At 42.8% G+C, this 144,179-nt stretch overlaps 1 protein-coding gene across 2 annotated transcripts; it reads left to right on the plus strand.

Moving 5' to 3' along the window:
• The first annotated feature begins 37,679 nt into the window (after positions 1 to 37,679).
• Positions 37,680 to 101,612, plus strand: MYH9 (myosin heavy chain 9). Of its 2 annotated transcripts, none has more exons than XM_075182712.1 (41): positions 37,680 to 37,801; positions 43,699 to 44,048; positions 45,445 to 45,601; positions 48,088 to 48,115; positions 49,065 to 49,158; positions 49,316 to 49,408; positions 51,371 to 51,434; positions 52,234 to 52,332; positions 52,685 to 52,828; positions 56,127 to 56,222; positions 56,544 to 56,662; positions 56,752 to 56,904; positions 57,053 to 57,226; positions 57,319 to 57,492; positions 59,504 to 59,618; positions 61,300 to 61,493; positions 61,566 to 61,687; positions 61,781 to 61,850; positions 62,807 to 62,967; positions 69,145 to 69,253; positions 73,132 to 73,263; positions 73,664 to 73,870; positions 76,175 to 76,312; positions 76,444 to 76,567; positions 78,597 to 78,768; positions 79,296 to 79,508; positions 79,621 to 79,765; positions 80,948 to 81,154; positions 81,246 to 81,350; positions 84,917 to 85,069; positions 85,619 to 85,867; positions 86,405 to 86,617; positions 95,513 to 95,725; positions 96,223 to 96,384; positions 97,527 to 97,655; positions 98,381 to 98,469; positions 98,640 to 98,763; positions 99,031 to 99,239; positions 99,345 to 99,453; positions 99,539 to 99,711; positions 100,514 to 101,612. In XM_075182712.1, the coding sequence occupies exons 2-41, from the start codon at positions 43,719 to 43,721 to the stop codon at positions 100,626 to 100,628; spliced, it is 5,877 nt and encodes a 1,958-aa protein (XP_075038813.1). In that variant the 5' UTR covers positions 37,680 to 37,801; positions 43,699 to 43,718; the 3' UTR covers positions 100,629 to 101,612. The 2 variants fall into 2 exon arrangements, with proteins under 2 accessions (XP_075038813.1, XP_075038814.1); XM_075182713.1 differs by lacking the exon at positions 37,680 to 37,801 and adding an exon at positions 38,281 to 38,374.
• Positions 101,613 to 144,179: the final 42,567 nt, after the last annotated feature.

The following is a 144,179-nucleotide window of genomic DNA, read 5'->3' on the forward strand; positions in this document are numbered from 1 at the left end:
ATACTCATTGTCTCTAGTGGATCCGTAGAATCTGCTAATGGGACAGATTCAATTAGTACATTTGTATGGGATTCATCAGGCATGTCCCTGTTCTGTAACAGTCCATTTCCGTCATGTTTGTACTGCTGATTATTGTTGTATCTGGATCTTCCCTTGGCCATATTCTGCAAGGTACAAATAACTTCCTTTGTAAAGTCATCCCAGGGGGATTATGGGTTGGGATCAGGTTGCAAGATGCTGGAGTGGGAAAACTAATTAGTGTCCATTGTTCTCACCAGGCTAGTCCAGACAGGCCATCTAACAGGGGAGGTTCTGTGGAAGGTCAGCTCATCTTCACTCCCTTCTCCAACCCCCCTAGTCCAGCACTGACCAATGGTTAAAAAGAATAGACCCAAGGGTTGCTCAGGGAAGGGAAAGACTGTGGAAATTAGACCCGAGATATAAGGAGCCACTCCAGGGGGGAGGGGGTGTTCATTCTGGGATTTCATTCATGAAGAGTGCAAGATCTGGTTTTGAGTTGTCGTTCTCTACTAGAGTCTATATATGCAGCTGAGAGATATCCATGGGTCGTGAAGTCTGGACAGCCAGGTGACTATATCTTAAGCTAGTGGGGTAAGGGACAGATGATGTGGTAAACCTGCCTGACATTTATAAACTGTGTGTACATAATATGCTAGTGTTGTTTGTATGACAATAAATATACTGTTGTATTTTTATAACTGCATTTGCCTGAGTGACTATACGAATCCTAGAAGGTACTGGATAGACTTCCCTGGCACAGGAAGGCACCCGTGGGTGGCCAGCCAGCGTGAAGTGGGTGGCATTGGCCCAGATAAACCTGGTATCTTCACATTTTTGGTGGCAGCAGTGGGATCACTCAGTCCCATGTCCTCTCTGGGTAGAGCTGCAGGGAAACTGAATCGGGATACATTCCAGGGCTCTGCAAAGCAGTTGGCACTAGAAATCAGTTACCACATTATCCTGAACTTACTCCAAAAGGCTTTAAGTTAGAAAGTGTCACGAAAAGCGTTGTGGATTTTAGGTGAGGGAAGATTTGATTTGATTTGAAGTGCCGATTTGATAAGGGGAGGCGCACCCCGCCAGAGGAGAGCGGAAGATGGAACCGTGTCTCAAAGAGGGGAAATCACAGTGAGGTGATCCCTGGAAGTAAAATGGGGGTAAGCTCTGGGAACAAGAGAGCAGATCACAGCCCTGTGTTGAAAAAGTTCCCAAAGGAAGGGATGAAGCAGTTCAGTACAACCAGGAGAAAGGTGTACTGGGATGAAGGACTGTGGCACTGTCTGCTGGATGGGGATATGGATGTGTTGCACCACCACGTCACAATGCAACACATTTTGGATTATTGGGAGGAGGAGTGCCCAAAGATTATTATCTGGAAAGGAGCCAGTCTACAGGAGATATTGGAGAACCTGTTGGATGTGTTCCTAATGTTGGAAGAGGAAGCGAATGCCTGGAATTTCGGGATGAACCAGAATGGCTTCACTTTAAAGACAATGAATAACAACCTTACTGCAAGTCATCAATATACAATACACAATATACATATTTACACTGAAATACAATGTCCACTTAGCCACATGTAATTAGACAATGCAGTTGTAGTCTGGTGAGCTGGGGAACAAAAGCAAAGGCTATAAAAAGTACTTGCTATAATTCACATTATGTGAGAAACGGGAAACAGAATGGTTGGTGTTATCACTAGAGATGGACGGGCTCGGTTCCCCGAGAACCGAACCCGCCCGAACTTTGCCTATCCCAGTACCGAGCCGAGCAGGCTTGGTACTCTCCCGCCTGCTTGGATGCGAAATCGAGGCAAAACTTCATTGTGACGTATTCGTTTTTCTGAGCTCGGTTCTCGCGAGATTTGAAAAGCATAAATACCAGCCTCCACAGCAATCCATCGCCATTTGACAGAGGGACAGAGCAGGGTGTAGTCACAGGCTGATTAGAGCAGGGACAGAGAATATACCTTATTCTTCATCCAATTCTGATTACAATTCTTATTACAATTCTGACTACAATTCTGACTACAATTGATAGAGAAGAGAAGAGAGGAGGATAGAGGAGTCTTTTTTTCAATATTTGGCACTACAAGTGCTTTGGGGTGTCCCAAATCTCCCAGTGTAAAACAACACTTTTTCTGGTGCTGAAAGTCTTATCTAACAGCACTATCTGGTTAATTTTTTGCACTCCAAGTGCTTTTGGGGTGTCCCCCATTCTTTTGCATTAATATTTCTGGCTGTCAAAAGTCATATTTGTCAGCAGTATCTAAAACAATTTGTAGCACTACAAGTGCTTTGGGCTCAGAATGGATTCAAAGCAGTCAACATATGAGCATAATGAGCAACCAGGTTCTGTCACCAGTCCTGATGGTAGTGTTCCCAGTACGTCATCTGGGCAAGGCGATGTCAAACTACACAGTCTTTTGAAATCAGTCAAAAAAACACACCCCAAAATTTTTTTTACTATGTTGAAGCGAAAAAGAAGTGTAACTGAGGAAAAGTTAAGTGCCGATAAAAAAAAAAATTGCCAACATGCCATTCTACACACGCAGTGGCAAAGAGGGAATGAGGCCTTCACCTTTCTCTATTAGTGGCAGATCCAAAAATGTCTACAAGTGCTGCACAACTACTGTTGCGCGTCAAAGCCGAGCTGCAAGATAACAGTAAGGCATTAGAGGATAATGTTTGCTCTGAATCAGAAATGATACCAATCCCTGTGGAGAGTCCATCCAACAGTGGGATGTCTAATCGTGAGCATTCTGTTAGTGTACCCATAAAGAGGGACCCTTTCAGCAGTTCTGCTGATGTGGGCCTGAACAGCCCGAGTGTAGCCGGTGATACACAAATTGAGGATGCAACTATGGAAATAGAAGAGGATGAGGGGGAGATTTGTGTAGGCGACGAGAGCGCTAATGAGGATGTTGATGAGGATGAGGTTGTTTGTGTAAGTCCTGCACCAGTGGCAGCAGTTCTGGCACGTGACAAGAAAAAGGCCATTGTCATGCCAGGCCATAAAACCAAAAAATCCACTTCTTATGTGTGGAATTATTTCTACCCCAATCCAGACAACAACTGTATAGCCAATTGTAGTGTATGTCAAGCCACAATCAGTCGAGGGAGGGACCTTAACCATCTTAGAACCTCGTCTATGTTACGCCATTTGACAAGAGTTCATGGCAAAGTGTTGGGAAAAGCTGAAAGTTCTTCCAAAAAAATTACAAAATACACCCACATACCATCCTCATCAATATCCTCAGTAGCGCTCAGAGTTAGCCCTGCATCCCAATTATTAAGGCTGGATGACTCACTATTATTGATTCCTCTGAAGAAAGCGTTAGTCCCACTGCTGCTGCTGTTGCTGAATCGTCAGCCCAGAGGAAGGCCAAGAAAAAGAGCAGTCCTACATTTCAACAATTAACTGTGAAACAATCATTTGCTAGGGGAAGCAAATATGACAGCAGTCACCCAGTCGCCAAGCAAATCACAGACGCCATGGCTGCCATGTTAGTGTTAGATCTGCGTCCAATATCCACAATAAGCGCAGCTGGTTTTTCACAGTTAATTGAGGTTTTGTGTCCACGTTACAGAATTCCACCGCGACACCATTTTTCCCGTAAAGCTATTCCACAACTATACCAAAAAGTGTGTACAAATGTAGAGATTGCGCTGAAAAAATGCCATTCTGTCCACTTAACCACAGATATGTGGACAAGTGGAAGAGGTCAAATCAAAGACTATATGACTGTGACAGCACACTGGGTTGGTCATTCACCTTCACCAGCAGGAACAGCAGCAGCATGTACACATCATTATCATTTATTTATATAGCGCCACTAATTCCGCAGCGCTGTACAGAGAACTCAGTCACATCAGTCCCTGCCCCATTGGAGCTTACAGTCTAAATTCCCTAACACACAAACAGACAGACTAGGGTCAATTTTGATAGCAGTCAATTAACCTACCTGAATGTTTTTGGAGTGTAGGAGGAAACCGGAGCACCCGGAGGAAACCCACGCAAACACGGGGAGAACATACAAACTCCACACAGATAAGGCCATGGTCGGGAATCGAACTCATGACCCCAGTGCTGTGAGGCATAAGTGCTAACCAATAATCCACTGTGCTACACCACTATGTAACATTTGTCACAGGCAGGCCACTCTTTGTATCACCGGCTTCACTAACAGGCATACAGCTGACAATTTGTTACGCAAACTAAGAGATGTGATTGATACATGGCTTATACCACTTGGACTCTCCCCAGGATATGTCATTTCTGATAACGCCAACAATGTAGTGCGAGCATTACAGCTGGGTGATTTCCAGCACATTCCCTGTTTTGCTCACACCATCAATTTGGTGGTGCAGAGCTTCCTACGAAATAACCGTGAGGTGCAGGAGATGTTTTCGATGGCCCGTAAGATTTCAGCCCATTTCAGGCATTCGGCCACAGCATGTAGGAGATTGCAGCAACTCCAAGAGCAGTTTAACTTGCCCTGCCACCAACTTAAGCAGGAGGTGGTAACTAGGTGGAATTCCACCCTGTTCATGCTGCAGAGGATGGAGGAACAGCGCAAAGCCATTCAAGCATATTGCACAAGCCATGACATTGGGAAAGGAGGGGGCATGTATTTCAGTCTTGCACAGTGGGGAATCCTTTCAGTCCTGTGCAAGGTGCTGAAACCATTTGAAGTTGTGACGTGTGAAGTGAGTGCAGATTCTGCTAGTTTGAGCCAAGTCATTCCTTTAATTAGACTATTGGAAAAGCAGCTTGAGAAACTGAAGGAGTAGATGAAATCAAGCAATTCCGCAAAGTATGTTGGCCTTGTCGATCAAGTACTTCATTCGCTTCACAATGATCCTCGAGTTATTAAGATCTTGAACTCGGATCAGTACGTTTTGGCAACTGTGCTTGATGCAAGGTTTAAGACCTACATTGAGTCTTTGCTTCAAAATGAACAAGATGTGAACTTTTGCAAGGAGCTTTTGCTCAGCAAGTTGTCCGCTGAACTGGGCCTCGGCTTGACGAAATGTCCTCCTTCACTTTCTCAAGCTGTTGCTGCTCGTAAAAAATTAAATTTCCCAAAAAGAAGCAGGGAAGACGCAGCGGGCAGACCAGAACAATTTAACATCTGGGCTGGTATGAAGGATTTTTCAAAAAAATGTGTCACCTTGCCCATAAATCCATCCAATACGAGTATAAACATGCAAAGGATGGTGGAGGATTATTTTCAAGAGGTAATTGATATGGAAATGTCAGACAGTCCCTTTCCTTACTGGGAAGAAAAGCAGGCCATTTGGAAACCCATGTACAAACTTGCTTTGCAATACCTAAGCTGCACACCCTCCAGTGTGTACTCTGAACGAGTGTTCAGCACAGCTGGGAACTTAGTCAGTGATCGCCATAGAAGGTTACTTCCCAAAAATGTGGAGAAAATGATGTTTATAAAAATGAACTACATCTTCCACAAGGAAGGCCTTCACCATCCAAGACATCCAAGCACTGACTGTTCTCTAATGGCGGATTCAAACGGCGATGAATTGATAGTCTGTGATGATGATGTACACACTGATGAGGGTGAGGATGAAGCTGAAGATGATGACGATAACATATTTTTAAAACTTTCTATGTAAGTGTAGGGTGCTGTTTTGGCAATTTCTCATTATGGGTAGGGTGTCATACACAGACTGACCCCAAACTGTCTTTGTCCATTTCAATTAATATTGTACAGTCTATAACGGCTGAATTTTTTGGTATTTTATACAAGTGGAGGGGGGCCTAGAGAGAATGAAACCAAACTGGCTTTCTCCATTTCAATTAATATTGTACAGTCTATAACGGCTGAATTTTTTGGTATTTTATACAAGTGGAGGAGGGCCTAGAGAGAATGAAACCAAACTGGCTTTCTCCATTTCAATTAATATTGTACAGTCTATAACGGCTGAATTTTTTGGTATTTTATACAAGTCGAGGGGGGCCTAGAGAGACAGAAACCAAACTGCCTTTGTCCATTTCTTTACATATTAAAGTATAAGTGTAGGGTGTCATATACATCCAAAGACGATGGCTGTATTGCCAATATTCATAGATGGAGAGGAAAACAATCTGGTTTGTGTGTAGAATTAATGAAGGCCTACCAGGAATTAAACTGTTTTTTGGATAATTTATTAGCTTTACAATTACATTACTTATCCTAGAAACAGGTGGAGCACTAAATTTGGTTATTTTAGGGCCAAAAACATTGATTTTTAATCAAAATAGCAAAACCAAACCAACCAAAACCAAAACACACACTAGAGATGCTCACTGACCCCCGTGTTTTGGTTTTGTTTTGGTTTTGTATCTGGATTACCTTCGTGTTTTGGTTTTGCAAAACCGCCCTTGTGTGTTTTTGTTTTGGTTTTGTTTGGTTTTGTTTTGCTATTTTGTTGGAAAATCAATGTTTTTGGGCATAAAATAACCAAATTTAGTGCTCCACCTGTTTCTTGGATAAGTAATGTAATAAGTAATGTAATTGTAAAGCTAATAAATTATCAAAAAAACAGTTTAATTCCTGGTAGGCCTTCATTAATTCTACACACAAACCAGATTATCTTCCTCTCCATCTATGCATATTGGCAATGCAGCCATCGTCTTTGGGTGTATATTACACCCAACACTTCTAGTTAAATATGTATAGAAATGGACAAAGGCAGTTTGGTTTCTGTCTCTATAGGCCTCCCTCCACTTGTAGAAAATACAAAAAAAATCAGCTGTTATAGACTGTACAAAATTAATTGAAATGGACAAAGACAGTTTGGGGTAAGTCTGTGTATGACACCCTACCCATAATGAGAAATTGCCAAAACAGCACCCTACACTTACATAGAAAGTTTAAAAAATATGTTCTTGTCATCTTCAGCTTCATCCTCACCCTCATCAGTGTGTACGTCATCATCACAGACTATCAATTCATCGCCGCTTGAATCCGCCATTAGAGAACAGTCAGTGCTTGGATGTCTTGGATGGTGAAGGCCTTCCTCATGAAAGATGTAGTTCATTTTTATAAACATCATTTTCTCCACATTTTTGGGAAGTAACCTTCTACGGCGATCACTGACTAAGTTCCCTGCTGTGCTGAACACTCGTTCAGAGTACACACTGGAGGGTGGGCAGCTTAGGTATTGCAAAGAAAGTTTGTACATGGGTTTCCAAATGGCCTGCTTTTCTTCCCAGTAAGGAAAGGGACTGTCTGACATCTCCATATCAACTACCTCTTGAAAGTAATCCTCCACCATCCTCTGCATGTTAATACTCATATTGGATGGAGTTATGGGCAAGGTCACACATTTTTTAGAAAAATCCTTCAAACCAGCTCAGATGTTAAACCGTTCTGGTCTGCCCTCTGCCTCCTTCCTGCTTTTTTTTGGAAATTTCAATTGTTTACGAGCAGCAGCTGCTTGAGAAACTGAAGGAGGACACATCAGCAAGCCAAGGCCCAGTTCAGCGGCCAACTTGCTGAGCAATAGCTCCTTGCAAAAGTTCACATCTCATTCATTTTGAAGCAAAGACTCAATGTAGGTCTTAAACCTTGGATAAAGCACAGTGGCCAAAACGTACTGATCCGAGTTCAAGATCTTAATAACTCGAGGATCATTGTGAAGCGAATTAAGTACTTGATCGACAAGGCCAACATACTTTGCGGATTTGCTTGCTTTCATCTCCTCCTTCAGTTTCTCAAGCTGCTTTTCAAATAGTCTAATTAAAGGAATGACTTGGCTCAATCTAGCAGAATCTGCACTCACTTCACACGTCACAACTTCAAATGGTTTCAGCACCTTGCACAGCACTGAAAGGATTCCCCACTGTGCAAGACTGAAATACATGCCCCCTCCTTTCCCAATGTCATGGCTTGTGCAATACGCTTGAATGGCTTTGCGCTGTTCCTCCATCCTCTGCAGCATGTACAGGGTGGAATTCCACCTAGTTACCACCTCCTGCTTAAGTTGGTGGCAGGGCAAGTTAAACTGCTCTTGGAGCTGCTGCAATCTCCTACATGCTGTGGCCGAATGCCTGAAATGGGCTGAAATTTTACGGGCCACCGAAAGCATCTCCTGCACCTCACAGTTACTTCGTATGAAGCTCTGCACCACAAAGTTGATGGTGTGAGCAAAACAGGGAATGTGCTGGAAATCACCCAGCTGTAATGCTCGCACTATATTGTTGGCGTTATCAGAAATGACATATCCTGGGGAGAGTCCAAGGGGTAAATGTATCAATCTGCGGGTTCTTCAACACCCGCGTGTTCAGCCTCTTCCGCGATTAAATTTCAAGCGGCGCTGCATTGTAAAGGGTTAACTTCCCTTTACAATGCAGCGCCGCTTGAAATTTAATCGCGGAAGAGGCTGAACACGCGGGTGTTGAAGAACCCGCAGATTGATACATTTACCCCAAGTGGTATAAGCCATGTATCAATCACATCTCTTAGTTTGCATAACAAATTGTTAGCTGTATGCCTGTTAGTGAAGCCGGTGATACAAAGAGTGGCCTGCCTGTGACAAATGTTACATAGTGGTGTACATGCTGCTGCTGTTCCTGCTGGGAAGGTGAATGACCAACCCAGTGGGCTGTCACAGTCATATAGTCTTTGGTTTGACCACTTCCACTTGTTCACACATCTGTGGTTAAGTGGACAGTGGGCAGAATGGCATTTTTCAGCGCAATCTCTACATTTGTACACACTTTTTGGTATAGTTGTGGAATAGCTTTACGGGGAAAATGGTGTCGCAATGGAATTCTGTAACGCGGACACAAAACCTCAATAAACTGTGAAAAACCAGCTGCGTTTATTGTGGAGATTGGACACAGATCTAACACTAACATGGCAGCCATGGCGTCTGTGATTCGCTTGGCGACTGGGTGACTGCTGTCATATTTGCTTCCCCTAGCAAATGATTGTTTCCCAGTTAATTGTTGAAATGTAGGACTGCTCTTTTTCTTTGCCTTCCTCTGGGCCGACGATTCACCCCCAGCAGCAGCAACAGCAGTCAGACTAACGCTTTCTTCAGAGGAATCAATAATAGTGCAGGAGTCATCCAGCCTTAATAATTGGGATGCAGGGCTAACTCCGAGCACTACTGAGGATATTGATGAGGATGGTGTGGTGGGTGTATTTTGTAGCCGTTGGGATGTCAGTGAGCGGAGGGTCCTAGCTGATGATGGAGTGCTTGTAATTTTTTTGGAAGATCTTTCAGCTGTTCCCAACACTTTGCCATGAACTCTCGTCAAATGGCGTAACATAGACGAGGTTCCAAGATGGTTAAGGTCTCTCCCTTGACTGACTGTGGCTTGACATACACTACAAATGGCTATACAGTTGTTGTCTGGATTGGGGTAGAAATAATTCCACACATAAGAAGTGGATTTTTTTGTTTTATGGCCTGGTATGACAATGGCCTTTTTCTTGTCACGTGCCAGAACTGCTGCCACTGGTGCAGGACTGACACAAACAACCTCATCAACATCCTCATTAGCGCCCTCATCACCTCCACAAATCTCCCCCTCATCCTCTTCTATTTCCAAAGTGGCATCCTCAATTTGTGTATCACCAGCTACACTCGGACTGTTCAGGCACACATCAGCAGAACTGCTGAAAGGGTCCCTCTTTATGGGTACACTAACAGAATGCTTACGATTAGACATCCCACTGTTGGATGGACTCTCCACAGGGATTGGTGTCATTTGTGATTCAGGGTAAACATTATCCTCTAATGCCATACTGTTATCTTGCAGCTCGGCTTTGACCCGTAACAGTAGTTGTGCACCACTTGTAGGCTCGGTAACATTTTTTGATCTGCCACTAATAGACAAAGGTGAAGGCCTAATTCCCTCTTTGCCACTGCGTGTATAGAATGGCATGTTGGCAATTTTGTTTTTTTAAATCGGCACTTAACTTTTCCTCTGTTACACTTCTTTTGCGCTTCAACACGGTAAAAAAATTTTGGGTGTGTTTTTTTGACTGATTTCAAAAGACTGTGTAGTTTGACATCGCCTTTCCCAGATGACGTACTGGGAACACTACCATCAGGACTGGTGACAGAACCTGGTTGCTCATTCTGCTCATATGTGGACTGCTTAGAATCAATTATGAGACCAACGCACTTGTAATGCTACAAAATGTTTTAGATACTGCTGACAAATATGACTTTTGATGGCCAGAAATATTAATGCAAAAGAATGGGGGACACCTCAAAAGCACTTGGGAGTGCTAAAAATTATTTTTTCAATCTGCTGACAGATAGTACTTTTGACAGCCAGAAATATTAAATTTCGGGAGAGTAGGCAAGTATGCCTTAGATCAGTGGTTCCCAAACTTTTTGCAGTTCGCGGCACCCTTAGAGTCTCCAAATTTTTTCAAGGCACCCCTCCAAAATAATTATTGAGCAGTCCTGTTTTAGAAGTAGTTGGATCAAAAAAAATGTAATAAGTATTTAGGTCAGGACAGAAATACTTACTTAGTTGTATGCAAAAATGTCCCCTCTGCATCCAGACTCTCTGCCCTCTCTTACACTGCCCCCTCTGCCCTCAGTCACGCTGTCCCCCCTCCTCTGCTCTGTCACACTGCCCCCTCCTCTGCCTTCTCTCACGATGTCCCCCCTCCTCTGCCCTCTCTCACGATGTCCCCCCTCCTCTGCCCTCTCTCATGATGTCCCCCCTCCTCTACCCTCTCTCTCGCTGTCCCCCTCCTCTGCCCTCTGTCACGCTGTCCCCCCCTCTGCCCTCTGACACGCTGTCCCCCTCCTCTGCCCTCTGTCACGCTGTGTCCCCCTCCACTGCCCCTCTCACGCTGTGTTCCCCTCCACTGCCCCTCTCACGCTGTGTCCCCCTCCACTGCCCCTCTCACGCTGTGTCCCCCTCCACTGCCCCTCTCACGCTGTGTCCCCCTCCACTGCCCCTCTCACGCTGTGTCCCCCTCCACTGCCCCTCTCACGCTGTGTCCCCCTCCACAGCCCCTCTCACTCTGTATCCCCCTCCACTGCCCCTCTCACGTTGTATCCCCCTCCACTGCCCCTCTCACGCTGTATCCTCCTCCTCTGCCCCTGTCACGCTGTCCCCCTCCTCTACCCCACTGTCACCCTCCTCTGCCCCGCTGTCACACTCCTGCCCCTCTGTCTGCCCCGCTGTCTGCCTGCTGTCGCACTCCTGCCCCTCTGTCTGCCCGCTGTCGCACTCCCTCTCACTCCTCTGCCGTGAGCCAGCCATAGAAAAAAACAAAGAGCACATAAACTTACCAATCAGCGCGGCACCGGGACCCAGCAGACTCCTCTCTCCCGCAGCTGTCACTGAAGTCACTGACACTGACATCTATATTCAGTGACAGCTGCGGGAGAGAGGAGTCTGCTGGGTCCCGGCGCCGCGCTGATTGGTAAGTTTATGTGCTCTTTGGTTTTTTCTATGGCTGGCTCGCGGCACCCCAGTGACAGCGCAGCGGCACCCCTTGGAGGTCCAGAGGGTTGCTCAGAGTCCTTGCAAGACTGAAAAACTATTTATAATAAACTTCATTCCCCCTCTCCTTTAACTACCCTCACCTTGTCCTGCCTCCTGTCTCGCCCCCTGCTTTCCCTGAGTGGCTACCTGCACTGCGCAGGTATAACAAAATAGGACGGACTTCATTGTCTGCACCCCCCTTTCTTCATGTCACTTGCATCGGGGCGCCTAGCTACCATCCTCCCTTATCCCTCTTCAACGCTATTGCTGTGCTTGCGATTCCTTTTAGGAGGCACAATACAAGTTTTACAAAAGTATGATTTTTGTTTTAGAGGAGCAAAAAATATTTAAACTTATATTATGGAGGACAAATTATTTTATGAATAAATTAGTTGTGCAAATTTCTGAACATATTAAATTATGAACATTTTTTTTTATTATTATATTGGCTTACTATCTAATTACCAGTGGGGCAATAATTTTCTTTGCATGTTGTAGCAAAACTTAATATTTCCAGATGGTGCCACCATTTAAAGTACATACTTGTGGCATTACAACATGCTACAATTTATAGGTATGACTACCAAACACATCAGCCATTGGTCATTGCAAGTTAATGATGACAATAAAAAGGGACCCAAATGGCAATTACTCTGAGGGTGGTTGAAAATGGTGTTGGTAGGAAAAATCTTACTGGGTGTTTTGGAGCAACATCTGATTTTGGAGTCAGCACCGAGAGGGAGAAAGGAACATCCCCAGCACTAGGCTCCTCTTACGCTGCACAGGCCACATTCTTTTTTTTTAGTGTTGCAATCATCTAGATGTCTTTATGTGCAATTGTAGGTGATTCAGGATGTGGGTGTTAATCCTGGTTTATGACACCTCTGTTCTAGAGGGGCGATAGAACTTACTTTTGCCTTTATGAAGTCCACATTCAGATGCCTTGATACATCTGATGGTGTGCTTCTCTATGTCACAGGTAAGGTGGCCGATATGATGTTGTGGAGCTGTCTGCTGCATAATTTGGCACTAAACCAAAGTATACAGACAGACCCAGTAAGATATTTAGTCCGATGTTTAATGTTTCCAAGGAAGTAGACATCCGTTGTGGATTGTCTTGCATATTCCATAGACATCTGAAGCCTTTGGTGAGCTGGTGCTGAATTCCTCTCAAGGAGTCCTGGTAGAATACCAATAGATTTTTCTGTACCCTGCTAAACTGCCAAATTTATTCTGCCAAATTGAGTGGTGCTGCAGGTTGAGGTTGGGTGGGTGTTGAAGTTGGTGCAGCCAGCACAGACTTCGCATCGTCAGGGAATGTTGCAACGGTCTCTAAGGTGATGACCTCCTCACATTCCACATCTTTTGCCTCTCTTTGTGGAGTGTCCACATTGGCCTCTCTTGCACTTTGTGATGTTACTTAGAAAATGGAAAAAAAAACATTAATAACTATTATCAGGACTAAAGTAGTTACAGGTGTTTTTCATTACAGTCAAATGTTTAATAGCATTACACAGAGCCGTAACTAGGGTGGTGCGTGTCGGTGCCGTTACCCAAGGCTCCGCTGCCATGCACCGCTGCGTCATGTCTGCACTCTCCTCTATTTCTGCTGTTTGTCCTCTCTCCTGTCTGCAGGTCCTCATATGGAGAGTAAATAGTATTGTTTTTTGACACTCTCACTCTCTTCCCCCCCCCCCCCCAAGCACCATCTCCTGGATGGGGGGAAAGAATCCGCTTTTAGGAATTGCATACATCACTGTGGCCTCCATATGTGGTTTTTTTTTCTTCCGTGTTGTGCTCCTTATTATACATCATAAGTATGGAAATCGGAACAACAATGCTGATGTTACAAAATAAGGATTTACAACATATCTTGCATGTGTATCTAACAAAGTCTGCACTACTTGTGTGCTACCTTCCTTCTATTGTATACTTCATGGCCTCATATTAACGCCATTTTTATTTATTGTTCCCAGGAATAATTACAGAGAGTGTTATAGTACAAATGGCAGAATTAAATGAAAGCTCAGTTCTGATGGTCACTTTATCTGAATACTCTAGCACAGTTGCAAATGGATGTAAAGTTTTAAAAAAAATGTAGTTTTTCACATGTTTTTGTTAATCTATTTTTAATATATTCTTTCTTTTTCTTCCTACATGGAAAACTTATTCACATATATCAAATAAAATTTATGTACAGCCGAGTATTAACAAGTCTTTTGTTCTGGCATTATACACATGTCTATGATAAATCTACCAACTACACATTTATGTTGCGTAACTCTTTTAAAACAGAAAAAAACTTGCATAGTTTAACTGAACTGAAATGTAAGTGAGCTGTCACATACACTATAAAAAGTATTTCTTCCCTCTCACACATCTGAGTTAATCATAAAAGAGATGTTTCTTAATTCAAATTCTTTTAGGTTGTCTATTTTTTTCTGTACACAACAGTATTTTAAGAAAGCTGTTACAAAACACATCTCTTCCATTGTTATCTGTCAGTACATAGTGCATAATCTGTGTGCTTCACCATCTGTAGCACAAAATCATCCTCTTCTTCTCTTTATAACTATAACATCTTTTTACACCTCTTGGCTTTGACAGCTGTTAAGAGGCCATGGATTTATGCATTATTGGGGTAAATGTATCAAAGTGCGAGTTTGCCAGCGTGTTTAAATCGCGGCAAATCACGGGCTCATTGCGCATGCGCAATGCTACTTGCGTAAGCTGTAATACAGTAAATACAGCTTACGCAAGTAGCGTTGCGCATGCCCAATGAGCTACGTTACTTGCGTAAGCTCTAGGTACAATATTAGGTGATTCCCCCACTAGCGTGGGAAAATCACATTATACTGTAGTTTTAGCTTACGCAATGAACGTAAGTTCATTGCGGTTCGGACCTCCTACATAGTAGGAGGTGTTTGCGGCGGATAAAGACTTTTATTATTTTTCTTCAAGCAAAATCAAAGTGACGGGATGTTACAAATATGGGGCCCTTCTGGCCGAAGACACGAAGATATTCTTCAACCCGTTCCCGTTTGGAAGTACAAAATGGCTGGGGCAAGCCTGGACTATTGGAGGTATAAATATTAAGGGACTGGGGCAAGCCTGGATGTTTGGAAGAAGAAAGAAGACATCTTTGGTGAGTATTTGGTTTTTTTTTATTTTTAATAAATAGATGTGGTTTTAATGAGGGTGGTTAGTGTATTTATTGTGGGGTTTTTATTTTTAATAAATGTGTGGTATTTACAAGGGTGTTGTTATTTATTTAACTTTTTTTGTGGTACTACAGGTCCCAGCAAGCCAGGGATGTCAGGGCATGTTGGCACTTGTGGTTCTCCAAGTGCCAACATGCCCTGGCTGCCGTGGGTATGCTGGTGCTTGTAGTTATACAAGCACCAACATGGCCACACTGTTTTGGGCAACCTGGCTGGCTGGGACTTGTAGTTCCACAAAAAAAATGGCGTCCATTTGTTTTTTTTATACTTTATCGCCGTATTACCCTACTACCCACAGCCCAGGGGTAGTAGGAAGAGCCCTAGTGCTATCAGCACTGGGCTGGTTCTTTCTAGGGGGGGCCCGCTCCTTTTTTTCGGCGGACCCCACTCCCTAGGGAATCCAGCCCAGCGCTGAACAGTCTAGGGTTGGTTAGTCATTATGGCAGGGGGACCCCTGCCGCGCGTCCCCCTGCTATAGTGCCGCCAACCCTGGCTGGTTTGCCTAGTGCTGGTAAAGTGAAAATCGGGGGGACCCCACGCAAAATTTTTCCCCGATTTTCACAGGACCAGCACTAGTCAGGCAGCACTAGGGTTAAGCATGAATAGTGGGGGGACGTCACTTTTTTTTTCAACTTTTATCTATTCTTTAACATTTTAACACTGCCAGGACAGTGTAACAGTGATGTGTTTCTACAACACGCTGCTATCAAGCGGCGTATTGTATCTGGTGTGTTTTGAAGCATACTCTCCTGAGTTTGCTAACTCGCAGCTTCATACATTTGAGAGCTGTATAGCTGCAGTGGAAAACAGTCGGGAGTTTGATCTCTGGCGAATTTGCAAGTAGCGATTTTGACAGAAGCAGAACTCTGGCGATTTTGCATGAAATCTCAGCTTCATACATCGGCGAGTTTCAACTCTCCAGAGAAAATCGCTGGAGTTGCAAAATCGCACTTTGATACATTTACCCCATTGTCTCTTAATGATTTTACTTGCGTCCTCTTGATTTTTGATTTACTGCGTCACTGATTTGAGAGGGTTTGGCTAATCAGAAGAACTTCACTATTACACCATTTCTACTGACAGGCAAAGATGTAAGCAATATTTTTACTGAAAACTGGTACATTTACTGAAGGTTGGCAACTAGGAGTCCCATTTCTTGGGTCATGACCCAGACTGGTTTGAAATATCACCTTGCCTAATCTAGTATATATATATATATATATATATATATATATATATATATATATATATATATATATATATATATCATGCATTTGCAAATATGTGCAACAGAATTCTTTCAGTAAAGTGCTAGCCACACCCCTACATTAGGTTGACCACACCCACTTGGCAAATGTCACTTCCACTTAGATGGGGAAGCAAGTGCCCTGTCTCGCCCAGGGCACTAAAATCTCTAGTTACGGCACTGGCATTACAACATAGGTGGATTTAACTTCTAAGGAGTCATCATCCTCCTGGCTTGCGACTGCTGGCCCTTGTGCTGTCTGCTTTTGCGTGGATGCTGTGTGTAGAAAATTTGAAAGATTTGATATTCTGGTAGCAAGGAATGCATAAGGTAATCAGGAACGAGGTCAAACAGGCTGAGGTCTGGTACACAGGAGGTTAAATCAGGATCATGGTCAAGCAAGCAGAGGCCTGGTAGACAGGAGGTTAATCAGGATCAAGGAGGCTAGACACAACTCAAGAGTCAGGAGCTGGCAACAACATTGCTCTGACACTGAGCGAGTGTCAGAGCGAAGTTAAATACCTAAAGCGGGTTTGAAACGCCCGCCCCAGCGGCAGTTACGTGAGCAGCCACCCGGAAGAGCCGAGCAGCAGTATGAATGAGGGCTGGTGAGTCAGAAGCAGGTTTGAAAAACCCTCCGTAGGCTGTCATCATGAAGTGCCGGGCAGCGGTGCCGCAAGACAGCGCTGGAGCAAGGACGGGTAAGTCATGACAGTGTAATGGTGAAGGGGCAAAGTGTGATGATTTTTATACATATTGTTATTTTGTTTGATCTTATTCCTCTTCATGATAGCTATACATTGTTCTTTGACAAAAATATAATTAGAAAAAATATATAAGAATATTATTGTCCCTTGGATTTATGTGTATTATTTTTGCAAACAACTTAACAAGTATTTCTGTCCTGACCTAGGTATTACGTTATTTTGACCCAACTACTTGTAAAACGGGACTGCTCTGTAGTTATTTTAGAGGGGTGCCTTGAAAAAATTATGAAGACCCTAAGGGTGCCACGAACTGGAAAAGTTTGGGAACCACTGATCTAGATAACACTTGTCGAAGTCAACTAATTGGATAAAGTCATTTCAATTAATATCTAACAACTTGGTCGTCTTTGTCTGAAAATTATGCGTATAGCACGCTACGGCGTGAAGAAGCGTATCCAGCCGCAACACGTGGCAATAACAGGATTTACACGCATTCACACGAGCATACACATTTGTAATGAGTACACACTAATAGTAGTTGCAACACAGTTATTTATGTCGAAATGTAGCAATATTTACAGTTAATATTATAAGTTATATACATGTTAGTGAAACCAAAGGTTCAGGTTACAGGAAACATGTCATGTTTAGTATCATTTTAATCCCTTATTTATCCGCAGTTGTCCGGTTCATTTGCCGAAGGGATCGCACATTGCATACTCTAGTTAGCGATGATAGAGAATAAATGTTTAAAATGATATTGTCTGTGTAATGTAAATAGACTAGTTTAAACTGTATTTTTGGCGGGAAAATCGGAGTGCATCTCCTGGAGAGCTGACCCCCATCTTTATATATTTTCGTTTGAACTGGCCTATGACCTGCATTACACTGGACCTATAGAAGCAAGCCACATACTCTGCATTGTTTTACTGTATTCACCGACTGTATATAAGCAGGGGCTCTGGACCCAGTGGACAGTCTACTTGACCACAGCCTTCAGACCTGAATGACTGTACACTGGATACAGGGTGCCTGCGATAAGTAACGGCTGTACTTATTTTATTCTGATTGTTATTCTGCTACTTTTGGCTATTAAATCACATTGTGCTTTGGAACCACATTACGGCAATCGACAATCGTTATTGGATTGCAACTAGATATGCATAACACACTATTGGTACCAACTCACGGTAGCTATCTATAGCAGGAAAATATAGATTAATAAAGATGTTAAACCTATGCTGATTTGTAAAACACAGGTTTGTTATTGGTTAAGATTTTGCAATTGAGATTACCCGTGTGACCCGTGTGACCTGTGTTTGAAATACCTCATGTGTGGGTTCTTGCAATTTTATTTAATTCATAATTTCTCTCAAGTAAATAATTATTGAGGTAGATAGCATCTGTGTTTCATTGAGGTCTGTCAAAAGTGGGTCCTTGGTTTGTATTCTTATAGATGCTCTTTTACAAATCGAGGCTTAAACAGTCAGTGGTTAATTTTTGTTAATTCATGTCGTGCACCTGTTACCAGAGCTAAACGACTCACATAGCGATAGTCTGATATAAGATATGACAGCTCTACTATTGTGTCATAGATCACTTATTATATTGCACAATATGTTGAAAACGGTTGTGAGTCTTCTCTGTATATATTATTAAAATAGACCACAATCCTAACCTTGCAATTATATTTAAATATAAATGCCGCTCTAAAAGCTATCTATTAAGGGTACTAACTTACTGAATATTGAAAAAATTTAAAATTAGCCAGTGCAGTTGGTACTTTTTATTTCTTTGTACTATGTAAAAAGGTAGTGGAACATAAGGACGTTTGATATCTATTGTATTGGTTACTGGGGCTCAGTAGGAATGTGAGCAATGTCACAGTAAAGGTAGATGTCTATTCTTTAATTTTTAGCACACTTTATATCTTTACTAACACAACTAATGGTGACCCGAAATGGCAACATGTGAACTGTGAAAACTACTGATGTCCAGTATATATAATGCAACAAAAATGACTGCACAAATAATAAACATAATTTTGAATTTCTGTTTGATTGGACATATTCGTAGGCAGGGGAGGATTGGAACTTTAATGTGGCCCTGAGAAATATTATGAAAGTGGCCTCATGTTGTAGATATCTCCAATTTGACAGTTCGGGTCAAATCAACAGGAGGCAGGCCAATGTATGTGCCACTGTCATCATGCAGCTGTATGTGAGGCTGATCAGCATATACAGAGCTGGATTAACAATAGGGCTAAAGGGGCTACAGCCCAGGGGCCTCGGGCAGCTGGGGGGCCCACCGGCATTTACCAGGTCGGGGGTGTCCCTGCCCCCGGCTCCGGCTGTCACTGTTCAAGGAGAATGGCAGGCAGCTAACAGCAAATGTTATGCTGTTAGCTGCCTGATGTCACTGTAGGAGATACGCGGCGCACAGTAATCTCCTTACCGAGGAGATCTAGTGACAGTGAGACTATGAGTTATAGTCTCACTCTCACGAGATCTCCACAGTAAGGAGATTACTGCACGCCATGTAATTGTTACAGGGAGTGGAAGAACAGAAGGAGGTAAACTCATGGGGGTTCCTCATGGGGGGGCCCTCACAGTACCCTTAGCCCAGAGGCATCCCTTCCTTTGATCCGGCCCTGAGCATATAACAGGTGTAGTTGTCACTTTAGATAGTGTTAGGTCATCCTCCAACCCCTTCCCCTTCAATCACACTGGCAATGCTGTGAGCACCACTGTTAGATGTAGAGCAATGGGACAAAGTCCTTAATGTTCGAGACACACCCACCACAATCGGAACAGTTGGCAGACAGTATCTCTCCTATCTGTGCTTACAGCTTTCACTATGTGTTGGTGTGTTCATTTGGTGCTTGGCAGGATCCTGGAATGTTGAGGACTTGTTTGGAAAGGGATAAATACTATTCATCTCCAGGAAGGTCGAGCAACTAACACCCTAGACTCCCTAAAACTAACTCCAACATTAAATCAATAGTGTTCACATTTAACAAATAGGCATATTTTCCCTAATGACCCCTAGCATTACATTATTAGTCCATTACATCAATAACCCTCCTTATAGCAACCAGAAATAACCCCAACTCTCCACAGTATAGCAAACAGTATTACCTCAACCCCTCCACATTACACCAGCCAGCAATACTCCCCACCCCTTTACATTACAGCAGGAGTGGCAAACTTGTGGCCCGCCAATCTATTTTTTGCGGCGCCACCAGAGCTGCCGGTTCAGAAAAAATACAAATGAATAATAAAAAAAAAGAAAAATTACCTTACAGCACCGTATTCCCTTTGAATTGACTGTCAGTCGTGACGTCATCATGCCCGACATTTGCCCCAAAATCTGAGTACCCTGGGGTGTATCTATATGTTTTTAATTTGTTAATTTAATTTGTTAATTGTTAAAAGTGTTTATAAAGATTTAAAAAAATAAATAAATATTTTCTTTAGGGAGAAGTGACAGTTGGGAGTGGTTGGTGGTTGCTGGGAGTAACAGGAAGGAGGAGTGTGTGGCATAGCAACAAGTCCACTAACTTTGGTAATAACTGTGAACTCCCAGAAGGCAGTGGGAAGAGGAAAGTTCTAGACTTCTGAGGGAGAGATATCCCTGTGTCTGCATAGACTGAGAGAGAAAAATAGGGACAGAATGAAAATCGGACAAAGTGATATATAAGCAGATTAAAAGTGAAGTAAGTGTAAGAAGATAAGAAGTAAGCCAAAGAGAGGTGTGAGTAAAAAGGAAAGTACTGAAAAAAAATAAGCAGTATAGAGATCTGTGTCATCACACTAAACAGACTGAGCTATGTACTGAGAACAGTGTGAGAGGAGAGAATATAGAGAGGTCTGTGAATACACACAAAAGAGACTGTGTAATACAAAAGATCATCAGCTTATTTGGTGTAAAAAAGTAATTTATGGGCCCCAACCACGTGCACCACTTCTACTAAATTCCTGTGCACAGTTCAACCCAGGACTGAGTGTAAAATATAGTAACATTACCAGGGATAATATTGGTGCACCAAATGTTTTAATTGAATATTAATGTTAAGTGATTTACCTGAAAATTGATTTATTATTATATGTCAAATGCTATTGTGCTCCAAGTTGATCAAATGAATATTTTGTCATTACCATTGAGTTGAAGGGGTCAGTGGCGCAGTGGCTTACCAAAATTATCTTTACCGCGTTATTAATAAACCCGAGTTATTTGTCCAATCCTTGTCCCTTTCATTGAAGAATTTATCTCCTGACTACCGGATATCCGACCAAAAAAGAACCTGAATCGTGTCTGGAGGACAAGGTAAGGGAAGGAAATCCCATCAGTACTCGGCCACCACAAGTGCACAGAGAGGAACCGCGACAAACAAGACAGAAGAAATCAGAATAAAGAAGGCAATTGAAAGGTAAGTGCAGGGGAGCAATAACAGCATAATGAAGGGAACAGTCTGAAACAGGGGAGACAGATGAAGGGGAGCAAAGGCAGCATGGAGTGCAAAGTGTGAAAAAGGAAACATTAAGAGGAGCAAAAGCAGCACGAAGGGCACAATGTGATAAAAAGTGGTGACAAAATTGCATTTGACAATTTTTCTTTTGGCCCACACAATTTTAGACTTTCATTATTTGGCCCAATTGGGGAATTGAGTTTGACATGCCTGCATTACAGCAATACCCTCCCCACATGTTGCAATAATACCACCACCCCTAACAGGGCCGGACTGGCCATCTGGCATTTCTGGCAAATGCCAGAAGGGCCGGTGGCTGGATGGGCCGGCCGACACTTCCCCTGGCTTTCTGATGGCTGGCTCCTCCCCAGGAACCAGCTACCTCTGTTGCGCTGGATCACTCTGCACTGTGCCCTGTAATGGGGACACAGTTTGCAGATTTTTCTTTTTCTGAATGAGGGGATCGTGCGTGGGGGTGGAGCGACTTTCGCGCGGGGGTGTCACGATTTTTTGGGGGGGGGGGGTGCCGCGAATTTTGCAAGGGGGGGAGTTGTCAGGAGTGTGAGAGCCAGGGTGGAATGAGTGCAGGAAGAGGACAGAGAGCCAGGGGGAAAAGGGGTGCTGGAAGAGAGGTGACAGAGCCAGGGGGAAAAGGGGGTGCTGGAAGTGGGGTAACAGAGCCAGGGGGAAAAGGGGTGCTGGAAGTGGGGTGACAGAGCCAGGGGGAAAAGGGGTGCAGGAAGTGGGGTGACAGAGCCAGGGGGAAAAGGGGTGCAGGAAGTGGGGTGACAGAGCCAGGGGGAAAAGGGGTGCAGGAAGTGGGGTGAGAGCCAGGGGGAAAAGGGGGTGATGGAAGAGGGGTGAGAGCCAGGGGGAAAAGGGGTGCAGGAAGTGGGGTGAAAGAGCCAGGGGGAAAAGGGGTGCAGGAAGTGGGGTGAGAGAGCCAGGGGGAAAAGGTGCTGGAAGAGGGTGAGAGAGCCAGGGGGAAAAGGGGTGCTGGAAGAGGGGTGACAGAGCCAGGGGGAAAAGGGGTGCTGGAAGAGGGGTGACAGAGCCAGGGTGGAATGAGTGCTGAAAGAGGGGTGACAGAGCCAGGGGGAAAAGGGGGTGCTGGAAGTGGGGTGACAGAGCCATGGGGAAAAGGGGGTGCTGGATGTGGGGTGACAGCCAGGGGGAAAGGGGTGCAGGAAGAGGGGTTACAGAGCCAGGGGGAAAAGGTGGTGCAGGAAGAGGGGTGAGAGCCAGGGGGAAGGGGGTGCAGGAAGAGGGGTGAGAGGGACAAAGGATAAGATGGTGCAGGGGCATAGCTAAAAGAAAGTGTAAAGGGAGAGACATCTTAAGAATGGGAATGTCAGGGATGCAGCCATCATAAAACACAAGTAGTAATGAAGAATGGGAATGCACAGAGGGGACAAGTGTTAAAAAAAAAAAAAATCAAGCCTTCATACTCCATTCAGGTATATTTTCTATACCCTCACTTCTAAATTTCCACTTCGACCACTGCCCTCGGCCCCTGCTCCCGACTGGCTGTGTGAGCCGACAGCTGCTGATCCCTCCTCGCCCAGCGTGCCCAGTAGAAGAACAGAACACAGGATGCCATAATCAGGTAAGTTCAGATATTTTCTCGTGTCCAATGTGTTTTTCACCATCCTTTCTTGAATTGCGGGCACTACTGTGTATCCAATGATGTTTAAAACACTATGTATTGCTCATTATTGCGCTGTAATGTTTCTTGCATATTTATCTGTATAGAGATTTTTAATTAAGAGGAAAAAACGCTGCTTGTCATACATTTTATCTGTGATTGTGTCAATATATCTATTTTTCTTTGCATTGTAAATGGGGTATTAAGCTGCTCCTGGGACTCACACTCTCAGTATCTGATATGCTGTACCAATTTTTATTTGTGAATGAGTTTTTGTCTGGACACTACTATTGATTTGGGGCACTACTATGGCATACTGTTATTTGGGGGCACTACTGTATGGCATACTGTTATTTGGGGGCACTACTGTATGGCATATTGTAATTTGTGTGCACTATTGTGGCATAATATGATTTGTGGGCACAATTGTGGCATGATATGATTTGTGGGCACTACTGTATGGTATATGATTTTGGGGCACTACTATGCCATAATATGATTTGTGGGCACTACTGCATGGCCAAATATGAATTAAGGGTAATATTATGTGGCATAATATGACCTGAGAGCACTGCGATGTGACATATTATGAGCTGGGGGCACTATGGTGTGGCATAATATGAACTTCTGCCAATGGCAAGTCTCTCATTGTTGAATATGACGGGAGCCCAAAGAAGTTGCTGTACCGGGGCCCAAAATTCCTCTTGTCGGCCCTGCCTGTGAGTCAAGGGGGTAGACGTCTCCAGGTAAATAATCTAAATGTTTCCTATCTAATCAAAATGATGGATCACATCCAATTATCTCTCACCCACCTCCTTTACCCCCCTTCATTTATATACTGTGTTATTTAAAATGACTAGAAAAGATGCATATCCAGTTACTGTAGTAAAAAAAAAAATTTCTCTGACATTTTGCTGTAGATGGAAATACTTTTAATGCGGCCGTGTGGGTTCAAATGATCGTTCAATAGTTATGTTTTTTCTGATATATTTGTTAGAGTTTTATTTCATGTGGAATGATTCATGAAAATTCTGCCATTACTATTTAATTGAGGGAAACGGGTACCTGTTAACTATATGTGTGTGTAAGTATTCTGTTGTTGCTATTTTGTGGTTGATTTGAAAATAGCAAAACATTGGTTTCCTACAGTGGCGCCTGTATAATTGGTGGCATTGCTGTAGTATGGGGTGACGTAGTGGTGGCAATGTTGTAGTGTGTTTGGGGCTTAGTATTGCTAATAAGTAGGAGAGAGTATTGCTGTAATGTGGGGGGTGACGACGGTTGCTGTAATGTGGGAGTGATGCTGTTTGCTGTAATGTGGGAGTGATGCTGGTTGCTGTAATGTGGGGGGGGGGTTATGCTGGTTGCTGTAATGTGGGGGGTGACGACGGTTGCTGTAATGTGGGAGTGATGCTGGTTGCTGTAATGTGGGGAAGGGAGGGTAATGCTGGTTGCTGTAATCTGGGTGGGTATTGATGTAGTATGAGTGTGTGGGGTTTTTTTTTTTACTGCTGTAATTTTGGTAAAAATAATGTATTGTCATGGTATTTATTGATGTAATATGGGTGCTAACAATGTAATGTTGAGGGTCATTAGGAGAAATAAATACCCCCGCCCCCCACACACAAACATACACTCATACTACATCATGTTGTACTGCACCAGCAACGCACACTACCCCAGCATCAGTGTGCAACAATATAGTGCATGAAGCCCACAACACGTGGGCCTGTGTCCCAGTCCGGCCCTGACCCCTAATATAGCAATATCAATCAAGCTCCCTACACACAGCAATTCCACCCCCATCCCACACACACTTCATTACTGGGTCAGCCTTCTTCTGCTGCCTCCCTCCAACCCCAACATTAAAATATTAGTATTTATATTTGATAAATAGATCTATTTCCCTCTACCAGCCATGACATTAAATTAATAGAATACACATTTAATAAATAGACCTATTTCCCTCCAACCAACCCCAACATTAAATGATTAGTATTCCTATTTAATAAATAAACCTATTTCGCTCCCTCCAAACAGCCCTAGCAATAAACATGACCCCTGTGTGTGTGTTTGTATGTATTGTAAAGAGATGAGATATATTAGGCAACAAGCAAACAGTCAGTTCTTGAAGTTGATGTGTTGGAAGCAGGTAAAATTGGTAAGCGTAAGGATCTGAGCAAATCACGTTTTCTTTTACACCAGGTGGACGGCCAGGCATGTGTGCCTCATTTACCTGAGGATATATTCCTGAACAATCTATGAAGTGTTGCAGAGCACATTATCCTGCTGAAAGAGGCCACTGCCATCAGGGAATACTGTTGCCATGAATGGGTGTACTTGGTCTACAACAATGTAAATGTAACATCCTCATAAAGGTCAGGACCCAAGCTTTCTCGGCAGAACATTGCACAGAGCATCACATGTGGTCTGCCTTCTTTCCATAGTGTATTTTGGTGCCATCTCTTCCCCAGGTAAACGATGCACACGCACTTGGTCGCCCACGTGCTGTAAAAGTAACCGTGAATGGTGAGGATGTTACTTTAACACGTACCACCAACATAAACATTGTTGCAGACCAAGTACAGTCATGGCCAAAAGAAATGAGAATGACACAAATATTATTTTTCACAAAGGCTGCTGCATCAGTTTTTATGATGGCAATTTGTATATACTCCAGAATATCATGAAGAGTCATCAGATGAATTGCAATTAATTTCAGTTAAGTCCCTCTTTGCCATGACAATGAACTTTATCCCAAAAACATCATTTCCACTGCATATCAGCCCTGCCACAAAAGGACCAGCTGACATCAGGTCAGTGATTCTCTCATTAACACAGGTGAGAGTGTTGACGAGGCCAAGGCTGAAGATCACTCAGTCATGCTGATTGAGTTAGAATAACAGACTGGAAGCTTTAAAAGGAGGGTGGTACATGAAATCATTGTTCTTCCTCTGTTAGCCATGGTTATCTGCAAGGAAACACGTGCAGTTATTATTTTTCACAGGCAAGGATATTGCTGCTAGTAAGATTGCACCTAAATTTATTGGATCCTCAAGAACGTCAAGGAGAGAGGTTCAATAGTTGTAAAAAAAGGCTTTAAGGCACCCATGAATGTCCAGCAAGCACCAGGACCGTCTCCTAAAGTTGATTCAGCTGTGGGATCGGGCACCACCAGTGCAGATCTTGCGCAGGAATGGCAGCAGGCAGGTGTGAGTGCATATGCACGCACAGTGAGGCGAAGACTTTTGGAGGATGGCCTAGTGTCAAAGAGGCTAGCAAAGAAGCCACTTCTCTCCAGGAAAAACATCAGGGACAGACTAATATTCCGCAAAAGATACAGGATTTGGACTGCTGAGGACTAGGGTTAAGTAATTTTTTCTGATGAATCCACTTTCAGATTGTTTGGGGCATCTGGAAAAACACTTGTCTGGAGAAGGAAAGGTGAGTGCTAGCATCAGTCCTGTATCATGCAAACAGTAAAGCATCCTGAGACCATTCATATGTGGGGTTACTTTTAGCCAAGGGAGTGGGCTCACTCACAATTTTGTCTAAGAACACAGCCATGAATAAAGAATGGTACCAAAATATCCTCCAAGAGCAACTTCTCTCAATCATCCAAAAACAGTTTGGTGACGAACAATGCCTTTTCCAGCATGATGGAGCACCTTGCCATAAGGCAAAAGTGATAACTAAGTGGATCGGGGATAAAAACATCAAAATTTTAGGTCCATGGCCAGGAAACTCCCCAGACCCTAATCCCATTGAGAGCTTGTGGTCAATCCTCAAGAGGCGGGTGGACAAACAAAAACCCACAAATTCTGACAAACTCCAAGCATTGATTAGGCAAGAATCATCAGTCAGTATGTAGTCCAGAAGTTGATTGACAATATGCCAGGGCGAATTTCAGAGGTATTCAAAAAGAAGGGTCAACACTGTAAATACTGACTCTTTGCATAAACTTAATGTAATTATCAATAAAAGCCTTTGACACTTCTGAAATGCTTGTCCTTTTATTCAGTATACCATAGCAACATCTGACAAAAAGGTCTAAAACAATGAAGCAGCAAACTTTGTAAAAACCAATACATGTGTTATTCTCAAAACATTTGTCCATGTCAGTACACCCCTTCATGGCAACGGTATTCCCTGATGCAGTGACATTTTTCAGCAGGATCCTACACTGCCACACTGAAAAAATGTTCAGGAATGGTTTGAGGAACATGACAAAGATTTCAAGGTGTTGATTTCGCCTTCAAATGCCACAGATTTCAATCCAATTGAAATCTGGGGCATTTGGAGGCCACATTCCACATCTGTGGGATGTGCTGGAAAACCAAGTCAGAGCCATGGAGGCTCCATTTCGCAACTAACAGGACTTAAAGGATCTGCTGCTAATGTCTTGGTGCCAGATACCACAAGAAACCTTCAGAGATCTTGTGAAGTCCATGCCTCTGTGGGTCAGAGCTGTTGTGGCAGGACAAGGGGACCTACACAATATTTGGCAACTGCCATTAATGTTGTGACTGTTCAGTGCATATACAGGGTGGTCCATACGTCTGTAAACACCCTTTTAAAATAGAAAGGAGTAAGGAAATATTAATCCAGTGTCTACACCAGTGTTCCCAAACTTTATCATTTCGAGGCACCCTTGGGGTCGCCATAATTTTTCCAAGACATCTCTAAGCCAAAATAATTGTTAAGTAGTTGGTTCAAAATAATGTAAGAAGTATTTAAGCCCTTTCTCAATCACACTGCACCCCAACACACACAATTTTGAGAAAAATGGCACTCACCCTATGAAACTTCAGGTCTGGTGTCTCAGTCAAAGTAATGTACATAAAGTATTAAAAGCAACAAAAGAAAAAAATAACAAGATAAAATATAAAAACTGAATGAATTCAAAAAAGGATGATCAATTGTACACCCAGGGTCGGACTGGCCCAGCGGGCTACCGGTAGGCCCGGATACCTTAGGGCCACACCCCCTTTTCAAAGTGGGAGGAGCTGCCCCTGGGGACCCGTTGTCCGCACTAGGCAGCACGCTGTCCTCCCCGGCGTCACCGCTACTTCAAATGCGATCCCAGCTGCGATCGCATCTGAAAGATGACTGACAGCCAGTCATCTTTCATATGCGATTGCAGCTGCGATCATGTGACCCGCCCCCTCCCCCTGTCAGCTGATTGCCAGGAGCATCAGAAGGAGAGAGGCTGCTAAAATCAACTTATAGTAAGTAGTTTCCAGCCACTTGTCTGTCTGTGTATATATATATATATATATATATATATATATATACACACACAAGCTAACCCGTGCATGATACTCATGCATTCTAGTCAAATCAAGCTACTTAAGGTGTTAAAAAGGTTCTTGTCATGCATTTGGGCCTAGCCAAGGCCTCCTCAGGAGAAGAGCGTTACTTCCCGATGCAAGCACCCTTTTTTAACGTGGTTTTGTCCACATGTCACCACCTCATCATTTTTCTCCATCACCTCATCCTTCATTTTCATCGCCACATCTATCCAGATGTCTATCCAGACACAGGGATCTCTCTCAGCGGTCCTGAGTATCACACTCCTCTCGCTCTGTCACCCCCATCAACCACCAACCACTCCCCACTGTCACCCCCGGTAACCACCAACCACTCCCAACTGTCACTTCTCCTTCAAGAAATATATATATATATTTTTTAAATCTTTATAAACACTTTTAACAATTAACAAATTAAAAACATTTTAGTATACCAAATTTCAGCCCTTTCTGAGGTTTTTTTTCCACACACACTAAGAATTTAGTAGGTCAGTGTATAACTCCGCCCAGCAGGTGGCGCTGCAGCTTGGTTTTATTTTTTACACACACACACACACACAGACTAACACACGCCACTAGGCATTTATATTATAGATATATACACACATTATTAATGTTTTTACACAATAATTTTGTATTGCTATTACAAATCGGAACGGTAGGTCCAAGTTTTTTTTTTATATTCTATTTTAATATATATATTCACCTAAGTGACTTTAAATACTGTGCACTGTAATAAAATGTGAAGAAGTTGTGTAAAACCGTTTAATCCCAGAATGACTGTCCTCTTCACTGTCCGCTTCTGAAATATGGCATATTCAGAATATATCTCTGCAGGTCAAGTGATGGAACATTTTGCAGCCTGACTTCTAACCAGTAGGTACATTTTTTTTATTTTTTTAAAAGAATGTTTATTGGATGTCCTTTATGTGCTTTCAAGTATATTTGGGCTCATTTAGAGTTGGCCAGATTTGTTTCACTTGTAAATTTACAAGTACCTTACACGAATCTGCACACTGAGATTTTTTATAGTAAATAATATATATATATGAATTGGGCGGCACTATTGCAGGCATAATTTGAATTGGGGACACTATAGCGTGGCATTTGTAAATTTTTGGTACTACTGTGTGGCATAACATGGCACTCCTGTGTGGCTTAATATTGTTTGGGGGCACTCCTGTGTGGCATAGGGGGGCCGACTATACTAAACTATAGGGAGTAGGGCTGCACAGAAAACACTATAGGGAGGGGGTGATGGGACCTTTAATTTAATGCTGAGGTGTTTTGGGTCTATAATTGAATGTGGGGCTGAGTGTGTGGAGGAGTGCTATCTATTAAATGTGAATATTATTTAATGCTGGGAATGGTTGTGGGAAATGGATGTATTAAATGTAAATGCTATTAATTTATTGCAGGCGCTGTTTGGAGGCAGGGTATCAGGTTTATTTATTAAATGGGAATACTATTTTATGTAGGGGCTGGAGGAAGGCCTATGTATTAATTGTGGGTCCTATTTATTTAATGCCGGGGCTGGTTGGAATTTTCTAAATGTACCCATTATTTTTTCCAAATAGGGCCCTCAACATTCCAGGATCCAGACAAGCCGCAACTAAAGAAACCAGTAGCCACAGGTGGTAAAAGTCACAAGAACAGGTAGGACAGTCTGTCAAATGATCTGAGTCTAGTGCAGTCTTGGCTAACCTGTGGTACTCCAGGTGTTGTGAAACCCAGCATACCCTTCCAGCAATAAGCTGCTATATATTAGCAAAGCTTGTAGTTTCACAACACCTGGAGTGCCACATCCTGGTCTAGTGGGACAATCCTGATTTTTGGTGACTGTTCTGCCCAATCTAAGGGGCAGGTCAAGACTGTGTATTCTTTATACACACACTGCATTCTTTATATACTGCACTAAGGTGCTAGCTGTCCTTCGTGGACTGACCACTCCCCCTCTAGTGTCTGGTCCCGCCTCTATGATCGCTGACCACACCCCCTTTGGTGGGCCCCTAGTGTTGCATTCCCCGGTGGGCCCTTCATGCCCCAGTCCCACACTGTGTACACCACTAATATATGCACATATATTACAGCAATAAAAATTATGACCAGTGCACTGATCTAGTAATGCAAATATGTCCACTGTTATCCGGACTGCACATATCGTGGATATCTGCTGGTTTGCATTCTATTTCATTTTTCTGAGCAGTCACCATAAAATAGCATGGTGAAGAACAGAGAAATATAGGCACAAAGGGAAGAGAAAAAGGCAGTGTGTACAGAGGCACTCCTGACAGTGGTAATTTAAGACATAACTTTTATTGTAGATCATTTAAAATGATTGAAAAGATATGAGCGAAATATCATTAAAAGAAAAAAGGTAAAACAGTGAGTAAGTGATTAAAATGCAAATGAATTGCAATGCCTCACTATTATCCTCATTAATAAGAATTGTATCACTAATTAGCGCTATTGCAGTATGCCTCACAGATAACCGCAATTCTATTTGTAAGGCTGGTATAGAACACTTAGTAATAATAAAATATATGTCACTAATATATGCCCTATAGTAACCAGATATAATTAGCAGCCAAATGCCCAGAGCTGGTAGATTGGGCTCTACCAAGTGAATATGATAAGCGGTAAATAAGCTATAATGAGAGCGCAAATATCATCCTGGAGGCTAAGTTTCAAGAATCGCTGGGTTTTGTGATAATACCCTACCTATTAAATCTGGGGAGCGATTCATAAGAGAAACTCAGATAAGAGAATAAGTGAGACGAGATGCCGACGCACGTTTCGCTCTTGGCTTTTTCAAGATGGAATGAATCTAAGAAATGACAGCTCTTAAATAGTAGTGCAGGTAGGTGTGGCTTGGAATTACAAGCCAATCATATGCATTCCCTAGAATGGGTGTGTCAATTACTATTCCGTTCTCCCCATGGGTTTGATTGGCATCATCTCCAGCCAATCACAATGGAAGTGACATTGTGCAAGTTTACTATTGGCTAAACAAGAACTGTTATTAAGGAGACACATTTATGAAACTTCGTTCGTATAGGTAATCCTCTTGAATATTAATCTGTTATAATAGGTAAACTATATTAACAACATTTTAATACAGTCTCAGATAATTTAGTTGAAGCTCGACATGATTATCTTTCCAGCCCGATATGACAATTATATGTATATAGGGGAGAAAAGGTTCCGCTTTTTAAAACTCCATAGCGGAGTGCCTTACAGATCGATCCTTTATGATCATAAAAGAAAGATTAAGGAGGTAATCATATACAAATACTATAATAAAAAATAAGAATTAAGAGACCAAAGTGCAAAATCGTAACTGAAGTTACGAAGTTTAACCACAGTTATAATTAGCGAGTCATTCCATAGAGAAAAGGATTCTTCATTTATAATATTAGCTGATCACCAGTCATATGATCAAGAAGTATATAATGAATGTGATAACTGAGGATAATTGGCCAAAATTAGTAATATAACATCCTCCCTAAGATTGGTAGTAAGCCAACCCTAAGGTTTTAAATATACAACCTAGTTCCTTGGAGAAAACAAGGAGGTAGAGATAAGGGATCATCAACTTTGAAAACATAACGTTTTTATCGTAATTAGCCCCAAATGTAAATAGCTTGTCTCCAAATACCCACACGCATTACTTCCTACTTCAGCCTATAATTTGGTCAACAGAAATAGTAATACTGACTAAATGATGATGGTTAAGTATAAAAATAACCAATCGTAAATTAATATTCTCACCTGTACGAGAAAAATATGGAAGAAATTATTCCTAAACAAGCGGAGGACATATCACAAAAAGGATATATAGCTGTTATAATCATTTAGACCATGTGGGTGCCACGATTTGCATTCTGCAGCTGCTGTCTGCAGTGACTCTATTGGATTTGTTATGCATTCTACTTGTAGTACCACTGCCCACCAAAGGGGCCACTGTGCTACTTTGGTTATTTTCCTTGATCACTGGGAGTTGTATCACCTGCATGAGGCCTATATAAACCTGCCTGCTTCAAACAGTCTGGGCCAGATCATCAGGTCACTCCTGTGAGCATTTCCATGTGCTTTGTTCCAATCTGCATTACAAAGTTGTCATCTCCAGTCTGCATTACCAAGTTGTCATCTCCAGTCTGCATTACCAAGTTCTGTTAAGTCTTCTGTATTGTTGATCCCATTGAACTGTTGCTCTGTCTTTTCATTTCGGTATATCTGTGCCACAATCCGTGGTGGATTGTTATTTGTGTTCTTAATAAAGCCACTTTAACCACTTACGCTCTCTCCGTAGTCATACCTGGGAAATCCTGACAGTGGGGCCATACTCCCCATCTGAAAAATCATTCTGGTTTCCTTTCTTAGTAACTTTTTGTAGGTCACCACCTCTTATTCCTAAACTGATTTTTTTCATTGCAAATGCTTGCATTCACCATCATGTCGTAATAAAAAATGTTTGGCAACCGTAGTGAGCACTTTGAGTTTTTCTTGATCTTTCTTACTGTTCTTTATATTGTTAACATGCTCAAGTAATCTTTTTTTGACAGGTCTTGTGGTCATTCCAACATACATAAATATAGGATTGAGCTCTCGTCCTATTGGTTGCAAGGGCTGCACCAACAAAGGGTATCCCTCCCTTACAGTAACATATAAAACAATATAATGGTTAGGTGCTCATTGACTTCTATTGACTGATCCTCGGCCCTGCACCCGGCTGAGACGCACAAACATCTTGTACTGCCGCGCGGCACCACATCCTCGTGTGCATACCAAACAACCATGGAAGACCGCAAATATTCCTTTATATTTGTTTGAAACCTCTTTGATATGTGCATGATTGAATTGACCTTGTGAGGAGGGTGAGCACTATTTAATTTTTTTGGACTACATGGTTATTTCTCTTACAAAGGATACACTATTGGCACCTCCAATCTGGACTATATATGAACTGCAGTTCAATGATTTAAGGACATATTCCAAACATTCATTCATCTGGACAATCACTGGTCTGATTATTTTAGACACCATTTAGATAGTACCAGAATTAAACCTCTTGGTGGCTGGAGGCCAATATTTTTGTTTATGTTGGGGTTTTTTTTGTTTAGAAGCAATGCAATACATTATGTATCTGTGTTTCTATCTTGTTTTATTCAGCCTGGCTTTATATGTATTCATGGATTGTTTTTCCCATTCAAATTTTTAGTGAATTAGTTTTAATAACATTTGCATCTAATAATTTTTGTCCACCTTATCTTACAACACAGCAATTTTTATATTCATTTACAATAGTCAATAGAAGTCAATGAGCGCCTAACCATTATATTGTTTTATAAAATAGTATGGTGACTGCTCCCTAACGCAATCTAACAAGTTCCGAAAAAGAGATCTGAAGATGGCGTACATCATCGTAAATGAAGTCTTCTCTTCACTTTTCATTTATGAAGAGCAGAGCTGGACAGCGCATGTGTGGAGGGATCATGTGATCCCTCCCTGTCACTAATTAGTTTGCTGTGCTGTCCCGTCTCACTGACTACTGGAGGGTTCCTGTGCGCAGGCCCAAGAATTTCGATCAGCACATGCGCATAGACATTGTAAGTAGGGCCGCCGAGAGGGGGGGGGGGGGGGAGCAGGTACTAATTACCCGGGCATGTCAGGGAGCCTGGCCCGGGCCCTTGCGCTGCTGATTTTTATTATTTTTTTTGCAGGAGGGGGCTCGGTCGTTGGTGGGGGGAGCAGGCTAGTTTACAAAAAAAAAACATACTCACCTGATCGTGGCGCTGGCATCCCTCCTCTCTGCTGCTCTGTGCTCCATGCAGACTGTCTGAATGCCGGGTGTGATGTCATCATGTCATGCCCAGCATTCAATCAATCTGGAGCAATGGAGCACAGAGCAGCAGAGAAGACCAAGAAAGGAGAAAAGGTAAGTAAAGGGAGGAAAACGAGGGGGGGGTACAGAGGGGTTAAAAAACGGGGGGGGGGGCAGCATGACAGAGGGGTTAAAAAATGAGGGGGTATAGAGGGGTTAAAAACGGGGGGGGGGGTGCAGCATGACAGAGGGGTTAAAAAATGAGGGGGGGGGCACAGAGGGGTTAAAAAACGGGGTGGGGGGGAGGCAGCATGACAGAGGGGTTAAAAAACGGGGGGGGGCAGCATGACAGCGGGGTTAAAAAATGAGGGGGCACAAAGGGGTTAAAAAACGGGGGCAGCATGACAGAGGGGTTAAAAAATGAGGGGGGGCACAGAGGGCTTAAAAACCGGGGAGGCAGCATGACAGAGGGGTTAAAAAATGAGGGGGGATTGAGGGGTTAAAAACAGGGGTGCAGCATGACAGAGGGGTTAAAAATGAGGGGGGGCACAGAGGGGTTAAAAAACGGGGGAGGCAGCATGACAGAGGGGTTAAAAAACGGGGGGGGGGGGCAGCATGACAGAGGGGTTAAAAAATGAGGGGGGGCACAGAGGGGTTAAAAAACGGGGAGGCGGCATGACAGAGGGGTTAAAAAATTAGGGGGGGCACAGAGGGGTTAAAAAACGGGGCAGCATGGCACAGTGGGGTTAAAAATTAGGGGTCAGCATGGCACAGTAGGGTTAAAAAATGGTGGGCAGCATGGCACAGTGGGGTTAAAAAGGGGTGGAGGCATGGCACAGTGGGATTGAAAAAGGGGGGGAGCAGCATAGTATAGTGTGATGAAGGGGAGCCAGATGAAGGGGGCAAAAGCAGCATGGAGGGCGCAGTGTGATCATAAGGCATGGCGATGATGAAGGGGCACATTATTGTAATATTGGAGCTGGAGGAAGGCCTAATTATTAATCGTGGATGGTATTGATTTAATGCCAGCGTTGTTTGGAATTATCTAAATGTAGCTATTTTTTTCCAAATAGGGCCCCCGGCATTCCAGGATCCAGACAAGCTGCAACTAAAGAAACATGCATCAACAGGTGGTGAAAGTGAGAACAGGTAGGAGAGAGCAGGACAGTATGTGAAATGTTGTGATTCTAGTAGGGACAATGTCAATTTTTGGTGAGTGTTGTGCCCAATGTAAGGTGGAGGCCAAGACTGAACTCTTTGTGTACACACTGCATTTTTTCTATACTACACTTTGGTGCTAGATGTCCTGAAAGTCAGGAGTGCTTGGACATGTGACTCTCGGGCGAATTGAGAGTCTAGTGATTTTGATGTGTTAGCCACGCCCCAATGGTGCATTTGCCACGCCCCCAAATGCATGACCACATGGCGGCACATTTTTTTTTTACCATACTCAACTATGAGGGGGGGCCCCATGAATTTGTTGTAGCGGGGCCCTGAATTCCTCTTGGCAGTCCTGATTGTAAGACGGAACGAAGAAGGTATGAAAAAATCCAGACACAAGCGCATTACGAAAACGCTGTGTAAAGTACTTTTTTTTCACAGAAACAGCAATTTATCGGGACTGCTTTTCCTGTGTTGCTTTTTTTCATAGATATGAGAAATAGTTCAATCAATGCGATAAGGATTGAAAACTATTATTCATTTTATGCAGTGCTTGATAAATGTGCCCCTCTGTGTCTTAGTGAAGTGGAGACCACTATTTCATCTGTGAGTGATTACCAACAACCCTAACAACCCTTATATTTGTGCAGTCTGGATAACAGTGGACATATTTGCTTTATTAGATAAGTGCACTGGTCATAATTTTTATTGCTGTAATATATGCACATGTATTAGTGGTATAAATTGATCATCCTTTTTTTTTTAATTCATTCAGTTTTTATATTTTATCTAATTCTTATGTGGTGTAGTATAATCAGGGGAATAGGTACTATCTCCTTGGTGAACAGCAGCAGTATACCAAAGAAGTCCAGAGGTTTCAGGATAACAGCCAAAGCCAGCTTATTCACCATCTTGTAAACAAAATATAAACAAAATCCTAGCAGTCTGGTTACTAGCTAATACATTTAGTAAGTCCCTCTCTCAGGTGTTTGGACCTTGTGTCTAAACACACAGTCAATATATTGTTGCTCACCATAGCAGAGTGTCTCAGGAGGCAACTCACCTCCTCTCCAGGTCTGAGACACGGATTGGCTATTCTAGCTGCTTTTCACAGGAACCACACAGGTGCCTCTCCTGATCAGTCTCTTTAGAGACGGGCCGACCAGAAGACCCGGACTGGACCTTATGTATACAATGCAGGAAGCCTGGGACACATACTTCTCCCATTTAGCCTCCTTCCACTGACTCTGTCACAGTGGGTACCTATTGTTTTTTATGTTTGTAATAAAGGTTATTTTATAATTCCATGAATTCATTATTTAGGATTAGTATCTCTTTTTCCAGCGCTGTTTTTTTTTTGTTGCTTTTTATGGTTTTTATTGATTGACAACTCACTGGTTCTCAATTTCAGCTGCAGGAACTGAGTTACTAAGGGACCTATTTCTTAAACTTAATTTTCATGTTAATTCCCCAAAAACTGCTGTTTCTGGGGAAAGATGCCAATTGAAGCATTTGCCTAATCTATCAACAGTGCATCGCAGCAGATATCATAGATATCTGTTGCTTTCGCCTTTTTTCGTAATACATAGCAGTCCAAATAGATGTCTATGGGGACTGCTATGTACCGCAATTTAACAATGAATGAAAATGCTTTTACATACACGGTAATGTACATTACCGTTTCTAATTGTCAGCACTGTTCAGCTCTGCTCCGAAGAGCAGAGCGCTACAGCGCATGTGCACTGTCACACAACACTCTCTACAACAATGAAGCGCAGGGATTTTTGTGTGCATGTCCAAAGTTTTCAGAAGGAGCATGTGCACAAGACTGCTGTGGATTGCAATACAGCTTTGGGAACAAGGAGCCAGTGAAAAGGTAAGGTTTTAACTTCACAGTGACAGCAGTTTATTGTGAATGCTGTCCTTTCTGAAGTGTTTTCATAAATATGAGAAATAGTTCAATCCTTATCATCGCGATATGGGTTGAAAACTATTTAAGGGTTGAAAACTATTTTTCATTTGATGCGGTTGTTGGTAAATATGCCCCTCTGTTTGATACATAAAGTATTAGATGGCACTCAAGACTTGCCAGGAATAAATGAAAAATGTATTCCATGTGCAGCAGCAACCGTTCGAGAAAAATAATAATAGTACAGTCATGGAGGAGCAAGTTGCATTGATGGAGGGTCACACAAGCTGTTTACAGCTACTATTACAAAATGCATAATACAGCAGAAAACACTATGACACCTGAACATTTCATGCAAATTCACATGAAAAACCCCAAACAATTGTCAAGTGCTGTGTCTCCCTCAGATACGTAACACACAAAAGTACTATTTTCCTCTAGATTTCTTTTTAAACATTGTTACACCTTTGTCCGAGTCTAACCTTACAGTAGACACTAGTGTGACAGTCATTGCAATATGATTGGCCAAGTTACATGGGCGCGCAAACTTTCCAGTCACTCACGATCGTCTCAGAGCACTGACTGGATAGTTTGGGTGACGGGCTGCTCCATTTCCCGCCTCTCCATAAAGTCACGCCCCGTACTGTAGGCTTGGTTAAGTAGTAGCCTCCCTGGATCAAACCCTCCACACCGGTGAGTGTCAGTTAGTTTCCGGTAACTTTGTAGGTGGCCGCAGTACTGGTAACGTATTCGGATTGCTTCATACGAACTTTTCTCAAGTCCAGTTTCGGTGCATCTGTGGCTGGACGCCTAGTCTTCAGGTATTGTTAACCCGTCTTCCGCTTACACCTTTGCAGTCTCATGCTTTAGAGCTGTCTTTTGCACTCTTTCTGTTGGATGTTATGTGCCGTTGATTACACCACCTATGTTATACTTTCAGTTCTATAGATATGTGTTTGTTAAACGAGCCTCTTTCCAGGAATAACGAAGCCTAATTGGTGTTATGTGGGTTATGTCATGTAGTATGTCTTGCGCAAGCACGCTCTTGCAGAAGCGCTGTATTCTGCTGGCAATAAGAATGAGTGGAAGTGACCACTCCTAGAGGGGATTGTCGGCGTGTCGTCTTGTATGACAGCCGACGCGCTGCTTAGGTGTATGACCATTTACAGAATATCTTATAAGCAAGTTAAACGTTTTATTCAGTACGTAATTCCCCCAAAGCGGGCAGGTATTTGTTCGTATTTTTAAGATTTTTTTTTTTTTTTTTTTCTTCCCAAAACTGAAATAAAAGCACCTCAGATGAGACGAGCTGTGTATCTGTATAATGATCATGCTATTTAACACTACCTTACTGAGCGTTTGTTTAAAATCCGTATTGAGCCTCGGCTGATAAGGTAGGTAAATAGTACCGGAGTATATTTTACCATCTTCCCTTCTACCTATAGTTGCACGGTATATGAGGAATAGATGCCACCCAGTTCTACCTGACCATTATATCCGCCCTTGTGTTTTAGCTTAAGGTCGTCTGATCACCATAAAAACTATAGACTTCATTCTGTGACGCATGTTCAATGCGAAGCCACTTCCTTTTGTTGCATGTCTGCTTTTGCTCTGAACATCTGTCCGCTGTAAGATCTCGCACGCATAAAGAGTATGTTATGGTTATATATCGTGCCTGACATAAGCAGAACAAAGCTAAGTTGCAGATCGTCCATTCGGGGCCCTATTGGAGCGGACTGACTCCTATTCTTCGGCACTTTACGGTGCAATATGAAGGGCGTGGGATGGGGGGGGGGGGGGCGCTTCGCTTCCTGTCCTCTTATGTTTCAACAGAGCGGTTTATTGCAAGATTTGCAGGCTCGTTTATTTTGTTTTTAATGTAAACAATCTGATACAAACGGGGGGGCTCAAAATATTCTAATGTGCAGACTTACGCTGCGGGGCTGGTTTTCCGCCCTATTCAACTTCAGTGGACTTGTTTCTCCCTAATGTGCCAGCTAACGAAAAGCTGTCTGATCAGGAGTGCAGGATAGATTAAACTGTTTTGCATTGACTTTAGGTTATGTTGTTCCTGCAGATTGTTTGAAGAGTGTAAGAAACATGTAACGCGTTACAAGTTTACCCGGTGTCTCTTCGGGGTAATGCATTTATTATATACACATGTGTACTTGTAGTGCAAGTTTCTCTAATACTTTTTAAACTGTACCGTATGGTGGTGTTTAGACTGTGCAAAAGTAACTTTTCTTCTGTAAAGTTATGGTAAATTGGGTTGTAGCTTTTCCTGTACTTTAACTTTTGTTGTAAGTCTCATCTGCGCTTAACTTTCTTCTATGTTGCCACACCCAGTCCGAGTACAATTGCATACCCCTATCATTAGTGTATGTGAGGTTTAGATTTAATGTTTATTTTACTTGTGCTTAAAGTAACATAATCGAATTGTCAAGTATAAAGAGCCACACCTTAAAATGGTGTGAATGCTGGCTATAGTGCTGCAGTGATTCCATCTTTTCTTGCTAGATTTTAGTAAGTCATTGTTTACCCTTTTAGAACTAATTTTTTATTAAAGTAGCTTTTGGCAAACTTGAGGAAGCTAATGTTAAGTTTACATATTTAATTATTTGCTACCACATCTTTTCTAACCTGGTAATTCTCATAGGCGGAGCCCCAGGTTTTGCTCCATACAGCTGATCATCTGGGGACTCCCCAGAAAATCTTTTTTGCAGTTAAAAATGGAGGTGGATTGGGATGTGAGCAGGAGAACCAATTGGAAGTTGCAATTGCTTGATTGCAGTTTGATTGGTCCTCCCACTTGCAACACCCCTTCACAGCATCACAGCATCACAGAAGAACCACAGAGCAGAGTGCACCTCCTCCCTTGCACACCCTGACTCCCCCTGGGCTGTCTTACACTTAGGAACAGCCTGCTTCAAATATCCAGCTGAAAGGAAACTTGGAAGGGAGCTGGCCACACTGTGAGCACCCTTCCAGGCTTCCTTCAACCATTCATTATGCATACTTTAATGCATAGTATGCATTTCTACAATTTTATATCTTGAATTGTTATCAAAGCACTTACAAAGAATGTTTCTTCTCCTGGTCCTACAATTCAGAGAAAGGGGAATGTATGTACAAATGACTGAGTAAATGTGTATATAATAATCTTTTATTTATAAGGCACCATGAAATGTCTGCAGTGCTGTATATAGCATGTGATGGTCCATAACACATTACATGAAAATCAAAATACAAAAATCAGGCATACTGAATAAACAAATATACAGATATCATGGTAATGCAGATCAAATTATTTATGGGACAGTGAGTGAGAGTGATGGTAATGACTAGCATGAAATAAGCCTGATTAGCTCAAAGGGGCTACTGAAGCAGGCCAATTATGGAATCATAGAAGGAGCGTTCAAGGAAAGAGGGCCCTGCTTGTTAGCTTACATCCTAAAGGCAGGACACACACACACAAGGTGGTATTGATTTATGAGCTTGAATAAAGATAATTCTTAAGGGCAGGCTTGAAGCTTATGAGAGTAGAGGCTAGCTGATCATTCTACAGCTGGGGAACAGACCAGGCAAAGGCCAAGAAGTGCAACTGGGAAAAGGTCATCTGTGAACTAGTAAGATGGCGGTCATTGGCACAGGGGGCTGCAAGAAGTGTGTGGGGGGGATTAATTGAGAAATTGAAGGTGAGGAGTTTAAATTGGGTCTGTGGCCTACTGAATTCAATGTAGAGTGGCAGGAGAGATAAATCGGGCAGCAGCATTGAGGATAGACTAAAGGACAAGGTGGGAGTCTGGTAGGCCAGCGAGGTTACAGTAATTGAGGTGATAAATTTGCATGGGAGGGGATAAGAGTTCTTGTGGTAGGGGGGGGGGGGGAGAAATGAGATGGTTGTAGAGTTTGGAGGCAAAGGGAAGGAAGGTGGTAATTTGAGAGAATGTGGGAATATAGCTATTATGTTTTGCTAGTATACAGTGTTGTATAGCTCTTGATTTCAGGTGTGTGTGTATATGTATGTATATATTAATTTTTCACTCTATGCATGTGCTAGGATAGAGATACAGAAACACCTGGAATGGTTGCCCCCCTTTTTTTTTTCTCATATCCCCTCTCCACAATATTTGCAGGAACTCCACAATTGCTCACACCAATTATTGTGTGATCACTCCTTATTGGGTCAACTGTTACTTTCTCTAGAATTTAAGTAATTAACTTGCAGGAAAGTTTGGATCTCCAGCTTGTGATTGTAGCTATTCACTGTCCTGTTGTCCAGAATATTGTCTATAGCATATGTTGGCAGGTAAAATACAGTTTGTTCTAAAAAAAAAAAAAAGTAGTTTTATCTGGATAACTCTTGCTTCATTTAACATGGTACAAAGGAATTCAAAGAATGCAGCAACTGGTGTATAATCGGCAATGGTTATTTTAGAACAAAAAAAAACACTTCTAAGACCAGCAGGATACATGAACAAAATATAATCAAATTGGTATGATATTTAATAATTTTCTTGCCAACACTGTGACTATTTCTATTTGTTAATAAAAAATACTAGAGGCCCCGGAATCTTATAGACAGTACCACCACAGACCATTTAAGTTCCAGCCTCCACAGGGGACAGAGCGTTACTGGACTATGAAGTTGAACTCTTCCTCTGCCAGGATAATCACCCTCCTACTCTGCTTTTTCCAGGAATTGTGTGGTGTGTTTTTGTTTACAAGCGAGGCTTAACCCCATCTGAGTGACATGAATTCAGCTTCTTTGGTCTATAGGTGCAGACGTTTCTGTTTCTCAGGAGTCCGTGTCAAAGACAAAAGCTTCATATTTCCTGCCTCTCACCTTGCATTATATGGAGGCTTGCTATCCCAAGATCTCTGGTCTAGGTATTTAATACAGTCTAAAGCTGGCTACACATTAAAGAAAATTTCTTCCGATGTAATATCTGTAACAATGACTGAAAGTCCCGATGAGCAGGCAGATTTGTGTACACACCTACACAATTTACCTACAGATCTGTGTTCATTATCTGTCATAACGATCTGCTGAAAATCTCATACTTCTGCACACTCAATAGAGATCTGCCTACACTGCTGGTCAGAATTTGTCATTGTTCCATCCTTCATACTGATTTTTAGTCTGTTTATAAAATTAAATGATACAATGTTTGATATTGCATTAGTGTGTATGCTTCCAAGATCATGGCTCTTTATCTTCTGCTTTGCTCAATCATTGGTTGAAAAATATTTAGTGTGTACCCAGCTTAAGATATTTGCAGGCAACTTGATTGCCAGATCAAAAGTGACCTCCTTGCCTGCAAATTACCAATGTTCACCCCAGAAAATCTTACCAGCTGAGTTGGGGGCTGTTGTGATTCTTTGAAATAATAATGAAAAATGTTGGAGGTTATTGCCCACACCTGCCAGGACTGGTCAGACTGGTGGTCTAACACAGGCTGGTTGTAGTGCTCACATAGTGCCTGTTCTAATAGGATCACCTGGGAAATAGGTGCTGGGGAGAACAGCGCTGAATCTGGCTCCTAGTGACTGTTTCAGATGAGTCAGTGATGGACTCTACCTTGAGTAAATGGGAAGGTGATTCTACAGCTGCTGATAAAGGGAAGTACACTAGTTTTCTTTGCAGAGTTGCAATTTGGTATCCATAATTGGTAATTAAAAGTTGCCACTTATATCTTATTGTTCCTCTTTGATAAATTTATGCAAAGGAGGCAAACTTATAGTTACAAGTTGGGGAGTTTGTTCCAGGCATTTAAACCACTAAAAGAAAAGGGTGGTAGAATATATATATATTGCTTGATATTCTATATCTGCAATCAGTTTGTCCGACCCTTTTTTTTTGAGCCATGCAGTATGTGCAAAATAGCAGGAATTTTGAGTTTCTCTGTAGACTAAATAGAACATTTTTATAAGCACCCTAGTTTGTTCTGGTTTTTATTTTGTGGTTTTGATTTCTTATATTCTACACACAACCTTTGCAGTGCATAATAATTTAATTGAGAGGCATGTATGGTATCAGTAGTTGATGGGGAGTGCTTACCATTTTGGGGTACCTCTATGTAAGGTAGCTCTCAATTTAAAACGCATAAATGTATGACCCAGTATATAGGGAATCTCATTGATTAGTTAGGACCACCCTATTAGCAGAAGTGCCGTGAAGTAACGGTGGATTATCATGCATCCGCTAATATGTGTAAACTTGTACATAAAAATGAAGAATTCTCAGTTAAAGGCAGCATTTTTTTTTTTATTTTTTATTTTTTTTTATTGTCTCACAGCAATTTTGCTTGGGGGATTTTATCTGCATTTTCACAATACAAAAATGGCAAAATGCTCATTAACAAAACAATATGAATTACAGTATGATTTAAGGATTTCTAATTTGAAAGGCATGTGTAACATTCATTCTGCATGACCTGTTTTTATCATCACCAAATAAGGCAATTCCAGCGATGTTTCACTTAGAAGCAAATGCCGGAAATGCTGTAACAATGTTCATGTGTGACTGTTTGCCAAGTGATGAAATATTTGCTAAAGTCTGAGATTAGCATGACTTCCTTTCAGCTTTGTTTTATGCAGTTTTGGAGAGAAAAAAAAATGGGTTTTATGCTTATGCCGGTCATGCTATTGATATTGAGCAAAAGCTCTCTAACTATATAAATATTTTAAAAAATGATTGTGCCAATACACTCTGCAGGTCTACTATCCTGAAAAATCATGGCGCAAAAGGATGCAGATAAATACCTCTATGTGGATCGAAACCTCAACAACCCTTTAGCTCAGGCGGATTGGGCTGCAAAAAAGCAAATATGGGTGCCTTCAGAAAAGAGTGGTTTTGAAGCAGCCAGTCTGAAGGAAGAAGTAGGTGATGAGGCGATTGTTGAACTTGCAGAGAATGGCAAAAGAGTAAAGGTCAATAAGGATGACATTCAGAAGATGAACCCTCCTAAATTCTCCAAAGTTGAAGACATGGCTGAGTTGACATGTTTAAATGAAGCCTCTGTCCTGCACAACCTGAAAGAACGATACTACTCTGGCTTAATTTATGTAAGTATATTTTTATTTGGTATATATCGTTTAAAACATTCAGTATACAGATAAGTTACCATACCCCACACCAGATTGTATTCAATGTACCCAGCATGCAAGGGCTCTTCAGTTGTACTAGAAATGTGTTGCATTTCCAAGTTGATATTTCTGCATGCTGTAAAAACATACCACTCTTGGGATTTGCATTTTGTATGTTGAACTGTCAGTGTGCATGCTTGTTTAAAAACAAACTTGCTCTAAATTATAGGAAGTAATATATTCAGGAGTATCTAATAAGCTTACAGTAATAGACTAATCTACATTGTCCTTGCATAGACTCATTCTAACCACAATTTGAGTGCTTTGTACCTTCATACTGTGGATGCAGTCATTTTGATTTTACGTGATTGAGACTGAAGCCCAGGAAGCTAGTGCTATATTAATAGTCTCAGCCATGTGATTGTTTTCACTCAACACATCACTACAGTTCATTTTTCAGTCTCCGTCCTTGCAACTGTCCTTCAGAGCTGTGATCCTTTTTTTTAGACTGTATATCTAGTTTTAAGGAGGCTGCAGATATTCAGTGAGTCTTTTGTTCTTTTCTGTCCTCTCCTTATTACAGATGGTACTCGCATTTGACAAATTTCTCCACTAAGAGGTTGACTTGCAGCTCATCCAGCACCAGTGCAGCTACCTGTGCTTATGGGTCATGTTAAACAGAGCTGTAGGACTCTCCACACAAATCTGGGTTTACACTTAAACTGTCTCAGATTAGTTCTAAAATGTTCTCAATTAGCTCAGCTTGATAACCAGATTGGATTTGTATTTTAAAGGCACCAAACCTCATATTTTATTTTGGTAGTTTGTGTGGGCATATGTTTATCTTATAGGCTGCAGGGTTTCCCAAATTCAGTCCTAATGTTTTATAGATCACGTTTGAAATGATTAGTACCACCTGTGGATCAGCTTCATAGCCTATCATTTCTATTCACCTATATTGGGGATGATGTACTTGTATCATTTTGTATTGGCACAGCTAACCTAAGAAAATTGGTATAAGACCCTCTAAGTAGACTTTTCTGAAAAGCTTCTTGAGACTTTAGAAATGACATCCTGGTGGTATTTTCTGACATGGGTTATTGAGGACACATCCATGCAATTTTTTTTTTTTTTTTTTTTTTGACGGGTCAATATAATTAAACTTTCACAGTTCATCCATTCTTGTTGAATCAATCATTTCATTTAATCAGCTGTGTCCAGTTATGTAGCTGTGGCTTTAGTATTACTTATTGTACTTGTAATCTTGTAACGTTTTTTTTTTTTTTTTTTGTTAAGGTTGTGCTGAGGTTCTGTTCTGGGGTTCTTGTTTTTTTTTCACCACTTCTAAAAAAGTGCTTCTTAATCTTATTTTTAGACTTATTCTGGATTATTTTGTGTGGTAATAAACCCATACAAAAACCTGCCAATTTACTCTGAAGAAATTGTGGACATGTACAAAGGCAAGAAGAGACATGAAATGCCTCCTCACATTTATGCCATCACAGACACTGCTTATCGGAGTATGATGCAAGGTATGTCTTGGAGCGTTGTCTCATATGAGCAAATGGGGGTGGGGGGTTAACATACCCTCCCTTCTCATTGTCATAAATGGGGAAGTTCATGATTTGGTGGTCGCATAACACCAGTGCTAATAAAAAAAAAAAAAGGCTTAATAGTGCAGACCTGATCACTTTGGGCACATGCCATGTTAATTGTGTGCAGGTATATCATTAAAAAAATACATGTGTTTAAAAATTCTTGGCATAGCAACCTGGACATATGTCCAGGGGGGGGGGGGGGCGGCATTTCTGCAAATGATTAGGGTTTAGATTCTGACTAAAAGGTTAGCTCAGTTAGCTCAGTTAGCTCAGTTAGCTCAGTTAGCTCAGTTAGCTCAGTTAGCTCAGTTAGCTCAGTTAGCTCAGTTAGCTCAGTTAGCTCAGTTAGCTCAGTTAGCTCAGTTAGCTCAGTTAGCTCAGTTAGCTCAGTTAGCTCAGTTAGCTCAGTTAGCTCAGTTAGCTCAGTTAGCTCAGTTGTAGGCATGTATACTACATCTTGTTAGATGAGTTATAGTCCCGTTAAAATGATCAGATAAGTTTAATATGTCAGATAATTTTTAATATTTTAAGGGCAATCACTTATACAAAACCTAGTAGTGACATGTTGAGCTATGCAAAGTTAATTACATTTTCATTATTTTTTATTTCCATAATATGCAAATGAGACCCAAATTCAGAGTATTATAAAGTGTCACTTTTTTGCTTTTAAAATTGAGATCAGTGCAATCAGGATATAGGGGAGATGTATCAAACCTTAGGGGGGAATTTTTACAGCTGTAAAAAGACCCCAAATAGGCATCATGTCACTGGGGGTGGGGCCAAAATGGCGCCATTCATGAAGACCTGCCCCCTACGCCAATACCCCGCTCCAGGAACTCCCAGACGTAACCAACATAATGTTGGCAATTATGACTAATCAGCTTCTGTCATTTATCTAGCAGAGTCTATAAAATGACAGAAACTGATTAGTTGCTATGGGCAACACTTCCACTTTATCTCTCTTGAAGGTTTAATACATCTCCCCTGTGTATATATAGTGGAGTAAACAGAACTACAGTATATAACATGCAGCACTCAGCAGTGCAGTGTGTCTTGAGCTGACAGGGAAGGGAATGTATCCTGTGACTCATGATCTAAATGATTGAAAGATTCAAAAGAGTTGAAAGACTCGAAGAGTGAAATGAACTATTGAACTCCTGAGTGAGGAGAATGACTCAGTCAGTGATCAGCTCCACAGTCTCACACAATGTCTGAGCACAGCAGTGCCACCTTTGGCAGTTAAAAGGGTACTGACTCATGAGTATTAAATGAGAGAGTTGAATAGAAACAAAAGAGCCAGTGTGAATGAGACAGTGACTGAGGCTGCTGGAGCTGCTCTGCTTTATCTCTAACTCTTCCCACTTGTGTTTAGTTCCTGGTGAACTAATCTTTGCCAGAGCTGTGAACTAAATGATTTAGTTCACTTTGAAGATTAGTTCATTTCAACTAATCATTCGTGAACTACCCATCACTAGTGCATTGTGGATTTCTGTAAGTGATCTACTTGTTTGGCTAGGGCTACCTCTAAGCTTAAGGACAGATACACAGGTGCTTGTGTTAAGCTGCAGTCAATTTGAGTTTCTGTGAAATTGGATATCAAACTTTATATAGTGAACAACCTGTTTATAACTTCCAAATGCAGAATGGGCTACACAAGCAGTATTTGTGGTACATGTAGCATTCAGGAAATTGTCAGTGTGTACTTAAATGCCATTTGCTATAGAGATCAATTTGAACCAAGCATTACCACATGTCCAAAAACAAGCACCTACTGGACACAATCTCCTTAATAGCTAGAGTAATCATAAGGGAGGGACATCTTTTCTGACCCATGTGTGCAGAAGTTACTGCCTGCTCCAATTTTTGAGTATCTTCTATTGAATTTGGATGCACATTTTCCCTGGCTAATGAAATGATGCTGTGCTCCTGTAGGCAACTACTCAACAGTTTCAAATGGGCATGTGCTAGTATATACAGTACTGAAAGTCTCTTGAAGACGCAGCAGAATTGTAAAGTAGAGTGCATGTGGCCATTGCTCGTTAGTATCACATGCACTAGAAGTAGGAACATGCCTGTTTTGAATTGTGTGAGTTAATGTCTTGAGATAAAGTGGATCTCTGCTAAGTAATTCCTTATTTCACATTTGTATTATGCATTGCAATATATTTTGGGTGAGTTCTTTAAGTCTCTGGACCTTTTGTACAGCCAAGGTTGCAGCAACATACTTGTAAAATGTATAGAATTTAGCACTTGTCATCACTCAAATAGACTGACTTCTTGATGAAATAGGCTACATGTGTTCAACTTCTATAAGTTTTTTATCCTAAGTATCATGTGTGGTTACTAAAGGCTATATTTTGTGAAAGCATAATTATGGCTTATTGACCTCCATTTCTAATTTATTTTATTTCTATCAACAGATAGAGAAGACCAGTCCATTCTGTGCACGTATGTATAACATATATCTTGCTTTTGCTACTTGTAACTCCTATATCTGTGGTGATTGGCTTTATTAAGATTATGCTGTAAATGGCTGTATAAAGTGAAACATAGATATCTCAGGCTCTGAGAGAAGTTTGCCTGTTAAATGTCTGCATTGAGACATTGTCTGCTGTGTGTACATGTTGCTACAGCTATCCAGAAAATTTCATTAACATCCTTACAATTCATAAAACTTTCCACTAAACTTTTTTTTTTTTTTTTTTGTCCATCTCTTAGCTTGCAAGAAGCTTCATTTGTTCGCTCTGGTATAAAAAATCCTAATATGCCCAACACCCTCACTGTTATACATGGTGGGAGACTGGGTTTATCGTCAAAGTATTTGAGTTTGGGGCTGAACGGGGCAGTTCTGGATGCTAGTGGTATCTACATTGAGTGCTGTGAAAGTACAGAAGAGTTTAGGTCCACTAAGCCTAAAGTTATTTTAACATTCTGTATGTATATAAATGCCCACATGCCTTTATGCAACTATCTTTTTATACTTGCTATGTAGCAGAGTACAAGTTGTGGTCGGGCTCATAAAAGTTGACTGCAGTGTCCTGTGATATGGTTACAGATGGGAAGCATTCTGTGAGTAGGATAAAAATCTCACAAGAAGCTTCTGGAACGACTACATATAGCCCTAGTAGCTCTTATCAGGCAGCCTGTGTTCTAGGCTTCGTGGTCTTGATAGGAAATCTTGCAATGTTTGCTTACATTGGTAATGTATCAATGTAAGTAGACACAGTAGTAAACTAATTAGAAGTCACTTCAGTGCATGAAACTGCGTTTTCTCTTCTACTTTTAGCGTAAAACGATTAACCTGTACTGCATACCTCAAAATGATGTGACGGCCTTGGGTTCTCTTAATTTACTTTGATTATTTTAATCTTTTTTTTTTTTTATGGACCCCCCAAAGAGGAGAATCTGGCGCTGGTAAAACAGAAAATACAAAGAAAGTAATCCAATATCTAGCTTATGTTACATCTTCACACAAATCAAAGAAGGATCAAGTAAGTGTTATGCTGATGCTCCCCATCCCCTTCAAGCGATTTTACTCTCACCTCCCCTCCAAATAGCCAATTGCATTTGTGCTTCTCCCAATTTTATTTAATCTCCTATCGTATAAGTGTTCAAAAATGCCATTGTGTATAAATATCTTATTTTTAGGGTGAACTGGAGAGGCAGTTGTTGCAAGCTAATCCAATCCTGGAAGCATTTGGGAATGCCAAGACTGTCAAAAACGATAATTCATCAAGATTTGTAAGTAGCTTGTTTGTGAGACACTGCAGTTTTTTATGAGCTTTAAGGACCGATTTGTCTAATCTGGCAAATTTAATTTTTTATGTCCATGGCAATCTTGGGTGGGGTTTGGTAGAAGAAAATTGTCTGAAAACCAGTCTTCTCAATTCTGTTTTTATACCCCTCTACAGGGACTTCAGGAGTGTGGGGGGGGGGGGGGGGGTTTGTTTCAAATAACTTCTACCTGCATCCACTGGGGGACACTGGAATAATGGGGTATAGTGTAGGGGCTCCAGATGTGCAGCCACTTTAAGAACTTAACATTTGACCCTAGTTCTGTACCACACTCCTGTTAGGACTAGCTTATTTTAGTACCCCAGCGTGGAAAGATGTGCGTTGGTTTTAGGCTGCTGGGCAGCACTTTGTTAGTAGTTTTATTTACTTGGAGGCTTCTGCCTTGTGTGCTTAACGGAGCAGTGTTTACAGCTGTCGGATCTGCAGAGCAGATGGTTGCTCGCTGCCACCACCTCAGGAGGAGCCAGCCACAGTAGCTGAAGGCTGTGCCAAGTGTACCTCTGCAACTGCTGCACAGTAGAAGTCAGTCTCGCTGTGCAACACAGTGAGTATAAGCCTTTCACAGTGCAGTTTTAGATAGCGGTTCCCAGGGCGCCCTACGGCTTCCTCTATAGTGCTGTTTAATTTGCTGGCACTATAAGTAAATGTTGATGATGGAGGCAGCCATTGGGTCTCGCAAGACTTCGGTCTCAAGACCCTTTCGGTTGGGTGGAAATCTGTCTTTGTGATGGCTTCCAGGGCTTGTTGCCTGGCACTAAGGAGGGAGTGCTGTTCCCATGCCACAGTACTCCATTGTGGATGTCTTGTATTCAGAAAAGTAGGCTTTATAGACCTTCATTGCATCTTCCCTGCCATCCAATTATATCTACAGGTGGGCGGGTTAATCCTTACCACTGGTCGGCAGTTATGTCAATTATATGAGGGTTGATGGTTGCCCCAAACGTTGCTAGGCGTGACGTGGAAAAGGGGACGAGCTACCACTATAAGGACCAATAGAAAGGCCATATCGGCTTGCCTTGAGAAAAAGCTATTGGCGAAACGTGCATTGGCGAGACAACTCACGCAATTCGCTCCTACTTCGATGTCGCATTAATTTTTTACTAAACTGTCAGGTAGCAAAATATCTAGACAAGTTAGGTGCATGTGAATAAGTGCTGTATTAACATTCTGTCTGATATTGCTTAATTTGATATCGGCTGCGCACAGATTAGATGGTCTTGCTGGACACTATTTGGATAATCGGTGGGGCATGTCATATTGAAGACAGCCTTCTCCCAGAGGTTATTTCCAATTTAATACAACCTAACAGGAGCTTGCAGCAGTGTCACACATCCAGAACACATTTGTTTTAACTATTTCGCTAATATCATGTTGATCTTGTAATTCCAAAGGGAGTTCTTGGTTAAAAAAAACCAAACACAACTTTAATATTTAACAATAAAGCTTGTAAGCTTGTTTTACTTAATTTAGACCTCTGAGTGCCATGTTCTACACACTTTCTTTCTCGAATGCCTTCTATTTAATTGATCTGTATATATGGGTGCACCTCTCCTTGGATGATTTGGAAAATTGAGACCGACGTGAAACTATGGAGTGATTAGTTTAACGATTAAATATTAAGGAGAAGCTAGGATTACCCGCTGCGATATATACATTAATTAAAGACAGTCTGCGCCGAAACAATCAATTGCATGTGTCTTCCTTAGTTTCATTCTACCAGATCAGTTGGCACCTCTTGCGTTTGCAAAGCATCTAACATTGGCTGAACAATTTTGTGTGTAAACAAAGTAGAAAATCATTTATGGATTCCATTGGGAGACACCTGGCACACAACCATTAAGCTCCATTTTGAAACTAGGACTGTTTGTCTTATGGAGCCTAACTGAATACAACTTTCTCGTTCTGCAGGGAAAATTTATCCGGATTAACTTTGATGTGAACGGCTACATTGTGGGAGCAAACATTGAAACCTGTATCCTTTTTTATATTTTCCCACCACAAATCACATCTGCTTTTGTACCAAAAACATTCTATCCTGGCTCACCAGTTTCTTTCATTCACATATGTAGTGATTTAAGTGGTAAAAACTGTGTGTTTATAGACTCTGTGGTTTTCAGGCATTTTATATACCAATGCATGAGAAATGGTGGGCAACATTAAAATTGTGAGTACAATATTTTACATACTTTTCTAGGCATTAGTGACAGTGCACTAACAAAAGTCCTCCATATTGGCATTGAACAAATCAAAGAGCAGACTGTGGGAAATATATTGAGGCAATATGCTAAATATTTGATATACAAACCTTTTAATGGTGTCCTCTAGAGATCTACTAAGCAGATTATATAGTGGTCTCTGCTAACACAACTTTCAGTTCAGTTTTATCCATGTGTTAAGATGTTTCGATAAACCCTAAAAGCATCCAACAGTGAAAGTGCAGTGTTGAATGATGTACAACTTCGGTCAAAACATGGCAAATTAATTAGTGATTACAACTCAAACGTGTATTTTACTTTCCTGCCATTGAGGGATACTGCAACAATGGAGTATAGTAGGTGGAATTGGAGCCAGGGCACTCTAAATCAAAAAATATTGAAGATAACACTTCCCCATTCTATGTCCGATTCGTGTGGCAGTGTTCCCCTAATGGACGTTATGGAGGCATTAACATTCATGTACAAGTCTACTTAACCCTATTTAACTGCACACACTCTTTAAGGTTGTGTGCTTTTAATACCACTAGATTTAGATTTACCTTGACTCCATCCCAGATCTGTTGGAGAAATCACGCGCCATTCGTCAGGCCAAAGATGAACGAACATTTCACATATTTTACTACTTGTTATCCGGTGCTGGTGAACACCTAAAAAGTGAGTATTGAAACTTATTTTGTATGATTCTGAACATCATGACACCATGAACAATACATGGCTAGGGGATCTGCTTTTTTCTCATCAAACCCCCTCCCCCCAGGCAGTGAAATCACCCCTTGGTGGGCTTTTGTACAAGGAAGTATAAGCTTGGTATCGCCTTACACTAGAGATATTTATCAGTTTTAATTTAGTTACAATATTTGTATAGTGAGCCTAAAAAAGCAAGATAAAAACCTTTTATCATAGCTAGCTTTATAGTACTGTACAAAGCTTGCATGAAGTGTTTATGAACGCTAGATACAATAAGCTGTGTAATAAAGATACTTGCCTAAAACACAATCTTTTACAGCTGATCTCCTGTTGGAGGCCTACAACAAGTATCGTTTCCTTTCCAATGGACACGTCACTGTACCAGGTCAGCAGGACAAAGATTTGTTTCAAGAGACTATGGAAGCAATGAAGATCATGGGGATTCCCGATGATGAACAAATTGGTATGTGTTGACTTTTTTTTTTTTTTTTTCCTTTAATAGGAAACATGGGTAATGGGGGGGGGGGGGAGGGGGGAGTGGGGAGTAAGCTAGTTTAGCAAAAGTACTATAGCTTAGCTACAGTTGTGTACAAAAAGCTTTGTTGGATTTAGTGAAGTACATACTTGTGAGTGCAAGTTGCACTCTATAGGGTACTGTGTAATGCAACTACAATAGTTAACTGAAAAGTGTGAAAACTTGCCATCGGTTTAGGGCTTCAGGAAGGGTCTGTTTTCCATCAGGGACTCAAAGACCTACACCTATCCATCAGTGCAGGGCTGTTTAGCACACTGGGACCTGTGGCACACAAACACCAGCCCCAGTATCTTCCAGACGTGCTGACATGGATGTCATCACAAGCGGAATATCCTCAGTGTAGTGTGGGCCCATCTCTTGCTTTTTCAGGACCTGTGGGTCAGGTTGGACATATGTGTCAAAGGCACCATAGAAAAGGCAATTTGGCTACTTGGACAATTTGGGACTATCGCCCAAGCAGTTCTTCTCCACTCCCCTTTCAAATGAGAGCCAGGAGATTGGCCCTATTGTTGGGAGCTCTTGTACCAGTCCCGATAGAGCTGGAGTACTTGGGTTATTACTGAAACCTATTTATTGTACAGAAACTGGATGTATTTCCTGCTCCTCCTGGGCCAGGGGTCCCTAAACTTACATGTGAGGGTGGACAAATTCAGGATGGATTATGTGTATGATCAGTGCCATGGAGCAAGACCACTTTTTCACCTTCGTGGATGCATATCTCCACATCCTAATATGGGAGGGACATCATGGCATTGAGATTGCAGTGGAGAAATACCATGATCAGTTCATGCACTACTTTTGATCTGGCTACAGCACAAATGGTATCAAAAGTCCAGTGTTTTTCCAGCACAGTGCATGATTTTTCTGTCTCCCATCTAAAATACAGTTGAGTCTTTTTACCAGCCAACACAGAAGGTATTGAGTCTGAGGTGAAGTCATGTTTTCAGTAAGGGTTGTCCTTTTTCAGTGTTGGACTGGACCATTGTAACTACAGATATTGGCATGCAGGGATGGCGATAATGCTGGAACTGACTAAAAGGTTTTTTTTGGCTATCCTAAATGGGGACCGGGAGTACTCTGGTGATGAAAGAGGCAATCAAGATTGGTATGTTCCAGCAGTGAACAATTTGAGACAAACTTCAAGTCTGCATGCTGTTTATCCCTGGGAATGATCCCTCCACGGGGAGTTTTTCAACCAGCTTCTAGAGCTGGATCCAAGGCAGACATAATTGCCTCTCAGCTTAACCACAAAGTAGCTCGGTACTGTGCAAGAATCAGGGATCTGCAGTCATCTATAATTGATTCCATCACTGTTCCCTTGGGGATCCAGCTAGTGTACCTCCCCTCTCATTTCTATGCTACATTGGGTACCGAAGAAGGCCAAGAGATGTTGGGGACCACTAATTCTAGTTGCACCATGAAAATTACTCCTCAGAGAAGATCATGTAAGTCTGGTCCCATTTTTTCCACCAGACTTCACTTGGCTGTCTTGAGGCCATAATTCCTTAATCTAAGGGGCTGTCAGAAAAGATCATTCAAACCAGTGTTCTCTAGCAGAGTATGGAAAAATTACATAGGCTGGTGTGAAATTGGCAGGCCTCTTGTCCTTACAGGATGGCCTGGATCGTGGGTTTCTGTTGGCCTCCCAAAGTCCTAGTGTCTGCTTTATCCATTTTCTTCCAGCGAAAACTGCCTACTAATCCAAGGTCCAGACCTTTCTTCAGGTGGTTCTTAATGTGCAACTGCCCTTTGACCGCCAATCCTTTCAGCATTACAGAACACGCCTTTTTGAATCTGATCTCAAGTTCCTTATTTGGAAAATTCTGTCCCTGCTTGTCATTGCTTAATGAGTGACTGCAGGCAACAGTGAATCATGGTGAAGGTTCCTTGCAAGTTTGGAACTGCATTTCAGCAAATGAAGTTGGTGGTTTCCTGATTAATGGTGTCCTCCACGCTGAGAAATACAGGAAGGTACTTATCCATCATGCAATGCCATCAGGGAGGTGTCTGGCTCCAGCTTTATTTGGAGCAGGACAACGACCCCAAACAGTTATTATTATCGTTTATTTGTAAGGCGCCACAAGGTTTCCGCAGCGCCGTACACGGTACGAAAAGTAGACTATACAGGATAAAACAGTACAGAACAATAAACACAAAGTACCAGTACTCCAGAAACTCCAGGCAGGCAAATACAGTAGAGACGGAGCGGAAGAACAGGTATGGAGACAGGAAGGAAGGGGGGCCCTGCTCATACAAGCTTACATCCTAAGGGAGGGTAAACAAATCGGGCACAGAAGGGAGCCAGTGAAGCGAAGGGGAGAAACAAGAGAAGTTAAGTGGATAGTTGGTAGGCCTTGAGGAACAGGTGAGTTTTAAGTGCCCGTTTGAAGGAGCAAACATTGGGTGAGAGACAGATGGAGCGAGGGAGGTCGTTCATCATTGGCTGTAGTATCTTCGGTGTAAAGAAGAACAAGGAGTCCTGGAATTGATGATATGGCCCCCACAGAACCCTGATCTCAACATTGAGTCTGTCTGGGATTACATGAAGAGACAGAAGGATTTGAGCAAGCCTACATCCACAGACTATTTCTGGTTAGCTCTTAAAGATGTTTGACACAACCTCCCTGTCAAGTTCCTTCAAAAACTTCAAGTGTACCTAGAAGAATTGATGCTGTTTTGAAGGTGGTCACACCAAATATTGACTTTATTTTAGCTTATTTTGTTAATTGATAAGTTAATGAACTGAAGAGAAGGCTATCAACACTCCTATTTTTGAAAGCATTTTTAGTTTGCAGCATTTTTTTCACACCTGCCTAAAACTTCTGTTGTGAGGGGCGGTGTGTAGAGATATATATTAAATTTCTCCTTTTTTTTAAATTCATTTGTTTGCAACTGTTTAAGGGACACTGCTCTCCCACCACTTGTTCTTCACTTTGTTTTTTGGTAAATTGTGATTGAACAAATTTTAGTTGCAACTAAAATTTGTTCAATGTGGAGAGGGCATATAGAGGGAGAAGCAGGCCTGATAACTTTTAGTTTACAGTAGTGCCATACTCTCAGCACAGTGGCCTCTCCCATGGTGAGCTGTAGTTCTCCCCCCTTCCCCCTTGTTTAGTACAAAAATCCTCTTTTGTCCCACCTTCATATCTTGCCAATTTAATCCATAAACAGACTTGCTTGCATCACTGTCTGGTTGTGTAATACTTCTGTTTTTGTTTCTTGCCAGGATTGTTGCGAGTTGTCTCTGGCGTCCTACAGTTGGGCAGCATTATGTTCAAGAAGGAGCGCAACACAGATCAGGCTTCCATGCCAGATAACACTGGTAAGGGCTCTAAAATGTGAATGTGTCTTATTGCGTGCTCTTGGTGTACACATGTGCCTTAACACACACACACACTCATGTGGTTTAAGGTACAGGGTCGTACCTTGTAGTGCATGGTTTTTGTTTTCAGGTGGTAGGGATTCTAATTCCTCAAAGTGAGGAAGAAATCATTAATTTGACAAAGCAAAAATCCAATGTCGTGTGTACAGCTATGTATGTATCTCACTCACTCACTCTCCACTCTGCTTGTTCTGAGGGGTCAAATATTTTTGTGTGTATATTTTACATAAGCATTCTTGAACATATGTCTTCCTTCTGTAGCTGCCCAGAAAGTGTGTCATCTATTGGGAATTAATGTGAATGACTTTACCAGAGCAATCCTCATGCCCCGTATTAAGGTTGGCCGTGATTATGTACAGAAAGCCCAGACCAAAGAGCAGGTAAATGTCTTTCATTTAGGATGTATTAGTCCTTCATTGACATAGTTAAATTACTTTTCGGCTAACATGATTTTCCTACCTTTCCTCAGGCAGACTTTGCTATTGAGGCTCTCGCTAAAGCCACTTATGAGCGCATGTTTCGCTGGCTTGTTATGCGCATCAACAAAGCCCTAGACAAAACAAAGAGACAAGGCGCCTCCTTTATTGGAATTCTGGATATTGCTGGTTTTGAGATTTTTGAGGTAGTATGTGTTTGTTTGTTTTGTGGGTTTTATGTAATGCAAGTGGGTGGTAACATATTTAGTGTGTGCAAACTTTTCCTTTTGAAAGTTTTACAAAATTGTAAGTATAGATGTCTGATTATGTTTACTCCTAACATATCTTCTGTAGTTGAACTCATTTGAGCAGCTGTGCATCAATTACACCAATGAGAAGTTGCAGCAGCTCTTCAATCACACAATGTTTATACTGGAGCAGGAAGAGTACCAGCGGGAAGGCATTGAGTGGAACTTCATTGACTTTGGCTTGGACCTTCAGCCTTGTATAGATTTGATAGAGCGGCCTGTGAGTTTAAATTATGCTGTTGCTGCTACTTCGTAAAGCCTGAATATTTACTTTGTAAGCTTTTTACCATAACGACTATTTCCATTCTGCAGGCTGGCCCACCTGGTGTTCTAGCCCTTCTGGATGAGGAATGTTGGTTTCCAAAAGCTACTGATAAGAGTTTTGTGGAAAAAGTAGTACAGGAGCAGGGCTCCCACCCCAAATTCCAAAAGCCCAAGCAACTTAAAGATAAAGCTGACTTTTGCATCATGCACTATGCTGGAAAGGTAATCTATCCTATTTAAAAGATTTGTAATATTTGTTTTCCACTCAATTGTTTTTCTTATTCATTCCATTTAAGATCTTAGTTGATATGCTATGGAAGAAGAGGAAACTGAGGATTATTTTCCTGATGGGGGTGCAGATCACTGGTTTGTCAGAGCTGTTAGTGATGCCTCTCATCATGGAAAAAAACCCAAAACACTTTGGGCACAAACTTGCAAAATCTGTTCAGGATTTGGCTAAAGTCTCCTGTTTGGAGAAGATTAGTCATCCTCTTCTACTAGATTGGGCAATCTAGTAGAAGAGCCCATTCCACCAGATCGGTAAGGGCGTCATGGGCAGCAAGAAATGGGGCTTCTGCTGACCAGCTTTGCAGGGCAGCCACCTGGTCTTCTGTCCACACATTTACCAAATTCTATCAATTTAATGTATTCGCTTCCGCGGATGCAAATTTCGCTCTTAGTGCTATACGAGCGGGGCTTTCAGAGCGGGGCTGCTTTAGAACGTCCCCATGGTAAGCAGTGTCCCCCAGACTGGATGAAAGAAGAGGATTTATATACTTGCGTTAAAAATCCGTTTCTCTGATTCCGTCTGGGGGACACTGCTTACTGTGGGGGGGGGGGGGGGGGTGCATGGGAGTTGGCACCTAGCTAGTTAATCTTTAGCACTGCTGACAGACTCTTGGTTGATTGACCTATCTCCTTGGGGCTTTTTAATTAACTGAGGAGGAAGAGGCGGGGGGATTGTAGAGGGGAGGGGTCTGTCAGCAGTGCTAAAGATTAACTAGCTAGGTGCCAACTCCCGTGCTCTTTCTCCCCCCCCCCCCCCCTCCCCCCCCCCTCCCCTCCCCCCCCCCCCCCCCCCCCCCCCCCCAGACGGAATCAGTGAGAAAAGAGGATTTATAAACTTACGTTAAATCCGTTTCTCTATCTGCAATATTTCTGGGGAGAGAAACCGGGAAGTGGATTTTCTTGTCAGAAATACTCCATACAAAGGGACTATTTTGTGAAATGTAGAGTTGCTGTATTTCTACAGATAGTCAACTAGATAGACATGATGGCATCATTGAATCACAAAGTAGACACTTATTGACCAAGGACAAGGGAACCAAAGGAATCCCTAGTAGATGCTGTCTTTTGATTTGTTTTTATTTTTTTGGGGGGGGAATCCCTGGTTGCATAGAAAATGGAGGAAAAATGTAAGTTGTTTGGCAATTCTAGACCATGGAGGTTTGTAAAGACAAGGTACCCTTCAAGTGAGGTAAATCTTGGATGAGAAACCTTGGGTTAATAGCATAGCTGGTAAGCCATGATTTTGACTTCTGAGGGTTTATCTGACACTCGTGGAAACCATGCACCATCTTTGTGCAAACGGAATGGTTTTTCCACTTCATTTAAACTATCTAGGTTGCTTCAGTTGATGCTTAGACAGTAGAACTGAAATGTGCACTTTAAGAGAGCCAAGCCTCAAACTTTGCATATATAATGTGCTGCATATCCAGCATTCATATATTCCACCCAGTGTTTAGAGGGATTTTAATTATCCCTTCCTTACAACATCCTCAGTTTGAACTTGGGAATAATTAGCTCCTAATTTTTCGGTCCTTAAACCTTCTGATGTCTATGTATCCTTGGTGGCTGTGGTTCATCCATCCCCTTCCGCCCCCACCCTTTCTTTAGAAGGACCTCAGACTTGAGTAAGCATTTTAGTGCCAAATCGCATGCATAGTTCCAGTGTTCCCCCCTATGGGGAAGAAAATAATTTAACATGCAATCATAAATCATCCACCTACCCCACCTACCCCCCCCCCCCTCCCACCCCTCAGTATTTGGTTATTGCAAACCATTTAGTTGTCTTTTCTCCTTGTGTAGGTTTTGAATTGTATGCAATGGTGTGAGGGTTTGTTTTTCTTGGTTTGTGTGGGGTGTTTTTTTCTTTTGGGGGGGGGGGGGGGGGGGTTTGTTTTCTCAAGCTGCATGGATTTAATTTTATATTTTTTTTTTATTTTTTTTTTAGGTGGATTACAAAGCTGATGAATGGCTAATGAAGAACATGGACCCACTTAATGATAATGTTGCCACACTACTTAATCAGTCATCTGATAAATTTGTGTCAGAACTTTGGAAAGATGGTAAGAAATGTAGAATGATGATCAACTTAAGGCATTTCAGACACTTATTGAAATGTTTTGTTGCTACAAAGATTCAGGCTCTGAAATGAGCCCTACAAAACAAAATTATGAGATGTTCAAAAAAAAAAAAAAAAAAGGTAGGCCCACAGTGAAGTCTAATGTTTATCTAGTTTTGGGAAGCATCAGCATGAATTGGATCCAAAAAACTGGTCAAATTTACCGTGAGGAAGCAGGATACCTCATTTTCCCACACAATAGCACTGCTCCGTCTGTCTCTGTCTGTCTCTGTCTGTCTCTGTCTGTCTCTGTCTGTCTCTGTCTGTCTGTCTGTCTCTGTCTGTCTCTGTCTGTCTCTGTCTGTCTCTGTCTGTCTCTGTCTGTCTCTGTCTGTCTCTGTCTGTCTCTGTCTGTCTCTGTCGCTCTCTCCGTCCCCTTTTCTATTCATGTGCAGGATATTCAGGTATTATGCATTGCAGGATGCAGAAAACTCGTAGTGTGTGTGTGTGTGTGTTTTTTTTGTTTTTTTTTTTATGAGCAGTTTTTCAGCAAATTGCTTTCCTATTGACGGCTATGGCACAATTTAGGCAAAACCAAATAGTTTCAATAGTGTATTTAAACAAGTGTTGAAGGAGGACTGTAGTAATGAAACACCATTGTAGTTTTTCTGAACAGTCCCATATATTTAGGGATACAAGGTGCTCCAAAACCCATTGTGTTCCAGTATCTTCATCTTCTGTTTGATGCTCTTCAAACACATTCATTTCTCCTCCTTATTAGATCTACGGAAATGGCATCTGTTCACATAGAGGTAATTGAAAGGAGCAGGTATTGTGCATGGTGTGGTTATTCACCTGCCTGTCTAACTGTGACATTGCTCACAAAGCTTCAAACACCAGCCATCAAATGAGTAGTTTTCTGATATACACTCATTGCACAGTATGACAAGTAACATGACCTAATGTTCACAGAATATGCTTTTGCGATGGATTCCATCACACTGTGAAATGGGATTTGATGTACCAGATTTAGAACGTCCGAGTTAAATACTTGAGGTGCAACACGCTGGTTTTATTTTGGTTGGTAACATTGAAGTCAAAACGTTTAAATACAGCAAGTTCTACAGAGGCAGGATAGGTATCTGCTGTTCAAGTAACAGTGTCAACGCGGACTAATTGCAAAGATTGAAGGCTACTCACGTTAATATTTCTGGTTGACTATATAGATTTTTTTTTTGGGTTATAAATTACCATTTGGTTGAAACCCTCATTGGGGAAGGGGTGGTTTGCATAAAGCATTTTAGTTTTGCACGAACACATTTTGGTTTTTTTTTTTTTTCATACATTGTACTGCTGGTACACTCCCAGTGTTTCTCAAATATTGATCGTTAAGGAGTTTGGTTATGTTAGCTTAGCTGTTAGATTTCACTTTGCATGATGTCACAATTGGGATCAGTTTGTTTACAAAGGTGTATTTTTGGGTACAGTAAATGTACTATAGTGTCTGTGCATGTAAAGAATAGATGAGGGAGGACAACACTCCAGTTTTTGTTAGGTGAACACAAGCATTACTGTTTTTACACTTTTCAGTATACATAATGTTTTTGTAAAGAAACTGCATGGCATTGTTTAAAGAAAAAGAAACCCCTCAAATTACATGTCGTCCAATTGTTTCTCAACTGTAGTCGATCGCATTGTTGGCTTGGATCAGGTTGCTGGCATGAGTGATACAGCTTTGCCCGGAGTATTCAAGACCAGAAAAGGAATGTTCCGTACAGTGGGTCAGCTATATAAGGAACAACTTTCTAAACTCATGGCCACACTAAGAAACACAAACCCGAACTTTGTACGCTGCATCATCCCCAATCATGAAAAAAAGGTATGATTTGTTTAGGGCCTTTTAGAGGCTAGTTTGGATGGTCATTTTGATACACTCCTGTTTTTCCTGTAGGCTGGAAAACTGGATGCCCACCTGGTGCTAGATCAGTTACGCTGCAATGGTGTATTAGAGGGAATCCGTATCTGCAGACAGGGCTTCCCCAATAGAGTAGTCTTCCAAGAGTTCAGACAGAGGTATAAAAATAACATTTCTAAAGTACACTTGGCTCTGAGTTTGTAGAAGACTTTACATTATTCATTGTTGCACCCTCTGCCTTTTTCTTTCAGATATGAAATCCTTACACCAAATTCTATCCCCAAAGGATTCATGGATGGGAAGCAAGCATGTGTTTTAATGGCAAGTGCAAAAGTCTACTCAGTATTTTTTTTTGTTGTTGTAACTATACTGTATTGCAAAGCTCTCAAAGTTGATGATGTGAACTTGTGCATCCAAAACAAGATGGTGAATATCTCTAATTATAAACTAGAAATAAAAATTTCAAATCGCTATGAAATTGTAGCACATGGTTTACCAGTTGGGGGGGCTACACTGTTAGATTTCTACATGATGCTCAAACTGATGTAGTCTGTATAACGTTTTAAAGGACCTCTGCTGCTTTTCAAGTAGGGGAGAGGCAAAGTAATACACACCCTACACTTCTGACTTGTGAATGCAGATGGAGAGCTCTGGACTTCAGTGTTGGTATGTGTCTCATTCAACAGTAATTTGACAGCCTTAAGAGACTGGGCACTAGCAAGAAGTGGGAGGGGGAAACTCTTAGGAGGCCACAACTGCTTATTTCAGAAGCTGCTTTCTTTAAGGACCATTTGGACAAGAGGACGCTTGTTGTTGAGCCTATTTTCCACCTCTGTTTTGGCCAGCCTTTGCAGCCTCTTGGATGGTTAAATACTAACTTATATGATGGTATGTAAAGGGGTTGTAAAATGGCTTGTGCGGCATAAATAAACGAGGAACACTCATTCCCCCTGCTTCAGCTTTAAGACCAAGGTGCTTGACCTGCTGCACTAAGTGCCCTCCAACTGCTTTTAAGTCGGGAGTGAACGGGTGTACAGTGCTACTTTACACTTGCCTGTTAATGAGGGGAAGCTTTTCCTGAAAACCTCACATGTTGCTGGTTCAATTCATTCAGCTTATAAATTCGATAAAGTGTCTTTGGTTTTTTGTTTTGTGGTATTTTTTGTTTTCCCCCCTCCTGTTTCTCAAGTTTATTTTGTTTTGTACATGCATTTTTAACAAAAGTATAACTTTAATGCTTTTTAATGAAAATGGGTGTGGTTTCTTTTTACATTAAGATCAAAGCCCTGGAACTGGATTCCAACCTTTACCGTATTGGACAAAGCAAAGTGTTTTTCCGAGCGGGTGTCCTTGCTCATTTAGAAGAAGAACGGGACCTAAAGATCACTGATGTTATTATTGGATTCCAGGCCTGGTGCAGGGGCTACATTGCCAGAAAGTAAGAATTGCTGTTCTTGATTTCCTAACTTTTTTTTTTTTTTTTTTTTCTCATTCAGACTTTCAAACACATGGCTATAGTCGAACATGGAAAGATATGTCTATAATAGGCATGTAATTGCCAAAACAAAATCTGTTAACCAGTGGAAAGCTTATTTTTCTCGCATCCTTGGGGGTACACCGGGAACATTTGGGTATAGAGTAGGGACAGGCGAACTGGCACTTTAACTTTAGTTAACTAAGCCCTAGCTCCCCCCCCCCCCCCCCCCCCTCTACACCCCACCTCCTGTTCGAGCGCAGTCTAGTTTAAGAGCCTGTTGAACAGGCTGTGCGTTTTTGTTTTTTTTATTTATTTATTTATTTTTGTTTGTTTTACTCTGACTTTTATTTAATGCTATCGGATACTACTGTGTCCGGGGTCTGACAGCCGGCGGCTCTCTGAGCCGCGTAGTCAGCTGTCGGTCAGAACTGCCGGCTACTGTGGAGGGCCTCGGGGTAGACAGACTTCGACTGCCTCCCTGCGGTCTCTGGTGTACAACTCTCTGCTGGCGGGCAGAGTTGACTGACAGCGGGGGATGCCTATGTGAGTAGCACACAGCATGGACGGCTGTGCGCTGTCTGTGGGGCGGAGGTGCCTGCTTTCTGCCTGCTCCCTCTTCCGAGGTTTGAGCCCCTCCTAGGAGCCGGGCACAGTCGCCGCAGGCTGTGTCCGACCTGTGTGCGTGTAGCTTCTGCTATCCGCACAGCACTGCGTCTGGAAGGTTGGCAGCAGATAAGTGAAACCATCTCTCAGCATAGTGCTGGGAGGGGGTATAAATCACAGTGGTTCCCTGAGCTGGCTGCTTTTTACTAAGAGCAGTCATTTTTTAAAGGTTCTATTTATATCTTTTTAGCTCTGGGAACGGGGTCAGGCTAGGCTCACTAACTTAGTGAGCCCTGCAACGCACTGGATTGGTTGAGGAGGTTGTTTGGACAATAGCCAATCAATTGCTGGACCCTGGGGGAAGTGGTTTCCTCTTATGCACTTCCCGCGTGGTGGTCTCTCACTCCTCGTGTGCAGACACAAGATTAGACAGCCATTTTATAGCTCTAGCTTCTCCCCTCTTTCTATCCTGAGTCCTGTAAGGTAAAGGGTTGGGGGTGGTTGTTTTTAAAGATTTGTCTTTTACACTGGGGAGCTTTGTTGGCTGTATTGCAGGCTCACTTTCTGTACAAGTTTGTGTGCTGCATGTTAGCTGTATTGTGTTTTATTACACTGTGCAGTTTGTTTTGTCCCATCTGTTAACATGTCGGTGGGAAAAATCCATGCGTGGTAGGGCAGGTGTTACATCTATGCAAAGTTTCACCTGTGCTGTCTGTCACGCTAAGTTAACGTCTGGGCAGTCAGGCACACAGGCTCAGTGCGTAACCTGTCGGCCCAGAGAGAGCACACAGGGTGAAACGGCAGCTGCTTGTTCACATACAGAGGAACCTGCCTGGGCTCAGTCTCTCTTTAATGCGGTGGCTGAACTTGCTCATATGGTACTGTCTCAGGTGGCTCCATCTTCAGGTTCAGCTTCCTCTGTTGCGAATGACATGGGTTCTAGTTCGCAAAATCAGGGTTGAACTGTTTCTGCACCAGTGGAGTCTGTAGAACCAGCCTGGGTACAGGGTCTTGCATTCTCTATACAGGGTTTGGTTGCGGTTTCCTCCTCTTTAGAGAGGATGATGAAATTGGCTGCACCGTCTTCACGTAAGCGTAAGAGCGGCGGCATCTTCAGGAAAATGAGTCAGATTCCGACTGTGGTTCCCAGGAAAAGGGCGAATTACCGTTGGATTCTGACATAGAGGCTCCTTTGGTGGTGGAGGAGGTTCATGCTGATCGTCAGTGTGGAGGAATTAATTCGGGCTGTGCGTCAGGTACTTGATATACCTGAGGAAGAAGTTCCTGAGGCTGTTGAGTCTTCTCTTTTTGTAAGGCGCAAGAAGAAAGCTTTTTCCTTCCCAGGCCTCTTCCCAATTGGAAGATTTATTATCTGAACATTGGGCTTCCCCCAACAGGAGGTTCCAGGTGTCTCGGCGACTGTAATCGTGTTATCCCTTTCCCCCTGAGGTTCTCGCTAAATTGGAGACACTTTCACGGATGGATGCGGCTGTGGCAAGGTTAGCCAAGGTAACTACTAATCCTCTTCCTAACCAGGCTACTCTTAAGGACGGTTTCAACCCTCCGGTCTGTACCATCCTTAAGTCAGTTTTTGTGGCAGCAGGTTCTTTGTGGCCTGCGTTGGCATCAGCAAGGGTTAAAGCTGTAGAGCGCTGGTCAGAACAGCTGTCTGAAGATTTGTTGGCAGTCAGGCCGTCTTCTGAACTGCTTCCATTAGTGGAGCAAATTCAGAGGGCAACAGATTAGGTAAGGCTGCTATGGATGCGGGGCTGATTGGGGCACGTATTTCTGCCTCTGCAGTTTCGGCTCGTCGTACTCTGCTTTAAGTGCTGGGAGGCTGATGTAGAGTCTAAACAAAACACCTCCAGAAAAAGGAATGGACTCTAGCCTTTTTAGATTGCAGCTTGACTCCATTATCAGTCAAGCAACAGGGGGTAAGAGCACTTTCCTCCCTGTCAATGCTCCCAAGCAGAGAATGTCTAGATTTCGGGCCTTTCGTTCCGCAGGAAGAATTCGGGGACAATATTCCTCGGGACAATCTTCTAGAGGTCAGTCATCAGTTCCTAGAGGTGGTTTGCTGCAGGGGCCTCAGGCCTGGTCTGCTTGACGTCCAGCAGCAAAGCCTGCAGACAAACAGTCTGCATGACGGGCATTTTGCTTTTCCACTGTCGTCGGTGGTAGGATCCCGTCTCCTTTTTGTTCAGAGATCGGTGGTTTCAGTCGACCACCAATGTCTGGATTTGGGGGTGGTAAACCAGGGTTACAAGATCGAGTTGATCGGTCTTCCTCCCAGACTGTTCTTTGCCACAGGGCTTCAGGCTTGTCCAAGAAAACAATTGGCGTTAAAAGAAGCGATTCACTCTTTCGTCCGGGGTGATTATTCTAGTCCCTCATTCTCAAAAAGGTTCGGGGTTTTATGCCAACCTTTTTTCTTCTGCCAAAACCAGACGACTTTCAGACCAATTCTCAATCTGAAAGATTTGAACACCCATGTCAGTGCCCAGCTTCAAGATGGAGTTGTTACGCTCGGTCATTCTCGGCATGGAACAAGGAGAATTTATGGTGGCGCTGGACATCAAGGATGCATACCTCCATGTGCCGATTTGGAAGGGTCAGCAGTCCCTTTTTGAGGTTCGCAGTTTGATCAGAGCACTTCCAGTTTCAGGCTCTTTCCTTTGGCCTGGCCACAGCCCCACGTATCTTCACCAGGGGAATTACTATCATTCCTTACCTTGATTATCTTCTTTTAAAGGCAGACTCTTCAGAGAAGCTTCAGTCACATATTCAAGTTGTAATCCAGACTCTGGAGTCTCACGGTTGGATTATCAACTTCAAGGAATCCAAGTTGATCCCATCCCAGCGGATGATGTTTCTGGGTCTTATTTGACACCCGGCTGCGATGGGTGTTCTTTCCTCAGCGCAAAATTCTAGCCTTGCAGAAAATTGTGAAATCCCTGTTGGTGGCAGGGAGACCTTTGGCTCATTTTGCCATGAGACTTCTAGGCAAGATGGTATCGTCATTCGAGGTGATTCAGTTCGCTCGGTTTCATGCACGGCGGTTCCAGTTGGAACTTCTGTCGTAATGGAACAAATCACATCGGAATCTGGCGAGTCGGGTTTTTCGGCAGACTCGTCATTCGTTGCTTTGGTGGTTACACAAGCGGAATCTCACCAGGGGACACATATTCTCAATTTGGAATTGGACTCTGATAACGGATGCTAGCCTTCGAGGTTGGGGGGCTGTCTGTCTTCACGCTCGGTTTCAGGGGCTTTGGACTCGGAAGGAATCCAAGCTTCCTATAAATGTCTTAGAATTGCAAGCAGTGTTTCATGCTCTGAGCAATACTTGCTGCAGAGAAAGCCAGTGAAGATTCAATCAGACAATGTCACAGCAGTGGCATATCTCAACCATCAGGGCGGCACCAAGAGTCCCTTGGCCATGCGGGAGACTCAAGATTTTTCAGTGGGCCCAAGGCTCACGTTACAACGCTTATGGCCATCTTTATTCCCGGAGTAGAAAATTGGGAAGCAGATTTCCTAAGCAGGCAGACTCTGCACTCGGGAGAATGGTCCCTCCATCCGCGGGTGTTTCATTAGTTAGTGGAACGATGGGGTCGACATAGTGGCATCTCTGTTGAACCACAAGGTTCCTCTCTACTGCTCCCACGCAAGAGATCCCAGGGCAGTCGCGGTAGCCGCCATGTCTGTCCCTTGGAGGTACCGCTTGGTGTACCTTTTTCCCTCTGGTAGCCATGCTTCCGCGAGTATTGAAAAAGGTGGAGAGGGTGTTCCAGTTCTAGTGGCGCCAGATTGGCTGCGCAGGGCCTGGTACACCAACGTGAGGTCGTTTGTGGCGGTTGCCGGTACGCCCAGATCTGTTGACTCGGGGGTCCCTTTCGGCATCTAGGTTTGCAGCGTCTGGCTTTAACGGCATGGCTGTTGAAGCCATGATCCTAAGAGATGAGGGGTTTTCTGACCGGGTGGTGCAGACCATGCTCGAAGACCGGCTTCAGCAAAATATATCCGTCTGAAAGACCTATATTGGCTGGTGTGAAAAGGATATCCTACGTCGTCTCTTCGTCTGGCCAGGTTACTTAGGTTCTTGCAGGACGGCTTGGATGCAGGTTTGCGTCTTAGTTCTCTTAAGGGTCAGGTGTCGGCTCTTTCGATCTTCTTTCAAAGAAAACTTGCTGTCATACCTGATGTGCAAACTTTCATTCAGGGTGTTCTCCAGTACAACCTCCATATGTTCCTCCGGTTCCGCCATGGGATTTAAATTTGGTGTTGAGGGCTTTATTCAGGGCTTCAAACGGTGGATGCTGTACTGTGGATTTCAAATTTCTATCTTGGGGGGAAAATGGTTTTTCTGTTGGCCATTTCTACAGCACGCAGAGTTTCAGAGTTTGCTGCCTTGTCTTGCAAGTCTCCTCTGCTGGTTTTTCATAATGATAGGGCAGTTCTTCGAACCAAGCCCTCTTTCCTTCCTAAAGTTGTCATTCCTGCTTTGACTCCTCCTCTTCGGATAACGATGAGTCTATTTGTTATCTCGATGTTGTTCGTGCCTTGCATATTTATGTAAAAGGTCACAAACTGCGCAAGACTGAGGATTTGTTGATTCTCTATGATGCTCATAAAATAGGTTGGCCAACTTCAAAAGTGACGATTGCTAGGTGAATTACGGCTGTTATTCGTCAAGCTTATAGTGGGGTGGGGGAGCCTGTCCCACATAATCTGCGGGCACATTCTAAAAGGTCTGCGAGTGCTTCCTGGGCGGCCCACCATGGTGCCTTCAGCGAACAGCTGTGTAAAGCGGCCACGTGGTCGTCTGTACACACATTCACTAAGTTTTACAAATTTAATGTGTTTGCATCCAGGGATGCAAGTTTTGGGAGAAAGGTGCTTTGTACCGGTTTTTTTTTTCTGAGCGTTCCCTCCCGTGAGACAGCTTTGGCATGTTCCCTGTGTCCCCCAAGGATGTGAGAGAAAATGGTATTTTTATACTTGCGTAAAATCCTTTTCTCAATCCATTGGGGGACACCGGGTGCCCACCCTTAACGCTTTGGTTTCGCTTTCTGTTTAACAAACCAACTTTCTCTTCACAACAAGACATGTCAGAGAAAAACCAAGAAAAGAGAACTATCTCCCTTTTCTGTGGGCTTGGTTAAACATAGACTGGGCTCTAACAGTAGGTGGGGTATAGAGGGGGAGGAGCTAGGGCTTAGTTAACTAAACTTAAAGTGCCAGTTCGCCTGTCCCTACTCTACCCCAATGTTCCCGGTGTCCCCCAATGGATTAAGAGTAACTGATTTTGCGTAAGTATAAAGATCCCATATTTAATTTGTCTTCAATGGAGCAATATTAGAATTCAAATTTGTCGGGGTTTTTATTTTTTTTTTGTCCCCCCCCATTTCCTAAGTTCCGCATAAAGATGTTTATGTTCTCAAATTTTACATTGCATAAAATAAAAAAAGTATATAGCCAAGTATCAAACAAACATTATTACATGTGCTGTGGTAAACCTATATGTATTTTTAGGGCATTTGGCAAACGACAACAACAACTTACTGCAATGAAAGTAATTCAGAGGAATTGTGCAGCCTATCTGAAGCTCAGGAACTGGCAGTGGTGGAGACTCTTTACGAAGGTATGTGGCTGTTTCGGGGTAACATTTTAGAGCTTTGTAGGCTTTTATTTTAAGTTTTGGAAACCTTTGGGTTTTTCAGACTCTTGTTGACACATTGTGTGACTGTTACAGGGGACTGCAGTAGTATTTCTAGCTTTGCATTCTGTGTCTTCCTGTTTGTTCTACTTCCTGTGGGTCACAAAAATGGCCTTGCTGGCTGTTGTGCACCTAGCTTTGAAACATATGGGGAGGGTTGTTTTGTTTTTCCTTCTGTTTTTAGCTATTTATATATGTGACTCAAACTCTTTCAGAGGGTGACTGACAAGTCTAGAGTAAAATTCTCCTTTTCTTGGTGTATGCATATCCTTCTCGGGAATCAAACATGGATCACTACGTTCATCCTTAGTGGTCCATAGTTGTCTCTCCCTCAGGCAGTGTAGCACTTGGCACAAACTACTACCTCTGTGTTGCCTTCCTGCCTACATATCCTGATGGGTGGGGGAGGTCATGGGCATTTCCAACCCAGGACCTGACTGGACTAGTTTCCTAATACAGTACAATTGGAAATTCCCAGGTGCCAGTAAGTATGTATGACGTGTATAGAATTTTTTTCAAGCAAAGAAAGATGGCTGAATGCATGCATAGAAACTTGTGTATGTATAATTTTTTTTCTATCAATCACACACCTGATCCACATCAATAATTTGGTCACTACTAACTTTAGGCAGTTAGTACATTGGTAACCTCACACGACAAAAGTCGTGCACGAGTAGAGTAGCAATGGTTACATCTGATGAAACGATTTTGGAAAGTAAATCACAGAATATGCCTTTTTAAATACTAATCTGAGTTTCAATATTATGAACGTGGATAAAGTCAAAGATGTGTGTGGCTAGACGATCCGGACAGCGTCAGCTGTTAATAAAGTGCCACACACAGTATCAAGCTCAGTGTCTGAGACTTGCCATTAGGTGCCCAAACTTTCCGTGTTTGGGTGTGTAAGTCCAGTGGCTTACAGATTTTTATCAATGTTTTCATTGATTGTGGATATTCTTGCCCTTCTTCCAGGGCAAGAGATTCGCAGGCAGCCTTGGTAGATGCCATGTCCGCTCCTTGTTTAAATAAGGTACTAAATGCTTTGCAGCATTTCCAATTTGAAACCTTGGACACCGGCCTTGAAATTCTTTGTGAAAGACCATTCCTTTTCTGGGACCTCCGTTTTTTTTAACTCTTTATGAATTTGACTCCTGCACTCCAGATGAGAATATAACCACTCTTCTAACCGTCCTATTTGCAACCATCCAATGCTGTATGTAGATGGTGTGGGGGGGGGAGGGAATTATATTCTTTACCCTGAAAGCAATGCCATATGTGCAATTCCACATGCATTTTGTTAAATATGCATTTGTAGAACAGATCTATTAAATATTGAGATGTTCCTCTGTGTTGCCTCCTTAAGCAGGTGGATATGCCAATATAGCAGTCCATCTGCCAGGACATGGATAGGTATAAGTGTGCATTACTGCTCCCAGGGTACATGTTCTTGGTAATCCTACCAATACAATAAATACACTGATCAGCAAGATGGCCTGCCTCTCTAGTCCTGGACATATGGCTCATTAAGGGCTCTGCAATCAAGACCCAAACCCAGTTACCAGGTCATGATGATTTTTGGGAGGAAGTTGCATGGAAGGAGATTTGTTTTCTTCAGATGGAGGAGGGTTCGTGGAGATTCTCCTTTTTTCTAGGATTCTTTTTGCAGTTCATACTGACTGGATCAAGTTTTTGACAACTGAGAAACCTCTTCAGTACCTTATGCAGTTCTTAACCAGTGGTCATTCTGTGAAAAGGGCTTTACCAACTCGTAGGATGGTCATAGGAATTTTAAAAAAAATATTATTGGTGATGAAAACCAGGTGGTCCTTTTTATACACTTTCCATTCTAAGGTTCAGGAACAAGGTCCTGTGGCAGTGATCTCTGAGGAACTGGCTTAGGTTAGAGGTCTAGCGACTTTGGTACAGATGTTTGAATCTACTTGGCCCATCTTCCTTACGTAATTGCAGGAGCACGGTACCCCAGTCAGGTCATTAGACAATTTGTGACTCCTTTTCCTAGGAGGAGGGTAAAGTGAGTCCGACATGGAAGATTCCTCTTTAAGCAGAGAAGGCTCTGTAGTTTACTTCCTCCCAAACGACTGTCTTAAAACTCTTCATTTCCATCTTTCTCCCAGTTGGAGGATTTGTTGGTTGAGGCCTGGTTTTCTCTGGATAGGAAGCTCCAGGTGTCCTGCAGGTTGCAGTCCTGTTATCTATCCTCTGTCCCCTGAGGTTATTGTTAAATGGGAAGCGCCTACTATGGTGGCTGCACCTGTTACACGGTTGTATAAGAACGTACAGGTATTGGGGATGGTAAAGACTGTGCAGACCAAGTTTGAGGCAATTTTAAGTCGATTTTCGTGGTAATGGGTGCCTCTTTTAGTCCCCCCTCTGCTTGGATGAAAAAAAAGGCTATGTAACACTGATCTGAGCAGCTTTTAAGAGGGTTTGTCAGCTAGCAAACTAGTCCGTAGTACTCTGTTCTTTTGGTGAAACCACTTCAGATTCAGAGCTACATACCGGGTCAGGAAGCCCTGATTGGGGCACAGATGCCTACCTCTAGTCTCTGCCCATAGGCCTTAAGATAGAGGCCAGGGAGGCTGATGTGTAGTCTTAGGAAGTGCATCAAGAGTCTCCCTTTTTCCTGAGGGTGTTCTTTTTGGGCCAGAGCTTGACAACATTATTAGTGAGGCAACAGTAGGAAAACATAATTTCCTTCCTGTTAATGCTCTAAAGCCTAATGTGTCCAAGTTTTTGCTCCTCTTGTCTCCTACAGGTTGGAGTTGGCACTGTGGTGGGAGCCAGTCTACGCCGATACTGAGTTGTAGTAGTATAAGACACCACAGATAGCCAGGTGAGGGGAATCGTGGTTTTGGGTGTACATGATGGTTGTCCTTGGGTATCTCCCCAGACGGTGGCTTTCCACAGGGATCCTTGCAGGTTGGACAAATGTCTTGCTATGCGAGAGGCCATCCACTCTTGATTTTCTGGAACTGGGATAACCACCCCTAAAGACATTTCTTCTGCACAACTGTCGGGCAGCTACCTGGCCTTCTGAACTTATAGAATCAGATAAAGGTGTGAACAATGTGTTGGCATCCACGACTGCCAGTTTTGGGGGGAAAAGGTGCTTTAAGGTTTTTTGTTTTTTTTCCAGTGCGGTGCTATCTGTGATGGCAGCTTCGCGATATATCCAGAGTCACTCAATGGATGCAGGAGAAAACAGGATTTTTAGATTTGCAGCAAGTTGGCTCGCTTTGAGACCGGCCTGGGGGGCAGATGCCGCCCAGCCTTCCCGCCTGCCTACACTATACCCCAAAGAACTAAAATGAATTTAACATAAGCATAAAAATGTTGCTCTTTGCACTTGAGTTTCAATCTCTAAATCCTATGGTTGAGGGTGGCACTGGATGCTATCCCTTTTATACTTATTTTTTTTGGTTCTTTGTTTTCCGTTATCCTGGTTTCAGTTGTCGTTTGGAGACTGTCAGCTTTTTCTCCCCTATACTCCAGGTTCTGTCCTTGGGGCTTTGTTTGAAAAATACTGTTAAAGTCCTAGGCAGCCATCGGGAGTATAAAACAGGGTGCGCTTTTGCTGGTATCTTTGATGTTACCCAAAAATCCGTTACCGCACTGTACTCCCAGTGTTCCGGTGTCCTTCATTTGGATTCCGAGAGAGTACAAAAATTATATATACATATATATATTTTTTACTGAATAGGGTGGGGATGTAAAGTTTTTGTTTGTTCCTGTTGAACTGTTTAGCAAAATGCATAGTCAATGGCTGTCTTCTTCCCACTCAGGTTAAGCCACTGCTACAAGCAAACAGGTTTGATGAAGAACTGCTTGCAAAGGAAGTTGAGCTTCAGAAAGTGAAAGAACTTCAAAACTTCTCTGAACAAAAAGTTTCAGAAATGGAACACGTACAGAGTCAGGTAATATCAGTTTGCATACTGTGAGTGTACAATACATGTTCTAAGGGTTTGAGCATTCTTCTACTTCATCTGCAGGCTTTAGATTTATGTAACTCAAACTATAAATATGAAAATATTTATTTGGAATGCAATCTTTACACTTTCAAGACATCTTTCAAATTCCACTTCACTGGTGTCCTTTTTAGTGCAGGTCTGTCTTGTTTTCTATTTAGGATGGCAGATATCTAGTTCTGACTGCAAAATTAGCCAGTGCCCATTAGATATGATTGAGAAGTAATGAAAATCCTTGTTTGTGGGTTAAATACCTGAATAGGTACTGTAGTTGAATATTTCAATATCTGTGTGCTGTTATAAATTGTAGTCTAAGTATGACCTCCAGTAAACTGTTTTCTTTATTTAGCTTCAACAAGAGAAAATGCAACTTCAAGAACAGTTGCAAGCAGAGACTGAACTCTGTGCAGAAGCGGAGGAAATGAGAGCTCGTTTAGCAGCCAAAAAGCAGGAATTGGAAGAAATTTTGCATGACTTAGAGTCTCGGGTAGAAGAGGAAGAAGAACGATGCCAGCTCTTGCAAGGAGAGAAGAAAAAAATGCAGCAGAACATTGGGGTATTTTAAAAGCAGAATTAACATGTGTTGTATTTAACATAATAAAGTTATGACTTTTACAGAGTTTGAGGTAACCTCTAAAGGTGATACGAAGGACTTGTGCTATCCCACTCCACCAGGCTTTGTTTTTTTGTTTTACTGGTTTTCAGCAACTAATGCTCATTGACGATTCCTACATGGCACCTGCTGAGTGGCTGGCTCACCCAAGAACTATGTGTATGTGGGCTGGATGCTCAACATATCTCAAAATAAGGCTACTGTGTAGCTGTATACAGTAGCACATAATTTAACATGATTGATATCTCAAACTCTACCATGTTTAGAGCTATAACCAGTCTTTTAGCTTTTTTTTTTTTTTTTTTTTTTTCATATGCTCACATTAGGCATTTATAAATATAAGCATGTCTCCATCTTTATAAAGGGCATCAAAGCACGAAGATTTCTATTTTCAATGGAAATTTTTTACAACCTAGTGCAGCGGTTCCCAAAGTGTGCGCCGCGGCGCTGTCACTGGGGTGCTGCGAGCCACACATAAAAAAAGAGACCGACTTGCCAATCAGTGCGGCGCCGGGACCCAGCAGCCTCCTCTCTCCCGCAGCAGCTGTCACTGACGTCTTTATTCAGTGACAGCTGCTGGAGAGAGGAGGCTGCTGGGTCCCGGCGCCGCGCTGATTGGTAAGTTTCTGTCTTTTTTTTTTTTTTTTTTTTTTTTTGTTTTGCGTGGGGCAGAGTGAAAAGGATGGTGGCAGCGGAGGGGGACAGTGTGGCAGCAGAGGGGGCAGCGTGCCTGGGGGTGGAGGAGGGGGACAGCGTGGCGGAGGAGGGGGACAGCGTGGCAGAGGGGGCAGAGTGCCTGGATGCAGAGGGGGCATTTTTGCATACAACTAAAGTATTTTTGTCGTGACCTAAATACTTCTAAAACAGGACTGCTCAGTAATTATTTTGGAGGGGTGCCTTGAAAAAATTTGGAGACTCTAAGGGTGCCGCGAACTGCAAAAGTTTGGGAACCACTGACCTAGTGCATTCTAATGTTTCAATTTTGTGACTGACTGCTGTAAATATTCATATCTATAGTGAATCAACTGCCTAATATTGTGTAGGTACCCCATCATGCTACCAAAAAAAGCTGTGACCCATCGGTGTATGACTCCCAAGACCTTTGAAGGGGTCCTGTGGTATCCTTTACAAATACATTAGCAGCAGATCCTTTAAGTCTTGTAAGCTGTGAGGTGGGGCTTCCATGGCTCAGACTCTGTTTTTCCAGCACATACCACAGTCTTGATTGGATTGACATCTGGGTAATTTGGAGGTCATGTCTACACCTTGAACGCTGTCATGCTCCTAAAACCATTCCTGAACAATTTTTGCAGTATGGTAGAGCACATTATCCAGCTGAAAGAGGCAATTGCCATCAGAGAATACCATTGCCATGAAAGCATGTACTTGGTTTGCAACAATGTCAAGTAGTATCCACATGAATGCCAGGCCCCAAGATTTCCCAGCAGAATATTGTCCAAAGCATGACAGTCTCTGCTGGCTTGCCTTTTTCCCATAGTGCATCCTAGTACTATTTCTTCCCCAAGTAAACTAAACACACGCACTTGGTCAACCACGTGCTGTAAAAGAAAGTAATTCATCAGACCAGGCCACCTTCTTCCATTGCTCCATGGTCCAGTTCTGGTGCTTATGTGCCCATTGTAGACACTTTTGACAGTGGTCCGCATGGACACTCTGAACGGTCTGCACTAAGCAGCCACATACACAGCAAGCTGCGATGCGCTGTGTTCAGACACCTTTCTATCCTAGCCAGTATTGCCTCTTTCAGCAATTTATGCTACAGTAACTTCTGTGGGATTGGACATGATGGGCTAGCCTGCAATCCCTACTCATCAATGAGCCTTGCGTGCCCATGACCCTGTCACCAGCGCATTGGATGCCCTTCCCTGGAACACTTTTGGTAGGTACTAACCACTGGATACTGGGACCACTCCACAAGACCTGCTGTTTCATAGATACTCCTGACCCAGTCATCTAGTCAACACAATTTGGCTTCTGTCAGTCCCTTGGTTGCTTATACTTGCCATATTTCCTACTTCCAAGACATCTTTAAGAACTGACTGTTCACTTGCTGCCTAATATATCCCACCCCTTGACAAGTGCCAATGTAACGAGATAGTCATTCACATCAATTGTCAGTGGGTTTAATGTCTTGGCTGTTCTGTGTCTCACCACATGATCTACTAGAAAATTTAGTACAAATACAGCAATATTTCATTGTGTATGTTTGTCTCCACTCTAATGTAGGAGCTAGAGGAACAACTAGAGGAGGAAGAAGCAGCCAGGCAGAAACTTCAGCTGGAAAAAGTCACAATTGAAGCAAAAGTTAAGAAGATGGAAGAAGATGTAATTGTTTTGGAAGATCAGGCCAGTAAGCTGAGTAAGGTGAGGATGCTAAATGAGTTTCTAAACTCTTCTGTTGCAGTGCATGGTTAAATTTTGGATACATGAAAGTAATTCCTCCAATACTAACACAAAACCTACTGTATTGACTTTCGCTTGATCTGAATTTATAGGAGAAAAAACTCTTTGAAGAGCGTATTGCAGAATTTACCACCAACCTTGCAGAGGAAGAAGAAAAATCAAAGAGCCTAGCTAAACTCAAAAACAAGCATGAATCGATGATCTCTGACTTAGAAGGTACAAGCTTTACAATTGTAATCTTTAGGGGGGAGGCATATGGTCACACAGATTTAATTTTCTATGGAAACTGTAAAGTGCTAGTGTTCACTAACCTCCGTTGCAATTGGTGTCACTCTACAAATACGAATACTTCTGATCATTATGGGGAAGGTACAGTTACACACCAATCTCAAAATGATTCATATTGTGATTACAAGGGCTACAATAAGAATCTTTAACTTACTGGTACTAAATGTAAGCCGCATGATGAACCAATTGGAGACAGTATACAAAGGGTACACAGGATGAATATCAGCTGTTAGGACAAAGATGCCTCATCTGTTGTAGCTTAAACAATAACCCAGAGTGTAAGCGGCAACACTAGCAACTTAATAAAATGGTCACTTAGAAATATAGGATAATATCATCCTCTTGATAAGGTGCCACAAGATTTCCACGGCACTGTATATATTGCAAACAGTAAAGTAGATAATACAAGGTTTAACAGCACAGAACAATAAATGAGTACTTGGGACTTCAGAATCTCCAGCAAAACCAGTACCAATGTAACTGGAGCAGAAGAAATGAGTATAGACAGAAGGGATGAGCACTGCTCGTGAAGAGCTTACAACCTAAAGGGATGGTAAGCAGACAACAGGTGTAAGGGGGAGTCAGTGGATGGGATCTAGGGCAAGGGGAGCGCGTAAGAGATGAAAGAGTTGGTTAGTAGCATAGTTGGCAGGCTTTTAAGAATAGGTGTTTTCAGTGCCCGTTTGAAGTTGCAGAGACTAGGGAGAGTAGGATAGAACGAGGAAGTTCATTTCAGGGCAGGGGGCAGCCCAGGAGAAATACTGGATTCAGAGCCGTATGTGGTAGTCAGGCAAGAGGCAAGGCGACTGTCTTTGGCCAATCAACGATCCATGCGGAGTGAGAAAGGGCCTTGTAGGTGAGCAGTTTGAAGAGGACTCTGTAGGGGAAAGGGAGTCGGTGTAAGGCGAGGCAGAAGAGTAACACGAGAAGATGAGTCTAGCAGCCGCATTGCATATAGAGTGAGGGGGAGGCCAGTGAGGAGAAGGTTACATTAGTCGAGGGGGAAAAAAAAAGCATGTATGATAGTTTTGGTGGCACCCTGGTTCCGGAAAGACTGAATGCGGGCAGTTTTGCATAATTGGAAGCGACAGGATTGGGCAAGAGTTTGACTGTGGGGGGCAAAGAGAGAGTTGGATAACAGATGAGATGGTGGTATAGTTAGCAGTGATGCAGAGGTCTAGGTGGGAAAGATCTAGGAGGGAAGAGGAGTTTGTTTTTGGTAATGCTAATTTTAAGAAATGGTGAGGACTCCCTGAAAGACATGGTGGAGAGGCAATCTGATACACGAGGGAGGAGGGGAAGACTAAGATCAGGGGAGAAGAGATAGAATTGAATGTCACTGGTGAAAAGGTGATGCTGAAGGAAGTGATGTTCACCCAGTGAGGTTGTGTCTTTGGCCCTCCTCTCTATACACTACCTTGTGGGACTCCTGTTTCCACTTCTGCATCCCCCCCCACCTAGTAGGAGTGATTCGAACCATGCAAAGATGGAGGAAGAGGCCAAAAGAGGTCCAGGATGTGGAGCAGGGAGAAATGGACCCTGGATTTGTCCAAAGGAAGGTCGTTGATGACTTTGGCCAGGGTAGTTTCAGTGGAGAAGGGAGTGGAGGGGGCGGAAGCCAGATTGGTATCAAGGAGGAAGTTGAAAACAGTCCGTTCAAATGCAAAGGGTAGAAGTGAAATGGGGAGGTAGTGAGGTGGGGTCAAGATTGTGTTTGTTTTTTTCCTCTGGTCCCCTTTACTGTTTGCCTAAGTTTAAACCTAAATAGGATATGGGGGAGCCCTAAGGCATGTGGCAAGAAGAAAGTTGTTAGTCACTCTCCTGCACTGTACCCTGGTGTCCCCCAATGGGGCTAGGAGAAACAGATTTTTGCTGCTTATATGAAAATCCATCAAGGCTTGTCCAGTTATTTAACAATTTTCTGGCCACTAAACATTGGTACCATCTGTCTCTGCAGAACGACTGCGTAGAGAGGAAAAGCAACGCCAGGAACTAGAAAAGACCCGGCGCAAATTGGAGGGAGACTCTACAGACTTGCATGATCAGATTGCGGAGCTGCAAGCACAAATTGCTGAACTGAAGATGCAGCTTGCTAAAAAGGAGGAAGAATTGCAGGCTGCTTTAGCAAGGTTAGTATGAATTTTCTCAAAGAAATAAAAAATAGAAGGGACTGGATCAAATATGATAACTTGGCACCCAGAGGTGAGCATCTCTTCTCAGGCGGCACCATCCTAGAGACTACCGAGACTGGTTTCACAAAATCTGGTCTCGATTTTGTTGCCTCCTCCTCTAGTCCTCCAGTCACTTTCTTTTCAAAAATGAAATGCACTGCAGCATCGCTGCCTGCAATGTCAAGGAGTTGCCCACAGAAGCAAGATAATCAGGGGGTGGTGACTGTCCCTTGGAAGTTACCACATAACATCTGCACAAGTGATAAACTGGCAAGTATTGTGATAATGGCAGCTTCTGTGCAGTCAGAACAGGGAAAAAAATAAAACCTCTACAAATACATTCCTCATCTAAACTGAACATTAACATTTTTAGACAGTGGTCAATGTATCCCATACGGACTATATAGAATTATTAATAGAGGGAAATGGCACTTTGGGGGTTTTTGTTTTTTAAATTCTAACTTGTTTTTTTTCTACATTTATAGAGTTGAGGAAGAGGCTTCACAGAAGAACATGGCCCTAAAGAAGATTCGGGAGCTGGAATCACAGATTAGTGAGCTACAGGAAGATCTGGAGTCTGAGAGAGCTGCCCGCAACAAGGCAGACAAACAAAAACGTGATCTTGGAGAGGAACTTGAGGCATTAAAGACAGAACTTGAGGATACGCTGGACTCAACTGCAACACAGCAAGAACTCCGGTATTAACAGCTTGAAGGAACATTGCATGTGTTATAATTTAATGATATACATCTGATTTCCAGCACCTAAATCTGCAATAAAACTTACTATGCACAATCATGTCGTTCTCAGAACAAAGCGGGAGCAAGAGGTAAATCAGCTGAAGAAAAATTTGGATGAGGAAGCTCGAGTACATGAAGTGCAAATACAGGAGCTCAGACAAAAACATGTACAAGCTGTTGAGGACCTCTCTGAGCAGCTGGAGCAGACAAAACGGGTGAGAGGCAGTAACAAACAAAGATCCTGGCCTACTTTTGGTGACCATCAGGAAACTAGTGTCTTCAATAAGTCAGGTTTTATTTTTTTGGGGGGTGTATTGTAGTCATGGTAATGTCTAACACATGATTATCTTCAGATAATTACTGGATAGGCTTACTCTGCCACATTGCTCTGCTAAATTTATGGGAGTTGAGTACCAGCTTGTTGGAGGGTTCTCTCTGTAGACATCCACAAACCTGCATGTGTACATGCAGGTAGCTTAAAATAAACAACTTTGCATGCTTATATTATACATACAAATTTTGGTTTGGTGAGTGTTTATGTAATATTGTTGTATTCTCCCACCATTTAGAATTTTCCAGTATTTATTTATTTATTCACTACTGTTTATGCAAGTGATGCTCTTGTATACAGTATACTAGCACTGTGTTCATCTGATATTCCTCTTATTTACACCAGCACACTGCCATCCTTTCATGATTACTTCCAGAATTGCAACATAAACTCCATAACTATTTACACAGTATTGAACCATTGATGGAAGCCCTGTTCCCTGAAAACGCACACTAATACTGTGAACTTACACTGTATTTGATTTAGTACCAGCTTCACTCCCTCAACTTTTCTTTTGACACTGCTTCTCGTGCAGTTCTGTAGTTTCATAAACTTATTGTATGAGGTATGCTGGACAACTGGTTGTTGCCACACCATACCCTGCACATTTAATATACACAGAATCCAGTTGGGCTACTTATTGTTGTGAATGGCAGCAACTAGAGTAAACAGTGCATTCGTGCAATGAATGTCAACTGCTGGTAATAGGGACTCTGAAAGGACAATGAAACACTCCAGTTATCTGCCTATGATATCACATAGGCACAGCACCTATGCAATATCACAGATGTTGAAGTTCACCTATGTTTCAGTATGGGGCTATATTGTCAGATAAATGTAAACTGAAATGTTTTGCTTGTAGTAATCACTATAAGTGTATATAATGAAGCAATATGTAGGTGTCCTAGGAATAATAGGGAAACGCACAACATTCATATTTATTAGAAAAGGGTAAAACCAAAAAATAAAAGCTTAATTGCCATCCTTTACTGTTGGTAAGAAGTAAACTAAGAAAGTGGGTTTACTGTTGAAATGTGCTTTAAAAATGAATAAATGTTCCTCTTAGGTGAAAGGAAACTTGGAAAAGGCCAAACAGGCTCTGGAGAGTGAGCGCAATGAACTAGCAAATGAGGTGAAGGGTCTTCTGCAGGGTAAGGGAGACTCTGAGCATAAGCGAAAGAAAGCTGAAGTACAGCTCCAGGAACTGCAAGTAAAAGTTACGGAGGTGGACAGAGCACGGGTAGAACTGGTTGAAAAAGCCAACAGACTGCAGGTGAGCTGTCAATACCTATACTATTCTGTATAAAAAAAGATACTCTGAACCTTTTTTAAATTTTTTTTTTTTGTAATTGTTGAAATTTCAGGTGGAGTTGGACAATGTTACAGGTCTTCTTTCCCAAGCAGACAGCAAATCTATCAAACTTGCCAAAGACTTCTCTACATTGGAATCTCAATTTCAAGACACTCAGGTTTGTGTGTGTTTAAGCTCCGTCAATGTTTACATGTTTCATAGTGATGGTGAATATATCTTGTGTATCCTCTACTGTAAATGTTGAGGTCATTGGACGTTACCAATGCATTCCATGACCTTATAAATGCACAAGGTTTGAGGTCCAATTTATTTTTACATAGACCACAAACATCCCTAAATATGATCCTTTATTAAATGGCAGCACAAATGTTAAAACCCTTTCAAATAAAATATCTTTAGACCAAATTGTATAAACTTTTTCTGATTGAATATTTAAGACTATGCCAGTAAAAGTTCTATTCCGACAAGTTTTTTACCCAGGTATGGTCTTTGGCTTTTGTAGCTGTACTGAAATACTATTTTGAACCATTTAAGTTTTATTTATTTATTTTTTCTATTTAAGCTGCCATACAATAGAAAAATTATTTATCTACAGTTATTCCCTGTCAAGCATATTATATTTATCTATGGAACTGTACTGTATCATTCATCTAGGTTACACTGCTTAACCTTTGGTATAGGAGGGTGCCATGCTTAGAATATGACACTACTTCACTAAAAACTTGTTAGGACTTTACTCTCCCTCTATGCCCCTCCACAGAAATTTGTATTTTGTCTAGCATTTCATTTTTTTTCTCATTCATTCCGTTTGGGGGACACAGCTTTGCCACAAGGTATAGAGGGTGTTTTGCTGGGATTAAGACACTGCTACAACTAAATACTTGTCTGGCCAGCACTTCCCCCTCCTGTATGGACACTCTTCAGGTTTTGTTTTGATTGGGTGGGTTGTGCCTAAGGAGTAGGGCACTTTTTTAGTTTTTCACCATGGTGCTGCATTTTCCAGGTGCCCCTCTTATTTTGAGAGGGGGACTTGGCATAGAGCACAGTGATGTCAAGATTGTACAGCCATAACTGCTCTCATACCAACGGCAGTGCCGGATAGTCAGCTTAATATTAGTTTACAATAGTGATAGCCACTGTAACTATAGGCAACGGGTTTGGATGAGTGAGAAATTGGATGTTCTCTTGGAGAACATCGTTGCATGAGAATGGGGTCAGCGCTTTGTCACTTCCACAATTTCAATGTTCTGGCTCCTGGAGAAGGGTCGGCTGCGCAGATCAGCGACCAGGATCTGCATTTTGTGGACAGTGCATCATCGGCCTGCATTTGGTAGTTTCGGCATACATGAGCCAGGGCTGACTGTGATCTCCCTATTTACTGAGCACATGGTGTCTTTGCTAAAGAGCAGAGGCACGACTGTCAGTGTTGGACCTTCAGGAAGCTCTACACAAGATTGGGCTGAATCTAGGGGAGGAGGTGCTTTTGTGTACGAGCAGTAGCACTTTTGCTTGTAGCCATGTTGTTCCTCTGCATGTGGAAAGTTGTTTTGTTTTTGTTTATTTTTTACTGCGAAATAGCCTGTGTCTGCTATTGTGTGAATGTGCGCTCATCCAACTATTTCATATAATATTTACTGTTGCTGTACTCTGTTCAAACAGTGCGTTAAATTCAGTACTATGCATGTAACGGTTAACTTGAACCAGTGTCCAACACACTGCAGCAGTCTCCCGCTCTTAGTGCAGGAGTCTATCTGCAAGAGAGTAGCACACAGCCTCAACCAACCTGGCTACTGTGCACAGGGGCGGATCTAGGCAATTGCTCTACCCAGGGCGATTTTAGGGGGTGGGGGGCGATTTAGACCCGCCCCTTTCTGATTTCTAAGGCTGCCGGCGGCTGCACAGTATGTGCTGGTCCGTTTGACAGTGTGCTGCCCGGCTATTGCCCTGATCGCCACTGGCTGTGCAGAACTTCTGTCTTGTTGCCTGGGGGGGACCTGACCGCAGAGTACACTTAGCAGGGGAGACAGGCAGCCACAGTAGATCTCTGGATCAGCATAGATGTGGATGCGCTCACTCCAGTGGGTTCTTGACATGCGTCTGAGACATTGTATAATGAAGCTTTCTATTCCTCATGGTGAGTAGATGGGGAGAGGGCCCTCTCCTTCCACCTTTTTGGCACATTTCCTCAATGGAGGCGCCATTTTCACTCCTGCCTGTCTCCATTGCTGTTCTTTCCACACTGTTATACATATGCAACAAATGGCGGAGCCAGCCTTGGACAAGGCGCTAGCTGAGTCCTACGCAAAACTGAAAAGGGATGCAGCGCTTACTGAGGAAGTGGGTACACTTATTCTTTCTACCTTTTCCCATAGCAGCTAATTCTGCAACAGATTTTCTAGGGAGGATCGCCCCCACCCCCGAGTCTAAATTTTTGGAGATTTAGAATCTAAATTATTCAGGAGGAAGGTGAGATCCAAGGGGATGCTGATTATAAGGACCTGACTGGATGGGAGGATGAATGTTTCAGTAGACAGGGGGTTGGGGACTTGATTTTAGGGGTCAGGCCCTTGATATTCTGTATGTGGAACTGTTGGTTACCGACATCTTCCTTCCTCACCACAGTTAGTTGCTGCCAGGCCTGTAAGTGATAAAATCCTCTTATCTAGGACTGCCAGGTTCTGAGGAGAATTCAGGCTTCCTCAAGTGGACATTATAATGACAAACAGGAATGCCAATGTACTGTGGGTCTTCTCTGCACAAAGCTCCAGGGAAGAGCAAATGGATCTGACATTTCCATGGAGATCTGAAAGGAGAAGTAATAGCAAGCTGCCTTTTCTGTCCATGGCTCCCCATATCCTAGGAGTTGCTCCAGGAGCAACCATGGCCTCTGCCTCTTCAGCCAAGTTTCCTACACACAGATCACATTCATCCTAATCCAGAGAAGCTAGCTTTAATGGTATGGAGGTTTTGATGGAATTGCCTAAGAAGGGAGTTTAAGAGTGTGCCGATTACTTCCTTTGAAAAACTAGGCAATTCCAGATTCTGTAATGGGTTTGAAGAAGTTAATCACCTGGTCACACTAATTTCAATTCTACTGCAGCGATTATTCCACAAGTTCTTGACCCGACTTTATATTCTAGTGCGGAGCAAGTCAATTATTTTTATAACTGAAACCCAGTACAAGAGAGACAAAAAGGGACAATCATAGAGGAGGATTCAGACTTCAGAGAATTTTTGGTGCCCAAGCTCCATAATGCACGTCATATAACCCTATGGTTCCAGTGCACTGCCCCGCCCCCCAATTGATTTGAGAAAAATGTCTTGTTTGTAGATGAACTCTTGAAAGTCTCAGTGGGATCTGTCACTGTGGAATCATATTAATACTACTTATTGGCTAGTTTCTTACTGTTGTATAGGAAGTTTAAGTTGTATGTTTTCTCTAAATACAAAAGTGTGAAGATAAATATGCCATTTCTTAACTTGTTGCCTAAAGGTGATTTTACTTGTCAGATTTTAGTATGTGATAGACACGTGAAGCATGTTAATCATATTTCTGATTTTTATATGGTTCTATTTAAGAAAAGATTAGTACAGTTCACGAACACATCAAGCGGTCTTGTTTGTTTCTAAAGTTGGCAATAGCTTCTAAACAAAAATGTCTTCTCCTATATCAAAATGTAAAGCAACTTGGTAAACACTATGCCTGGGTTTTTGTTCCACTAGGAACTCTTACAAGAAGAAACCCGTCAAAAGCTGAGCCTAAGTACAAAACTTAAGCAAATTGAAGATGAGAAAAATGGCTTCCTGGAACAGCTAGAGGAAGAGGAGGAAGCAAAGAGAAACTTGGTGAAACAGATCTCCACACTGCAATCTCAGGTGTGTGAGAGGAGAATTCAGTGGAGCATGGGATGTAATTTCCACTGTATTGTCTCATGAGTTTGCATGCACAGTACAGTGTTAATTAGTCGGTACAATTTTATCCAGAGGAGCAGAAAACACTTGGTAACCTATAAATGGTAGTTTTGTGATCATAGTTTAGATAAGTCAAATTTCTAGCTGTATTTCATGCATGAAAGATCTCCAACTCCAGAGCTGGAATTTGGCTTCACTACTTCCGTCACTCAAAAGGGTTTCTGTGCCAGGACTACCATTACTTTCTATACTGTTTAAGGAAACATTTTCTGTCATTTGCAGTGGTTAATCTTATTTTCCGTTTCCTATAAAGAGTCCAGAGGGAAAAGCTTTATAATAACTAATTGTAGATGTAGATTAGTCTACTAATTTGGTGTCAAGAGCCAAATGACCAGATTTGTTAATTCGGGGGTTCTGAATTGCCAACATTCACTTTGGTCTCATAAATGCTGTACAACCTGCTTGTGACACTACCCTATGCTGCATATTTTGAAAATTCCTGTGTATTATTAGATGGCAGAGATGAAAAAACGGATGGAGGAGAGTTCTGGCGCACTGGAAACTGTTGAGGAGCTGAAGAAGAAATTGCAGAAAGATGTGGAAACTACACATCAACAATATGAGGAGAAGTCTGCTGCTTATGATAAGCTTGAGAAGACAAAGACAAGACTGCAGCAGGAGCTTGATGATATTGGCGTGGATCTTGATCACCAGCGCCAGATTGTTTCCAACCTGGAGAAGAAGCAGAAAAAGTTTGATCAGGTACCTTTAAACTAAGTTATACTTCCATAGAGTTTTCTCTTAGTCTGGTCTCTAACGAATCCTGTTCTGTTTATGCATTACTTTAAAAAAATAAACAAATAAATATGGCTTTACACCCAACAGATTTTGGGGTGCATGGATGTAGCTTGTGGTATGAACGCATTTGCTGAATTCCAGTTCTCAAGTTTTAGTTTCACTGGTTTGAGGAATGCTCTGCATGAACATTAACTGTTGATGTCTCTTCCAGTTCCCTTGAATGCAATGTTCTAGCAATTTTGAGCGTTTAGCAAAAGGTTTAAAACAAAACACCTAGTCATTTTGATTCTGGAAGCATATAAATCTTTATGGGTTCGGTGTTTAGGACACAAGATGCATTCAACTTTGAAATTCATTCCAGGGTTGATGATGTAGCTTATTTTGCTACATAAATATCGGTATTACATTGAGAATGTAATTAGAAAATTGTACGAACCATATTACAATGTATCAGGCTTTAGTTGATATCAATTTTTATCCTTGTTTTGTTTTTAATGTTAGTTACTTGGTGAGGAGAAAAGTATTTCTGCTAAATATGCTGAAGAACGTGACCGTGCAGAAGCTGAGGCTCGTGAGAAAGAAACCAAAGCTCTAGCCTTGGCCCGCTTCTTGGAAGAGTCCCTGGAGGCTAAGGCTGAATTGGAGAGACTCAACAAGCAACTGCGAACTGAGATGGAGGACTTGGTCAGCTCAAAGGATGATGTTGGAAAGAATGTAAGTATAAGCAGTTTTGTGTGGTGGGGGTAGGGGGTGTAGTGTGTTGTTTTTTTTTTTTTTTGTTTGTTTTTTTTTGGGTTTTTTTTTTTTTTTTTTTTTAGACATTTTATGAGTTTTCTGATTTTTACCAGTTCTCTAAGCAAATCTGTAGACCATCAGTACAATCATAAATTGTTCAGGCTGGAGTCTGGAGAAGTGTTGGCAATACGATTTTACAAATAGTAGTTTGAAATTCCCAGTAGATAACATTTGGGGAAAACTGTTTAAAGTTAATCCTGCTAGGTCTGCCTTGTGTCTTAAAAACCAATAAGACTGCCCGCAGTACTTAATCATTATCTGCAGTCATTGTATCCTGATTCTTGTTACTCTTTAGGGAAAGCTTATTCTCCCTACTCTGTAAATGGGGATTGCCCTACATAACTTCCCCCACTACATACTGGTTGAGGTGAAGAGCCCTGTATTGCCTTTCCTGGGGGCCTTTCTAATTAGTTCAACCATTTTAAAAGCGGCCAGGAGTGCTGCTGCATGAGTCTAACTCCTTGGCTACAGGGAGTAGTGGGGAGGTATTGGTGTTATTGTTTAGGGGTTACTTATATTGGCTTGTCTATGCATTTACATATCCTGGTGTGTGCAACGGTTTGTCCCTTTAATTTTTTCTTTCTTTCTGTTTATATCTGGGAAGAGCCATTTTACTAGGGCTAAGGCTAGTGGTGTGCCAGTACCAAAATTTTTTGCTTGCTCCAATTGTCATGCCAAATTGCCTTGCGCCCAGTCAGGGCAGATGCACTGTGCGGCATGTGTTCCCGAGGTCCAGCAGCCACGCGCCTGTATAAGCTTACACAGCTTGCTGTGTGAACTAGAGGAAGGGGCAGAGGGCTTTGAGTCTGATAGACCCATATCAGAACTGTTCACCTTGGTGGAGCACATTTGCACAGCCTCTGAGTAGCTTGGAAAGGCTGCCATACATATAGGGCTCATTGGGACCGGGTTTTTAGCCCCCGCCATTACGGTGTGCTTTGCCCTATGGCGGCTGACCTGAGGCGGACACAGTCCGGTCTCCGTAATTTTTTCAGGGAGGTCCTTTTTTTGGTCCTGAGCTGGAAGAAAGAGCATTTATCTTGCAGTTAATCTGCCTTGGGCCCAAGGGACCTAGGATTTAGTTATTTTGTCCCTGTGGGGAAGGTAAAAGGTTAGGCCTCAAAAGCTCAGCCTTCTACCCCAAGTGGTGGGATTCAGAGAGGTGGACAATGGATGTCTAGAGATCCAGGGCTTTCTAAGTCATCTGACCAATAATCTGCATGATGGGCAAGTTACCAACTCATTCCTGTGGTGGGAGCCTGTCTCCTTTTCTGGAACCAGTAGTTTTGTTCCACCACAGAAACCTCGGTAAGAGGCATAATCAGCCAGGGGTTTATAATGGATCTCCAGGCTTCCCTTCACTGGCACTGCTTCTCCACCCTGCTTCCTTAAAAACCTGTGAAGTGACTGGCTCTACGAGAAGCCATTCAGTCCCTCATTTTGGCAGGGGTTGTTCTTGCTAAGCCAGACAAAGGTTTGGGGTTTTACTCAAATTTCTTCCTGGACCAGAAGCCGGTCTGCTGCTTCCAGCCTATTCTGAACCTGACATCCCTAAACCCACAGTTGAGTGGATGGGTTCAGAATGAGGGCTTTATAGTCAGTCATCAACTGCATGGAATGGGACAAGTTCATGGTATCAATGGCATGTACCTCCATATTCCAATCTGGGAGGAGCATCTGTTCCTTTTTAGATTCGCTGTTCAAAAACATCAGTTTTGAGTTCTACCCTTCAGACTGGCAACAGCACTAAGGATGTTCACCACAATTATGGCAGTGATGGTGGCCCTTTGATCCAGAGAGGTGACTGTCATCCTTTTGTCTTGACTATCTGCTGATCAGTAAGAGTTCTCTGGCCATCAGTCTCGTGTTCTGGTGACCAACGGCTGTTGAAATCACATTGCTGGATTATCGCCTTCAGGAAGTCTAGTCTGAGCCCTTCCCAAGGATGATTTTTCTGGGCCTTCTGTCTCATACCGGTCCTCTGGCAGAAACATATATTGCTGACTAGATACACTCTACAGGGACAGGTGAAGTTCCTGTTAGCTCGCAGGCATCTGTAAAGATGGTGATGACGGTTCTGGGAAAGATGGTGTTCACTTTTTGAAGAAACTGATGTTTGCGCAATTCTATTCACGAGTGTTTTAGCTTGAGTTAGTCTTGAAATGGAACTAGTACAACCAGCTTTTGTCCAAACAGCCTGTCTCATTGGCGTGCAGAGCAGTTCTCAAATTCTAAACGCTGTCAGTGTTTTTTTGCGAGGGAAGGCACATTAAGGTGCCTCCCACGAGGGTGGTATACATAAATCACCAAGATTGCCCTTGCCGTGAGGGAGACTACAAATATCCTATGTTGGGCTGAACAGCATGTCCCAGCTATTTTGAAAGTCTTCATCCCAGGCATACAGGTGAGAGGCAGACTTCTTTAGCAAGCAACCTCTTCATTTTGAGGAATGTTTTTTTCCACCTGAAAATATTCCAACTGCTTTTGCCAGATGTGGACATAATGGATTTTCTGTTGAATCACAAGGGGTTTGTTCTAGTAGCTACATTTGCATAGCTACAGGTAGAGACTGATCCAGAGACTCTGGGATCTGAATTTGGTGCAGACTGACTTGCAGCCCTCCCTTTCAACCAATTGGTTTGGTGGACTTAAATAAAATTAATTGTAACCATAAGTCTCCAGAGGAAGATTGTTCTTATTTCTCTGGATAAGTTCTCAGGGACTGAAACACATGTGGTCAGGACAGAGGTTTTGCACAGGATGGATGACCTGTTAGTCCTTTATGGCATTCATAAGAGTTTGGCCAGCCTCTTAACAGAGCCTTGCCTGGTGGATTTCTTAGACAAATACTGAAGTTAGCACTGAAATCTATGCCCCATTGGCTACATACGAAGTGCCAAGACACCCCACAGTCTACAGTGTCCTCCATTCTATTCAGAGAAAAGTATTTAATGGAAGTACAAAAATCCCATTTTCCTGCATGATGCAATTACTGTGCATGGAATACAGGGATGTCGACAAGTGAACCATTGGAAGAGCTTTTAACTGTTTACGAATTCACCCAGGTCTCTACAAAAAGCTCCTTCATACATCTCTATGTAGGAATAGGGAAGTATCCTACACCCCAACCCATCTCAAAGACCTTGTGGTAAAGAGTGGAAGTACCTCGTAAGCCTTGTGGACATTGTGTCCTTTCTTTTTACATTGTCCAGATCACAGCCTGACTGATCCAGGCACAGATGGTGTGCTCCTCTGAGTTGGCTTAACCAATTGCATATATAGAAATCTATGCTTTCTTGCAAATGTAGGCAGCTAGTCCATCCTGTGTATCTCTAATGCAGTAGTTCTGTTTTACAGTATAGACCAAGATCAGACATTAAAGTGGTCCTTGGCTAGCTAATCGGTTGGGGTAGGTTTTTCCAGCAACAATTATGCAGACAATATTTAAACCCACCTAAAAATGGCTACTACTTTAAGGGTGACATTGAGGAAATACAGACTTGCCCTAATTCAGATAGACGCTATGTCACATGCCTGATAGACGGCTACTATGATTTTCGCCTGTACAAATTGGGATTCTCGTCACTACTAATGGCCAGAATGAGTGCCAGTTTTACAGCGGCAATGTCACGACCTGCCACCTGTAAGGGCGGCGGGACCATCCATTGCCACCTTAAAACCGACAAATTCACTCTGGCCTTTAGCAAAATTTCCTCCAACATTCCTACTGCATCAAAAAAAAGATTTTCAAGAAGGAAGAAAAGGATGCCATGCTAATTAAGTATCCATGTGTGTGACCATTTTAACCCGAATACACATTAGGGAGTCGTTGCCTTTTTATCATGCGTCTTCTGTCCCGTTAAACTTGATCTTAATTCCTAAATTACTTGCCGGCACTTTATTTTATGTAGTTCTTTAAACTTTGATTTAATGCAAGTTAAAAATAAGTGAACATATTACATCCTGTTGCTAAATATCTGTAATAACTTAGACTTTGTGATGCCAGCTAGTATCAGCGGGCCGGGGTTACCCCCTGCCAACATGTCAGAAACAGTATATAAAGAGCCCTATCTGACCATGTAATAGAGTATACCATCTGTACTTCTGTATGATCAGTAGTACCTCAAACTATAAAAGTCCTGGTCAGGGATGTTTAATTATTAGATGTAATATCCAATATTTCAGAGCCATCTAGGATTGTGTAAAACTATGTATAAAAGGAGCTCTGTCTTGCCTTGTAATGTGTAATTTTCCATCTGTACACTTCTGGATGAGCACCAGTATCTCAAACTGTTGTGTAAAAGTCCTTGTCAGGACTCTTGTGCAATAAACCATCACTGCTTGAAGATTCTGCCTGTTACCTGCTGTATTCTGTGACCAACAGATAAGCGCTTACACTCTAATCTGTCCCACGGCTGTCCTGTGTTGAACCCAGCCCACTACCAACGTCCTGATCCATAGTAAGAGGTCAGGTGGTGCCAGCCCACAGCAGAGAAGCATTACAGCAGCTATACTAGCTATCCCAGAAGTATGCAGTTCTGGACCCCGGAAGAGTCCAGTGGTGGTTGCCGAATTCTCCTAAAACTATTGCACAGTTGGTAATTCAGTCATCGAGTGTCTGGTGATAAGGTGACATCAGTAGAAGTGGTCAGTAACAGTTGGTTACTGATGGTGAGAAGGAAATTGCTTTGGGAAGTGAAACTCGTAAGATGTTGTGATTGGATCTGACTTACTGAGCTCTTAATCTATAATTTTGCTTTTACAAACTTGTGTTACTATTTATTACATAATCGGCAGCAGGGGAGGGCTGGCAAATGTTGGCCTGTGGGGCAAGATTTGGCTCTGCAGCCTATACACTTTAAAGGTTAAAAAAAAAAAATGCAGGAGAACCAGTTCAAGGTAGCCCAATATGGGACTGGCCCAGGGTGGAAATGCCCCCCAGCCTGCTAAAGAACTTAATTTGGGACAAACTGATTTTATCATTATCAAGAACAATCCTTCCATCTATTTGCTACGTGAACCGGGATTCAGTTGAGGGTCCAATTGGCTGTGTGGCTCGTCGACCCTGACTTGAGCCAGCTCTGCAGGAACTATTATTGTGTCAGAACCTTGAGGTGCCTTTTCAAGTCAAATTTTTTTTTTTGTTAAAAACAAGCTCTATCCATACGTACTAGAGATGGGTGGGTCCGGTTCCCCGAGAACCGAACCCACCCGAACTTTGCCTATCCAAGCTGAGTAGCTCTGTACTCTCCCGCCCGCTCCGAATCCAAGGCCGAACGTCATCGTGACGTCGTCGGATCTCGGTTCTCGCGATACTTCAAGATTATAAATACCTGCCTCCACAGCAATCCATCGCCATTTGACAGAGGGAGAGAGCAGGGTGTAGTCACAGGCTGATTAGAGCAGGGACAGAGAATCCAGTATTCTTCTTGCAATTGCTCTAACAAAAATCGCTAGAGAAAAGAGATGGATAGAGGTTTATTTTTTAATTTTTGGCACTCCCCAGTGCTTTTGGGGTGCCCCCCATAATTGTGCATAAATATTTCTGGCTGTCAAAAGTCCTATTTGTCAGCAGTATCTTACCAAATAATTTTTACCACTACAAGTGCTTTGCACTCAGAATGGATTTAGAGCAGTCCACATATGATCAGAATGAGCAACCAGGTTCTGTCACCAGTCCTGATAGTGTTCCCAGTACGTCATCTGGGCAAGGCGATGTCAAACTACAGTGTTTCGAAATCCGTCCAAAAAACCAAAACCCCCAAAAAATTTACTGTGTTGAAGCAAAAACGAAGTGTAACAGAGGAAAAGTTAAGTGCTGATTAAAAAAAAATAAAAAATTTGCCAACATGCCATTCTACACACGCAGTGGCAAAGAGAGAATCAGGCCTTCACCTTTGGCTATTAGTGGCAGATCCAAAAATGTTACCAAGCCTACAAGTGGTGCACAACTACTGTTACGCGTCAAAGCCGAGCTGCAAGATAACAGTAGGGCATTAGAGGATAATGTTTGCTCTGAATCAGAAATGACACCAATCCCTGTGGAGAGTCCATCCAACAGTGGGATGTCTAATCGTGAGCATTCTGTTAGTGTACCCATAAAGAGGGACCCTTTCAGCAGTTCTGCTGATGTGTGGCTGAACAGCCCGAGTGTAGCCGGTGATACACCAAGTGAGGATGACACTTTGGAAATAGAAGAGGATGAGGGGGAGATTTGTGGAGGTGACGAGGGCACTAATGAGGATGTTGATGATTATGATGCAGACAGATACCAAATTGCCTTTGTCCATTTCTTTCTATATTCGAATTTCTAGTTCCACAGTCTGTGCAGGCTGCTTTTTTTAATATTCAACTACAAGTGGAGGGTGTAATATACACCCAAAGACGATGGCTACATTGCCAATAATCAAAGATGGAGGAGGTAGACAACCAGGTTTGTCTGTATAATTTGCAGACAAGTGTTCGAATTAAGGACGGCCTACCAGGGATTAAACTGGGTTTTTTTTTCATAATTTATTAGCTTTAGAATTACCTCACTTATCTAAGAAACTGGTGGAGCACTAAATTAGGTTATTATAGACCAAAATTTTTTTATTTTTTTCAAAAATGGCAAAACAAAACAAACGCATGGGCGGTTTTGCAAAACCAAAAAAACGAAGGTAATCCAGATCCAAAACACGGGGGTCGGTGACCATCTCTAATACGTACCAAGTCCTTTTTTAGTTTAGAGTAGATCTGGAGATCTGGCCGCTAAAGATTTTACTGAAGCAGCTGTGTGAATCCAATACTTTTCAATAGGATCCGGCTGTGTAAGAACAGCAATTTGTTGAATGTTCCAAAGCTGGAGATCTTGCCGCTGTAACGTCTAGAAGTTCATTTGACCCATTATTACATTTTAAAATCTGAGCCAGAGAAAGTGCCATTATGAGCGAAGACTGCTTTGCAACAAGTTATTTGATTTCGACAACTTGCAGGTTGACACCTGCTGGATATTCTGCCCATTTTGTAAAAAGTGTAATTATATTTATACATGTATTGACATAACACAATAAGACTGTCTTGTAGGAGATGTCTAATTAATTTGTAGTATTAACCTGCAGGGGTGTACCTACCAGTACAAAGCTTTGTTATTTTTAAGAGATGGAAATATATTAACTCTTCTATTTGTCTTTAAACTGGTTCCTAGGTTTAACATTGTGGGACTTGTTACTTGTGATCAAATTGTGGCAACTACTGGATTGTAACAGATCTCAAAAAGAACGCTTGTCTAAATTATTAGTTTATTCTATCTGCATCTGGTGCTAGTAGCAGCATGCACTTTTACAGCTATTGTATGTATTAATTTAGATTTTTGTATTATACTATTATGGTTATTCTATTGGTTGAGCACGGGAGATCACTGTTTTGTTTTGTTCAAATTTTCAAACAATACAGATACAACCTAACATAATTAACTTGGCGAAAAGTTCCAGTTCTTTGAGTATATAATTCTGCACAGATATACAGATAAATTAATTGCATATGCAATACACAGTTCCAGTTAATATCCAATGTAACATTTGGCCCGCTCAAGTATAGCTTCTCCAATTCCCACTGAACACTATGAACCCAAACCCTAGTATCCAGTTATCAAATAACACTAAACCTACTTTTGGTGTATGTGTGTGATGGAAAAAGGGGGAGGGAGGAAGAGGGGTACTCAAGGTGGAACAAAATCTGCCGCTAGTGATCTCACTGGTCTCGTTGGGTGAAGTCTACGTTTGCAGACTTTATAGTACTTGGGCATATTGTTTCGTGACTGGTAGGTGAACCACTTACGTCCCCACAGCCTCGTTTACCAAAGCCACCCAGCAAAATTGGGCCCATCACAGGCGGTTGGTGACAAATCTGGTTGCATTCCTACCAAATAGTAATTCCACTCCGATACCAAAAACACAGGTCTTAGGAAATGGCAAAGGGATCTTGACGCCTGTATTCCGTATCCCCTCACCACCGTCCAAAAGCCCTCAACCACAGGACAGTCCCAAAGGAGGTGCCAGAAGTCAGCAGAGGTTTCCCCACACTTTGGGCACATGGTTACTTCTGACACCCATCTGATGCAGCCTGTGCAGGGAGAAATAGACTGTATTATATATCAGCACCTGTCTAAACCTGGTACAGGAGGTGGTCTCCCTGGCACTGTCAAAAATGTCACTACAGTTATCGAAGAGGCCCAAGTCCACCTCCCACCTCGTCCACAGCCCACCCAAGTCGTCGGGAGCAAGAAGGGAAAGAACGTTTGCATATAGAATGGAGATGTTCTTGGTTGTGCCCACCTTTCCAAAAAGTGAACGGAGAAGGGCCATGCCAAAGTAATGGGAGTTCTGCCAAACTGGGCCTCCAGGGCATGTCTGAGCTGCAGGTAAGTAAAGAATAGGCAGGTTGGGAGTGAAAATTATGACTGCAGTTGCGCAAAGAATTTAAAAACACCATTGGAATAAAGTTGACACATGGATGTGACCCCGGCGGCATGCCACCGGGGAAATTGCCGCAATTTATACAACTTGGAAAAGGCGAAATTAACCCAGATCGGTGTATCGGGGTCCATCCCAACTGTATCCTTCACTCCCTGAAGCGCATTCCAATGGGAGTTCACTTTTAGTTTATGCATTTAGGATTTAATAACTGTGGCCCTGAGCTACTGGTATTTACAAAGGTTAACATTTGTTTGATTCAGGCATTAATACCTGAAAAACATCAATTTTTTTGTTTTTTTTTTTTAAGTGAAGGAGAATATCCACATTTGCTGGTGATAAAGTTCCTATCTATTTACAGGTACATGAACTAGAGAAGTCTAAGAGAGCCTTAGAACAACAAGTGGAAGAGATGAAGACTCAGTTGGAAGAACTTGAAGATGAATTACAAGCTACAGAGGATGCTAAGCTTCGCTTGGAAGTCAACCTGCAAGCAATGAAGGCACAGTTTGAGCGAGATCTACAAGGACGGGATGAGCAGAGCGAAGACAAGAAGAAGCAGCTTGTCAGACAGGTGGGTGGTTTCATATGTTGTCACTGGAATATTATGAGTATCTGTCCGATAACCGTGCTCCCTGGCATGTTTAAATTTCAGTCAATGGAATATATAGGGGCATATTCAATTAGCGTTACTGGCAAAAGTAACGCGACTTGCACACTATTACCGTCGTTACGGTAATAGTGAGTGTAAATACTGCTATTACAGTACCTTTCACACAATTTCAGCTCAGGGAGCTGCGAGCAGAAATCCGGCTTGGCATTACCATAATACTTAACGCCGTGGGGAAATAATTGAATATGTCCCATATACTTTTGCACTTTAAAAGATGGGATAAAAATACTAAAGAGAAGTTGCACTTTTCATAACTTTTTATAAGGGGGTGGGGAATCTAGGAGAACTTTTTTGGGGGAGGTGTGCATTGCTAAAACATAATGTATAAAAACATGATGCCTTTTCAAAGATGCATTCCCATAGTATTTTTTTTTTTATTTATATTTTTTGTATTGCAGGTGAAAGAAATGGAAGCAGAGCTTGAAGATGAAAGAAAACAGCGTTCACTAGCTGTGGCTGCCCGAAAGAAGCTTGAAATGGATTTGAAAGACCTGGAGGGACAAAATGACTCTGCAAATAAAAATAGAGAAGAGTCCATCAAGCAGTTGCGTAAATTACAGGTACAAAACCACGGGTATTACTTAATCCCCAAAAAAATTTAAATCAGTTTCCATTTAAATACTAATGTTGCAGCAATAATTTAGATATTTGGTCTATTCAACAATTTATTACTGCCTTGTCTGTAATCTGTATAATACATAGACTCACTTTGGATTTCCGAGTATCCTGGCAAGAAACAACCAAACCTATCGGAACAACCCCATAGCAGTGGGAGTTTTTAAATAATTGTGAAATTGGCAGTATAGTCTTAATGTGTTTTGTGTTTTTTTTGTTTAATTAGTGATTTGTACACTTAAGTATTTTGAATTTAATGAAAACGTCAGGTTCAGACTTTCTTGACGAGCTGAATCTATATAATCTCCTGGTTCCCCAGTTAAACCTATTCAATGACATGTTGCAAAGCTACAACATCCAGTCATGTTGGGTAATGCAGCAATGCTGGGACATAGAAGCCTCTTAGACTTGACACACTTAAATACTACCCCATTCTGATGCCAAACAAAGGGGAATGGGGAGGGGGGGGTGTAGGTTTTTAGGTCTAATAGGCTTGCAAGAATTATCCTGTTTGTGGTGGGATTTATACCTCAGTCAACATATTGCAATAATACTTAACGTAGTTCAAGGGGCCCAGAGCTGGAATTTGTACCCATTCCTACAATTCTTTTGCAGTCTGTCAACAGCTCAACTTAAGCATGCCTCTCTATCAGCAGTTAGAGCCTCATGCTGACGCCAATCACAATTAAAACAGGGACAGGACAACCAGGTGAATTCACCAGCAAACCTCTAATTTCCATTCAGAGTAAATGTTTACACTAGCTTTAAAGTGACTATTACTTGTAATGAAATATGTTATGCAAGCAAATCTCCGACCAGCTCAGTTAGTGTCTCTAATTTTAATGTATTGGAGGCCAAGGATTGCCAAAATAATGCGATAATTACAGTTTATTAAATTTTCATAGGCCTTGTTCGTGTTTGAGTGAGGCGATAGCATATCCTATACAAAGACTATTTAGGAATTGGTCCAAAGAGCACATATTTTGCCAGTGGGGTGTGGCGTCACTGGGATTATATAAGCCACTGCATCTTTTGGGTTTCCATACCAGAGCTGTTAACTGAGAACGCTAACCTTTCATTATCACAGGCACAGATGAAGGATTACCAGAGAGAGTTGGAGGATACCAGAGCATCCAGGGATGACATTTTGAGCCAGTCGAAAGAAAATGAGAAGAAATTCAAGAGTATGGAAGCAGAGATGATCCACATGCAAGAAGTAAAATGAAACTCTAACCAACTTGTATTAGTTGTTACTTATAAATGCAGCTTATGTTAAAACTAGGTGTTGACATTTTACATTGACTTAAAATATGTTCTATCTCATTTTGCTGACTGGTGCCTTCCCTAGTTGTATAGGCAAAGGGCCAGCACAATTACTCAATTTATAATTTTTGTAGGAATAATGTGTAATTAGCTGTTTCAGTCTTGTTAAAGTAATGAGATATAGATATATTATTATACATTTTCTCTAGCTTGTTTAAGTGGACAATGCACAAACATAGTATTGACACAAGCTGGTAGGTAGTTAATTTTATTAATGTAGAAATGCAATCGTGTTTTTATTTCTAGCTTGCTACTCTACTTTAACTGGGCTTTTAAAGTCTTTGCCAAATGCTTCTCTGAGCTCTGCCAAGTGTGTATCAAATATATAGCACTATTACAGCAGCCTAAATGAGTTCTTATATCTGTATTTCTACAACATGGGATCAAGTTGAGGAGATGGAAAAGGATTGGATATTACAATAGGCAGGCATCCATTAATACTGGTGAGAAATAACTTACTACCAAAATATGAAAAGGATTTTTTGACTGCAAGCGTAATTAGACTGAGGGAGGTAATTTGATGTTGAAACTGTCAATACTAACTTGTATCAAGCTTAATGATTGAAACTGGTTTACTATACTCACTTGTAACTTCCTTACTAATCTATTTAATTTCAGGAGCTTGCTGCTGCTGAACGTGCCAAACGACAAGCTCAACAGGAGAGGGATGAACTGGCAGATGAGATTGCAAATAGTAGTGGTAAAGGGTAAGAATACCTATAACTATTTTTCACCACTTCTTAAAACTACCTGACTTCAGACTCTTGTCCTGAAACAAAATTATTGGTATTTTTATTGTCTAATTTTTGCACTGGTTGCGAGACTTGGGTATTCTGTCTAACATCATTCCCAAATTGTTTTTGAATGACTACTTTAGTGCTTTGGCTCTGGAAGAAAAGAGACGTTTGGATGCTCGCATTGCACAGCTGGAAGAAGAATTGGAGGAGGAACAAAGCAACACTGAACTGGCAAATGACAGAATGAGGAAGGCAACACTACAGGTGCTTTTTGTACAATGTACACATTTTTACAGGTCTCTTAAAAGTATACAATGCTAGTTCAACAAAAAGGCACAACTACTGTTGTCTCCCTGTTTATCACTCATTGATCATGCCGTTCTGCCCATTGGGTTAGTAAATGCCAACTAGCAACTATAAAGGGAATGGAAATAACTGTTACTGCCATTTATTTTAAGCAATAAACAGGTTTTTGGGTTTTGTTTTTTTATCTTGGGGTGATTTTTTATTTTTTTCCTCTCCATTTTAAAGGCTGACCAACTGAATGCTGACCTGAATGCAGAGCGCAGTAATGCTCAGAAGAATGAAAATGCCCGCCAGCAATTGGATCGCCAGAACAAGGAACTGAAAACAAAGCTACAAGAGTTGGAAGGTTCTGTTAAATCTAAGTTCAAGGCTTCAATCACTGCCTTGGAAGCAAAGATCACACAGCTGGAGGAACAACTTGATACAGAGACCAAGTATGAATAAGGCATATGCAAATAATTATTATGGTCTTGTACCATGTAGAATAGAAATTGTGGCGCAACACTGCTTGGCCTCCTGAAATATTTATTTTATTGCAGGGAGAGACAGAATGCCAGCAAACAGGTTCGTCGCACAGAGAAAAAATTGAAGGATATGTTAATGCAGATAGAAGATGAAAGACGGAATGCTGAACAGTACAAAGATCAAGTAGGCAGAAATGTTTCACTTAACTGCCATAAATAAAATCAACTTGTCCTTGGGTCAATATTTTAAACTCTTTGTCTGCTAACAGGCAGAGAAGAACAATGTTCGAATGAAACAATTAAAACGACAGGTGGAAGAGGCAGAGGAAGAAGCACAGCGGGCCAATGCAATGCGGCGTAAACTACAGCGCGAACTTGAAGATGCAACAGAAACAGCAGATGCAATGAACCGTGAGGTTAACACTCTTAAGAGCAAACTTCGGTAAGTTACACTTGAGCCTTATCTGGGCTTCTTCAGTTTAGGTCAATCTGTTGAAGATACTGCATGGTATAAGAGTAGACTTTCAACTGTCAATAGCAGCATAGGCAAAATTGTAATGGAAAATGAGTTTGTGTTTTTATATAAATGAAATGTTTATTGTAAGATAGCATTGTTTTAAATTTAGCAACACTTAAGAGCCTGTAATCGTGCCATATAGCAGCTGTCTGCCAGCTTAGTTGTTTGTTTAGATTTGCCCAAAATGATAACATAACCCCCTCTTATTCAGATTAATTTTCAGGTTTAGATATAAAACCGTACTTCCCACACTTATGTGGTCCTTGTCTAATCACCTGAAACCCAAACTTCTGAATGTGTTCAAGCCAAATAAGTATCTGTTGGAGTGTCCCACTTATGGAATCTTCCCACTTTAAAAATCCATTTTTAGATCTTTTTTTTTCCATTAATAATACTTACAGTGGATTCCCTCTCTTGAGGCCCCAACCATTAACTGTGTTTAGCAGGGTTCCATCACTTGCATATAGGTGGCTCTTCTACTAATCACCTTTGCTGCTTGGCTGTCTCCATTGCAAGGAAGACAACCAGTAGACAGTAGCACCTTTGCTCTATGTAGTTGGATAGATCTCATAGCAGATCTGAGCCACATCAAAGGTGCTTGAAAGTAGTTTCAGCTATATGCTAACTGCTGGGACCTTTCTAAATGCCAGAGCAGTGATCTAAATATTATTGGGAGGCGAATGGCAAAACTGAATCATTTTTGTTTTGTACTCCCCTACTGGTACAGGCGTGGTGATATACCTTTAATAACACGACGTGTTGGAAGGAAAGGCGTTGATGATGCTTCAGATGACGATTTGGATGGTAAAGCCGACTCTGGAAACTCAAAATCGACGGATTAGGGATTTTACCATCTCTTTGTTTATTCTGCCTCCTATTTTGTCCTGTAATCAAGTGACTTACTGAACCATACAGAACTATTCCAAGTCTACGAGGGAGAAATTGTTTGTTTTTTTTTCTTTTTTTTTCTTTTTCTCTTCAGTGGTCTTTTGGAAAATGGTGAAACTGCACAACTGAATTGCAAGAAACTCCCCTTAGTCTTCCTTTCTTAATATATTAAAGCAATTACTTGATCTGATGCAATCATTTTATTTGAGTTATGGCTTCTGGTTGCTGTGGCTCTAAAATGTTAGGCTCTATGTATGTGCACTTTCTATAATGACGGCCAGAATGGATTTGTAGACTGAAAACTGTAACACGGTTTAAGTATGCCTTGTCACTGCCAAAAAATCCTTTTTTGTTTCTGGAAGGATGAGGCTGATCAGAGATTCATTTATCTTCAGTCTTGATTGTTCTGTTTTTCTAGCTTTGCCTTAAATTGTTTTGGTTTTTTTGTGCTTGTTTAAACTCAATTATATAGAAGATTATTCTAAAGGGCATAAACCACTGGCTGTCATTGGAAATTCAATTAAGGACCAAAAATTTAATCGGATCACTTTTTTTTTCTTTTTTATATATATGTCTGTCTTTTGTATGCTTGAAAGTATCTAAGGGATAAATATATTATAAATATGTAACTGGAGAACTAGCTGTACTGTACCATTTATATGAACTGATATTCTGCACTCGCCTTATTGTAATGGTCAAACGCATGCATTTCAAATGCAGTTTTTCATGTATTGCTGCCTATCTGGAAGGATCATTCCAGATTAATATTGAAAAGTACGGTTTCTGATCAACTCAAATAACATCTGAACAGAAATTGAAAATATGAAGCGTTTGATAGTTTCACTGCCGGTTTATCCTGTGTATTGCAAGTGCCTTTATACTGCAGCCTGATTGCGTCCACTGTTGCTTTAAATAAAAAATATGGACAGTGCTGCAAATGTTTTCAAGTGTGGTTATTTTATGTTTTTGCAGATTTTGTTAAAGCAGCAGTACCATGAGGGAAAAATTGTTTTTTTACGAACGCACCCCCCTTGCAAGAAGACCTGCATGAAGGGCATATATGGCAACACATCATTCCTGTCCTTGTAGTAGCGTCTGGTAGTGAGGTGGTTTTTCTTTTTTCTTTTTTTTTTTTCCCCAGAGCTTATCTGTATTAGCATTTCTGCCAGGAGAAGCTGGAGGAATATTTAGCTGCTCCTGAAGACCTAGCAGTTGGCAGTTTATTCACATCTACACCTTTTTTAATTTGTTTATATAGCGCCACTAATTATGCAGCACTGTACAGTGAACATTCGTATCAGTCCCTGCGCCAATGGAATTTAAAGTCTAACTCCCCTAAAGTGCGCACACTAGGGTTAATGTTATCAACAGCCAATTAATCGATTATGTTTTTGTACTGTGGGAGGAAGCCCATGCAAGAAAGGAGAACATACAAACTCCACACAGATAAGGCCCTGGTCAGTAATTTAACTCATGACCCCAGTGTTGAGGCACAAATGTTAACCAGTGTCCTCCCCACAGTGGTATAGGTGCTGGCATTGCAACTTCATGGGCTTGCATTACACAACATGTGGCAGGTTTGGACTCCAGACACATTGTACTTTAAAAGCCAGCAAATCCTCAATTTGTTGTTAGTTGAAGTATACTGCCAGGTTTATAGTCTTGTGTCTAAAAACCATTGCTGTTTTGGGTCTGAGACTCCTATTGGCAGTGAGAAAGCTGCAAAAATAGTTGTTGGACATGCGATAAACTTGCTGAAAATGTTTTGGGTTTTTTTGGGAAAATGTACAGAATGAATCAACAGCCCCCCTCACCCCATGATTAAAATGCTAAAGTGGATGAAGGTTGCCTAGGCTTACATTTGTTACTAAAGATTAGCAACAGCTGAAGGATGAGGTCAAGATATGTAATTAATCCTACATCAGAAGATTGAACAAATGGGATATCTGTTAGGTCTGACTCCACCTGGTGCAAACCAGACTGGGAAGCATTTAATTGCAGCCTAGATTTACTAGTTAATGAAACCATCTTCAATTACTCTCAATGTCAGTCTTTTCCTACTGAACAATGTTTACTCTTAATACTCTTTACTCTTAATTTCAGAAAATTGAAGTACCCAAACAGTTTCTTTTAACCTGAATAGACTTTGTATGTACCTGTTTTCTTCAGAGGAGATTAGGGTTTGGGATACTCCACCCTAAGTTGGACACCGTGTAAGCTAGACTCCAAAAGGACTATAATTCCCCTTGATAACTTTCATGAATAGTATGGATTGAAAGAGAAGCTAACAATTTGCATCTTCTTTTAGGGACAACATTAAGGCCTGCAGTTGCTGTGACAGCCAAAACATTGCATATATGGGGTAATTTAGAAAAATGCATACAGGATGGAATTAAGGAGTGAGCTTAAGTTTCCAATAAATACAGTTTTGCACCTATGTATGCCTATATAAACCCATAGTCCTAAAGGCAAACCCAATTTGTTTTTTTGTTTTTTTTATGGCATCAGAAGAGCTCAGTGGGTGCTGCCATGGATGGTGGATATACAGTCCAAGAGTTAGTGCAGATTACTCTGCTTTGAAGGGGATTACCTGTTTGGACAGAAAATAGATGCCTTAACTTCCAAATTGTCCAAGGGTAAATAAATTTGCCTTTCACAGGACATGATCAATAAGAGATTTCCTCTGGGGTGCTCGGATGGTGTAAGTCAATTCATAGACTTTAAGGAAGCAAGCTTTACCGGCGTAAGAGGGGTTATAAAGATGCCATTAGCTTGCAGTTCTGTGCTGGTACAAAAAAAACCTGCCTGAAGCTCTGCAAGGTCTTTCTCCCAGTGATGCACGGAAGCTCACACTACAGTAGATGTTGAGAGAGGAGGCAGGTTTGCAAGGTTTATGGCAGAATGGACATCAACCACTACCAATGTTTGAATATTAAAGGTAGAGCTGGGTTACATATTGAAGTTTATATCAAGACCTTAAGAACTAGTTTCTGAAATAGCCAAATCCCAAAACTTGGAAAAATCGCGCAGTGCAGAAACTGCATTTAAAAATGTTGGACCAAAGAGTGGCTAGAGTTCTGATGGCACAAAGAGGAACAACGCTTTATGTAAAGAATATTGTGGCAAAGAACAGCTGAGGTTCTCAAATTTTATACTAGATTTGAGGCCTCAACAAAACCTATCAATACCAGGAGATTCAAGATGTAATCAGAAATGTTCCTACCTCCATGGCATTTAGGATAGCTCTTACGAACGCGATTGATTTAAAGGACATCTACCTGCAAATTCCAATTTACGAGCACATCAGATATATTTCTGATTCAGGATATTCAACAGTCATCACTAAAAGTCTCCTCATTGGGTTATCAACATTGCTGAGAAGTTTGTCGTCATCACAAAACTGAGAAAAGAGGGTAGATCACTATGGCCCTTCCTAATAGCCTCTTCCGCTTGAAATGCTGAAATTCACAAATTGGGTGCTGCATGTTGAGATAATCTATTTGCAACCCAGAAATTATTTTCTTTCATCCAGTCTGGGGGACACTGCTTACCATGGGTTGTGGAGGGGAGCACGGGAGTTGGCACCTAGCTAGTTAACTTTAGAACTGCTGACAGATCCCTCCCCTCTACAATCCACCTGCCTCTTCCTGTTCAGTTTTTTTTTTTTAGGTGCCCATGGAGTTGGGATGTGTTTTTGGTTTCTGCATTTTATTTTATTTACTTAGACCTTTTTTTCCTTAGGAAACCTTGGTGGCAGACCTGGGACCTTTCTATTATAGAGAGCACACTCCCAGAACAGCAGCTCAGGCACTACTTGGTCAGATGAGAGCCAGAGGCTCTCACTGGCAGAGTAAACAGGGTGCCTGAATACAGAGTGACAAGCGGTCTCTCCGGACCGCTGTCACTCTTGGAGCCTCCCCGATAACCAGCGCTGCCTCTGCAGGCATATAGTGCCGGTTATCGGAGTTACGAAAATGCCGGTGGCCATCTTGGATCTGCGGAGGAGCGAGGAGAACAGAAGGGGGCCATACCAAGATCCCCCCTCTTACGTAGGAGGGGGCATCGGGGTGCAAACCGCTGCGGGACCTCAACTCTTTGAGGTCTCCACTACTCTGCCGCATACCATTTTTTTTTCTGTAAAAAACGGAAACAAAAATAACAGTATTATCGGAAGGGGGGTGGGGAGCTAAGAATAGAGCTCCCCTGCTCTCCATGAAAAAGTGGGCTAGCCCGGTCTTCTGGTGCCAAGGAGAAGCCCGGGAAAGGACACATATCAGAGGGAGCAGGCACCATGACACTGCTGTTGGACTTCTCCCCTGTTTGGCCTGTGGGCTAAGTATCTGATTTATTTAAACACATATTACGGTATTTGCTCTGACTGCAAAGTGGGCTAGTAGGGGTTATATTGTAGTTCTCCTACTTGCCAAAATATTACATTGTTGTTTTATCAGAGTACAAGTACAACTTTTATGTCAGATTAGTTGATTACTTGTTTTTCTCACTGTCTCTCTTTCTCAATTTCAATTGAAGTCTGTGTTTGGTGTGCCTTCCTTTGTAAAGATGACAAATAAAGGAAAGGGCCATATGGCAAAGTATTTTCCATGTTCAAGATGTAAGGTTAAATTACCATGTGGGCAGAAGGACCCGTTGGCGCTCTGCTCTGACTGCGAAGGAGGGGTCCCCTCTGCGCAAACCCAGCATATTCCAGCCCCACTGACAGAGGAACCGGCCTGGGTGGCCTCCCTGACAGTCGGTTTCCTCTTTAGCACAGATTATCTCACAATCTACTCAGTTGCTATCTAGTGTGGCAGCCTCTGCGGCTAATAATGCTAGTACACCTTTGGGCCTCCCGGCTTCCACAGGTTCTATTGGAACGTCTATACCAGGACCTTCCTCTTTGCTTACAGACCAGCCCCCTGTTCCCACAGAACCGGCATGGTCCGCAGCATTTGTAAAAGGTTTGGACAAACTAAACCAGTTACTGGAATCCCCAGACATCGACATCCCCCCCCCCCCCCCCCCCCCCCCCCCCCCCCCTGCTCAAAGAAAGCGGCTTAGATCCGCTAATCCCCTTATGGTCCTGTCAGATTCTGAGGGCCTTTCGGAGGAGGAAGGGGAAACAAATTTTGATCCTGAGCAGGTTCAACCTTTGGAACAGGAGGAGAACACTAAAAGCCAATTTATTGATTTGGTTTTAGCGGTGAGACAGGCGTTGGACCTCCCAGAACTGGAGGATCCTAGTCCTAGAGACAGAAGTCTCTTTAAAAAAGCCAAAAGGAAGGTTATCTGTTTTTCCCCTTCTGTAGAACTCAGAGATATTGCAGAGGTAGCCTGGAAACAGCCTGATAAAAAGTTCTGTTCCCAGGAGGTTCTCTTCCCTGTATCCATCGCAGGAGGATGAAGTGGCCCGCTGGGAGGGAATCCCTAAAGTGGATATTCTAGTAGCCCGTTTGGCCCAACATGCTTTACTACCAGTCCCGGGCTCAGCAACTACAGGATGCCACTGATCGCAGAGTGGAATCTCAGCTAAAATCTATATTTGTGGCTGCAGGTTCTTCCTTTAGACCCACATTTGCTTCAGCTTTGGTTGCTAGAGCCATGGAAGCATGGGCAGATCAACTGGCAGAGGCGTTACAGGGCTCTGATTTACTTTTCCTTGCCTTACATTTGAAAGGGGCATCGGGGTACCTTTATGAGGCGGCCCAGAACACAGCGTCTGTGTCCTCCTATTCAGGCTGCATATATTTCAGCAAGAAGGTTATGGCTGAAATCCTGGGAGGGAGATTCGGAATCAAAAAAGTCCGTTGAAACCATTCCCTTTTCAGCAGCAGGTTTGTTTGGCCCGGAATTGGGTACTATGATTTCCCAGGCAACGGGGCAAAAGCACTTCTTTGCCTGTATTCTCAAGTAGGAGCCGGACCCCAAGGTTCAGCTCCTTTCGTCAGCCCTTTAGGGGGACCTCCTTGCCTAGAGAGCAGTCATTTAGAGGTAGACAACCAAATGCTCGAGGCTCCTCTGTCAGGGTAGATCCTCGTTTGCAGCTAGGCGCCAGGCCTCCAAGACTCAGGAGAAGCCTGTGTCCTGACCACACTCTACTCTCCTGAAGGTGGCGCCAGTGGGGGGGACGTCTGTCTTTGTTTCAGGAACAGTGGGCAGCGGCATCCCAAGACCCTTGGATTCGGGGCATCATATCAAGGGGGTACATGATAGACCTGCTGGGTCCGGTACCACATTGTTTCTTTGTAACCCCGCTACCCCGAGATCCACCAAGAAGACAGGCAATACAGGCCTGTGTGGCCTCTTCTTTCACAAAGAGTCATTTGCAGGGTCCCAGACAACCAGAAGGGAAAAGGGTTTTATTCAAATATTTTTCTGGTCAAGAAGCCGGACGGGTCCTTTCGACCCATTTTAAACCTAAAAAACATGAATGTGCGCTTACAAGTGGACAGATTTCGGATGGAATCCCTGAGGTCGGTAATAAACGGTTTAGAGAAGGATCAGTTTATGGCTTCCATAGACCTAAAGGACGCATACCTTTTCACGTCCCCATTTGGAGTGACCATCAGTCTCTCAAGATTCACAGTGTTGGCCTCCCACTATCCGTTTCGGGCTCTTCCCTTCGGCTTCTCTACAGCTCCGAGGGTCTTCACAAAGATCATGTCTGTGATGGCAGCGTGTCTACACTCAAAGGGAGTTCAGGTTGTGCCTTATTTGGATGATCTGCTCATCAAATCCTCAGAGATTTGCTTACATCAGCACTTATCCCTCACCTTGGAGGTTCTCGAGAGCCATGGGTGGCTGATAAACTTAAAGAAATCCCAGGTCGTTCCGTGCCAATGCATGGTCTTCCTAGGGCTCATCATGGACACCAGTCAGCAAAAGGTGTTCCTCTCTGCGGAGAAGATCAGTTCAATTTGGAGTATAACATCTCAGGTCTTGTCCTCTCCCAGCCCCTCAATTCATTTGTGCATGCGGCTGCTGGGAAAGATGGTGGCCTCCTTCGAGACCATCCCCTTCGGTCGGGCTCATTCTCGGTGCTTCCAGTGGGATCTGTTGACAAAATTTTCAGGATCCCACCTACGTTTGGATCTCCAGATGATCTTGCTCTCTTCGGGGGTGAGAGAATCGCTTCAGTGGTGGCTGAATCAGAATCACATGTCGGGCAGGTCCTTTGCTCCATGGTCATGAATCATAGCCACAACAGACGCCAGCCTGAGGGGTTGGGGGGCGGTAGTCCTGCACTTCAGGCTTCAGGGGCTCTGGTCAGTTCAGGAATCGGCCTTATCAATCAACACGTTAGAGTTGAAGGCAATTCTTTTAGCTCTCCGGGGGGCCCAGACTCTTCTTCAGGACCACCCAGTCAGAGTTCAGTCCAACAATGCCACGGCTGTGGCATATGTCAACAGACAGGGAGGAACGAGGAGTGCATCTGCAATGCGAGTAGCAGTTCAGATATTTCTTTGGGCAGAACAGTATGTTCCCGCAATCTCGGCAGTGTTCATTCCAGGAATAAAAAATTGGGAGGCCGATTACCTCAGTCGCAATGCGATGATGCCAGGGGAGTGGTCCCTCCACCCGAAAGTATTTCAGTCTCTAGTTCAGAGGTGGGGTCTTCCGGATATAGACCTCATGGCCTCCAGATACACCAAAAAAAGGTCACAGGTTTTGTGCAAGGGCAAGAGACCCTGTAGTGGTGGACGTGATGGCCATGTCATAGGAATTCAGGTTGGGTTATCTGTGTCCCCCGATTCCCATGCTTCCTCGAGTACTCGGACGAGTGAGGCAAGGCGGTCGGCCGGTGATTTTAGTAGCTCCCTCATGGCCGCGCCGCGTGTGGTACGCGGACATAATCTCCATGGCGGTAGGACAGGGATATCGTCTTCCATTGCGAGACTGTCTTCTACAAGGTCCCTTCCGTCACCAGAATTTACCTCAGCTCAGTTTAACGGCATGGCTGTTGAAGCCAGCCTCTGGAGGGCTAGGGCTTTTTCCCCCAGCGTAGTGAACACTGCTGCGAGCACGAAAACTGGTTTCGGCTCGCATCTATCATCGTATTTGGCGAGCCTACATTAGATGGTGCGAAAATATGTTCTGTCACACATCATCTTTTCGTCTCCCTCGCTTATTGGCTTTTCTTCAGGATGGGCTGGAAGCAGGCCTCCGTTTAGGTTCATTTAAGAGTTCAGGTTTCAGCGCTTTCAGTTTTCTTTCATCTGAAGTTAGCGGAGTTACCAGACGTCAATACTTTTCTTCAGGGAGTCTTACATATTTGGCCTCCCTACGTTCCGCCTACAGCACCATGGGATCTTAACCTGGTACTGGATATGCTTAAAAGGCCTCCTTTCGAGCCATTACTTACCGCAGATTTTAGGTGTCTTACCTGGAAGGTCGTCTTTCTTTTAGCAATTGCATCTGCACATAGAGTTTTGGAATTGGGATCTCTGTCTTGCCGGGAACCATATCTGGTTTTTCACGAGGACAGGGCGGTACTAAGAACCCTCCCTTCTTTCGTTCCAAAAGTAGTTTCGGCTTTCCATTTGAACCAGGAAATTGTAGTTCCGGTCTTTTCATCTACTTCCCATTTGGATCAACAGTCTATAGAAAAGTTAGATGTGGTCAGGGCTCTCAGCATTTATGTCAAAAGAACTTCTCAGATTAGACGTACAGATTCTCTGTTTGTTCTTTATGATTCTAACAAAAGAGGCTGGCCCGCCTCAAAACAGTCCATTGCAAGATGGATTACGGCAACCATTAAGCAAGCTTACATAAAGGCTAACCGTCCTGTGCCAGAGAGACCTACGGCCCATTCCACAAGATCGGTAGGGGTGTCATGGGCAGCAAGAAATGGGGCTTCTGCGGACCAGCTTTGCAGAGCAGCCACCTGGTCCGCTGGCCACACCTTTACAAAATTTTACCAGTTTAATGTATTTGCATCTGCGGATGCAAATTTCACTCGTAGTGCTCTACGAGCGGGGCTTTCAGAGTGGTCCCACTCTTAGTGGGCTGCTTTAGAACATCCCCATGGTAAGCAGTGTCCCCCAGACTGGATGAAAAAAAAGGTTTTTTTGTACTTACGTTAAATCTGTTTCTCTGATTCCGTCTCGGGGGCACTGCGATCCCTCCCTTCTGCCTTTCCTCTGTCTGCTCTTGTTTGATTGGCCTTTTCTCCTTTGGGCTTTTTAATTAACTTAGCAGGAAGAGGCAGGGGGATTGTAGAGGGGAGGGGTCTGTCAGCAGTGCTAAAGATTAACTAGTTAGGTGCCAACTCCCGTGCTCCCCTCCACAACCCATGGTAAGCAGTGTCCCCCAGACGGAATCAGAGAAACGGATTTAACGTAAGTACATAAATCCTCCTTTTTTGGGATGTTTGGATACCGTGCAATGAAAAGCTTCCTTCACATGAGATCTCACCACTGAGCTTAATTTTAGCATTTTCTGCTGTTGGCCGTGTTCTTCATAGATGGGTGCTTCAGTACTAAGTCTTATGGCTTTGGCTATACAGGTGGAACCATGGGCCAGATTACACATGAGAAATTGGTTAATCCAGTTTAATTTTTTGGCATAAAGGAACAGATACACAAAACCAAAATCCAATTATTTTTTTTCTGACTAAGGCAAAATGAGATCTGCAATGGTGATCAGCAGACAACTGCTTGTTTTCTGAAAAAGGACCTGCCAATTTCAAGTCATCACAACAGATATTTAGGGTGCCATATACGAACAGCAAGTAACGCAAGGTTAGGAGCTAGAGCCAATTTGATCACTGCCCACATCTCCCTTGTTTGAAGAGTGTTTGTTTATTTTTACTTCCAGTACATCATTTTTAGATGGTCACATTAGAAAACTAAGTAGTTGTGTTGTATACAAGTCATCTAGTGAGTACAGGAAACCAAGCTATGATGGAAGGGCATGCATCTAAGTCGAAGATGAGTGCCATTGTGCCCCTCTACACAGGACAGGTTTTAAAAGTCCTGGATCACTTTTCCCCAGCTGTGTGTGTGTGTGTGTGTTTTTTTGAACTGCATTAATTTTCATCTGACAGATTGAGTTAGTGTGATATACAATATTTGCTGAGGCTGTAACACATTCCTGGGCCCTTGCCCTTTTTTAACACCGAGATATATCTGTCTATCTCAGCACTCTTTTTTTATACTTTAAATATCCTCAAAGCATATTTAGTATTCCTCTGGGGTCACATTCTGGTGTCCTATATCCTTGTATACATGTACACTACATGGACCAAAGTATTCAGACGCTTGATCGTTACGCCAACAGAAATTGTAATGACATTGTATTCAAATGCATATACTTTAATATGGAGTTGGTCCCCCTTTTGGAGTGATAACAGCTTCCACTCCACTTGGAAGGCTTACCACAATATCTTAGTGTGTTTCTGTGGGAATTTGTGCCCATTCATTCTGTAGAGCATTTATGATGTCAGGCACTGATGTTGGTTGAGAAGGCCTGGCTTACAATATCGGCCTGATTCATCAAGGTATGCAAACGCATACGCATCTGTGTTTCATACTTTGAGTGACGCAAACCGTTATATTTGCGTTGGAGTTTGAGATTGAGTTGACTTTGAGTGCCGTATGTGCTCTGTTTGCGCTGTGTATGTGGTGTTTTACGTAGCTCAAGTCCCGTTTAGCAGATGCGTATGCATTCCTTGATGAATCAGGCCCTCTGTTCCAGTTCATCCCAAAGGTGTTCGATAGGGTTGAGGTCAGGGCTCTGTGAGGGCCAGTCAAGTTCTTCCATACCAAACTTTTCAAACCATGTCTTTGTAGTGCTTGCTTTGTGCACTGGGGCACAGTCATGTTGGAATAGAAATTGTCCAAAATGACTTGATATACTGAAGCATTAAACTTGCCGGCATGTCTGTCGGGACGGAAGGAGGTGCTGCTACAGATTGTCCTTCACTGGAGAGAAGGGCCCCAGCCTAAACACTGAAAAACAACCCATACCATTATCCCTCCTCCACCAAACTTCACAGTTTGCATAATGTAGGCAGGCAGGTAACGTTCTCCCGGCATCCGCCAAATCCAGACTTTCCCATCTGACTGCCAAACAGAAGCGTGACTTGTCACTCCACAAAACAGGTTTCCACAGTCCAGTGTCTGTGTGCTTTACACCAATCAATCCGGCATTTGGCATTGATCTTGGTGATGTGAGGCTTGCATGCAGCTGCTTGGCCATGGAAACGCATTTCATTAAGCTCCTGCCACACAGTTTTTGTGCTTGCAAATGGAAGTTCGAAACTCTTAAGCCATGAAATCAGTAGAACGTTGGCAACTTTTACGGTCCATGTGTCTCAGCAGTCATTGATGCTCTGATTTTACGTGGTCTACCGCTTCTTGGCTTAGTTGCTCCTTTTCTTAAACGCTTCTACTTTCTAACAATAACATTTGCAGTTGACCGTAAAATATCCAGCAGGGATGAAATTTCATGAACTGTCTTATTGCAAAGGTGGCATCCTATCACTGTACCACGCTTGAAGTCACTGAGCTCTTCAAAATAACCCATTTTCTACAACAAAGGTTTGCAAATGGAGACTGCATGGTTAGGTGCTTGATTTTATACACATCTAGCAACAGATCTGATTTGAAACACCTCAATTCAATAATTAACAGGTGTGTGGCTAAATATTTTTTGTCCATGTACTGTACAAATGACCTAAGTTGTAAAATCTGGTCTTTCCTACCATTGGGGGACACTGCAGATATAGTAGTGGGTGTAGGAGTTTAGGCACTTATCAACTTATTTGATCTTCACTCTCCTCCCCTAATATGCCCCTCCTCTCCTGTGGATACCTCAGGTTTTTGTTTTGTTTTGTATTTTTAAAGTGTCCAGGAGTTAGGTCACTTCAGTATAGGCTCCTCCCTATACTTTATTTAGAAATAGGTTTTTTCATGTTTTTATTTTGTTTATCCCTTTTAGGGGCAGAGCAGTGATTGAACCCCAGACCCAGAGGAGTGAATAGCTTGTCGGTTTCCTTCACTCTGTCCCTGTGGAGGGTGAGCAGCAGCTTCAGCTCCCTCACTCTCGCACCATTGCCGGCAGCCTGTCCTTCCCCTAGATTGATGAGCAACAGGGGGACATTTCATAAGTCTGCCATAGAGGCAGCATTTACTTAAAGCACCATCTGCGCCTTTCAGGATTGGCAGTAAGCGGCAGTTTAGTCTCCCTAGTCGGGCAGGAGTGAAGCTGTAGCAGCACCTCCTTCCGTCCCGACGGACATGCCGGAAAGTCTCCCCCTCCCCTAGCCAACGATCAGCGGGGACACCGTAATGATTGCACTCCTTAGGAGGCGATTCGTTTACTGATCACTGGCACACGCTACCTGGGCACTCTGAGAGAGGCGTGATTGCTATACACGCCGACAGCCATACTAATGTATGCGCAGATCGGCAGTCTATAGGGGCAGCCATTTTTGGGGGAGGTCTTGGAGGAGGAACTTCCCTCCACCCCTTTCCTACTTCCTGGCGACAGAAGCAGCCATATTTGAACACTGATCACCGTGCTGAATGCTGATTCTCTGCTCTGCCTCTCCTCAACTGGTATCGTTTATGCTGTTTTAATATTGTACTCTATAGAGACATATTGCATACTGTGTTTTTCACAATCAAATGGATTGGTGACTCAAAGACATTTACCTAGTATAGAGACTTTGTAAAATTTTGTACTGTGTGTAGAATATAGCCTCTCAGACTATTTTTTTCCAAATATTGTTTTGGTACTAATCTGTTATACCTTTCTAAACATGTTTGAGAAAGGGATGTCCAAAAATAAGGGATCCTCCGATATGTCTGCACTATTTTATATATGTGCCAGATGTAATGCTAAATTATCTCTTGTACAGTCTAACCAGGAAGCTCTTTGTGTGGCTTGCGAAGCTGAAACCCGGGAGCTATGAGGTCCAGCTCAGGGGGCAACAGCTATGGAGGAATCGCTCTGGGCTAAGTCACTAACAACAGCCATGGCGGAGCTCACCAGCGTGAGCCACTGAAGTACGTGAAGTTTCAGTTTCTCACACTTCTCCACACCCTCCAGCTACTGCAGGCACAGCCTCTCAGTCTGATTCAGCCCAGGGTGAAGAGCGCCTGCTTACAGTATCACACAGGGCCAAGAGGATTATTTCTGATGCGACCCAGGGCCGCGATCATGACTCAAAGCATTCCTGAGAAGAGGAAGGTGAGTTTGACATTGATCTACAGGAAGAAGACTCAGTGCTGTAGATTCTGCCTCTGCCCATAATGTTGATAACCTCATTTTGGGTATTGGATATACTTTAGGTTTTGCAGATCCTGAGCCCACAGCTCCTTCGGGTTTCTCATTGTTTAAAAGCCCAAAGGGCAGATGACTGTGTTTCTACTATCCCCTCAGATGATGGAGAAGGTATTCGATGCCTGGCTAAGGCCTAATAAGCAGTTTATGATGCCAGGTAGATTTAAGTCTCTCTACCCTCTCCTGGCAGAAGATTCCGTTAAATGGGAGGCCTCCCCTAGAGTGGACATTCCTGTAGCACGCTTGTCCTCTTTGGCTCTACTCACTCAGGAGTGGGTTTCAATAAGAGACCCCACGGACAAACGGTGCGATCACGCCCTCCGCTCAGCTTATGTTGCGTCAGGCAGCATGTTTAGTCCCACTATGGCAGTTGCCTGGGCTAACAAAGCTATCCAGCAATGGGCCGAACAGTTACAGACATTCAGGGAAACGTTCCACGTGCAGAACTACTCTCATTAGCCGAGCTTATTCAGGACACTTCTGATTATGTGGGCCAGACAGCCATGGATGTTGTCTCCGTTAATTCTAGATTCTCGGCTCTCATTATAGCAGCTCGGCGTACTTTGTGGTTACGCTCTTGGACAGCAGATGCGGATTCAAAGCGTGCTCTAGAGGGTTTTCCTTTTGATGGGGTTACTCTGTGTGGGTCAGAGCTAGAAAAGGTCATTCAGGTGGCCACTGGAGGAAAGAGCAATGCTCTATCCATGGGTTCCAGTAGACCACGACAGGGACGTTTTCGGCCCCGTCGAGAGGCCAGTTCTCTGCCCCTAGGGGAGCGTATTGCACAGGTAGGGGCTCTGTCAGGCGAGGAACTTCGTGACCGGGTGATAAGCCCGCAGCGTGATAGTCTTCCCCCAGGGGAATCTGTGGTGGGGGCACGCCTTCTTAGTTTTCAGCACGGACGCTTGGACATGAGGAATTGTGTCCCGGGGTTATGTCATAAACCTAGCTCAGTTCCCACCACCGAAGTTCTTCTCCACAACAGCCCCCCTTTGTCCACTCAAGCGCAAGGCTCTTCAGGAAGCAATCCAGAATTTGCTGACAGCAGGTAACAACTTTAAAGTTCAAAATGGAATCCCTTCAGAGTGTCATCGCAGGAATGGAGCAGGGAAAATTTCTGGCTTCCATAGACTACAAGGATGCCTACCTACATATTCCTATATGGAGGGGGCACCATTGCTTTCTTCGCTTTGCAGTGGGAATCTTCCACTTTCAGTTCAGGGTCCTACCTTTTGGCCTAGCTACCACTCCCCGAGTGTTCACCAAGATCATGGCAGGGCTCTTGTGGCAGAGGGGAGTCACAATAGTTCCCTATTTAAACGATCTTCTGAAAGCACCATCGGCAACGCTCTTAACTCACCACATTCAGACCACAATGCAGTTTCTGACAGCTCATGGGTGGATTCTGAATTTACCTAAATCATCTCTCATTCCATCACAGCGAATGCACTTCCTGGGTCTCATGTTCGACACAGTGACCCAGATAGACTATTTACCCGAAAACAAAATCCTCGCTCTCTTCCACAGAAACAGGACCTTGCACGGAGATAGGTATCTCTCCTCAGTTGCATGAAATTCCTGGTGACCCTGGTTTCAGTTTTCGAGGCTGTGCCCTTTGCACAATTCCACTCTCGCCCTCCAACAAGAGATTCTTCGAAAGTGGTCAGCATCTCGAGCATTTAGACAGGCAAATTATTCACCTGTTGAAACCCACTAGTCTTTCTCTGGCGTGGTGGTTGCCCAATCAAAATCTGGACAAGGGTCAATTGCTTAGTTACCACAGACGCAAGTCTGCTAGGCTGGGGAGGGGTGACAGGGTCCTTGAGATTTCAGGGTCTCTGGTCCCCCCAAGAGGCCACACTTTCGATCAATATCCTAGAACTCAGAGTGGTGTACAGGACATTGATGAAAGCTCAGTTTTCTGACAGGGAAGCCTCTTCAGATTCAATCAGACAATGCCACAGCCGTGGCATATCTGAATCACCAAGGGAGAACTCGCAGTGTAGGCGCCATGCGGGAGACAGCCAGGATTATGGTATAGGCAGAGCGCCACGTACCCCAGATATTGGCTGTTCACATTCCAGGCGTGGAAAATTGGGAGGCCGACTTCCTCAGCAGGCAGAGGGTTCACCCGGGCGAATGGTCTCTCAACAAGCAGGTCTTTGCCCTCCTAGTGGAACACTGGGGCATTCCGGAGATCAATCTCATGGCATCCAGGCTAAACCATCAAATTCCCCTGTACGGCTCAAAGTCTCGAGACCCTCGGGTACATTTCACGGATGCTATGTCTGTTCCATGGCACTTACGGCTGGTGTACCTTTTTCCTCCGATTCCCATGCTCTCGTCAATACTAGAAAAACTAAAAATAGAGCTGGTTCCCGCAATTCTGGTAGCCCCTTAGTGGCCACGCAGGGCATGGTTTTCAGACATTCTGAGTCTGGCAACGGATCCTCCCTTTGGCCTGCCAGTGCGACCGGATCCTCTCATACAAGGTCCTCTAACTTTGACGGTGTGGCTATTGAGACCATAATTCTCAGGGCCAAGGCGTTTTCATGAACGGTTATTGGTACTCTGATCAAAGCCAGAAAATTGTCTTCCTCAGCCATATATTATCGAGTCTGAAAGGCTTATATTCTTTGGTGTGAGACACACATCCAGGTTTAGCCTTCCTAGGTTGCTAGCCTTCCTGGAGGCCGGCCTAGATAAGGGGCTCTGTTTGGGGTCCCTTAAGGTTCAGGTCTCGGAGCTCTCCATTTATTTTCAGCGGAAGCTGGTGGGCGACAGGAGTGTTCAGACCTTCCTGCAGGGTGTCCTTCGTGTGCAGCCTCCTTTTGGTCACCCAGTAGAGCCTTGGGACCTCAACCTGGTGCTCAATGCGCTCATCCATACGCGGTTTGAACCGCTAGATTCTGTGGAGTTGCGCCATCTCACTTGGAAAACGGTATTCCTCTTAGCTATCTTGTCAGTCCGTAGAGTGTCAGCATTAGCAGCACTCTGCTGCACTTCCCCCTTTCCTAGTTTTTCACAAAGATAGAGTGGTCCTTCGCACCAAACCCTCCTTTGTTCTGAAGGTCATATCCAGGTTCCACTTAAATCAAGAGATTGTGGTCCTGGCTTTCCGCCCTCCGCCGTCTTCTTTGTTGTCCTCTTCTAATGACGACTTACCGTGACTGGATGTGGTTCGTGCTCTTCGGTATTATGTTGACTACATGGCCTCTGTCCGTAAAACCAAGGATCTTTTTAATCTTTACGATGCGCAGAAGTGGGGTTGGCCGGCTTCCAAACAGTCTATTGCCTGCTGGATCACTTCCACCATTAGACTGGCTTATGCTCAAGCATCTCTGCTGGTCCAGGTATCGTTGAAGGCTCACTCTACCAGAGCTGTAGGCGCTTCGTGGGCGGCGCGTCATGGTGCCTCGGCGGAGCAGCAATGCAGAGCGGCTACATGGTCATCTGTCCATACATTCTCTAAATTCTACAGGTTGCAGGGCTTTGCATCCTCTGATGCGAGCTTTGGGCGCAAGGTATTGTATGCAGCCGTTCCAGAGCATTCACTCTCTTAGAGGCAGCTTTGGTATGTCCCCAATGGAGTAAGAGAAATCGATTTTACGGTGAGTAAAAATCTTCTTTTATTTTTCTTACGGCTTCCACTCCCTAGCCCAAGTTTCAGCCTCCCACACCCAGTTGGCACTACCCCAGCCCTTCTTTCGATCCCCCTCCACATGTTTTTGAACAAAAAAATTAAAGATTATAAAACAAAAAGAAATGCTACAGAAATATTGTTATACATAAGTTTTTTCATTAAATTATTTGCTGTTTTGTAATATAAAAAAAATGTAATTCCACAAATTTGTGTGTCTTTTTTTAGGGAAATGTATATTAAGGTACATTTGTACTAATATGAAGGGACATTTCAGCGCTGCGGAATCAGTGGCACTATATAAATAAATGGTGATGATGATTTTGAACATTAATGAATATCTGATATACATTTGTCCCTTTTGACTGAATATTAACTACAAATTTTTAAACATAATGACGTTTGTAATGAGGTTAGCAAGGATATATAAAATATGATGTCACCTCTTACTGTAATGAACAAGGTACAGTTTGTGTGGCTGATAAGTTTTTCCTTTACACACACACACAATTATGAGCTCAAATCCTTACATTTATACAGACAAAGTAAAAAAAAAAAAAAAAAAAAGCAACCTATAAAATAAAGAAAAGTTTGTCCCAACACCCACCTTCCTAAAAACTTAACCAATGCTACTGCTGCAAGCCTGGGCTGGTACTAGCAAAATGGGGATGCAGCATGTTACACCCAGATTTCTTGGGCAGGTGGCATATAGCAGGTAATCACGCAGCACGGGGTCTCCCTGCTTATGACAACCAACCCCAGGCTGCATTCCCTAGGCAGACGCTTAAACTGAAAGAATGGTAGCAGGTACCCAAGTATAGAAGGAAGCTGGTCCTTTATTCAATACACAAAAAAATATGCACAGCACTGGTGCCAATATGAGCTTTGCAAAATTAAAAGGCTCAGAATTATGCAACATGGAAATTTGCCATGCAAATGCAGTTAAAATGGGAAAAGTTGTTGAAAGTCACAGTTGATCCATAAGAAAGTCCAAACACTGAGGAGGTGGATAGAGCCATGGGCACCATAGGCTTAGCTGTAGAACAGCATGTGTACTCTATCATTAACGGTAAAGAGTCAGTGAAAGATATGTGGACTGCTTTACAAACTTGAATGAGGATAAAGGTCTGATGAGTAGAATCCAGTTGAGGTGTACAGTGTACTGGACAAAGTTAAGTGCCTGTGAGAACATGAATGAATATATAGGCAAAATGCTGTCCATAGCCCAGCAGTTGGCGTCTGTGGGAGCACAGGTGGATGATGAGGAAGTTCTGATGGCAATGCTGCTGAATCTCACACCAGAGTTCTATTTCCTAGTATTAGCTTTGGAATCCAATGATACCAAGTTGATGGCTTGTGAGAGCCAAGCGGCTGCAGTTCCAATCGAGAATTCCCATTGAGGCAAAAGCTGAGAGTACTGCTTTACTCAAAAGGTACAAAGTCCATAAAGCCCAAGTATAAATGCTTCATATGTCACAAGATGGGGTTACCAAATTCAATAAACAGCAATCTGTTTAAGTTAAAAGCATTTGTGGCTTCACATCCACCTAACCCCGCTGACACCTTTCACAACATCAAAGGTATAACCAATACAAACATAATTTTAAATGCCATAAATACACCCAGGGGTTGGGCATCCAGGGAAGTTTTTTTTTTTTTTTACATTTTTTGATACCCAGAATGGGGAGGGTGGTTGTGAAACGATCAAAGGCATTGCTGGTCAGTGGACAGCAAATCGCTAGGCTGCCTGTTGCTGCATAGGCTTCCACAGCACTGTGCAGCAGACAGGAAGTCTCACTTCACTTCCTGTCTGATCTGAGGAGCGATGCCAGCCAGCGCAAACGTAAGTGAGGCGGCTGCCAATACAATACTATAGGGAGGGGGGCTGGCTTTAAAAATCTATAGGGAGGGGGGGAGGGGGGGGCTGCCATACAAAACTATTGAGAGGGAAGGGGGCGCTATAATGTGTGAGGAATGGTGGGTGTATGCTGCTATATCGTGTGAAGAAAGGGAGGTTTATGCTGCTATAATGTGGGTGGAAAAGGGGTGTAGGTATAATGTGTGCAGAAAGAGGGGGTCTTAATATATTGTGTGATATGAGGGGAGGGAGCTGTCTTAATAGCACATCCGTGGGAGGTAGGCTATTAATTTAATGGTGGAGTTTAGCTGGTTGCTAATTATTTAATGGGTGCTATTTTATTTGTAGGGTGATGGTGGGGCTATTTAATTTAATGCTGGGGTGGTTTGGAGCTAATTGATTGTGGGGCTGAGTTTGGGGAGGAGGGCTATTTATTAAATGTGAATATTATTTAATGACGGGTATGGTTGTGGGAAATGGTTATAGTAAATGTAAATGCTATTGATTTATTGCTGCGGTTGTTTGGAGGGAGGAAAATGGGCTTATATATTGAATGGGAATACTATTACTTTAATGTTGGGGTTGGTTGGAGGGAAATAGATCTGTTTATCAAATGTGAGTACTATAATTTTAATGTTGGGACTGGAGGGAGGCCTAATTATTAAATGTAGGTGCTATTAATTTAATGCCTGGGCTGGTCGGAGTTTTCAAAATTTCATGTACCCATATTTATTTTTCCAAATAGGGCATCCAGCATTCCAGGTTCCAGACAAGCAGCAACTGATCTAAATAAACCAGCAGCCACAGGTGGTGAAAGTGACAAGAACAGGTAGGAGAGAGCAGGAAAGTCTGCCAACTGTCCTGAATTTGGTTAGGCAGTCCGGAATTTGGGTGACTGTCTTGCTTAGTCAGAATTTGGTCCGACTGCAAGGACAGTTGGGAGGTATGTCCTCGTTCACACTGTACTAGTCGTGAAGGCAGAGCTGCATGCATGGAACAGTAGTGCACACAGTTTTGCCTGTGTGGTGACCCCCCTGTTTTAAGTGCCTTAGTCCCCCTAGAGCCTTATTCCAGCTCTGGTGATACTTTAGTGGTTTGTGCATTGATTCCATTGCCTGCCTTCTACCTTGCACTGGTCCCATTCTCAGATCACTTTGTTGAACGTATGGCCAGCCCCCATTGCAAACGCTTGGGATAGCTTTCCCTTCATTTATGCCATTGTCCTCCACCCCTCCCTGCACTGCTATTACTTCAAACACCCCCAATTACAGATCACATTTATGGCTCATACACAATTGTTACAAAATGGTTTTTTTGCAGATGATTGCAGCATTTCACCTTTGTGGTGATGGCACTACATAGCCATTTTTATTATATAAGGATTAATAATTTTAATGCCTTTTTTGAAACGCACAGTACACATTTTTTTTTTTTTAAGTCCAGTATTTTTTATTGGAAATTTTCAAGGTACATACATACCAACAACAAAACAAAAAATAAACAAATACAGAAGAAAGAAAATACAGTCGCAAATATGTCAATATTAAATATAAAATATTGGTTAAATTGTAAGACACCAGTATCGCATAATGATAACATTTGTACAATACTTAATTAGGAATATACATCGTAAATACTCTTGCATACGTACTCTGCAGAGGCGGGGCTCTGCTTTTTGTTATGGACTTTATTATTGTTATTATGTAATCCAGGGGAACCAGACCCTCATGTATTCGGGACATCATGACTCGAGGATACAAAATAAAATGGAGACTCCATCCACCTGTACCATATATTCTCAAACTTTGGCAATGCCTGCCTGCTCGTGTAAACAAATCTTTCATGCCTTATAGTGGCATTAACCAGGATTTTCCAACTCTTAATTGTGGGACTCTTCGAGGCTAACCATAAGCGGGCTATGCTAACCTTAGCCACCATAAACAACTGGGAAATATAAATTTTTGTCAGCTTGTTGACCTTTCCCTTCAGACGGAGCCCAAATAAACAGGTGGCCGATGACCTAAGTGGGACTTCAATTCCCGTTTTTTTGAACACATCGTATGACTCTTCGCCAAAAGTTTTGTATACAGGGACATTCCCAAATGAGATGCCAGAAATTGCCATTTTCCGAACTACATTTTGGACATTTAGAAGTGCTATCGGGGCGGAACTTAGCCAGCCTAATAGGAGTCAAGTATGCCCTATGCAGAATGAACACCTGTATTTGCTGGAATTTTAATGATGCTGTGTAGCCACTAGTGCTATCCATGACCATCCCCCATTCTTTGTCTGTTAAGGGACCAATATCTATTTCCCATTGATTTCTCAGGTCATTCAAGTCATTTACAGTGGATTCATACAAAAGACAGGAGTACATACATGAAATCAGACCCCTGTTGCTCAAAGCCTGTAACTGTTTTCTCAGTGGGGCTATGGCAACCACTGGTGGCTCCCCTTTGAATTGTGTGTACATGGCATGTCTCAGTTGGAGGTAGGAAAAGAACATTGTTCTAGGCACAGAAAATTCCCTGGACAACTGTTCAAAAGATTTAAGAACATTTACTTCATATAGTTGACCTACAGCCACCACACCATACCGGGACCACCGCCTGGACCCCACCACTGTGTCCAACTCCCTCAATCTCCTCGCCCCCCAAATAGGAGTACATGGATCTATATCTGTGAATCCCGCACAGTACACATTTTTAGATAGAAATATATTTTATAAAGGACACAGTCGTGCTATTATATTAAGGTTGCATCTAATAAACGGCATTCCACCATGTTAAATCTGTGAGAGGGGTGGCATGGTGTTTGATGGGCTACAATTTAAAAAGTATTAAAGCTATTAAGACGAAATTTGGCATGCAAATGGAAAACTGTCCATAGGTGCCGTATGCCAAATTTCAGATAAAAATAACAAGAAATGACAAATTAGGAATAATCTAAAGTTCAAAATCCGTTTTTTCTCCACTTCCTCTTTTGCAAAAGTCACTGTATTTCTGAGTTTTTTGGGAGAGCGTAACTCAGTACAGGAGGTTTTAAGACTTGGGGTTTGTTTTGTTAGAAAGCTATTAGAGCTGAGGAGTGTCTTTGAGGGATTAAAAGTTTGAGAAAGTTAGTTTTTTTTACAATTTGGTAAAATATGCCCCAGTTTAAAAATATGGGATTTCACAGAATCTCATAACGTTGAACATGTCAGATAGAGGTGTGTTCATGGTGTACTAAGAATGGCTTCGCTTGCTAGACAAATATGGCTGACCCCTCTTGCTAAGGAATTTCATTCTGTTTGCTGGAAAAATTAGCCATATTTGCGGGGTACAGGAAGGATGGCTGGGGTTTTGGGCTTTCGAGGCATGCACACTAGCATTTTTAGCCCTGGCACCACATTCATTATAAAGTTTAATGGGTCCGTGCTGTTACAGAGCCCGTTTTAATCTACTCGCCCCTCATTGATTTCATTTAATTTATTCACTGCACTGAGCTGGGGGCGGGAGATTTGATTTGTGCTGCAGCGCACAGGAGCTGCCAGCCGAGGCATTAATAGTAGTGTTGTTCTTACTGTACATACATATATATCTGCTACGGACCCGAGTAACTTTACACATTACCAAACGTTGTCCTAGTTCATAGACCCCCCACTCCACTTAGGAAAAGCCCCTCTCCATAGATTGCAGCCTTTGTCAGTGTCATTCATAGGGAATGACATCTATATGCACAGCAGGGGCATGGGGAGGAAATGCACCAACTGGCCAGTATTCCACACTTCATATCAGTAGACCAATGAATGGCATTGGAGGCATCATGAAATGAACGAGAACAGAGGACAATTGCAAGGTAGGTATCAATTTGCAATACTTGTGCATGCTGTAGTGAGTAGTGTAGTTACTGTAGTACTGCCCCAGTAGTGTGTTTGCGATCCCAACCCCCCCACAGTGTGTTTGCAATGCTGACCCCCCCCCACTCCCTGCAGTGTGCTTGCGATCCTGAACCGCCCCACCCACAGTGTTTGCAATCCCGACCCCATCCCCTGCAGTGTGTTTGTAATCCCGACCCCCCCCCCTGCCCCAGCAGTGTTTGTAATCCCGACCCCCCCTGCAGTGTGTTAGCGATTCCAATCCCCCCCTGCCCCAGCAGTGTGTTAGCGATTCCGATCCCCCCCTGCCCCAGCAGTGTGTTTGCGATCCAGACCCCCACAACCCCAGCAGTGTGTTTGTGATCCCGACTCCCCCCCCCCAGCAGTGTGTTTGTGATCCCAATCACCCCCTGCCCCAGCAGTGTGTTTGTGATCCCGACCCCCCCCCCCCCCCTGCTCCAGCAGTGTGTTTGTGATCCCGACCTTCCGGCCCCAGCAGTGTTAGCGATCCTGATCCCGCCCTGCCCCTGCATTGTGTTTGTGATCTCGACCCTCACAACCTTAGCAGTGTGTTTGTGATCCGGATCACCCCTGCACCTGCAGTGTGTTTGTGATCCCAAACTCCCCTGCCCCAGCAGTGTGTTTGTGATCCTACCCCCCCTCCCGCCGCAACAGGGTGTTTGTGATCCCGACCCCCCTGCCCCAGCAGTGTGTTTGCGATCCCCCCCTGCCCCAACAGTGCTAGCAATCCCGATCCCCCTCTGCCCCAGCAGTGTTAGCAATCCCGATCCCCCTCTGCCCCAGCAGTGTTAGCAATCTCTATCCCCCCTGCCCCAGCAGTGTTAACGATCCCCATAACCCCCTGCCCCAGCAGTGATGGCGATCCCGATCCTCCCCTGTCCCAGAAGTGTGTTTGCGATCCTTACCCCACCCCCCCCAACAGTGTGTTTGCAATCCCGTCCCCCTGCCCCAGTAGTGTTAGCGATCCCGATTCCCCCCTCTGCCCTAGCATTGTGTTTGCGATCCTGACCCCCACAATATTAGCAGTGTTTTTGTGATCCCGATCACTCCCCTGCCCCAGCATTGTGGTTGCGATTCTGACCCCCACAACCTTAGCAGGGTGTTTGTGATCCCGACCCCCCTGCCCCAGCAGTGTGTTTGCGATCCCCCCCTGCCCCAACAGTGCTAGCAATCCCGATCCCCCTCTGCCCCAGCAGTGTTAGCAATCCCGATCCCCCTCTGCCCCAGCAGTGTTAGCAATCTCTATCCCCCCTGCCCCAGCAGTGTTAACGATCCCCATAACCCCCTGCCCCAGCAGTGATAGCGATCCCGATCCTCCCCTGTCCCAGCATTGTGTTTGCGATCCTGACCCCACCCCCCCAACAGTGTGTTTGCAATCCCGTCCCCCTGCCCCAGTAGTGTTAGCGATCCCGATTTCCCCCTCTGCCCTAGCATTGTGTTTGCGATCCTGACCCCCACAATATTAGCAGTGTTTTTGTGATCCCGATCACTCCCCTGCCCCAGCATTGTGGTTGCGATTCTGATCCCCACAACCTTAGCAGTGTGTTTGTGATCCCGATCCCCCCCTCCTCCAGCAGTGTGTTTGTGATCCTGCCCCCCCTCCCACCCCAACAGGGTGTTTGTGATCCCGACCCCCCTGCCCCAGCAGTGTGTTTGCGATCCCCCCCTGCCCCAACAGTGCTAGCAATCCCGATCCCCCTCTGCCCCAGCAGTGTTAGCAATCCCGATCCCCCTCTGCCCCAGCAGTGTTAGCAATCTCTATCCCCCCTGCCCCAGCAGTGTTAATGATCCCCATCACCCCCTGCCCCAGCAGTGATAGCGATCCCGATCCTCCCCTGTCCCAGCAGTGTGTTTGCGATCCTGACCCCACCCCACCACTGAATGCCAAAACATATATACATGCTGCACCCCACCACTGCCTGTCAGGTCGTACACACATACTGCACCCCACCACTACCTGCCAGAACATACATACATACATACATACTGCACCTAACCATTGCCTTCCAGAACATACATGCTGCACCCCACCACTGTCTGCCAGAACATATATACATGCTGCACCCCACCACTGCCTGCCAGAATATATATACATGCTGCACGCCACCACTTTCTGCCAGAACATTTATACGTGCTGCACCCCACTCCTGCCTGCTATAACATACATACATGCATACATGCTGCACTCAACCATTGAATTCCAGATTATACATGCCTTCCAGAACATGCATGCTGCACCCCACCACTGGCTTCCAGAACATATATACATGCTGCACACCACCACTGCCTGCCAGAACATACATATACATGCTGCACCCAACCAATGCCTTTCGGAATATACATGCTGCGCCTAACCACTGCCTTCGAGAACATACATTCTGCACCCCACCACTGCCTGCCAGAACATACATACATGATGCACTCCACCACTGCGTGCCAGAACATATATACAGGGTGATTCAAAAGTCGCAGTACACCCTTTTATTTCAAAAACTCTACAGGAAATTGGGAAACCTGAATACTCCAGTAAGGTATGAGTGACGTGGTCTATCTTTTACAGTATGTACCAAACATAGGCGCCATCTTGAATTCGGCCAATCGGCCCAATTCCTGTAGAGTTTTTGAAATAAAAGGGTGTACTGCGACTTTTGAATCACCCTGTACATGCTGCACCCCACCACTGGCTGCCAGAACATACATACATACTGCCCCCAACCATTGCCTTCCAGAACATACATGCTGCACCTAACCACTGCCTTCCAGAACATATATACATGCTGTGCCCCACTACTGCCTGCACAGTGGTGGGGCGTACACACATACTGCACCCCACCACTGCCTGCCAGAACATACATACATACATACATACATACATACTGCACCCAACCTTTGCCTTTCAGAATATACATGCTGCACCTAACCACTGCCTTCCAGAACATACATGCTGCACCCCACCACTGTCTGCCAGAACATATATACATGCTGCACCCCAACACTGCATGCCAGAATATACATACATGCTGCACCCAACCATTGCCTGCCAGAACATACATACATACATACATACATACTGCACCCCACCACTGGTTGCCAGAACATACATACATGCTGCCCCTAACCATTGCCTTCCAGAACATACATGCTGCACCGCACCACTGCCTGTCAGAACATATATACATGCTGCACACCACCACTGCCTGCCAGAACATACATGCTACACCATAACACTGTCTGCCAAAATATACATACTGCACCCCACCACTGCCTGCCATAACATATATACATGCTGCACGCTATCACTGCCTGCCAGAACATTCATACATATATGCTGCAACCAGCCATTGTCTTCCAGAACATAATAACATGCTGCACACCACCACTGTCTGACAGAACATACATATATGCATGCTGCATACCACCTCTGCCTGCCAGAACATACATACATACATACACGCTACACAGTAACACTGCCTGCCAGAACATTCATACTGCAAGCCATCATTGCCTGACAGAACATGCATACTGCATGCCACAACTGCTTGCAAGACCATACATACATACATACATACATACATACATACATACATACATGCTGCACCCAACTACTGCCTGCCAGAACATACATGCTGCACCCCACCACTACCTGCCAAAACATATATACATTCTACACCTCAACACTGCCTGCCAGAACATACATGCTACACCGTAACACTGTCTGACAGAATATACATACTGCACCCCACAACTGCCTGCCAAAATATATATACATACTGCAACCCACCACTGGCTGCCAGAACATACATACATACATACATGCTGCAACCCACCACTGGCTGCCAGAACATGCATACATGCTGCCCCCAACCATTGCCTTCCAGAAGATACATGCTGCACCTAACCACCGCCTGCCAAAACATACATGCTACACCGTAACACTGCCAAAATATACATACTGCACCCCACCACTGCCTGCCAAAATATATATACATATTGCACCCCACCACTGCCTGCTAGAACATACATACATACATACATACATGCATACATACATGCTGCACCGAACCATTGCCTTCCAGATTATACATGCTGCATCTAACCATTGCCTTCCAGAATTAACATGCTGCACCCCATCACTGCCTTCCAGAACATACATGCATGCACACTACAACCTAACACTGCCTGCCATAACATACATACATACATACATACATACATACATACTGCACCCCACCACTGCCTGCCAGAACATATATACATGCTGCACCCCACCACTGCCTGCCAGAACATATATACATGCTGCACCCCACCACTGCCTGCCAGAACATATATACTTGTTGCACCCCACCACTGCCTGCCAGAACAAACATACATGCTGCCCCCCACCACTGCATGCCAGAACATGCATGCATGCTGCACCCCACCACTGCCTGCCATAACATATATACATGCTGCACGCTATCACTGTCTGACAAAACATACATATATGCATGCTGCATACCACCACTGCCTTCAAGAACATATATACATACACGCTACACAGTAACACTGCCTGCCAGAACATACATACTGCACGCCACCACTGCTTGCCAAAACATATATACATGCTGTACCCCAACACTACTTGCCAGAACATATATACATTCTGCACACCAACACTGCCTGCCAGAACATATATACATGCTGCACCACAACACTGCCTGCCAGAACATATATACTGCACTCCATTACTGCATGACAGAACATACATACTGCACCTCACCACTGCCTGCTAGAACATACATACATACATACATACATACATGCTGCACCCAACCATTGCCTTCCAGATTATACATATATACATCCTGCACCCCTCCACTGTCTGCCAGAACATACATGCTGCACCCCATCACTGCCTGCCAGAACATATATATATATATATATATATATATATATATATATATATATATATATACATGCTGCCTCCCACCACTGTATAACAGCAGATGATGCACCCCATCACTGTCTGTCTGAACATACATACATACATACATACATACATACATGCTGCACCCAACCATTGCCTTCCAGATTATACATATATACATCCTGCACCCCTCCACTGTCTGCCAGAACATACATGCTGCACCCCATCACTGCCTGCCAGAACATATATATATATATATATATATATATATATATATATATATATATACATGCTGCCTCCCACCACTGTATAACAGCAGATGATGCACCCCATCACTGTCTGTCTGAACATACATACATACATACATACATACATGCTGCACCCACAAATGTCTGCGTGAACATACATATTGCACCGCACCACTGCTTGCCAGAACATAAATAAATACATACATACATACATGCTGCACCGCACCACTGCCTGCCAGATCATGCATACATGCTGCACCCCACCACTGCATACCAGAACATATATACATGCTGCACCCCACCATTGCCTGCCAGAACATACATACATACATACATACATACATGCTGCACCCACCACTGCCTGCCAGAACATACATACATACATACATACATACATACATGTTGCACCACTCTTTGTAGCACAGGCCTGGCCAACTCGTGGCCCTCCAGGTCATGTGAAAATGCAGGCCCCAGCATGCATTGTCTGTAGATAGCCAGCCAATATGTGGCAGGGCAGGCTGGGTCTTGAAGTTTCACATCACCTGGAGAACCACGGGTTAGCCAGGCCTGGTGTAGCATATAAGACATGGTTGTGGGCATACAGGCTAGAATGTGAGAGAAAAGCTTGTGGGCATATGGGATTGCACATGACAGAAAATCTGTTGAGCATATTTGGTGACATGTAAAGAAAAGCTGGGGTAAGGATGGGGGGCCATGTGAGAGAGACTGGTACATAGCAGGTGATGTGAGAAAAAAAGCGGGTGCAGTTGGCGGTGGCGTGTGTGCATGTGATCACAAAGCTGGTGGGCTGCGGGGTATGTGGAAGAGAAAGACGCACTGGAAATGGTGGGTGCTAGATTCAGAGGTAATCAGAGGAAAAATTACTTTACTAAAACAGTAGTGGATAGGTGGGATAGGCATCCAACAGAGGTGGTAAAGGTTAGTATATTAGAGTAATTTAAACACTCTTGTTTATTAGGAATAAAAAATATAGTGGAACCGAGATGGGCCAAGTGATTCTTATCTACCATGAAATTCTAGGTTTCTAAATGTTAAATTATAAGTATTTTCACTTTACAAAAAGCTATGAAACTACAATAAAGCTAAACTACGAAAATGTAATAGTACTGCATGTGTGTATTCCAGTGAACACACAAATATGTGAATTAACAGCTCCACCATTTTGTGAGTGACAGCAATCTCATTCCATGATAGTGCTGAATCTGCAGCTACCCACAGGATGTGATGTCAAACCATGGCTGTATTGCGCAAGGATCCCGTCCATTAAGGTGTCTGCCATAATCGTTGCATTGCTTTTTGGAGTTTGAGTGAATGAGTTTCAATAGTTTTCTTACATTTTAGATGGTGTGTAAGTGTAGCAAACCCTAATCGGACATTTTAAACCGTAAGGTTTTTTGTCTATGGAATATATATGTGTATATATAAAATAGAGAGATTTGTCTGGTAGTTTGCCTCTCAGGACGTTAAGGAAAGATGCAACAGTGCGGTGAGGTGATCATATGCTGCTCTGCAGGGCCATCTTTTCCATTCAAAGTCAAAATATGTGCATTTAATACCAAAAGCAGGTTGCACACCGTATATGTGCCTTGATGAATTAAGTCAAATGTTGGGACTGGCTACTTATAGGCCAGAGCCAGCCCAATTAGCTTGAGCCACCAGACTACAGCACTGGGTCCACCCCGTAAAAAAACCCCATTATATATAAAACAGAAAGAATGCTTGAAAAGTGGCCCCATGATCCACCGACCTACTTGGAAATCTCCCAATGAGGCCTGAGGCCAATTCGCCCTTGAGGGTATACAAAGTGTGAAAGAGTATGGGTGTGTCAGCATTATGGCATGAGGAATTATCAGATTAGAAAAATAGATGTGATCTAATAAAGAGGGATCACCCTAATATGACACCATTTGATTACAAGAGTAAATTGCTACAACATGGCCCCTTCATTACAATGAATCATTAGAGTGCTATAGCCAATATATGAGGTTGCTGCATTACTGAGTCACTTGGGAGATTTACAACATAATGTTCAAGTTTCAACACACCACAATGGTATTGTTAAAGAAAAAGTAAAATGGACAAATTGTTTTTGGGCTGGTAAAAAGTAGAATACCAGAAGAAAAAAAAAAAGTTCAGTCAACTGCTAAACTGTTTGAGATGTGGAGCAAATGAAGCAAAAAAACCCCCCAGAAAACCCCACCAAAGAAGGTCGCACTAAATAACATTGAGGTTACGGTAATGCCCTTCACTACTCCTATATCACAGATCAACTTCTATAGTCCCACCCAGGAGGTATTTGAAACAACATATGACCCAATCATGGCAGGTATCAAAACCAACTGCACAGGAAACAGGCACATCTCCAGTCAAAGTTCATGCCTTTAGGGCTGGAGACCACACCTCTGTGTACTTGTTTCTGTCAGAAACCTGGAGCTACCTACTGATATTGGCACAGCCCTATCTAGATGCACCTCTGGTCTTCACCAGGAACCCCCTCAAGGAAGTTTGGGTTTAGCTGCAATAGAGAAGCAGGTTGCGGTTTTCCAGAAGGGCAATCGGCGAGATAGACGGAAGTAAAGGAATAGTCAGGGAAGCCGACTATCAAGGATGATCTAACAGTTAATAGCACAGATAATACAAAAAGGACTGATGAAGCATGGGGCCAACTTAATGGAAGGTACTTGCAGTCTCAGGTTTTGGGTGGATAACCAGAACCAATCACTGGGGTTTAGGATCGGGGAGATCTTTCGATCTAACTCAGCCACTCAGCCCAGGGAAGAAGATCGCTCCAGTTGTCTTGATTTTTGGAGGAAAAACAACGTAAAAACTCTCAAGATCCTGATTCACCCATCCCGTTTGGCCATTAGTTTACGGGTGATATCCTGAGGAGAATTTCAAGTCTAGACCCATATTCCTGCAAAAGGCCCTTCAAAAATGAGAGACAAACTGGATTCCACGGTCTGATATAATTTCTTGAGTACAGCCGTGGAGTCTAAAAATCTCATTAATGAAAATGTGAGCCAAGTGGAAAGCAGAAGGTAGACTGACCAACGGAACAAAATGGGCCATGTTTGAAAAGTGGTCTATTACCTCCCAGATAGTGTTGTACCAGGGGCGGATTGGCCATCTGGCAAATGCCAGAAGGGCTGATGACTAAATGGGCCAAAATGGCCGGCAGTCTGCCCGAGCAGCAGCTTCTCCCAACAGCAAATTTCCCTTTCCTAGAAAGGGCCCTCTGACATCGCCTGGTCACATGACTGCTGCGGTCACATGGTGGACAGAAGAGGACACTGGTAAGCTGGAGACAAAGCTTGTGAGCAGGGGGTGCATTTGAGGGGAATGCTGGTGTGTAGGAGGCTTGTGAGGGGAACGTTGGTGTGCAGGAGGCATGCAATGGGAACGCTGGTGTGCAGGAGGCATGCGTGGGGAACACTGGTGTGCAGGAGGCATGTGAGGAGAACGCTGGTGTGCAGAAAGCATGTGAGAAGAAAGCTGTCACAATTAATAAACTGTAATATAGGATATTCCGATCCATTTGTCCTTGACTTGATCTTAGAAATACCTTTACCAATATGTTCACAGGTCAAGCACACCTGTTTATTACAGCCAAAACAACCCAACGGCTTAGGAGGAAACTAGAAATAACTTTCATTCTGTTTTGGATATGGCTAATCTAACCAAATACAAGGATACATCTGATTTTTCTAAAATAGATGGAGAGACTAATAGAAATGTAGAAACTCATGAAAGAGAAATAATAAATAGAAAAAGACGCAAATATTCTAGAGACACAGGATTATAATAGATGAGCTATAAAGACCTATAATAAAAGAGAGTAGAAGGAGATCCCCAACAGATATACAAACTATACAAGGACACAACTGTCCTCAGATTCTAGGTGAAGGAGATCCCCTGAAAATAAATATACCTATAGGAGAACTCCAGAAATAAGAGAAAATAATAAGAATAGAATAAGAGATAGGAGCCCTGATGATGAAAATTACACAGGTCTGCAACCAAAAACCTGTTTTCATTATTTTATCTGATTCTTATGTTTTTTGGTGCGCTGAATTCGAAAATGACCACTGTTTTTTCCTGGGACATCAGGTTTTTTCACAATCGAAATGTGCCTTGGTCAAACAGGTAGCTGGAAATCGCTAAATTTCAAATTCATCATACTTGGGGGAAAAAAAACTGAACATGGAAAACAAATTTATTTTCACTGCCAGTGCTCCCAAAAACATGAAAATGCATGTTTATTGGTCTTGATGGGGATCACTGCATTGTTGAGTGTGCTTGCTAGGGTCTGCCCGTACATGTTCTTTCGTGCATTAACTTGTTCTCTGATTCCTCCAAAATCTTGTATTTCATTTCATTCGTCATCCTGCTATTGCCTGTGTGGTTTAAAATTAGTGCAATGCCTCCAAGAAAGTGTGTAAATTCGCCTGACAGTTTCTGTTTCATATGTGGAGAGATCATGGTAAAAAAAGCAGCAGTTGAATATTACGTATTTTGTTAAGAAAGTTTATTTTGTTTATTTTAAATTAAAACTTGGTGACCAAGATAAAGTTTGGGCTCCTCATAAAGTATGTAAGCGGTGCGTCGAAGATCTTCGTAGTTGGTCAAAAGGCAAGATAAAAGATTTTTCATTTGGAATTCCTATGATGTGGCGCGAGCAAAAGAATCATAGTGATGATTGTTATTTCTGTTCCTGTGATGTGAAGGGGTACAATTCAAAGTGGAAGTGCACCATCACGTATCCCAATCTTCCTTCTGCTATTCGTCCCATTCTCCATGGTCCAGACGTCCCTGTGCCCGACCCTCCTACAAACCTGGATGAAGTCAATTGGCCTGACGAGAATGCAACTGTACCTCAGCCTGAAGATGGATCAAGTTCTTCAGATGTTGAAGTTGACGAACCAAAACTTTTCTCGCAATAGCAACTCAATGATTTGGTGAGAGACCTAGATCTACTTAAGCAATCTGCTGAATTACTTGGTTCTAGACTTAAAAGTAAAAATTTGTTGATGGAAGGTACATCTTTTGCATGGTACAGACATCGGGAAAAAGACTTTCTGTCTTACTTTTTTCATGAGGGCAATTTGGTGTTTTGCTCTGATTTAGAGGGGTTGATGGCTCAGTTCCACATTCAGTATGATTCTTCTGAATGGAGGATTTTCATTGACTCTTCCAAAAGAAGCTTAAAAGCAGTTTTACTTCACAATGGTGGCCGTTATGCGTCCATTCCTGTTGCTCATTGGTGTAATTGAAGGAGACTTATGAGAACTTGGAGTTGGTACTCAAGAAAGTGGGTTATCAAAACCAAAACTGGTTGGTATGTGGGGATTTAAAAGTATTGTGTATGCTGCTGGGACAACAGTCTGGGTACACTGTTTTCTATGTTTATGGGACAGTAGAGCCCGACAAAATCACTGGAAGCCAAAAAATTGGCCACCAAGAAGTCTAGTTGTTGGTGAAAAGAATGTTCTCAGAGATACATTGGTACCCCCTGAGAAGGTTTAAGTACCACCACTCCATATAAAATTAGGATTTATGAAGAAATTTGTTAAGGCACTTCCCAAAGATAGCGAATGCTTCAAGTACTTGGGATCCAAGTTTCCAGGTTTAACGGAGGCAAAACTGAAAGAGTGGGTTTTTGTTGGCCCGGATATTAGAAAACTCATATCCGACAAAGACTTCATCAGTTAAATTTTTGGGAAACCAAAAGGACCCAAATTACAAGGAAATGGTGGAAACAATGTTGAAAGCGTTCCACAAGCTTGGTTGCTCCATGAGCTTAAAAGTCCATTTTCTCAACTCACACCTTGACTATTTTCCTGAAAATTTGGGAGCAGTGAGTGAAGAGCAGGGAGAACGTTTCCATCAAGATATAAAAGAAATGGAAATAAGGTATCAAGGGAAATGGAGTGTTACAATGATGGCTGACTACTGCTGGATGTTGTACAGGGATCTTCCGGAAGCCACCTACAAGAGTAAAAGCTCAAAAAGAAGTTTAGAGTTTAAAAAAAAAGACGATTTCACAAGTAATCTACTTGAGTGTTGTGTTAATTTTGTTGTCACCTGTGCAAATGAGTTAATATTTTTCATGTAAATAAAATATTTGCGTTAAGAGATTTTTTTTAAACGATGACCACCCGTTTGTTCAAAAACCTGACGTCCCAGGACAAAACGGCTGTCATTTTTGGATTCAGCGCACCAAAAAACGTAAGAATCAGTCAACTAAACCAAAACAGCTGTTCAAAAAATTTTTTGGGCAGACCTGCGTTATCAATCAAGAAGAAGTCCCCAGTATAATAGGCATTCTAGATTAGATCACAGAAAAAATATGAGGAATTTAGGAGCAAGACCCAAAACCCACTATAATGAAGAGAGATTTCATCATCAACATTTTTTAGAGGAAACAGATGCTTTAGAAAAGTTCAATCACCGAAATCGTTTCAGCACTCTGGCACCCAGAACCCCAAACCGCTTAAGAGATCACGAGGAAAGAGAGGGAGAGGTGATCGAAATAGACCCCAAACGACATCAGACGGCAGAAAAAGGCATATTTAATTTGTCAAAAAAAACATTAGATAAAAGACAGTTACAACTCCTCTCTAAAGGGATGACATTTGCCCCATGTAAGAACCCAAATTTATTTGATTTATTTACTGAACTCAATAGATATGTTAGAGCACTGTGCAGACAGCGATATTTCGCTTCGAAAAATCTAAAGGAAAAAAGGAATGAAGGTTCCCCTATTTTATTAGATATATGAAGATAATGGGGCTATACAAATTCTAGAAGAATTATGGGAAGAAAGCAATGATCTTGGTAACAATGGACAGGACTCTGAAATTCTTTTTTATATCAATAATCAAGATATTTGTTTGACTAGGAATAAACTCAGATTTAGAACCAAATCTGAGTTTTATCCTGTTAATCATAGAAGTCCGGTGATACAATTGTCTAACAATAAAACCTTAGAGGAATTTAAAACATTATGTGCTAAATCCTCTAAGAGTGATATTGGTAAGGAGATTTTATCTCAATCAGAAAGAAAAGCTCTGATCGCCCTACAAAAAGACTTATCACTTGTCATTAAGCCAGCTGACAAGGGGGGAGAGGTGGTTATTTTAGACAGGGTAGATTACATTTCAGAAGCACATAAACAGTTGGACGACACAAATTTCTATAAAATTTTAAAGAAAGATCTGACTGTGGATTATCAAAGGGAATTTCGCATCCTGCTGGACTGGGGATTAACTGAAGGGGTGTAAATGAAGGATATTTATAATTTTCTTTCTATTCAACACCCTATTACACCGATTTTTTATTATTTGCCCAAAATTCACAAATCACTTACCACACCACATGAGCGCCCTATAATTTCAGGTATTGGGTCATTAACTTCTGATTTGTCACATAGGGGTAAATGTATCAAAGTGCGAGTTTGCCGGCGTGTTTAAATCGCGACAAATCGCGGGTGTTTACCCACGAGTTTAGTAAAAAAAAACTGAAATGTATCAAGCTGCGAATTTGACACTGATGTTCAAAATCGCTGGTCATCTTTGGCGATTTGGTGCGATGTAAACACTCCCGAGATTAGCTAACTCTCCTGTGTTTGGCAAGCTCTCCTGTGTTGTATCAGTGAGTTGTAAACACATCACTGTTACACTGACCTGTCATACAGCTGCCGGAGCTCTGGCAGCTGTCAAAATGTAAAAGAATAGATAAAAAAGGGAAAAAAAAAAAATTGCGTGGGGTCCCCCCGATTTTCACTTTACCAGCACTAGGCAAACCAGCCAGGGTTGGCGGCACTATAGCAGTGGGACACGCGGCAGGGGTCCCCCTGCCATAATGACTAACCAACCCTAGACTGTTCACCACTTGGCTGGATTCCCTAGGGAATGGGGTCCGCCGAAAAAAACGAGTGGGCCTCCCCCCTAGAAAGAACCAGCCCAGTGCTGATAGCACTAGCATGGGAAAATCACATAATACAGTAGTTAGAGCTTGCGCAATGAACGTAAGTTCATTGCGTACCGGATCTCCTATTAGGTAGGAGGTGTTAGCGTCGGCTCCAGAGTTTTTTTATTTTTCTGCAAGCAATATTCAAGTGTCGTGGGAATTACAAATATGGGGCCCTCCTGGCCGAAGCAACGAAGACTTCTAGCAACAAGGGGCCCCTCCTGAGCAAAGTACAGAAGAGATTGGACAAGCATAAACTTTTGGAAGGTATAATTATTCTGGGACTGGGGCAAGCAGGACAATTGGAAAGTATAATTCATAAGGGACTGGGGCAAACACGGACCTTTTGGACCAGAAAGAAGACATCTTTGGTGAGTATTTGGGGCGTTTTTATTTTTATTACATACATGTGGTGTAAATGAGGGTGGTTAGTGTGTTTATTGTGGCTTTTTTATTTTTAATAAATGTATGTGGTGGTTACTAGGGTGTTGTGGTTTATTTTACATTTTTTTGTGGAACTACAGGTCCCAGCAAGCCAGGGATGTCAGGGCATGTTGGCACTTGTGGTTCTCCAAGTGCCAACATGTCCTGGCTGCAGTGGGTATGCTGGTGCTTGTAGTTATACAAGCAGCAGCATGGCCACACTGTTTTTGGCAACCTGGCTGGCTGGGACTTGTAGTTCCACAAAACAAAATGGCGTCCGTTTATTATTTTAACTCTTTTGCGCCGTTATTACCCTACTACCCACAGCCCAGTGGTAGTAGGAAGAGTCCTAGTGCTATCAGCACTGGACTGGTTCTTTCTAGGGGGGGCCCACTCGTTTTTTCGGCGGACCCCACTCCCTAGGGAATCCAGCCCAGCGCTGAACAGTCTAGGGTTGGTTAGTCATTATGGCAGGGGGACCCCTGCCGCGTGTCCCACTGCTATAGTGCCACCAACCCTGGCTGGTTTGCCTAGTGCTGGTAAAGTGAAAATCGGGGGGGACCCCACGCAAATTTTTTCCCCGATTTTCACAGGACCAGCACTAGTCAGGCAGCACTAGGGTTAAGCTGGAATAGAGAGGGGACCTCACGTTTTTTTTTTTGTTTTTTTTTACTTTTATATATTCTTTTTCATATTAACACTGCCAGGGCAGTGTAACAGTGATTTTTTTTTGTACAATACGCTGCTATCAAGCAGCGTGTTGTATCTGGCGTGTTTTCAAGCAAACTCTCCTGAGTTTGCTAACTCGCAGCTTCATACATTTGAGAGCTGTATAGCTGCAGTGGCAAACAGTCGGGAGTTTGATCTCTAGCGATTTTGCAAATAGCGATTTTGACAGAAGCAGAACTCTGGCGATTTTGCATGAAATCTCAGCTTCATACATCTGTGAGTTTCAACTCTCCCAAGAAAATCGCTGGATTTGGAAAATCGCACTTTGATACATTTACCCCATTATGTTGATTTTTTTCTTCAAGATTGTGTTACCTCCCAGAGATCATATATCAGAGACACAATGCATATATTAAATTGAATTCAAATTTCACATGGCGTCCAGGCAGGGCCGGATTACGGGGGGGCCCTCACGGGGGAATGAGGGCCCCCTTAGCCCAGGGGCCTCCATTCCCCCGTGAGGGCCCCCCCCGTGATCGGAGCTGCCCGAGCTGCCCGCGCGCCCTTCCCCGGCACTTACCTCCTTCTCCGGCTCGCTGTGCTCTCTTTACTGAGGAGATCTTGTGAGAGTGAGACTCACGAGATCTCCTCAGTAAGGAGACTACAGCGCGCCAGGGAAGGACTGCAGGGAAAGTGCTCAGCAGCACTGATCGCGCCGTGGGCGCCCCCGCCCCCGGCCGATCAATACTGCTGCTGAGCCCTTTCAAGGGCCCCCTGGATGCCATAGGCCCCTGGGCTGTAGCCCAGTTAGCCCTATGGTTAATCCGGCCCTGCGTCCAGGCTTGGGCTTTCTCACTCTGGACGTTCAGGCATTATATAAACATATCCAACATCAAAAGGGTATTCAAATTGTAAAAGAGACACTTTTAAGTAGAAAAGAGATCTCTGGAGACACTCAGATTTTATTATTGAGGCGATTTCATTTATTCTTACACATAATTATTTTTTGTTTGAATCCACTTTATATTTACAACAAGTGGGGATGGCCATGGGCACAAGGTTTGCCCCTAGTTTTGCCAACATATATATGGAGGCATTAGAGGACTGCCTCATTTGGGACGAACCTTTTGGGGCGAACCTGGTGCTCTATGGACGATTTATAGATGATTTATTTATTATTTGGGTTGGAGGTCCTCAATCTGCTTCTGAATTTGTTTCTTATTTAAACACTAATACTTATAACTTAACGTTCACACACCAATTCAGTTTTTCCTCAGTAAACTTTCTAGACATTACTTTGACAGTGGACGAAAAGAATAATAGAATTGTGTCCTCCAATTTCAACAAACCGGTAGACTCAAACTCATATTTACATGATAGAAGTGGGCATTTTAAACACTTTATACACATTATTCCCAAAGGTCAATTATGCAGAATCAGATGCAACTGTACTTCTGAACAAGATTTTTTTCTACAAGCGGAGAAAATGAAAATGAATTTTCTTGAGCGAGTTTACTCTCAATATCTAGTGGACGAAGCTATTAGATTTGCGTCTAATCTAGAACGTAATGACATGTTGGTCACCGAAAAGAAATTTCAAAAATTTACTAACTCCAACAATTCTCTTCTATTTTTTTCAAAATATAATAATATGTCTAGTATAATCAAGAAAATTGTGAGTAATAACTATAAGATATTACATCAAGATATAATTCTAAGTAGTGTATTGGAAAAAGAACCTAGGATAGTGTACAAGAAAAATAGTAATCTCAAAAATGTATTAGCCCCAAGTGCTTTTAAAACATATCCAAAACAGAATGAAAGTTATTCCTGGTTACCTCCTAAGCCGTTGGGTTGTTTTGGCTGTAATAAACAGGTGTGCTTGACCTGTGAACATATTGGTAAAGGTATTTCTAAGATCAAGTCAAGGACGAATGAATCGGAATATCCTATATTACAGTTTATTAATTGTGAGAGTGTATATGTGATCTACGTACTGGAGTGCCCTTGTGGACTCCAGTACGTGGGTAGAACAACTAGATCACTGAAAAGTCGATTTAGAGAACATAAACTAAATATTTAAAAAGGTTATCCGAATCATAGCGTGTCAAGACATTTTGCAGATAGACACAATTTTAACCCGAAAGGTCTGGTGATGATTGGACTTTAGAAATTTGACCCTACTCTGAGGGGGGTGATAGATACAAGAGATTGTGTAAGGGTGAAGTTTCCTGGATATTTAAACTCCAAACTATGCATCCCGATGGTTTTAATGAGACCATGGAATTTAATGATTGGTATGTCTGATAAACCATAAACAGCTTTTCGTATATAATTACATAAGCTTTTTGACTTCCTTAGATTAAAATTTGAATATACAAGTCTATTCTATGATTTTTAGGGTAAGACTTATTATAAGCTATATAGATATTGGATCCTTGTGTATATATATGTTATCTGTGCATGCATGTATGCTTTATACATGCCATTGACAACGTTGGATGGTTATCCAAGACCCATTCTAGTTATAGAGTTTTTCTATGGATCTATATGACCCGATGCAGTGGATCTTTAACTGGGTATTGATACATGTTGATATATATGTATTTTTAATATTTTATATTTATAAGTGTGTACATCTATGCTTGTGCTCATGTATATATGTGTCTCTTAGTATATTTATTAATTACAATATGTGCTTTTTATTTTATATATATATATATATATATATATATGATTTTGTTTATATGTATGATTTTGTAGTTTTGCAAATTTATTTTTATTTATATATTTATTTTTATATACAGACACTCTATATACATGTGTACTTTCATATGTTTAGACATTTGGATGTGCTTGATACCTGTTAATTAACAACAAAGGATGTGTTATATATGTGTTTCTATATATTTATATTCATTTATTTTTTATTTTTATTATTTTTATTTTTTAAGTTTTAATTATTTTTATATTTATTTTTATATTTATTTTGGTATTATTTTTATTTTATTTTTATGTTTATATATGTTCAATTTATTATTGTGAACATGGGTTGCTCCTATCTACAGACTTAGCAAAGACTGGAATATCATGATCTGATAAGTTAAACGTGTTACCAATTAATTATAATGAAGAGTTTACTACATAAGAACAAGCCAAAGGAAGTCTCATTCATACTGCTTGAAAAAGTCTGCAGTGGCAGACGAAAGGCGTTGCAGAGACTTCCTTACTGTCAAGTGCTTGCCTTTCTTGTTTCATTATTTGCGAGGATCACGGAGATGACTATAACTTCTGTGCAAGAAGTTAGTCTCTAATACCACTTTCATACTGCCGCCCCGGCAATATCCCGGGTTGTTAACCCGGGATATTGCCGGGGCACAGGGCAGTATAGATAAGAAGATTCCCGGGTCGGGCGGGTTCATACTGCACCTACCCGACCCGGGTTTTAGAAAAAAAAAAAGTGTAAAAAAAGATTTTAATTAAAAAAAAAATACATAACAAATGTTTACTTAACTTATTTTCAGCCAGCGGTGTCTCCGGTGCGTTGCCGGCTGTCAAGGGGACCTCTGGGTACTAAAATGACGTAATTTCTAGTCCATTAGAAATGACATCATTTTAGTACCCAGAGGTCCCCCTGACAGCCGGCAAGGCACGGGAGACACCGCTGGCTGAAAATAAGTTAAGTAAACATTTGTTATGTATTTTTTATTAATTAAAATCTTTTTTTTTTACTTCCCAATTATATTTTTTTACAGTATGAATGGTGAGACCCGGGCAGGGCCTGATTAAGGGTTCTGGCCACCCTAGGCTAAAACGGCCGCAGCGCCCCCCTCCGAATATATAGGTGTATAGGAACACTCCTGAATATGAATGTTCATGTGTATTCTCCAGCATTCAAATTTAGACAGATTGTGCCATTGTCTCTTACCTGTTCTTGCTCTTCTCTCTTGCAACTTTGTTATCCTCTCGCTGGCTTCTGGAAAGTGGGCGTCCTGTTTTGAAAATGCAAAAATGTATTATAATGCAAACCCTGAATGATTAGGCCCTTTAGTTAAAACAAAACACTCCATTATGGCCAGCTAAAAGTACCCCATTGGACAGGCATATATAAGCAATATCTGAATATTTGTTGTCAATCAAATACAAACCTCTACCAGCCCCATCTCACTAATATTTAGTATTCTAGTGATTGCTGAGACCACCCATGTGACCCCACACAATCATGAGATTCTGCCCCCCAAAGCTGCTCTATTTTTTAAATACCCCCTGCAGCCATTTTCCTTAACCACAACCCCCCCCCCCCACAGCCATTTTCCTTAACCCCTGCTGCAGCAATTTTCTTTACCTTCCACCCTGCATCCATCCCTCTTGCAGCTATTTTCCTTACCTCCACTCTGCTAGCTAGCTATCCCCCCCCGTCACATCGAAACTCCCCCAGTCACATATATCAGCCCCCCTCCTCTGCCCTCCTTCATACATATCAACCTCTCTCCCTCCCTATAGATGTTCATGGCAGCCCCCCCTCCCACCCTATAGATTTGTATGACAGTCCCCTTCTCCCTCCCTATACGTATGCATGACAGTCCCCCCCTCTCCCTCCCTATAGATATGCAGGGTAGTCCCCCCCCCTCCCTATAGATATGCAGTGTAGTTCCCCCCCTCCCTATAGATATGCAGGGTAGTTCCCCCCCTCCCTATAGATATGCAGGGTAGTTCCCCCCCCCCCTTCCTATAGATATGCAGGGCAGTTCCCCCTCCCTATAGATATGCAGGGCAGTTCTCCCCCTCCCTATAGATATGCAGGGCAGTTCCCCCCCTCCTTATAGATATGCAGGGCACTTCCCCCCTCCCTATAGATATGCAGGGCAGTTCCCCCCCCCTCCCTATAGATATGCAGGGCAGTTCCCCCCCTCCCTATAGATATGCAGGGCAGTTCCCCCCTTCACTTACCTGTAGTTGTGCCAGCGTCGCTCCTCTCCTCAGATCAGCAGATAGGAAGTGAAGACGTCCTGCTTCCTGTCTGCAGCACAGCAACAGGCAGCCTGGCGATTGGCTGTGTGTTGCTAACCACTGACCACCAATGCTTTTGATCGTTGAGCCCCCCCCCCCCCCCGCGGCGACCCCCCCCCCCACGGCGACCCCTCCTCCCCCACCCCGAAAAAAAAAAATGAATGGACCCAGCGCCCCAGGCCAGCCTAGTGGTTGATCAGGCCCTGGACCCGGGAATTACACGGGTTGCACCATTCATACTGCAGGCGAGCGGGGTCCAACACGGGAATTACCCCTCGCAAAATCCCGGGTCTAAATCCCGGGATTTTAGACCCGGGATTTTGTGTTTGAACTATTCATACTGCACCAAGACCCGGGTTTTTCAGCGTGCCTCTGCAAAAACCCGGGTTTTTGGTGCAGTATGAATGGGGTATAACTTTGCTTCTAAGAGGAACTATTGTCATTAGAATTGATTCCTGTCCAGATGGATTAGCTGGTGCGCACCACTGAAAGGAACAGCCTAATTCAAGAGCCGCAGATGCGGTAAAGTGGCAAGTAACATCTTCTTTCCTCTACCCGAAGCAGGTAAGCAATTTATGTCTAACATACATCGTGGAACATTATTTCTAGGATTGCTGTTACGGATCTCAAACAAGTGGTATTGTTTATACCCGTAACAGGAAAGAATACTGTATATATCAATTGACCTATATTGAGTCCCACACTATCGGATATAGAGTACATAAAAGCTGTGGAGCTATCCGGATCTCTGGATACTGTTAAAGGCGACCCACTGACATTATATATATTCATGAATATACATGTTTTGACTGAATATGGTCATATGGAATGAAAAAAAGTTTTTTTTGTACCTCATGAGATGAAGTCAAGATCTCAAAGTCTGCTAAGTACAGTTTTTAAGGAGCATAATTGGATGATTATTTATTTCAAACCAATAAAGGGGATACATTAGGAGATTTGTCATTTTTATATTTATGATTGTGTGAGAATAATATGGTATAGCGATTACTGCCATTAAATTTTATTACTTGTTTAATAAGAAGTGAATTTGCGCATTCTTCTTTTTTTTTCTACATTGTGCAGGGGGGGATTGTTAATATAATAAGCGAGGGAAGGTCTTAATATAATGTGTGATAAAAGAGAGTGGGGGGGGGTTAATATAATGTGGGTGGGAGGTAGGCTATTAATTTAATAGATTGTAGGTGGGGCTAATTCTTTAATTGGTGCTATTTTATTTATGGGGCAATTTAATTTAATAGTGGGGCATATTAATTTAAGATGGAGTGATGGGACCTTTAATTTAAAGCTGAAGCGGTTTGGGACTATTGATTGAATGTGGGACTGAGTTTGGGGAGGAGGGGTGTTTATTAAATGTGAATATGAATTATTTAATGCCGGGGATGGTTGTGGGAAATGGTTATATTTATTAAACATAAATGCTATTAATTTATTGCTGGGGCTGTTTGGAAGGAGGGAAATACGTCTATTTATTAAATTGGAATACTATTAATTTAATGTCCGGGCTGGTTGGAGGGAAATAGATCTATTTATCATATATGAATACTATAATGTTGGGGCTGGAGAGAGGCCTAATTATTAAA

This window comes from Mixophyes fleayi, chromosome 8 (genome assembly GCF_038048845.1).
Source record: "Mixophyes fleayi isolate aMixFle1 chromosome 8, aMixFle1.hap1, whole genome shotgun sequence".
In the NCBI taxonomy this organism is placed as follows: Eukaryota; Metazoa; Chordata; class Amphibia; order Anura; family Limnodynastidae; genus Mixophyes; species Mixophyes fleayi.

Bases quoted from the DNA above. Each gene is read 5' to 3' on its own strand.
- MYH9 (XM_075182712.1), top strand. From the start codon at position 43,719: ATGGCGCAAAAGGATGCAGATAAATACCTCTATGTGGATCGAAACCTC. The intron at 48,116-49,064 runs GTATGTATAACA...GACCCCCCAAAG, and splicing joins GACCAGTCCATTCTGTGCAC to AGGAGAATCTGGCGCTGGTA. The intron at 85,868-86,404 runs GTACCTTTAAAC...TTTTAATGTTAG, and splicing joins AGCAGAAAAAGTTTGATCAG to TTACTTGGTGAGGAGAAAAG.